At 32.0% G+C, this 144,179-nt stretch overlaps 5 protein-coding genes and 2 long non-coding RNA genes across 16 annotated transcripts; 2 read left to right on the top strand and 5 right to left on the bottom strand.

Annotated features, from left to right (window-relative positions):
* Positions 1-8,474: 8,474 nt before the first annotated feature.
* Positions 8,475-10,556, bottom strand: LOC145319807 (uncharacterized). Its single transcript, XR_013880040.1, has 4 exons — positions 10,437-10,556; positions 10,122-10,163; positions 9,073-9,213; positions 8,475-8,649 (listed from the first exon to the last, which is right to left on the bottom strand). It is a non-coding gene; the product is annotated as an uncharacterized LOC145319807 (long non-coding RNA).
* A 3,670-nt stretch (positions 10,557-14,226) lies between these two features.
* LOC145319783 (uncharacterized) lies at positions 14,227-18,151 on the top strand. The gene is made up of 2 exons (XM_080162142.1): positions 14,227-15,022; positions 17,463-18,151. Exons 1-2 carry the CDS (start codon positions 14,599-14,601, stop codon positions 17,852-17,854), a joined length of 816 nt encoding a protein of 271 aa, XP_080018268.1. The 5' UTR covers positions 14,227-14,598; the 3' UTR covers positions 17,855-18,151.
* Positions 18,152-33,996: 15,845 nt separating this feature from the next.
* LOC145321432 (uncharacterized) lies at positions 33,997-41,887 on the bottom strand. The gene is made up of 6 exons (XM_080163220.1): positions 41,714-41,887; positions 41,012-41,144; positions 40,728-40,803; positions 40,240-40,330; positions 35,113-35,187; positions 33,997-34,146 (listed from the first exon to the last, which is right to left on the bottom strand). Exons 1-6 carry the CDS (start codon positions 41,884-41,886, stop codon positions 34,110-34,112), a joined length of 585 nt encoding a protein of 194 aa, XP_080019346.1. The 5' UTR covers position 41,887; the 3' UTR covers positions 33,997-34,109.
* Positions 41,888-43,737: 1,850 nt separating this feature from the next.
* On the bottom strand, positions 43,738-62,534 carry LOC145327574 (uncharacterized). The gene is made up of 19 exons (XM_080171116.1): positions 62,527-62,534; positions 56,503-56,819; positions 55,681-55,872; positions 55,128-55,195; positions 54,221-54,591; positions 53,603-53,697; positions 52,774-52,839; positions 49,994-52,210; positions 49,372-49,497; positions 48,783-48,816; positions 48,512-48,551; positions 47,600-47,684; positions 47,175-47,305; positions 46,794-46,867; positions 46,266-46,363; positions 45,980-46,066; positions 45,367-45,602; positions 44,851-44,923; positions 43,738-43,874 (listed from the first exon to the last, which is right to left on the bottom strand). The coding sequence occupies exons 1-19, from the start codon at positions 62,532-62,534 to the stop codon at positions 43,738-43,740; spliced, it is 4,455 nt and encodes a 1,484-aa protein (XP_080027242.1).
* Positions 62,535-79,425: 16,891 nt separating this feature from the next.
* LOC145320384 (uncharacterized) lies at positions 79,426-99,246 on the bottom strand. Its single transcript, XR_013880246.1, has 3 exons — positions 99,165-99,246; positions 90,303-90,375; positions 79,426-79,478 (listed from the first exon to the last, which is right to left on the bottom strand). It is a non-coding gene; the product is annotated as an uncharacterized LOC145320384 (long non-coding RNA).
* A 3,943-nt stretch (positions 99,247-103,189) lies between these two features.
* On the bottom strand, positions 103,190-123,359 carry Pli (E3 ubiquitin-protein ligase pellino). Of its 8 annotated transcripts, none has more exons than XR_013880029.1 (14): positions 123,201-123,359; positions 121,750-121,854; positions 118,428-118,538; positions 117,969-118,072; positions 117,062-117,116; positions 116,100-116,206; positions 115,032-115,161; positions 114,736-114,832; positions 114,266-114,452; positions 110,037-110,117; positions 109,647-109,716; positions 108,157-108,418; positions 107,229-107,632; positions 103,190-103,989 (listed from the first exon to the last, which is right to left on the bottom strand). XR_013880029.1 is itself a non-coding variant. In XM_080162102.1 (13 exons), the coding sequence occupies exons 2-13, from the start codon at positions 121,816-121,818 to the stop codon at positions 107,586-107,588; spliced, it is 1,320 nt and encodes a 439-aa protein (XP_080018228.1). In that variant the 5' UTR covers positions 121,819-121,854; positions 123,201-123,359; the 3' UTR covers positions 105,034-107,585. The 8 variants fall into 8 exon arrangements, 1 of the variants encoding a protein (XP_080018228.1); XR_013880019.1 differs by lacking the exon at positions 103,190-103,989 and adding an exon at positions 105,034-106,874 and having other exon boundaries at positions 107,029-107,632; XR_013880021.1 differs by lacking the exon at positions 103,190-103,989 and adding an exon at positions 105,034-106,953 and having other exon boundaries at positions 107,131-107,632.
* Positions 123,360-130,150: 6,791 nt separating this feature from the next.
* Positions 130,151-140,398, top strand: LOC145319793 (polyadenylate-binding protein-interacting protein 1-like). 3 transcript variants are annotated; one of them, XR_013880034.1, is made up of 13 exons: positions 130,151-130,233; positions 130,563-130,839; positions 131,357-131,468; positions 131,844-131,925; positions 132,183-132,257; positions 132,996-133,104; positions 133,357-133,435; positions 134,252-134,353; positions 136,941-137,063; positions 137,819-137,972; positions 138,341-138,550; positions 139,571-139,711; positions 139,991-140,398. XR_013880034.1 is itself a non-coding variant. In XM_080162154.1 (12 exons), exons 1-12 carry the CDS (start codon positions 130,178-130,180, stop codon positions 139,576-139,578), a joined length of 1,260 nt encoding a protein of 419 aa, XP_080018280.1. In that variant the 5' UTR covers positions 130,151-130,177; the 3' UTR covers positions 139,579-139,955. The 3 variants fall into 3 exon arrangements, 1 of the variants encoding a protein (XP_080018280.1); XR_013880037.1 differs by having other exon boundaries at positions 138,341-138,423; positions 139,991-140,274; XM_080162154.1 differs by lacking the exon at positions 139,991-140,398 and having other exon boundaries at positions 138,341-138,423; positions 139,571-139,955.
* Positions 140,399-144,179: the final 3,781 nt, after the last annotated feature.

Genomic DNA, 144,179 nt, shown 5'->3' with positions numbered 1-144,179 from the left:
TTCTTTTCAAGTAATATGCCTACTGGTCATTCCAATCATTTTGGCTCTTTAATCAAATTTTTAGGTATAGTCACTTTCGTGGCAACGCCTTTTAAGGGGTGTTTCGTCGTATTTTCACAGTAGCTTTTCCCCTAATTCTGGACCTTTCGGGGGGCTTAAATATTGTGATATTTTATAAAAACGATTATTTTAAATTGACATAGAAATTCAAATTTTGAACTTCTTCGTGTTATATGTTGATATTTGTACAATTTATTTATCATCATTTTGCTGTGTACAAATAAGCTGTACAAAACTTGATAATATTTAATAGTAACCAAACAGAATGGTGTTAATTCTTTAACCAATTTGGTTTGCCTCATTATTAATAATTACACCTGCTATAAAATACATTAAGTTATACTCATAATCCATTTTCATTAAAAAATACTTAAATCTAAATCTAAAAATTCTTTTTAAGGTTTTAAACAAGGATAACATGTTCTTGAAAGGAAAGCTCATCAAATCAGACAATTGGAACAAATGTAGAATAGCAAAATAAGAAATATTCTATTAAGATAGACAGCCAATTTTAGGTCAGCTGCTCTTCCAAACAAATGTTTAAAATTATTAAAACAGCAAAATAAAGTCACTTAAACAGAATTGTGATTTAATTGATGGCTTTGTTTGTAATCATACGATGAAATTACAAAATCTTTCAAAAATGCGTACACTGAATGTAAGTGGATATTATGACAGGGGAAATGTCGTCAACGTGAACATAATTCATTGGTCAGATCGTTCATCCAGTAGGAGGGGAATTAATGGGGTAAAGGGATTGGAAGAGGGAATTTTTATTTTAGCCAGCTACACTTTTTACTTAATTAGAGAACATGAAAATCTGGTGTAACATCCAAGAAATAATAGAACCATTGTACACTGGAACACAAACTAGCTATTACAAATGAATTAATTGGTTAATTAGATTGGTTTCCATTAAAAACAATCAAAACAATCGATATTATTACTTGGATGTTGCACCAGATTTTCTTGTACTTTGATAAAGTAATACTCTCAGCTGACTAAAACATGATACTCCCCATCTACCCACTATAACTCATCCCCTCCACTCCTATTGTATGAATGACCAATAAATGAGGTTCATATTAGCAAGCTAAATTGACAAACGTTACACTGTCACTAGTTCCACGTATATCCTATATCCATTATCAAAACAAAATAGATTATACTGACTTTTTTTCAAAAATCGTCAATGCCGTGGCATGCATTTCATATTTATGATACAGTGGTAATATCAGGAATCGGCAGCCGCAGCTGCGAACATTCGCGCGGCTTTAGAGAAGACCCTTTGCAGCCGTACATTTTACCTTTCTGATAAAACGGAAAACTATATAAGCTCAATTCATGTTTTTTTAACTATTAGAGCAGCAGCCAGACTGTCAGTAAGCTACAGCCACAAAAAACGGCGACCAAACTTTTATCAAAATTATCTATTAAATTTGCACCGAAACATGGTTTAAACTCAAAGCCCTTGACTTACTACTAATATTTTGCTGCAAAATCAAAATAAAATGCGCGGCTGTCATGCCTTGACAAAAGCACAAAGAGTCAAGAATTTTGAACCTAAAAGGCCCACAACCAACCCACCAATACGTGGAGGAATTCTAAAATGACCAGCAAATAAAAACCATAAGTATTGTTAAAATCAAACAAGAATAAAATCATCCATAAAATAACGTAAAATAAACAAGGATATTTCTTATCCATAGATTGAGTAGCCATTTCTAAACTTTTTATATATGAGGATGACAAAATTCAAAAAGGCGAATCTTACAAATTTTTGATTATTATACCAATTTGGATATATGAAAATAAAGTCTTTAAATTCAAAATTTTTACAATCTATATTTGACATATGTCATCTTGTAATCTATTTTTATTCTATCACAATAAAACACAATTTGGAAAAAAACCAAAACCTTAAAGAAATTATGCTGTCTTAAGGACGTTCAGATAAACAGTCGTACAGAAAAGAACCCATTTAAGATAGATTCGCTTTTTAGATTCTTTATATATTAAAGTTAGAGAGATATGGTTTGATAAAAAAAAATAAGGACGTTCAATTGAGTTGACTTTCAGATGTATAGACGCACCGACGTGCAAGCCCTAATTATAGGGTAGCTGCACTTATAATAAAAATTCTTACTCTTAATGTAAAGTATGGGGAAAAGAGCAGGGAGGGAGGACACATAGGGCTGTTGATTACACTAGTCTCCAAAGTTTTATAATACTGTTTAATTATTCGTTGGCTTAACAACTTTTGATACCTTTTTTAAATTTTGATGGGTTGGTTCGTTAGGTTGAGTAACTAAACGTTTCAACCATAATTGTAATCTACAGAAGGGGTAATATTGTGTACAATCATTGGAGATTTACATTAATTTATCGGCCATTGTCTTATCCCTTTATATCTCTAGTGTTTGGTATTAAACCTTTAAAGAAATTGAGTTGGTCCAAATGAAGCCTCGGGCATTTTTAATTTGTACCAACTTAACACTCCCCCCCCCCCCTTAACAAACACCTCATACCTTTACCCTTTTTCCACTTTTGGGGCTTACATTACCACAGCAACTCTATAATTCTGGTATGTCCGTGCGGCAATAAAATTATTGGATCATGGAAAGAAAACGAAGTAGCGGGTTTCGTCGTATTTTCACAGTAGCTTTTTTATCCTATTTCTAGCCCCTGCGGGGGACTTTATCCCTTTGTGACCGATTTCCTCACCATGCGGGGCAATCAGTAACATGATCCAAATGATTATATTTGAAAATTTAAAAATCGCTTGTAACAAAATGTACTGCATATTAAGAATTAAAATTATAGATAATTAGTATTTTATTCAACTTAACATGTTGCATTTTATTTCATTTTTATTCCAGTTGTATATATTTCTCTTTGTATTTGTTTGTGCAAATATGAACATATTTGTTCTTGTTGGTTCTTCTTTTAAATACTTTCTATCCCCTCCCCATCCCCCCCCCCCCCATTTTTTTAGTGTGGCAATAATTTTCACCTGGGCTTGAATTTTTCCCCTCCCCCCTCCAACCATCTTCCCCGAACCCAGTTTTTCCTATTTAGTTCAAGGATTTTATTTTGAACTTTAAAAATTAGCAACTTTTAAAAGTGTATTGACAGCTTATTATTGAATAGAGCGGTTTTCTGGCGGCTACGTTTTCTTTGGTGGTCGACCAAAAAACAAAAACAGCTACTAAAGCTCTAAAATCTAAAAAAAAATGGCAGCTGTGACTAAAATTTATTTCTTCAGTTTTCCTAAAAATTTTTAGGTTTTATTTAATTCTGTACATTTCATGGTCATTTTATAGGTCAACTTTAATGTAAATAATCCCTGTCAAATTTGGCATATAAGCCGTGGAAGAGTTACAAAATTTTACAATGTTTAACTGATAGGGAACAAATTCCTGGGCCATGTTTTCTGATAACATACTTTCTGTCAAATTTTAAACACAGTGACTTCAAGAATTTTGGCTTCTACACAAAATATTTTTTGTGGGATTTAGATAAAATTGGCTTAAATTTGACACTCTATTATATTTTCCTTCTACATAAAGTAGTAAAGTTTTTTTCTGTCTGTAACTTAAGATATCAATAACTAATGGAAAGATTGACTTCAATACTTTACATGCTTTACATGGGACGATGGTTTTAGGATATTTCTTTTTTAGATTTGGATCTTGGAATGGTTTTAGGTCATTTTTTTTCCTCCCATCCCTCCAGTGCAGGGCCCCTATACGCTAGGGGCACAGCATCTAGTATTTGATAATTTCACAATAAAAGCTATAAAAATAAATAAGTATATATCATATTGGAATATAATAATAGAAATACACAAACCTTAATTTTTTATATTAAAATAGTGAATTTTAATTTTTAGAAATTTTTTTCAAAAACACCCAAAAGTTAATCAAAAAGCTGCACTAAAAAATCCACGCTTTAGAAATACATCGTTCTTGTTTAATTTAATAATACAAATAAAAGTTTTATTTATCCTGGTTTTGTCTCGACACAATGATATATAATCATATGTCCGTCTGTCCGTCAGTCATGTGGACCGGACATTAACGGCTACAGGTAGCTACCCCCGTCTGTCTGTCTTGCCTATCTGATTTTAATACAAAATCTCAACATATAAAACAAATAAGAAATATTATTTAATACAAATTGTAATAACACAATGTACATACTAAAGTAACAGGATGTCCATATGTATTCGTGTATGTTTATTAAGATTTCGCAAACGACTTGACTGATAGTTCAAAGAATTTTATAAAAGATTTCAATCTTCCAGAGATGGTTTTGGGCAAACATTTCGTTTTAAGTTGTTTTTTAAGAGGCTAGGGATGCAGCCATAAGTAATTAAAAATTTATGAAAATGATTAAAAAAAAAATAGTTGAACACTCTTCCCTAATCCAAGTTTCAGTATACATACAAAGATCTTATCATAGGACACCTAAGAAGGATTCTAATTAGACAAACAATATGCTTTGGAAAAGCGAAGCTTTTCTATATGTAGAATATGTCTGTCTAGGAATAAAGGATAGCCCTGATAAATATATCTACATATTTAAAATTTTCATGAAGATTCTTGCAACTTTATGGCATTATCTTGTAAGTCATTTAGTTCAATTTGAACCTTACGTTTTAAATGATATTTTATTTATTAATCTAATTATGTTAATTATTAAGTAGCGATACCTAGGACAATCAGACATTATCTTATAATGTGTATCATCTCTATTATAAGATATTTATTGGTGATATTTTGTTATGTCCAAAATAAAATAGAGTTTAATTCAATGTTTATGGTTATACAATGCTCTTTCACAATAAGATACTTAATTGTTTGTCCGACTGACTATATGGATATTGTAATCCTTGTTTATTCAGGTTCTATTCTATTCTTTACTACTTAGAACAAACAAAAGAACACACACACACACACACACACACACATGTAATGAGTTAAATTAAAAAAGAACAAGGGAGGGAGCCAGGGATCTCAAGGGATAATCCAATGGCCAATAAATTTATGTACATCACCAATGACGATACACAAAATTACCCCTTCTGTAGAATACAATTATGGGTTGAAACGTTTGAACACTCAATTTAATGAACAACCAACTAATCAAAATTAAATATAGTCCTCAAAGTTGCTGAGCCAACGAATAAGGAATAGTTATTTCTCGTATCGTATTATAAACGGCTTTCCGCGGATAGAGAATGTACAATTATAAGATTAAAACTAGTTTTTTTAGCCCCGTGGTGCCGAAGGCACCGGCTAAAAAAACTAGTTTTAATCTTATGATTGTACATTTCTATATTCGTAGAAAACTGAATATAATACGATGCTAGACATAGTTTTTTCGTATGGATGAGAACCGGTTCCTATCCACCGGATTCGAATGAATACGAGAAACATTATTATAAAACTTTGTAATAAACATAAATTTGTATTGTAAACTCGTATTCTCATTCGTAGGCATAAAAACTTTGTGAAGCTTTTAACAGCGTTAACAAAATAATGTATGTATGTGCTTTTTTCAATTAAATTTTTCTGTATATTTTTGTTATCAAAAATAAGGTCGCCATTGATATAATTAAAATTTATATATATAAGTTTTATTTATCCTGTGTCTCGACATTATTATCTGTCCGTCTGTCCGTCAGTCCGTCGCGCACGTGTCATATGTGCCATGAAAGGCTACAAGATACAAGGCTAGGCTGCCAGTCTGTCTGTCTGTCCGTCTCAAGTCTGTCCTTAACTGTGTCGTACATCCGTCCTTTATTTGGACATTTAAGGCTATATATAATCGTATGGGCGTTTTGGGTTTAAAGTTACTTGGCTGCCGTCTGTCTGTCTGTCTGTTCGTCTGAAGTCTATACTTGGTACACAGTTAAATGGATATGGAAATACTGAACGGGTTATAACTAACCATATAAATTTTAAAGAGAATTTAAAACATGATTTAAATATCAAAGTTTAAAAAATACAGTACGCCATCAATATTTTGTCATTTTGATTTCGGCATCCTTGTTAAAAGAAATCCTTAACATTACTACTGTGAATTAACTTGCAAGGTATAATGAGTAGGAATCATATACAGAGTATGATAAAAATCATATGTTATATTCAATAAATTCATATTTTTTCATCATTAAATCAGATTTAAAATGCATTCATTAGAGAAAAAATTTACTATTTTGATTTATTTCACCCGTCAAGAAACGACAAATAACCGTCCAGTGCTAATTATATTGTTGCTTTGTAGCTAAAAATTTTCTTTATGCCTTTTAAAGAATCAAGCCTTAACCACACACATAATTTTAAGCAGAGGCGTGCGAAGCACTTTGTCTAGGGGGGGGGCATTTTGAAGATTTTGTAAAATTTTGCCCCCCCCTAAATCAAAGTGCCCCGGGGGGGCACTTTGCTTTAGGGGGGGGGCATTTTGATTATATAAACTAATTTTAAATAAGGGCGTTTTAAGGGGTGGGATTATTTGATTATGGGCCTTCTAGTTCTTATCCCTTCTTCCCCATCCCTTCCCCCATCCCTTTTTCCCATTTATATCCCACATTTCCCCCCCCCCATCTCTTCTCCCCCATCCCTTCTCCCCACCCTGCAATGACCGAAGGGAAGGGAGCTAGAAAGCATCTTTGAAAAAAAAGTACAGAAGATAATTTAACCTCCCCCCCCCCCCCCCCCACCACAAAACATTTTTTATGGGTGGAAGGGAATGTTATAAAATCTCAGCAGGAAGGATGAATAACCTCATTAAAAAAAATTTGGGGGGAGGGGAGATAAAAACAGTTACTCTCATTTTGGAAATAATTTACCAAAAATTAACCTAATATGTAAAACTGATTTTAAATATTTATTTATTGTATGACAACAAGGATGACAACATCTTTAAGTAGCAAAGCACAAAAAATCATGAATAAGAATACAGACAAGTAAATTTAAAGAGCATCTGTTGAAATAAATTTATATTTTAGGTAGAAAAAGTCACAAATCCTTTTTCCTGTATGTTGTGTGATGACAGTCAAAGTAAATTACATACTGGATGCTCGAATCAGCGAGAAATTTTATTTTTTTAAATATTATAATCCACAAAAAAATTATTTGTCCTTTCATCTACAGATATAAAAATCTCTTAGAAATATAGGGTATAGTCTCTTTTGTGGCAACGCCTCTTAAGGGGCATTTCGTCGTATTTTCATAGTAGCTTTTAAAAGGTTATTCTAGGTTAAGTTAGGTCAGGTGATTTCCCTGCAGGGTTTTAGCCTTCTTTCTTTAATTGCAGTTGAAAAAAATCACATTTCCCCCTTAGCATTACGTACTGACAGCCATAGTGAATTATAGAGAAGCTAAAAAGTTATATCAACATATCCTACCCTCTTTAAATGGCACTTTAAAACTCTGTTAATTTTTTATTAAGTGGTGTTTCCAAGGATTTATAAGGGCGGTGCGTGAAGCGCACCTAAAATATTTACTCCCCCTTTCAACTAAAATCAATTAAAGACAACAAGAGTGGCGTATTTGATCAGAATAGGAATATAGAGTGTAGTTAGTTTTAATGGTTTTTAATGAAAATTGCCATAAAAAAAACATGTCTTTTTGTAAGGGTATGTACACAAAAAAAAATGATAAACTTATCCTGAAAATAAAATGACATCATATGTAGTTATTCATTTAGACAGACATACAGTGTTGAGAAAAAGGCTTAGATAAATATCAACGCTGTTTCTTTTTTATAAAAAATAACTTTTTGATTAAATATTTGTTGTTTACACAATACAATGCAATGTGATAAAAAGCAGAAATTGTTTGGAAGGGCGCGAAGCGCAAATTTTTTTCTTCAAATATGCAGGGAGGGAGGGGTTTTGGGCTATTTATTACACTAGTCCCCAATATTTCATATAAAATTTTCTTATTCGTTGGCTCAACAACTTTGGGGACTTTAATGGAATTTTGATTGGTTGGTTAATTAAGTAGAGTTTCCATACATTTCATCCACTAATTGTAATCTAAATAAGGGTTTGTGATTTTGTGTATTTTCATTGGGGATGTACAAAATTTCTTTGGTAAAAAGTTTATATTATACAAAATAAAATACTTCCTATTACCTGGTTTGTTATGTTCAGTGAAAAAAGATTATAAACTAATTTCTACACTAATTAAAAAATTTGGTAAGGTTAAATGAATAGTAATTGTCTGTTTGGCGCGAAGCGCCAAAAATTTGTTTTTGGAGTATTTCTTGATCTTTTTTTTTGGAAAATGGGATAGTTTTGCTTTTTGTAGGGTAGGGGGCAAAAAGGGGCATTTTTATTGACCAGGGGGGTGCTACATAGCTACGTATGGATATTAGATTCTCCACCAGTAATTAACAATGAATTAAAAACGACAATTTATTTATAATAGCACATAATTATATAGGTAACATATAAATTAGACATGTAGATAAAACGGTGGTTAAAATTGTAGGTAATAATTGTTTGTAGGACTCTGGTTATGAATTAATTTACATGTAAGCAGTGTCTCTCTACGGTTGCATCAACTGTGTTGAATACTGAAACAATAAACTATTATAAGTCAGAGAAACCAATAGCCGGACAAATCTGGAAGGCTTATTGGTACAATTAAATAAGCTGGTTTAATCCTTTAAATACCTTTCATTGGCTTGACCCTTTAGGGTAAGGTTTACTCTTTTAGATGATTACTCTAATGTAACATAAGCTGTAGTTGTTATCAACGAATTATAGAGTTTAATGTATAGGTAAGTTAGGACGATTTTTTTTTAACACAAACCCATCTAGGAACCTCTTATTTGGGTTAGGGTTATCTATTCATTACATCCCTGTATGGGTAATTAGGTACTGGCTGTCTTAGGCATAGGTATAGCTTCGGGTTTATTTAGATACCTAAACTTATGAAACCCTATTCATGGAAGCTCCCCTTTACTCTATCAGTATCTATAGCTACCTTTTCTTACCTAAGAATAAGTAGAGTAAAACAGTGCACACTGCAGGGACAGCTCTGTTGGGGTGGACCAATATGAGGCTTCTTGTCTTGTCCCAGAAGTCTGATGAACAGGTCCGCCTAAGCCATACAACAGTGCATCATCAACGAATTTCTAGATACATAAAAAAACTATTAATTTCATTAGATACTTTTCTTTATAGGCCTGTATTTGAGAGCGCAGCTACTCAACAGATATTTAGATATTTAGTCCGCCTCTCATATAGATATATCTTAATAAAAAAGAGAAGATTAATGCTTAGCCTCTTGAGTCTTTCCTTAGGGCGCAGCTACTCAATAGATATTTAGTCCGCCTCTCATATAGATAGATATATCTTAATAAAAAAAGGAAGATTAATGCTTGGCCTCTTAAGTCCTTCCTTAGGGCGCAGCTACTCAATAAAACAAGGTCCGGCTCTCCATAGACAATTCTAGATATATAAATAAATAATACAGTTATTTTAAGTCTTCTTTGGGGGCGCAGCCACTCTATAAATAGTTTAAATGATGCCCGGCCTTCTACAAAGAAATCTAGGTTAGAATAGATTAATATTCAGTTATTTTAGGCCTTCTTTGGGGGCGCAGCCACTCTGTAAATAGTTTAAATAAGGAACGGCCTTCTACAAATAAATCTAGATTAGAATACATTAATATTCAGTTATTTTAGGCCTTCTTTGGGGGCGCAGCCACTCCATAAATAGTTTAAATAAGGAACGGCCTTCTACAAACAAATCTAGATTAGAAAAAAAATTAATATATGGTTATTTCAAGGCTTCCTTAGGGGCGCAGCCTAGTGTTAGACGTTTAAGGAGCGTAGTAACTCTATAAGGGGTTTATAGCACAGCTACTCTACAGCTTGTTTAATACCGTAGCTACTCTATAAGTGAATTAAGACCGTAGGTACTGTATTAGTGAATTAAGGGGTAGCTACTGTATTAGTGAATTAAGGGGTAGCTACTCTATGAGTGAATTAAGGAGCGTAGCTACTTTATAAGTGTAAATAGATATAAATAAGATTTTTACCTCTTGTTTCAATATTCTTAGGTCTCTTACAGCGAGTCCAAACTAAATTAAATTCACTAATTAGACAGAATTGTCAATAAATCACAATACATGGATTTTTAAGCATACTGCACTTAATTTCAATGGTCCTGTTTCTTTATATTAACGAATGAGAGAAAAAAATCTGTAGATTTGTGCCTATTTTAATCAAGCTTGACTTTAGAGAAAAATGAATTAATTTAGAGTTTTACAACAAATTCTCTAAAACATATATGTAAATTGCCAAAATTCATGCATATAGTAATATTTAAACTGATTATAAAATCACTATCTCACCTTCACTCGATCGTGGTTGGTTTAAGACTGGCAAAAATTTCTCTTGTTTGGATTCTTTTCTGGTGATTAGCTTGATAATTTGATTTTTAAACTGTTCATTATAGCTTGTAATTCTTCGTTCTTTTTTAAATTTCAGTATTTTTTTATTTGTTTTTATTATAAAATATTATTTCTTAAGGTTAATTTTTGGGATGCTGACAACTCTTGGTGGGTCTTTTCACAGGGGGGGGGCAAAATGGGGCATTTTTCAACATTTAGGGGGGGGGGCAGGGGGGGCGGTGGCTAGGGGGGGGGCAGGGGGGGCGTTTTGGTCGCTAGGGGGGGGGGGCGATTGCCCCAAATGCCCCCTTCGGTTCGCACGCCACTGTTTTTAAGTGCTCTAGTACATGATTTAAGAACAGCTTTTAATTTATAGCTAAACAAGAATGACAACAGCAATAAAAGAAAAGCTCTAAAATCAGAAGATAGGACAAATGAAAAATAACTCTTGTAGAGTGTTAGAACTTAATTAAGTCTGAACAAAGTTTTACATAGTTTTTTTTGCAAATTGCGTAAATACAGTATACAGTAAAAGGACATACTTTCTTTTTAAGGATTTGATGATAGAAATGCCACGCGTAATATGAATATTTGAAATCAAATCCAATAGGATAATTAATCATTCAAAAAGTTGAAAAATAAGCATGTTTTAAATAGACGTAACGACTTTCTGGAAACGATTATAGAGTAGAAACGCTTCCAAATTCGTACCTAATTTTTGTAGGAATCATCATGCATCATGTCTAAAAGAACTAACCGTTATGGACGGAACCTCCCATATTATTAAAATTCAACGCTTAAATCAAAAGACTAGCAAAATTCAATAAAATAAATGCTACTAAGGTTACCATATCTACTATATAAAATAGGATTATCTTTATCTTATTATTTAATAGAGAAATAGGGAAAACTCTAAAAATATATAATAAAACAAACAAACAAAGAGGAAAAGGGTCGTTTTAAAGAATATAATAGATTTTGACCTAATATTTATTTCTTTATTCCTATTTTACAGAAGAATATATTGTTTAATATTTCCATTTTTATTCCAACTAGGATGACAACATCCAAATAAAGCGATACTCGAGAACCTATGAAATATTACTAAATTAACAAGATAAGAGGATTCCAAAGATCTAAAGGTATAATATAATGGCTGAAAAATTTATGTACGTACATCCCTAATGACGATGCACAAAATTACCCTTACTGTAGATTACAATAGTGGTTGAAATTTAGAACACTCAACTTTATGAACATTCACTAAAAATTGAAAATCCGTATTACATCAAAAATGAACATACAGACGATTAGATAGATGAACTTGTGTAATTATAGATTAGCTTTGCTACTGAAAATAGAATATATTGTCTAAATTTCCTTTTCTGAAAAAGGGGTAGCATACTGTTTTTCTTTTTTAACAATAACCTTTTCAAAAATTGAAAAGAAAGTCAAGTTTGAAGTTTCCATTCAAAATATAAAGGTTTTAAGTTTTAACAAAACCATTTTTTAAATACAGGAATTTAGGGGTTAGGCATCTTAATTAACTTCTTTTCTTTGAACTATTCTAAGACCATAAACCTTGAATTGAATGTCCCATGTCGGCTGATACACTGTGTGTATAAGTAACCTTCCAAAAAAGCAGTTCCTAATCGGTTTAGGAGTTGCCATATCCTTTGTATTTGTGTGATACATCATTAATAAAAAAAAGTTTGAATAATAATTAAATTTGTCAAAAGTACATGAGAAGTTGGTGGTTGATTAATTTAACATTAAAGTAAAAGAATAGATGTGACATGAGCTATATGTAACTCAGCCCGCAGGGCATAGACCCTGTCCTGATTTTGTAGTGGGTCTTTGAAATCAGCTATTAACGTCGGAAATATAATCCAAGCCGGGTCCCTACAAAAGAACAGTAGCAATTTGCGAGCTAACAAAAAGGGTCTTAACCAATTGGGCCATGTAGTTGTCTGCTTTATACATCTATACTTATACATTTATAAATGTAACCATCATTGTTACATCTCTATATCCCTGGTAACAATACAGAATGGTTTAAGCATTTGAAATGGTCAATATAAAGCGTTCAATGGTGTTTTATATCAGTGTTATAATTCATTTTTATTGTTATTTTTTTGTAGTAAAATGCTCTATATCACACTCTGTCCGTCCGTACGTCCGTCAGATAGACATATGAAATTTCTTGTAAAGACTTAATTATAGTGAATGAGCATCTAATCTTCAATCTTGCTTAGTCTATCCATAACTTGTTGTCAAAAAAGTAAAAAAAAATCAGCATATCTTAAATGGACGTACAGACTTTCTTGTAACGATTATAGAACTACTACGATTCCTAAATCGTACTTAAATGATATAGGAATCATCATTGAATTTCTATGAGGTAAATATTATTTTCTTGGCTTCTATGGGAGATAGACTTCTCAAACTTCTTCAAAAATTTACCCAATCTTTTTTAGCCTACTTTTTGTCCATCATTTTACATTTTAAAATGGCTTATTTGGTACTTTTAAAGAGGGTGAAATAAAGTTTAATCAAATTTTGATTTTAATCAAGGTTTTAATTGATTTTTAGTTATTTACTAATTTTACTGGACATATGTAAATTTGTTCAAAATTAAAATCCATTAAGCCCCCCACCCCCTCCCTTACAAAAATAGTGTTCTTATCTTCAGGAAAATAAAAAATGTTAAGCTGATTTGAAAATATTATTTTTCGTTGGAGGACTAGATGACAAATATGTTAAATTACATCATACAATAACTGTCAAACTTTTTAAATGAAGTCCTTGCAATAATTCAACAACACTTAACTATTCATAAAACACTTTAAAACATATTTTCAAGTGGTAACGAATTTTAAATTCATTTTGAGAACATATCCTGAAACTCATAAGAACCCCCCCCCCCCCCTGTTCCCCCAATGATGTTCTGAGCTTTAATCCTTTTTCTATTTATCTCTTGACACCCTTGGACATCCAAACAATTCATCTACTCACCCAACACAGTAGGTTTCAAACGAAAGCTGGAAATTTGAAAAAAGATTTTTCTATGTTCTGTTTATTTAATGTTTTGTAATTGCAGAGAAAAATATAATGGGAGGGAGGGAACATAGGGCCATTAATTACACTGTAACCCAAAGTTTTATTTCCAGTTTATCTTATTCGTTGGCTCAGAAACTTTGGGTACTTTTACTGAATTTTGATTGGCAAGTGTCCAATTTCCAAACAATAATTTTAATCTACATGAGGGGTATTCTTGTTTATTATAATTGTGGATGTATTTTAATTTATCATCCATTGCCTTATTCCTTAAGATGAAAATTTAGTTAAAAGTAAATTTCTGACCTATTTCACTTCTTTTCTTGAATGTTTTCATATTGTCAAATTTTAAAATTTCAATTTTGCGAGAAAAAAATCATAATCATGAACATTCAAGAAACTTATTATTAATTTCTCTAAAATCAACAAAAAGTGCTACATAATTTTTAAAGATTATTAATTACTAGGTAAAGAATTTCATGTCAAAAAAGTAAAACATTGGATTCTAATTAAAAAAAATTTTGACTATTAAATTTTAGGGATTTTATTATTTCCATTTTATATTAACTGTGACAAGGCCCCCTTACCCATTTTTCCAATTACCCTTTCTTCCTCCTTCCTACCCATCCTTCACTTTGGAAAATCCTCTCCCCCCCCCCCCATTCCTTCATCCTCATTCTCATTTCATTGTTATATGTCAAATCCCCCTCTCCCTTTTTTTAATTAGAAAGAAAGAAAAAGGGGGTTTGATGGAAGAAGTAAAGGGTAAGGGTTGAGTTGATTTCACTGACCGAAATAAGGGCTTACTATTGAGAAAAGGGGAAAGAAATTGTGCATCAAATTATCCCACCCCCCTCATTCTTTGCCCTAACCCTCTCTTTTGTACACCAGTGTAGTGTTGTAGTGATATGTCTCCCCTCCCCCCTCTTTTCACCGGCCGCTGCTCACTAAATTAAAAATCTTTTCTGTCCACACCGCTCAGTAGTTTACTAAGCTTTTGCTAGGACAGCACAGTTTCAAAGTTGTGAATTGTTAATATTGTTATATTTAATATTTAAATAATATCATGATGGCTAAGGACACGACGCCCATACTTAAGCACCAAGAGGATGTTGATCTGGAGGCCGGGGATGTCTTTCCCCACCTTCTCGTGCTGCGTCCCCGTCCTCTGCAGGTACCAGTCAGCCAAAAGAGAACTGATAAAAAATCACCAACAGACGCTGCCTTTCGCCTGCGCATGATTTTTCTTATCACCATTGCCAGCTTAGCGTTGGCCACAATTGTGTTGATATCCTCGCAGCTGATCTCCCGCCATCTGGGTCTTAGCCAGAGGTTTGTGGAGGATCACGTAGTCCTGGAGGTCGAGATGCCGGCAGCGACCGGTCTGGATAACAGCGGCATGCCGCTGGATGTTGAGCTGCCGTCTGATTTGGATGTGGCTATGTCGGAGATTGATGTACAGATGCATGAACAGTTTCCAGTTCAACAAGGTAAATAATCTCTATAGTAACGCTGTCCACATATATAGTTTACAGTTCAATAAATTTTCTAGGTCTTTTGAAGAAACCTTTTATTTGAACAAATTCTGCACAACAAAACAATGCGATTTTATTTTTTGCAGTGATTGCAAACTGGAGTTTATTTGGTTTTCTAAAAATTGTTTTGGTTTCCGAATAATATGAAACCCGTGAGAAACAGTTTTAAGTCAATTAGCACCATTGAAAAAAAAATATTAAGGTCTCTTAAATTCTGCAATATGACACTGTTTATAATATCATGTAGCAATCTGCATTAAATCTTTGATGGGAATAAGATATTTTAAGAAAAGCTTATATTACAAAAATACACGACGTTATATTCAACTTTAAATTAAGAATTTAGATACATTTAAACTAGTCCAAAAACAAAGCATAAAATAAATTGAAGTCAATGAAGCAATAAATTGAATCATATTTATGCAAAAAATATGAAAACACACAGAACAAAAACAAAACACAGTAATTGGATTCAAAATTCAAATTATAGATAATTCTTTTGTACTGTAAATATTCAAATTTTTACTTTTTCTTCTGAATTTATTATAGCTAATCTACTCTAAGAAACTGTCAATACATTTTTAATAACTATACATAATATTAAAAGACATATAATTGATTATTGATATGAAAATCGAATATGGGAGGTTGCGTGTTTTTACAAAAGAAAAGTTTTCATATCCTTGTTACTTAATAGTGTACCTACTAAATAAATACTGAATGTTCTACAGTCTTTCAACCTTACTTTAAAAGCTTATTGGTAATTTATATCATTAACTTTTTAACTATTTACCCCTTTTCATTATTATCATTAGATTCATAACTGCGTTACATATGGACTTAATTTTTCTTGTTCGTAACCACGTAAATATTTTTGCAAGAAAAAATTCATTAATATTCTGGGAATTGCATTGTAGATTTTTATTTTCATATTCGTATCAGGTTTTAGAAGGGAATGGACAATAGATGATAAATTAATCATTTCCCCCGCTGAAATTTGAAGAACAACTTTTTAAAGATTCATTTAATGAACGTTCTACCAATAATTTGGTTAGCCTCTCAAAATCATTAAATATTTGATCGTGAAACATTTTATGAAGTTGAATCGACAAAATGATTGAAATTCTATGATGATATCTGCGCGTAGCCCGAGGCCTAGCAAATTTGAAAATATTGTAATACAGAAGGATTATAACCACAAGGTCATTACGGACATGTATTGAATTCACAATCAAAATCTTATATTTTTTTAAAATAAGAATAATGGTTATTTATCGCATTGTATTATTGCCAGCCGTTGGAGATATTTAAAATATAAAGATTAAAGCTTTCTGCCCCTCGGGGCTAACAAATAAGGTATTAATTCATTATTTTTATGTTAAGATTCGTGGGAAAATTTCTTTTATTCGACCCAATACATGATTTTTAAGTTTGGCTGTAAACCGGTTCTATTCCAGCGGATATTAATCTGTTTTAAAGCCATACTGGAAAATAATTAATTCCTTCAAAAACCAAGCATCAAGTAAAATTAAGTCCATATATGAGTAGCTAAAACTAGTTACATAGTAACATGGACGTTAACTTAATTACTGAGTAGCTGCGCTAAAAAGAAAATATTTTTATGCAAATCTTAGCAACCTGTTAAATAAAACATCAATCATATGTCAATTTATTTTTTCTTTTTAAATATAAAATACCCTCCCAGGAATAAAGGTTTAATTAAATGGTTTATTTTTTATAGCGCTGATATCCTATAATGGGTTTTAGTATTGTTAAACAGAATTCCTAAAATAAACTATCTAAATTATATGTCAAATATTCAACTATTTGTAGAGCTTGAAATATTTGTATGACATTTTTCTTCCAAGATACTTTCTTTTGTAAATTTACATCAAGTTTCATATTGCTGCGCTTCTTATGGACATAATTGTCGTTATTTGCCTTTAAAACTATTTCTAAAGCCATGAAATTTTCAAAAGGCACACAAAGGGTTTCTTCTTTCTTTTACACGAAATGTTTAACCAATTTCAATTTTTGAAGCAGAAAAAATATAGTTAACAAAGACAAATTATTATTTTTTAATTGTCATTCGAAGAATGATTTTAAACAAGAGAATTGGAGAAAAAACATTTGTTTGAAGATTTGGTTTAAATAACGCTAAAAAATCTTTTAAATGGTTAAACGTTTTAAATTAATTTTTCTTAAAAATAAGAATTGCAAAATTGACTGCTTGGTTTATGTATGCTGATTTTAAATACAAATCTGCACATTTAATTGTATAGGTTTGTACATAATAAAACTTATTCCTTATAACTGATGCGCTAATACCAGACATAATTGTCTAGATGTATTATCAAACAAATTTGAAAATTATTAACATACTTTTTTCTTCTAGAAATTGAGATAATCAGCTCTGACGGCGTGCAAGTGGTAAAACAGACGGAGGGAACCGACTTTGAAACCCAGGACCAACTATTCAACGGCTTTGACAACTTTGTTGATGACAATGTTATTATGCACGAGGAGGACACAACAGTTGATGCTGAGGAATCGTCCGAGGATTATTACGAAGAGGATTATGATGATGAAGATTATGAAGAATCTGACTATGAGGATTATCCTAGCAGTGAAGAAATCCAGGGATCCTTCCTAAATCCCAAACCTGTTGACTTCCTTGATGGTCTTAATGGTGAGGTCATTGCCGACAACATAAGCCTAGATGACATTGAGCATATTAAGGCTGTTCTTAATAATCAAGATAACGCTGAACATGAGTTAGTCTGGTGAAGATAATAAGCAGCAGCAATTGAACATTATAAAATAGTGATTTTGGTGGATTTTTTCATCATTCTTTGAGGGATTTTGATTTTCACCAAAATTGTTTACAAGCTGCATTTGTATAGTTATTTTTATTATCTTTTCATATTCATTCAGAAGAGAAACCATGGTTATCAGAATGTTGAGCTTATTATCAGAGTAGCAATGCTTCTCGATACTATTTGTTTGTGTGTACATAATTATTTGATGTACATGTGTAAACTTACATAATTATTGTGATATTAGACAAATATAATTTACGTATTATATAGTGTTTTTTCATCTATTATTAGATATTCTAAAAAGTGAAACTCTCTAATTAGGGATCGTCCGCATGTCCGGCCGTTATTAACTTTTATCGTTAATTAAGATATGTTGAATTTCAACTTTCCATTATGATTCATGTAACAATTGGGTACAATTTAGAAAGTTTAACAACTCTTTAAGTTACCGGAAAGTCTCAACGACCAATTAAATTATGCTGAACTAAAGTCATAACCAAACCTTGAAAATCTTATAAAATTCGATAATTGTAGACAGACAATAGATTTTGTCTGCAGACAGACACGTGAAATATTGTCTACAGATGTAGTCCACACATTTTATTACTTCAACAAACTATCATATTACTAAACGTTCGGGGCTCTTAGTTAAATCTTTTGTAAGCATTTTAAATTAAAGATTGTTGTTTTTATACGATCTCTCAAACGGCTAAATTTGTATTGGCGCATGTTCAACTGAGTTATTCAACTAGTGTCAACTACACAGGGGCGTGGATACACTTCTAAGCTCATCTCTGAAAGCCCTTTACAAATCCCTGACAATAAAATAACACCGCTGTTAACACACCCCCTCGATGTGGGTTTTACGGGTGCACCATCCCAATCCAAATCTATGTGCACTATCTTTATATTATAGCGAATTAATTAATCTTGCAAGCATCGCTTTTATCAAAATATATAGAAAAAAATATTCTAAAGTTAGTAGAAAAAAAATAGGAAATCAAATAGCTAAAACTAAGATCTGAAATTCGCGTCACCCTTCTAACCTGACGCATGACGGCATATGACCAGGAGACATGGTATTATTTTGTCCACTATCCATTAGTAAACTCATGCTTAATGACTAAAACAGTTAGGGAGTTGAATTCATTATTATAGAAGCAGAAATATAATCTATGATTATGGTTTGGACCCTCTAAAACTGTAATCTACCCTTCCACTTTCCCCTCTCTTGGTGAAGATATCTTCAACGCCGATACGATTTTTGAAATATAAGATTCCACTTTTGTCTCTCTTGTTGAAGATATCTTCACCAAGAGAGACAAAAGTGGAATCTTAAATTTCAAAAATTATATCGGCGTTGAAGATATCTTCACCAAGAGAGGGGAAAGTGGAATCCTAAATTTCAAAAATCATATCGGCGTTGAAGATATCTTCACCAAGAGAGGGGAAAGTGGAATCTTACATTTCAAAAATCGTATCGGCGTGAAGATATCTTCACCAAGAGAGGGGAAAGTGGAAAGGTAGATTACAGTTTTAAAGGGTCCAAACCATAATCATAGATTATATTTCTGCTTCTATAAAAATGGATTCAACTCCCTAACTGTAAAACACAAAATTGGTAAATGGTTAAGTGTTGTTTTGTACAAAAAATTTTAACACTTAACTTCTTAATTGCATTGGATATAATAGTCCTTGTTTATTTGTTTCTAATCTGTTAATTTTTAACAAGAATAATAATTTACAAAACAACGGTATTCCAGGGAAAGTTTTATAATAACGTCGGGGTAAAATATAGATTTAATAATGTAAAATATTTTTCAAAATTATTATCTTAATAATTAATTTAATGCCATCAGAATAATAAACTTTATGGCTCTAAAAACCTAGATATTAGCAATTATCTAATATTTGCGTGCTAATGATAATTATCTTTATAAGGCCAATTTCCTTGTCTTTTTAACAAAATAAAATGTGCTGGGTTTATAGTCATTTAGGCATCTTATAACAGCACTAATTATGTTAATACAAGCATGCTACTTTCTTGTAAAATAGTTAAGAAAAACAACCATGGAACCTTTCTCTAATTTGTTTATAAAATGTTTAGGACTTTTAATATTAGATTACAAAATCTAGAGTGAGCATATACTTCCTTTGATAAAAAAAAACAACTTATAATTATTGATGTATAATCTAGACAACAACCTGCACAATTGGTGGGGACCCTTTCTTCTAGCAAATAGCTTTCTGTTCTTTTGTAAGGACTCGGCTGTGTCTTTATTTCCGACGCTATTAGCTGATTTCAAAGACTCAATACAAATGATGACAGAGTCCCCACTATGTGGGCAGAGTTACATATAGTACATATATACTGCCTCTATTTACTTTTACTTGAATTTTGATACTAAAAATACTTGCCCTATATGCATTGATATTGGTCATCGGTCAAGTCAAAGAGTCGTGATTTATTTACCCGCCAGCCATTGACCAAACCCTGTTACTCTTCATTACGCAACTATTTTTTTTAATAAGAAAAATGGATATACAATATACGTGGATATTATGACAAGGGATAATTATCTTCAATTTATGTTGCTAATGTGGACCTCATTTATTGGTCAGTTAGTTCATTATGTGAGAGGGGAGGGGATGGGCTAAATGGGTGGATGAGGAGTATCGTTATTTTAGCCAGCCGCGAGCATCCCTTTATCATATTACATTAAAATCTTGTCCAACATCCAAGGAATAATATATCGAATATCAGGAGACTAAATTGAAGGTCTAATATTTTGCTCTCATTCATAACCTTAATCTAGTAATAATATCTCTATTATGTTATGGACGTTTGAGTTTTATATTGAACATTTATTACGGTGTTTACTATAAGCTTTACAGCATAAAATCTTTCTTGTACATTGTATGTTCAATGTTATTTAGAAAGGTGGTTAAGCTGGACTAAGCAGATTTATTCAGGTGTCCTTTTTTACAGCTGGCAGCTGTATGTATGTATGATATTTTAGTTTCCAGCAAACAGTTTGGCAGCTAAAATATCAAGAAATCCGCGGCTGCTAATTTAATCACCATCCACCAACTTACTAGCTGGCTACTGAAACTTTAAACGATTTCGCAATTATAATTAAGTAGTTGCCTACATTTCTATGGATACTATTTCTTTACTATGACCAATAAAACAATTAAAAATTATAAAAAAAAAACTATACTTGTATACAAAACCTTGAGTATTACCAATAAAACAATCGTAAGTATGATAACATTACCCAAATGCGCATGCATAACGACTATACTTGTATACAAAACCTTGAGTACAACCAATAAAACAATCTAAGTATGATAATATTACCCATTTGCGCATGCATAACGACTTTACTTGTATACAAAACCTTGAGTATTACCAATAAAACAATCTAAGTATGATAATATTACCCATTTGCGCATGCATAACGACTATACTTGTATACAAAACCTTGAGTATTACCAATAAAACAATCTAAGTATGATAATATTACCCATATGCACATGCATAATGACTATACTTGTATACATAATCTTGAGTATTACCAATAAAACAATCTAAGTATGATAATATTTCCCATTTGCGCATGCATAACGACTATAATTGTATACAAAACCTTGAGTATTACCAATAAAACAATCTAAGTATGATAATAATACCTATAGCCACATGAATAACGACTATACTTGTATACAAAACCTTGGATACGACCAATAAAACAATCTAAGTATGATAATATTACCCATTTGCGCATGCATAATGACTATACTTGTATACAAAACCTTGGATACAACCAATAAAACAATTTAAGTATGTTAACATTACCCATATGCCCATGCATAACGACTATACTTGTATACAAAACCTTGGATACGACCAATAAAACAATCTAAGTATGATAATATTATCAATTTGAACATGCATAACTTGTATACAAACCTTGAGTATTACCAATAAAACAATCTAAGTATGATAATAGTACCAATTTGAACATGCATAACGACTATACTTGTATACAAACCTTGAGTATTACCAATAAAACAATCTAAGTATGATAATAGTACCAATTTGAACATGCATAACGACTATACTTGTATACAAACCTTGAGTATTACCAATAAAACAATCTAAGTATGATAATAGTACCAATTTGAACATGCATAACGACTATACTTGTATACAAAACCTTAGATACGACCAATAAAACAATCTAAGTATGATAACATTACCCATAGCCACATGCATAACGACTATACTTGTATACAAAACCTTGGATTCGACCAATAAAACAATCAAGGTATAAAAATGCCATCCTCTCCCATCTTCCAACTGTGCTATACACAGGCATGGTGTGGACACTGGACTGAAAAAAAAGTTTTGTAAATTTAATAAATGTCTCGACATTTTTAAATCAAAGCAACGAATGAGATAAGGATCTTACAGACAAATTTACAGTCCAATGCTCCCCCCCCCCCCATACTGCAAATAATGTCCTTCTGATAATAAAAAATCTAAATGTAGTCATTTATGAATGGATTCAAAATTTAATCTTGAACCATACTATCATGTACTCTTATAAAATGAAACTTGTAGCTGGCTAAAATAACGACCCCCTCACCCACACCCTTAACCCCACCTTAACCCACTAGATGAATTGACTGATCAATACGTGAGTTCCATGTTAGCAAGCTAAATTGATGATAAATTTTCGCCTGTCCTAATATCCACGTAAATTCTCTACATCCATTTCACCGGCATATTAGTATTTTTTGATATTCTGAAAAAAGAGAAATATTTTCATTACCTTTGTTAGTTCCTCTGTAATAAATCATTATTTTTCATCTGATTAAAAATGATTATTATCAAAAAATAATCCTTTATTGATATAACTCTATAAATAGAGATGATTTATTTTAAACACACAGGGATGGCAACATCCATGAGTAACGAAGCAAGGAAATGATAAAATACCATTTATTTAAAAAATCAGAAGTAAAATTGAGTTATCAGCATTCTTAGTGACCTTAAAATTTTATCTGGAAAATCTTCACTAAAAATTTTGAAAGCTTATCTCATAGACTTGTAAAGTACTTTTCAACAAAGAAATCCAATCTTAATTTATTAATCATTTTAGCCTGTTGCAAGTTTCACTTTATTAGAGAACATGAAAATCTGGCATAAGATCCAAGGAAGAGTAAATTCATTGCAACAGAATAGATGCTTAGGGACTGGTAAATGAAAATAAAAGTTATAGAGTACATAAATACTAATTGGTAATGGGAATATTCACAAAAATGTAAACCGTTTATCTTCAATAACAGCTGAGTAAATAGTAAATCTTATTCCAGTTGGCCTGCTGGCGTGACGGAGTGGATATAATATTACTTAGCTTACACCAGATTTTCATGTACAACACGCAGCGGGCAAAAATAACGATTCACCCCTTCCAATCCTTTTACCTTATACACTCCATTTACTGACCAATAAATGAGTTCCATGTTAGCAACCTAAATTAATGACAATTTATCCAATGTCATAAAATCCACGTATATTCTACATCCATTCGCGGAGGACAGACATTTTGAGTTTAAAGATTAGCTTCGCTACTAATAAAGAGCATGTAATTAGTATGAACTTTGAACACTGATATCATCTTAGAGATGATAAAAAAAAACACATAAAAAAGTGTTAACAATAATAACATGACTTTTTTAGTAGCAAGGCTACCCTTTAACGCAGTTGCTAGGAATGTAAATCCGTTACGATACAATACCCATTGCCTACTTCATTTTAAGTTTAACATTACACACAAACCAAAAAACATACACATAATTTCATTTAGTTGACCTTTTAGAAATAACCGCGAATCGGTTTTTAAATTATCTTATGCAATATTAGCTAGTTATCGTTTCGCTATACTTATGGACTTAATTGCACAAGTTTTTAATTGTTTGCTTGTTTAGTAAGTTTTTTTTAGATTTTATTATTAGGCATATTTTTTTTTGTTAAAAAATGTGATCTACTCATATGTATTTAAATGTAGGATGTCACTTTGTTTACCTGTAATATTGTTCTTTTCGATCTCACAAACGGAAGAACTATTTTCGTCTTCTCTCATTTAAGGGAAGAGTAATAAGAAAATTTTTACTTTTACTTGATCTGAAAATAATTATAGACTTATCTGTATTCTAATCCGTATGTAAAAGTATTAAGGTGCTCTCTATCTGTGTTTCTGTCTTTAAAAAAGAACATTTCCATCCTTTGCATGGGGCTCTTACCCTGCTTGACTCTTCCTAAACTTATAAAGAATTAATATATTAGAATAAAAAATGGCGAGCAAACATACAAAGTACAGTTAAAGAGAAGCTGCTCTATTCTAGATATTAGGTGTTGTTCTTTAAACAATTTGAAAACCAGAAGAAAAGATTGTAAGTAATACACTAACATACAAAGGTCAGATATAGAAAAATACTAGGTGCTGTTTTTTTTTCTGTAGAAAATGTCTCTAATTTAAAAACAATTACACGAAAATAAATGGTGTTACTAGCAGATTTACAAAACCTTTAAATAATAGGCTTCACAGCCCAAAGTAAGTAAAAGAAAAACGATTGCATCAAGCACATAGAATTAGACAAATAAGAAAAATAAATAAAATGATAAAAAGCTAATTTAAACTATGACGCAAAATAATCTTGGCCCCAACTTTCATGTGTGAAAATTTGCTAAGTAAGGGTTGTAGATTTGTTTCAGCTTCATTATTCTTTAACATCCTGAGCATTAATCATTATATAACATTTTAATTGTTGTTCTTCTAAAAATAAACAATCCTACTTTAATGAACTTGCTTTGAACTTTGAAGCCTCTTGTAATTAGACATTAGCTAAGTTGTCTATCTACTCATTCATACATTTTTGGTGCCATATAGTTAACTCAGTCTGAAATTTTTAAAAAAAAATTGAACCTTTTCTATATGTATAGTATATATGTGTTCTGTTATAGTTTAGACATTACCATCTTTAGTCAACTTAAGATCGATTATCTACAGAGGCGGATGGGAATGGAGAGGGTTTTAACAACTCCCAAGAAAATTAAAATTTGGAAGGCCTGTCTTCGCTTTTTTCATTCTCTCAAGAAATCCACCTCCTTTGAAAAATCCTGAATGCAACAGAATTTGAGAATTGTTGGAAATTTTCATATATATTTTTTTGTATTGATCTTTGATAATTAAAATGAGCAGTTGTAGTTTCTTATCTTGATCTAATGGATACTTCGTAGAACTAGACTGTTGATAAGCAGTAAAAGGGTTGCATATAGGGATCTTTAGGGATTAGACATAAGATAATGGTGGTTTGGATTAACTAAACAAAATTTGATAACATCTAATTATGAAGTTTTCAGAATTTCTATGTATCTCTATTATCACATCTTGATTCTAAATCCCTGTAATCTTTATCACCTTGATAGCCAAGCTGCGCTCCCCATGATACTGCAGTGCAGGTGCTTGTTTGTCAGAAGTCGATCAAATTTTATTGAAAATTAAAATACAAACAAACGAAGAGATTTAACAAAGGTATTCTTTAATTCCGTTCAAACTTGTTACACGATAATTTTAAAAGGGATGATTTAGTTTATCACTATTTGTAATATATACATAAAATTTTCTCATATTGTCTTACTCTTTCTTACCTCTTAAGTTCCGTGGTATACGCGACACCTCTTTTAAGAACCCAATACTTGCTTGTATTCTATGGTGCCAAGTCATAAGTGTTTTTACAATAATGTTACAATTATGATCTCAAATTAGCAAATTAATAGAGTTCGCAAAATTTTTCAATCAAACGAACTAAGTTAACTGGGTTCAAAAACGAAGATTGTGTAATTTTGACTTTTTAATAATGTGAAATTTTCTTCTTTAAAACAATTGCTACATCTGCATTTTGCTATTATGATAACTTTTCAGGAGAGTATGAACACCTAAAGTTCTTGGTCAAACCTCCTTCAAGGATACAAAAAGGGGTGGTTCAAATAAACTAACTTGAATTTTTATCAAATTCAAAACTTCATAAAGTTTATCATGTCATCTTAAAAAGAACTCATTCAGGGTTCTTTAAATGCTACAGAGTAAAGTCGCATTTTCTAGAGAAGCCAAAAAAACATAAAATAATCAATCGACGTAGCTACTAAAAAGCAAAACGACCTGAAATGTTCAAAAGGGAAAAATTCTAACTTCGTTTCCTTGAAGGATGTATTCAAATATAGATATTATACGCTGCAGCAGAATTCAGCTGCAAATATTGCGAGAAACTTTCTATCAATCGCAACCCTTTTCAAAAATATTTTGAGTACCTTTATAAATAACCATGGCTATAGTCTAAGATCTGTTTCTCTTCGCATAATGCATTTACTATTCTACCAAATTTTCTTGCCAGATAATGGGACACTCGATTTTTTTAAAGGAAGGAAGGAGACAAAGGGATGTTTATTACACTAGTCCCCAAAGTTTTCTTATTCGTTTATGGCTTTAAAACTTTGGCCACTTTTATTAAGCTTTGATTGGTTGGTTTATTAAGTTGAATTTTTAAACATTTCACTCAATAATTTTGTGTATAATCATTGGAGATGTACATCAATTTATCGACCATCTCTTCTTCCCCTATTTTAAAAATAAGTTGAAAATATGTTTAAAGGAAAGAAATTTTGTTTCTTCACATGAAACCCAAAATGATACATATATGACTTTAAAAACAAGTATGAAAGTATTGCGTTTAGATTATTTTTTTTAGATTTATAAAATTTTATATAAAAAAAAGTGTCCTTTTAGGATCTGAATCTTGACCCAAGCATTATATATCCCCGCACCCCTTGTATACAATTTCCTGGGACCCCCCGACCCCCAGAGCCCCACCCCCTGGGGCGGCTAGGCGCCAACCAGGCAGTTTCAGTGTGTATGTGTGTGTAAAAGTCTGTGTATTTTATGTGTGTTTGTGTGAGTGCCAACTAATTTTAGGGCTTGAATTTCTTTCTTTTCATTATATTACAAGAGATCGGCAAACGTCCATTTAAAAGGAGGTTTTGCCGTGGCTGCGGATTTTTACACAAGATGCCCATGACTGTGGCTTTTAGTAAAAAAATCAAACATACAGCCGCCGCGTGCTTCTACGGCAGCTGATTGTCTAAAGATTGTTGCGGCTGCCGAGCATTGGTAAATTTTATCCTACTATAGCGTCAAAAGGTCGATTTTTCCCCCTTCTATGAAAATTGGCTTTTCCCTTTTAGGGACCCTGGGTCAATATTGAATAAAGACTCCTTCTGTGTAAGCATGGATAAAAAGGAGCTGAAAACGTTATAATATATTTGCGTATTTTCTTTTATTGGAAAAGCCATATTAGTCCTTATCTGACAAAAAATACTATTTATTCTCAAAAACTACTTAAAAACTACATAAATGATTTTTTGAGTCCTTTGCAGGATTTAGTCTATTTAAGGTTATCTTACTCCTCATTTCTATAATCCCCCTTTCAATTATGTTCTATATAAAGATACACTATCCCTATATCTCTGATCTTAAGATATAAAGTAAGGAGACATGACACAGTAGGAGTATAATTTTACTAAATACACTATCCCTATATCCCTGATCTTAAGATATAAAGTAAGGACACAGAGACACCTTAGGAGTATAATTTTACTAAATACACTATCCCTATATCTCTGATCTTAAGATATAAAGTAAGGAGACATAGACAATATAGATAGTATAATTTGACTAAATACACTAACCCTATATCCCTGATCTTAAGATAAAAAGTAAGGAGACATAGACACAGTAGGAGTATAATTTGACTAAATACACTATCCCTATATCTCTGATCTTAAGATATAAAGTAAGGATACATAGACACAGTAGGAGTATAATTTGACTAATTCCATTCAATGTGCTTTTTTAGAAGCCAAGGTAATCTAAAATTACAGTTGTCCGTCTTTTGCTCATTCTTTTGGGTAAACAAGACTTTCTCTGCTGCTATTTAAGATAGTGAGCCGGAATTCAAGTAGATTCTTCTAGAAAAAAATGTATCTTCTCTATCCAGAAGCTAAGTTAAGGAGGCTCTATATATACTTGTTTATATAGGGCTTTTCTAATTGTCCTAGGAATCAAAATTACAAAAATCAAGATAATTTGGTAATTAAATTATGCATAATTTTGCTCTAAGAATAGCTAAATCATCATATTAGAAATTGAAGAATTTACTTTCTTGTAATGATTATTGAGTTGCTAGGCTTTCCAAATTACACGTAACTGTTACAGGTATTATCATTTCTATTTTCGAATTCTACAGGACAATTCTATACAACATGCATAAATTAACAATAAAAGCTATTCATTAAAGATGTTTGGCTAGAAAGAAATAATACTATTTCTTCCTTATTGGCTACTTAGGGCCAAAATTGTCCTTGTTAATTCATTGAAGCAAAGGACAGACATTAGATTGGCGACATTCCTGTTGTTAAAAATACAAAAAGTTCTAATTAACTCACTTTCCGTATTTTACCAGGGAGAAAGGGGACATTAGGCTGTTTATTACAATAGTCCCCTAAGTTTTATAATAAAGCTTTCTTATTCATTGGCTTGAGTACTTTTATAGAATTTTGTGTATCATCATTTGGGTTGTACATCAATTTATGGACCATTGTCTTATTCTTTTTGATCCCTGGTAATTTGCCCTTTGCTTGATATTCCTTGGTTTTCTCTGTAATTTATTTGTCAGGGAGGGAGGGGTTCTTGGACTTCAAATTATACTGGTACCCAAAGTTTTATAATCAATATTATTAGTTGAAAAAATCTATTTTTTTAACCTCGGTTTAATCAAAACATTAAACCTAAATATTTTCTCATGCAGACATAAAAAATATGGGTTCATATATACCATTAGAATGAGAAAAATTATATGAATCCTTTCTAAGCAAAATTGAAAAAGTTTAAAAAAATTGTAATAAAAAATAAAAAAAATTAAAAGTTTATTTTAAGAATTGTAACTACTAAACTAGCCAATCACAAATCGCATAAATTGACGAATCAGGAAGCTTAACCTATAAAATTAACCTATAGAATTGCCAGAAAAAAAGGAGAACGTTCATACAATATATACAATAGATACTACAATAAATATAGTGATATTAAAGAACATGTAAAGAATGAAAAATTATGAACAAATATGCATCAGTCTGTTTATAAACTTCAAAACAATGCAGTTAAAAATACATTATTGTTTCTTGTGTTTAAAAAATATCTGCTACATTGCATTGTCTTTTGTTTAGGTTTTGTTCAGGTTTGGTTCAAGCTAACCCTTTAAAGCCGAAAATTATGATTCTTAAAATAAACTTATTTTTTTATATTATAGTTTTATAAAACTTTTTCAATTTTGCTTAGAATAGATTCGTAATATTTTTCTGATTCTAAAGGTATATATGAACCCATGTTTTTTATGTCTGTTTGAGAAAATATTTAGGTCTAAAGTTTTTATTAAACCGAGGTTAAAAAAATATTTTTTTTCAATAATTACTCAACAGAATTTTAAAAGTAAGGTGTCAAATTAAAGATCTTACTATTTTTGTTCATACTGGCTATTTTCTTCTTTTATTTTGTTGCGTTTTAGCACCTTAAAACCGACTTAATTATTTTTTAAAAAAACTTAAATTACTTAAAAAATAAGAGGTCTACAAAAAAACCAATTGCATATCTGAATTCTATGAAAAATTTTACATCTACTACTTACTGAAAGAACCGGCTAGCTATCTTAAATAAAAAGCAAAAAAGTTGATACAACTTCTTTAATAAAAATATCCAAATTATGATTCTTAAAATAAACTTATTTTTTTATATTATAGTTTTATAAAACTTTTTCAATTTTGCTTAGAATAGATTCGTAATATTTTTCTGATTCTAAAGGTATATATGAACCCATGTTTTTTATGTCTGTTTGAGAAAATATTTAGGTCTAAAGTTTTTATTAAACCGAGGTTAAAAAAATATATTTTTTCAATAATTACTCAACAGAATTTTAAAAGTAAGGTGTCAAATTAAAGATCTTACTATTTTTGTTCATACTGGCCATTTTCTTCTTTTATTTTGTTGCGTTTTAGTACCTTAAAACCGACTTAATTATTTTTTTAAAAAACTTAAATTACTTAAAAAATAAGAGGTCTACAAAAAAAAACGATTGCATATCTGAATTCTATGAAAAATTTTACATCTACTACTTACTGAAAGAACCGGCTAGCTATCTTAAATAAAAAGCAAAAAAGTTGATACACCTTCTTTTCAAAACTTTGGAAGTCTTAATTAAATAACACTGTTTAAACTTTTCCTCCTAAAATTTTAATCATTTCAATTGGTAACTTTGTTTATTATAATCCTTTATTTTCTTATCTTTAAGATTACTTGGATGTATATAACTTTTATGGTTCCATTGGAATTCAGTCCACACGGGATTCAACCCACGGAATTCAGCCCAGCGGGATTCAACCCAGCGGGATTCAACCCAACAGGATTCAGCCCACACGGAATTCAGCCAACACGGCACTCAACCCACGGAATTCAGTCCATACGGGACTCAACCCATGGAATTCAGTCCATACGGGACTCAACCCATGGAATTCAGTCCATACGGGACTCAACCCACAGAATTCAGTCCATACGGGACTCAACCCACGGAATTCAGTCCATACGGGACTTAACCCATGGAATTCAGTCCATACGGGATTCAACCCTATATATATATATGGTGCATTATTTGCCAAATGTACCACTTTTCTGCACTACCTCTCCGATTTTGTTAATACTCTATATTTTGGTCCATTGGGTGATTCAAGGATGCTGGATGGCCAAAAAAAAGTTTCAGAGTCCCTGGATGTCTAGATATCTAGCTATCTATGAAGGTAGGTAACAAAAATTTAAAAAACACCCATTTTTTCACAATTTTAAAAATAAATTTTTTCATCAATCTTACCTCCAACCTATACATTTTATACACCAAAATGATCGTTTATTCAAGTAAAAAGCGCACATAATGCTATTTTGGCCAAAACTCTAATTTTTTAGGATGTCCAACAAAAAGTGTATTTTGGATATCTAGCGTAATACCCAAAATACCTGTCCGAAAAAAATCATTTTTTTGGCTTAAATCCTGTGTTTTATCTGTGGGCATATGTGGTATATAACGGTTCGGAGGACCCGGTACTATAAGGTTGTCAAATTTCATTTTGGAACACCCTGTAAATGCGATTTTTGTGTCTGTAGAGCTAAAACTTGGTCCAAAAAGGCTATTTTTTTCAAATTACTCTAATATGTGTCTTAGTATGTTTGGCCATAGTGTTTTTTGACCAGATCAATATTTTCCTATTTTTTGGACACCTTGTATTTTCAAAAGAAGAGAAAAATATTTTTTGTTTTTTTTAAATTTTTTTTCTATTTTTAAGTTACTTAAAATACAGATTTTGACTAATAACAATAATATTTGCCTATTTTACAAATTTTTACACTTTTGGGACACCCTGTGCATGTTTTTTGAAAAATAATGGTTTTTGCCCATTTTTGGGAGGAATGAGTCGTTTTAAGGCCATAGACTATTTCTTCATTTTTGTAGAACTTTTCAAGATACATCATTTATTATTTATGCAAAAAGCGCAAAAACCGAACCTTTTTGCCGTTATTCACTGCCAAAGGCGGAATTTTTTACGTTTTTTGCCGTTACCGAGGATTTAATGCGCATTTTAGGTAGGAAGACGTTGATTTTTCAAGATAACTGTGAAATACTTTTATTTAGGCATTTTATTTTACTAAATTTCATGTGAAGTAAAATTTTTTGTATATTTAACCGATTTTTGTCAAAAGGAATTTCAAATGCACATGGTTTATGTTTCTTTTATTACTCAATTATTTATATTATATACACTTCATTTTCTTGTTTTAACAATTGAAGTCCATTGACGAAAAACGGTTAGCTGCACAAAAAATTTGACTTTATATGAATTTTAGAAAATTAAATTTCCTAAATAAAAGTATTTCAGAGTAATCTTGAAAAATCAACGTCTTCCTACCAAAAATGCGCATTAAATCCTCGGTATCGACAAAAAACTTAAAAAATTCCTCCTTTGGCAGTGAATAACGGCAAAACGGTTCGGTTTTTGCGCTTTTTGCATAAATAACAAATGATGTATCTTAAAAAGTTCTACAAAAATGAAGAAATAGTCTATGGCCTTAAAACGACTCCTTCCTCCCAAAAATGGGCAAAAACCATCATTTTTTCAAAAACATGCACAGGGTGTCCCAAAAGTGTAAAAATTTGTAAAATAGGCAAATATTATTGTTATGAGTCAAAATCTGTATCTATATGACAGTTTTAAGTAACTTAAAAATAGAAAAAAAATTTAAAAAAAAACAAATTTTTTTTTCTCTTTTTTTGAAAATACAGGGTGTCCAAAAAATAGGAAAATATTGATCTGGTCAGAAAACACTATGGCCAAACATACTAAGACACATATTAGAGTAATTTGAAAAAAATAGCCAATTTGGACCAAGTTTTAGCTCTACAGACACAAAAATCACATTTACAGGGTGTTCCAAAATGAAATTTGACAACCTTATAGTACCGGGTCCTCCGAACCGTTATATACCACATATGCCCACAGATATAAAACACAGGATTTAAGCCAAAAAAAATGATTTTTTTCAGACAGGTATTTTGGGTATTACGCTAGATATCCAAAATACACTTTTTGTTGGACACCCTGTAAAATTAGAGTTTTGGTCAAAATAGCATTATGTGCGCTTTTTACATGAATAAACAATCATTTTGGTGTATAAAATGTATAGGTTGGATGTAAGATTGATGAAAAAATTAATTTTTAAAATCGTGAAACTTTTTTTTGGCCATCCAGCATCCTTGAATCACCCAACGGACCAAAATATAGAGTATTAACAAAATCGGAGAGGTAGTGCAGAAAAGTGGTACATTTGGCAAATAATGCACCATATATATAATTACCACTTTAAAAAAATTTTTAATTTGAGAACAAATCTTTTAGACAAAATCTTTTTTTAAGTTTTAAAAAAGTCTATGTAAATTTTTTTATTGTAGAAATTATTTTATAAAAAAAAAGAAAAGAAAAAATTATTTTATAAAAATTTTGTTCTCAAATTTGAAAAAAATTTATTTATTTTAAAACTTAGAATTTTATACATATATATTGGGTTGAATTCCGTGTGGACTGAATTCAGTGTGTTGAGTCCCGTATGGACTGAATTCAGTGGGTTGAGTCCCGTATGGACTGAATTCCGTGGGTTGAGTCCCGTATGGACTGAATTCCGTGGATTGAGTCCCGTATGGACTGAATACCGTGGGTTGAATCTCGTGTGGGCTGAATACCGTTGGGTTGAATCCCGCTGGGCTGAATTCCGTGGGTTGAATCCCGTGTGGGCTGAATTCCAATGGAACCAGTTTTTACAGAGGTCATTACTCAATGGTTAGACAGACAATTACAGTTCTATTAGAGTAGGTTTGCTCCTAAATTATTTTATTTCTCTAATAAAAATTCTGTACGCAAAAAAAAATAATAATTATACATGCGCCAAAATTTGTGCGTAAAATGAATAGTGAATTAAATTCTTTATAAATCTTAAATCAAGGGATAAACAATTTAATGTATTTTCCAGTATGGCTTCGAAATGGATTTATGTCCGCTGGATTAAAACTGGCTCTTAGTCATACTGAAAAACAATGTATAGAATCGTACTTCAGACAATTTTTCAACGAATATTAATATAGAAATTATAAAATTAATACCAGTTTTGTTAGCCGGGACTTTGGTCCATAGAGCCTTAGAAAACTGGTTTTAATTTTTAAAAAAAATGAAAATCTGGTGTAAGATCCAATTAATAATATGTAGAGTGTTATGTAGAATTTAAGGTCTGAGAACTTTCTGGTTTTTTTTGCCTATCCCTTTTTCCATTTTACACAAAGAAAATTAAAAATAATAAAAGTTACACAAAACACATGTAAAATAAAATAATGCATATGAATTTAATTTTACATTTATTTTACAAAAAATAATATAAAAATAAATAATATAAAATGCGTCATTTCTATATTTACATTTAAATTATTATACAGTTACTTGAAATAAATTTTATTTACACATCCAGGTCTTGTGTTTTCATGTTAATTTTTCTGAAATAAAAATATGTTATTTTGTAAGTATGCTAACGACTACGCCCCTAGAGGCATCCAGGGGCACATAATGGGGGAGGGGGAAGTGAGTCGTCCCACCAACACTTTCAATTTTAGTTTTAAAGGAAAGTAAAAAGATTTTTTTCTAGTGTCGATTTTTCTTGGGAGGCATAGTGACAAAAAAGCTTTAAGCTTTCCCATTACCTATGAGAATCTACATTGCAAAGGAGAACTATATCGGCTCAGCGGTTAGCAAGATCAAGTGAGATTTTTGAATAATTATTTAGACAAAACTATTTAAAAAGAGTTTAAGGGATTAGAGACAATGGATGAAAAATTGCTATAAATAACCAGGAAGGAAGGGGATATTGAGCTGTTCATTACACTAGTCCCCAAAGTTTTATCATGACGTCTTCTATTCGTTGGCTTAACAACTGTGCAGACTTTTATTGAATTTTGATTGGTTGGATCATTAAGTAACTAGGCGTTTCAACCACTACTTGTAATCTAAAGAAGGGGTAATTTTGTATTAATTCATTGGGGATGTATGTACAATTTACATCCATTGATTTGGTCTTATCCCTTTAAATCCCTGATAAATAACAAATGATAATAAACAAAATTACTCTTTGTTTACAATTATTGGTTGAAAAGTTTGGATATTCAAAATAATAGATGATAAAGTTGGTTGACTGTCTATAGTGCCCTAGCAAAATGGGGATAGAAGTCACTGCTTTTTGGCCTACCCATTATATTGACGTCAGGAAATACCCTATATCCTTTCTCTTTTCTAGGTGATATCTTTCCACATTCCCTTTCTCTTTCCTTCTACTATGACGTTATTAGAATAGGTAGGCCAAAACTTTGACATCTATCCCCATTTTCCAAAGGAACTAAACACAGCTACTAAAGTTAGACATTAAAAAGTTTTTATATTTTAATATGAAAAATAGTGACTTAGTTTACCTGAAATAGTTAGATTGTAGAATGAAAGCTAAAGGTATCGCCATCAAACCAGCCAATAGTATGCAGAGCTCAATACTAAAATTAAATTAAATTGTTATCAAATTATATTGGATTAAATATAGAGAAAACTTGTATTTAAACTATTCAACAAGAAGTAATTTAACAAAAAAAATTGTGACTGAGTAAGAAAACAAAATATGATAATAGTTTTAAACCAAGAATAATTTCTTATATAATACATTCCTATAATTTTTACAATGCTCTTAACTGACCTATATTGCTAAACAGCTGCCATAAATGGATGTAAAATATACGTGGATATTATGACAGAGGAAAATTTTCGTCAATTTAGGTTGCTATTTCCATTGTCATTTATTGGCCAATTCGTTCATCCAGTAGGAGGGGAGGAATTATGATAAAGGGAGGGTAAGGGGTAAATCGTTATTTTATCCCGCAGCGTGTTTAACTTTGAGAACATTGAAATCTGGTGTAAGATCCAGGTAATAATAAATCCATTATGCCAAAAATGGACTCTTGACATTTATAGCATACAGAAAACCATATTTTTTGAATATTTTTTCATCTGCCTCACATTTATCAATCCTTGTCATACTCAAAATCAAAAAGTACCATATATAAATAATTCATTATAGAAATACTTAAAATTAATTCTAGATCCCTAATCAGTAAATCGGACCAATAGGAAAACAGTGTAGGTACTATCTGCCATAATATTGCTAGGAAAGTGTACACTTGTAGGTTCGAAAAGGGCAGTCGCTTTTTATTTGTGCTATCCTGTTATAGTAGTAGTATTTTTTTGTCTGAAGCTTAATATTTCAAAAAACTACTGAACTGATTGAGTTCTCCTGTTTAGAGAAGCTTCATATAGGTACTGGGCTGGTTTTAGGCCATTATGTTTTTAGATTTAGGCTTTGAATTGGTTAGGCTATTTTCTACAGAGGACAGAGCTGCTAGGGGCACATCCGCTAGTGTATAGTAAGTATAAAATTAAACAAGTATAAACAAAATTATTCGTTTGCTAGAAATTCCTTTTTAAGTTTGACGGATTATTGAGTTTGACAGCCAATCAAGTAATACATCTATTAATATACTCTTTTATAAACAAGAGTTAATTTGCATAAATTTATAATTGTTTATGGCGACACTATGATAAAACTTCATCATTTTTTATGCATATTTCATGATATTTTGATGATTAACATGGAATTTTATATTATTATATATAAAAATTTTATCAAAATATTGAGCTATTTTTACAACTAACAAAATAGATAATTGTTATTTATCGCATCGTATTATAGTCAGCTTTCCGTGGATATTTAAATAAAAAATTATAAGATTAAAACTAATTTTGTTAGCCCCGAGGGGCCGAAGTCCTGGGCTATTATTAGTTTCATGATTTTTATTTTAATATTCGCGGGAAATTGTCTGTAATTCGATGCTATGCATGATTTTTTTAGTAAGGCTGAGAACCAGTTCTAATCCAGCGGAAATTAATCTGTTTCAAAGCCATTAAAGTTTTTGTTTGTTTTTCGGTGCTATTAATATATCCCTTATTCCCGAAAAATAATGCATGCACTCTTATGGCAGACAAAATTATTTTATCAACTATTTCAATTTTAATAACAGCGCTGCTACTCTATAGCAACGGTAAGTCAATACATATTATCAAGGTTTCTGTAATGAAGGTATTCTATATAAAGACTGTACAACTCTACAGTCATGAATAGGAGGTATGTACGTCCAATTGAAAAGTGTTGATTTTAGCTTTTGGCAAAATTCAATAATCTTATTAATTTGTTGGATATTTTAAACAATATTCTAATGTTGATTCTACACATTTCATGAGCATAGAACGTCTTTTTAATATCTTGCATTTTGAGCAATTTTACCATAAATTACCAGCATTACAAAATGTTCAGCTCTTTCAATCAAAGTTCGTTATTGAAAATTAATACTTAAAAATTACGAAGTGAGGTAAAGTTTTGTGTTAATTTTTAATTACTTTGGATTAAGGATATTAAGAGGAGCCCCGTAGGTTTTGGGCAACGGAGCTATATTCCTACTATATAAGGGATTAGCTCCCTCAAGGTTTGGCACAGGAAAAACTGCAGGTGTGCTCACTGCTCAACAGGCACTTTGTGTAAAAGCACCAAATATTTTTAAAAATTGTTATTGTTTATTTGTTTTACTATTTGGCTTCACTCTTATGTGTGTTGTCATCCTTTTTTTTTGTTTATAAATAATTAACTTTTTATGTTGCAAATATATCAAAATAGAAAATTTTTAAGTTCTTAAAATGCATAATAAACACATTTTGTGGATGTCATAGTCATTGTATGCTTGAAAAATGTTTTAAACGTGCTTTAAGTTTGAAATACTTTGTATTATCTAACTTTGATATTTTGGTTCATTCAAAAGCTCATGAGATGTTATATGTAATAGTTATTTAACATCGCAATAGACAGCTTTCAGCAGATAGTAAAATAAAAAAAATATAGAATTAGTTCCAGTGTTGTTGGCCACAATTGGAACGCAGACTCGGGACAACAAAACTGGTATTGATTTTATACATATATTTATTTCGAAAATTGTCTGTAATACAATTCTATATATGATTTTTAAGTATACCTGAGAACTCTTGATAGTCCAGCGGATATTAAGCGGTTTATAAGCCATACTGGAAAAATATTAATAAACTACCAAACTATGTTCAACTAATTTATTTCTTCTAGTAGCGCAGTGACTATATAACATGGTTCACCTATAGGCTTTTCTAGATACCAGAAAGTTGCCAATGCAATGGTAAATAAATAAGGTGTTAGATTAGTTGACTAAATAGGCTGATGAAATCATAGCTGTCACAATAAACACATCTTAAAAGCAATAAAAAAAATCATAAACTTAATCAAAACAGAAAAACTTTTTCTGAACAAATGACGCCTTTTAAGTAGGATGATGTCATTTTTATGTCTTCAGGGATAGGACAATGAACAATCATTTAGTGATTTTGTGGAATTATAACCTGGGTAAACATTAAGGTGAGAAAGGGTTGTAGATTTATCAAATCATTATCATCCTCAACCTCCCTGAGAATGATGTCATTCCATAAATTTGCATGTTTAGAATTTGTTGCATAAGTTTTTTTTATCCAATTTGCATATAAGTGTAACCTAGTAACAATTTCAAAAAAGAGTCTTTTTTATGTATGTATTTTAGGTCTTTTTTTCAACGTTCGGAAAGCCAACTCATGAAAAAGGCCTCTGGCCGCGTTTTGGTACAAAAAATGTCTCACAGTTTTTGCTGCAAATTGTTATAAAAAAAGAGAAAATGTATAGGGTAGCAGGGTTCTAAAGGGATAAGACAATTGTGATACACAAAATTACCCCCTTAGAAGATTAAAATTAGTGGTTAAAACTTTGGACCTTAAACTTAATGAATCAACAAATAAAATTCAATAAAAATTACAAAAGTTGTTAAGCTGAAGGAATAAGAAAACAATAGTAAAAAAACTTTTGAGACTAGTGTAATGAACAGCCAAATGTCCCCCCGCTTCTTAATAGGCTAGATTATGTTTCTAGCCAATTTGAATAGGCAGTTCAAACTTTTAAATTGGTTTGGTGGGGGATAGGAAAAAAATCTAAAGTCCATTGACCTAACCCCCAAAAGCTCTATAGCTTTACCCTAATCTAACTCATTGAGTAATTGTTTTCTTTATCTGTCCAATATGTATAAATAAACAGAGTTTTTATTTACTTAGATTCATTAAATAAGGATTTGGAGTTTAAAATATTGGTGTACTTTAAAATGTTGACTTGTAATATTGCTTCTAAAAATAATTGCTTTGCAAAAGTAGTAGATGCCAAAATTATTTTAATTGTTCTAAAATAAAATAATTGATTTTTCTATCATAATATTGCCGTAAATCAATACTTACGGATCAATTGCTACTTTAGTATTTAGGTCAGTAAAGGAAGCTCTTGAGTCCTATAGTGCCAATAATATTACGTCAAACAATACAAATGACATAACTTTAAGTGATGGGTTTAGATCATTCTATCTATTTGAATCTATATGTGTATACAATAGAAATGTTAAATGATAATGATGAAAGATTAATGAAATTTTAAATCTCTTGATTTTACCTCCTACTATTTTCCCAGCTGTCTAGATGTATTTATCTTTTATTATAAATAGGGGGTAACTCATATATGTAAATAAATCAAGCATATCAATACTTGAATGTATTTCTTGATATAAAGGGTGATTTTTATAATCTTTTATGTACCTTAAATATGTCAAACTATATACATATATAACTCTAATAAAGAGTTCAAACAATGATGTATCTATAACAAAATTTATAGATCTTAGAAACTTTTATTGAGCTTATTGTGCAATATATATAGTAAACAATAGTTGGGGGGAAGGTTAAATAATTATATGTCATTCTCCAACCCTAAGGACCCTGTGTCGACTTTTAATTGGGTCTTTAAATATTAGACATATATTTCGGAAATATTAACACATCCAAGTCGCTCCCTAAAATCAGAACAAGTTGCTAGCAGACGAAAATGGGCCTCAACATGGGAATCCAGGTAGTTGTCTGGTTATACATATTTATAGATTTATTGCCTCTTTAATACAAGCATATATTATACCTGAGAAAAAGTTGAAAGTTATTGGCCAACTGAATGTAGCTCCAATGAGGTAAAGAATATACAATACTATGATACAAGCATAGCAACTCTATATAATATGGTTATACCTGAGAAAAAGTTGGAAGTTATTAGCCAACTGAATGTCGCTCCAATGAGGTATAGAATATACAATATTGTCACTATGATACAAGCATAGCAACTCTATACAATAAGGTTATACCTGAGAAAAAGTTGGAAGTTATTGGCCAACTGAATGTAGCTCCAATGAGGTATAGAATATACAATATTGTCACTATGATACAAGCATAGCAACTCTATACAATAAGGTTATACCTGAGAAAAAGTTGGAAGTTATTGGCCAACTGAATGTAGCTCCATGAGGTATAGAATATACAATATTGTCACTATGATACAAGCATAGCAACTCTATACAATAAGGTTATACCTGAGAAAAAGTTGGAAGTTATTGGCCAACTGGATGTAGCTCCAATATGGAAAATAATAGTAGGGATTCCAACTTAACAGTCCATATAATCCTAAAAAAAAACATAAAATTTATTATTTAACAATATACATTTAAAAAAAAACATGTCAAAGAAAACTGGAATAAATAGTGTATTTATTTTGATTGTATTAGAAAGTATAATAAATACTAAGGGCTACGTTCCTGGAGGCATAGATGGTCTCTTGAGGTGGGGGCGGGGAGAAGTCGACAAACCCCCTATTTTCATTGTCAGTTTAAAAATAAAATTTCTGTTAGGAAATCCTCTAAAATATTTATAAACCTTCTCTGTGCCTTTAAGAAGCTACATTGTAAGGAAGAACCATGACGGTTCAGCGATTAGCGAGATAATTCGATACAGACAGACAGAAACAATGACAGAGGTACATCATATTACTTTTTAAAAGTATGATAAAAAAATTTATATTTACCTAAACAAGGTACACCAAAGAAAGCCCAGCAGTACAACGTAGATCTACAAATATTAACCAAACTTTTCCTCCTAGATTAATGGATATAGAATATACCTGGATATTATGACAGGGATATAACTATCGTTAATTTGGGTTCCTAACATGGATATCATTAATTGGTCTGTTTGTTCATCCAGTAGGAGGGGAGGGAATATGTTAAGAGGGTCGTTACTTAAGCCAGCTTCAAGTTTTACTTTATTAGAAGACATGATGATCTAAGTAATAATAAATCCATTCCTAGAATAATGTGGGTATCTGAGGGCAGAAAACCCATATAATATGTTGATTAAGTTGTGCAGCACTGGTTCTGTCTTGTCCTTGTTCACCAGGAAAATAAACAGGGTTGCTATGGCGATGATAATCAGACTCCATAATCTAAAATTGAAAGCAAAAGTTTTTTAATTACTCTTTGTTTTAATATAAAATTTATATTGTGTTAATTTATTGTATATCAGTTTGTCCGTCAGTTCGTCCGTTATGATAAGGAGAAAATGTGATTTTATTTGATGCTATCAAAGATCAACGACTGAAATTTGCTTTGTAAGGATTCCCTATACAATTAATCATGCAATATATAATTTACATGTTCCGTCATACTTTCAGTCATGCTACAAAAATATATATTTTACAACATATAAAGATTATAAGAACATATGTAAAAGGTTTCGTGATTATGAAAATCATTTTATTCTTGTTTTATTAAAAATTAAGTAACAGTTATTCATCGCATCGTATTATAAACAGCTTTCCGCGGATATTTAAATGAAATATTGTCAGATAAAAAACAGTTCTGTTAGCCTCAAGGGGGCCGAGGGTCTGGTCTTTCAAAATTGGTATTTTTTAATATACGTGAAAAATTGTCTGAAATAAGATGCTATATATGATTTTTCAGTATGGCTGAGAATTGGTTCTAATCCAGCTGTGTAAAAATGTAAAACTGTAACCTGATAAGAATCATAGACAGGACACAAGTCCCCACCCTAAAGATGACCAACATAAGCTGCAGAAAGACAATGATCAGCAGCATGGCAAACTTCATCTGCTCGTCATCTTTTTCATCTGGAGCGTTGGCGCCATCTTTCTTTGTGGTAGCATCATCCTTTTCAGTTTTTAGCATCGATTCTGGTCAAATTAAATTTTTCTATTTTATTTATCGTAACTTCTTTATAAATCTCGTTTTGTGCCTCTGTCTATCATCTGTTTCTTTACTGCTATTAGAGATAGACTGCTGATTTTTTATGTTTAGTAAAAACAAGGCTGTCGATAATGAAACAAATACATTTGTTTAAATTATTTTTTAAAATGATAAAGGTCAAATAGTTTTAAAGAATTTAAAAAGAAATAAACGAATTAAAAATATTTCAATGATTTAGTAAATGGCAAAAAGCAAAATTAAAAATGGTGACACCCAAAAATTTCTAATTGGCCATTGTTTTGAATTAAATTACCAAAGTATATGAAAACAAGTAATTCAGATTAGGAGGCGTTGGGGGGGAGGGGGCAAAGGAGATGTATGGGAGATCGTTACTTCCAAGGACGTCCAAGGGGGGGGGGGGGTAAAGAGGTGATTACTCCCCCCCCAAAAAAAAATGAAGTTGGGGGTGCCGTAGTCACCCCCAAAATATTTTTCATTTTACCCCCTCCCCTTTTAAAATTTATCCCTACCTTGTATTACTTGATTACTTCGTACGGGCGGGATTGCAGTCCAGGACCTTATCGACTTGATGTACTGTCCAGGTCCTGGTCCAGCAATCCAGGAGAACTAAGGATGACTGTAACGCACCCTTCTCTGTCCAAACACCCAAGGATATTAGGCTAAGTAACATCCATCAGACAACCAACTCTATGTGATGCACGACCTTTGTCTGAGAAGTCCCAACTGTGCATGGTAACGAGTTGCGCCTGTTTTGGGCCAAGGCATTCCCCCTACTCTAACTATTTATGTTGCGCATCTGACATAGCAGCAGTAGGAACCATTTTTAACGTCTTTAGTTATGACGCGGTGTCGGCCCGAGATTCGAACCTATCACCTTCCCGACGACGAGCGGATGCACTACGTGTTGAGCCACGGTCGCGGGTCTACCCCTACCTTGTATGTGCCGTAGGCACCCTCGACCATTTAGGAGGGTTATTTACCTCCAAAATAAAAAATCCCTAACAAAAAAAATTTTGGCGCGCTTCGCGCGCATTTTTACTTCTAAATATTTAATATTTATCATTAATAGGTAGGTACCTTTTTACATTATTAAATTTACCCCCAAAAAATTTTACCCCGGGTGTAAATTTTTGGGGTAAGGGGGAAAAATTTATCCCTGCCAACAGATTTCAGGGGGTGGACATTACCCCTCCCCAAGCAATTTTACCCCAGGGGTAAAAATTTTGGGGGGGCCATTTTACCCCCCCCCCCAAAAAAAAAAATAAATAAAAAGCTTGGACGCCCCTGGTTATATCAGCAAGCACGACGTTTCATTTAATTAGAGTTCTTGATTATCTGGTATAAGATCCAAGTAATAATAAATCCATCTATATATTTTGCTAAAAGAGCGCATAAGTTAAAAAGACAAACTTTTGTATAATAACTTTGAAAACTTTAAAATTGAATTTTCCTATTTGATGTTGATGCTCAGCACTGCATGATGACAGCTTCTCTTTTCTAGGAAGTGGCGTCAGAGATAGAAAGGATTGTAGATTGTACAATGACTTTTTAAAAAAATAACTATCAAACGACCTATTTAGTCGAATATAAATCAACTATTAAAGCAAAATTATAAAGAGGTCACGAGCTATATGTAACTCAAACCCACCCTGTGCCGACTTGTAATTTGGTCTTTGACTATCAGCAAACAGCGTCGGAAATATAAACACAGTCAAGTCGCTACAAAAGAGCATAACGCAATTTGCCAGCAGATGAAAAAGGTACCCATTACTTGGGCCAGGTAGTTGTCTGGGCTATACAATACATCTATACTTATACATTTACTATCTGATTATCATCCTTTATATCCCTGATGTTATTGAGTTGAATTGCATGATTTTGGTTGCATAGAACATGGGGCAGAATAAACCCATGCAGGGAACACAGGCTCATGTACAAAGCTCTTATTGCTGAAACATACAAAAAACGTTTTTTTTTATTCAACTACATCATACCAGCGGCTGCTTTCTTATCATCTAGGGTTTCTATATTCAAAGGCATAAAACCATCCAATAACAAAATTTAAAAAATAGCCTAAAACTATGTGAAGCTTCCCTGATAACTCAACTGTTCCGTAGTTATCCAAATCCAATATACATTCATACATACATACTTAGGTGTTAGATTTAGGTTGCTAACACGGACATCATTTATTGGTCAGTTCGTTCATCCAGTGATGGGGTAAAGGGGATGGAGCCGAGGGTTATATAAGCCAGCTGCAAGTTTCACTTTTACATGATAATCTGGTGTAAGATCCATGTTATAATAAATCCAGTGAAAAAGATAATTCTAAAACCTTGTAAACAATTGACATGAAATTGAACACGATATCAAAATTCAAATTGTTTTCCTGCTTTGTGAAACTAATTTTTAACAATATCACCCAATCTAATTTTCATTCCTCATCAAATCAGGGAGGAAGGGGACATTGTTTATTATAGTAGCTCCCAAAATTTTATAATAATATTCTTTAGCTTAACAACTTTGGGGACTTTTATTGAATTTTGATTCATTAACACTTAATAATCTACAGAAGGGGTAGCTTTGTATATCATAATTGAGGAAGTACATTAATTTATCGACCATTGTCTTTCACTTAAGATCCCTGTCATGAAATACCAAATTTTGGGATAGTTTTTTTTAAATCATCTTAATGGGTCGGTATAGTTGTGAAGCATAGAATAATATTATGAAAGCACAGACAAAATAAGATAAAGAAAGATACATCGACCAAAAACTTGTATAAGCCCATCTAATACGGACATACATACGGAAGGACAGAATTAGGAATTTGATCAGATATTTTAGAAATCTATCTAAAATAGCAGTGGAGCAAATCCTAATTTCTCCATCCCGGTCAGACAAAGTAAGTTAAAAAATACCTACCAATGCAAAGTGAAGGTACGAGGCTGAGATCAATACTCTCTCTTGAAAATATTCCATACAGCTGAATTATCAACTATAAATAATGCAACTATTAGATTGGTCTTTAAATAATATTGGTCCACAAATTTTTATGTATGCGTTCTGTCATTCGTTGACTTAAAAACTTTGGGGATCATTTACAATTATAATCTCGATTGGATTGTACAAACTATCAGTGTCAAATATTTTTCCCCCAATAATTGTAATCTAAATAAAGAGTAATTTTTGGGAGTGTACTGTACATAAGATTATAGTCTATTGCCTCTCCCTGGTCGATTTAAGTAATTTCAACCACTCTATGACTAATATTTTAAAATGACTCCTTACTCCTTGTTTATTGATTGAATTGTAAATATAAATTAAGATTGAACTGTCAAATATTAGTTGAGACTGATATAAACTGTAAAAGATGTGCTACTGACATACTCTACTTTTAGAATCGCTACGCTAATGATTAGGCAAAACCAGAATGCAAACCTGAGCATAAAGCCGCGCAACAACTTCAAGATTAGAGAACTGGTAGGATGTCGTCTTCCATGCAGAATTTTGACACGGAATACTGTAAGCTCTGGTGTGCAGGAGAAACAAAGGATAAAATGGCGCCAAAAGAATATTGAGCAATGGCCGAAGAATTTTGTGGTGTGGTAAACCTGGAAAGGCTCCGGGTGGCAGGAAAAATCCAGGGAATACTAGGAATGCTGTTCTTAAGAAGCCTGAAAATATTAATAATGTAGTTTTAAAAAAGAAATTAATAAAATATGTTGTTATACATACATATCTAATTGAAATGTGATTATTTAAAAATAGGTATTCCTTTCCATAAAAGGGTTAGCAAGTTCGAAAGATCCCACTGATATGGATCTTCTTTATTGTAAGCAACTTAAAAGAACTGGGGAAGGTTTTCACCTTCTAAGGACAAATTAATCCTATATATAGTTAACTAGCTCTACCCAATAACGGAACAATTTTAATCTTTCTTTTAAACCAAAAAAAGTCAAACTACACTCATTATCCCTAATTCTTTAAAGTGATTCTAAAGTCCTCTAATTTCGAAGCCATTATTTTACATAGTACAATGAATAAATATTACCTATAATCGAAGAAGAATCATCAGAAATGTTCAAAAATATGTCCAAGCTCTCAAACAATAAGTTCAGTACAGTGAGAACACATAACACTAAAAATAGAAGGGTATTTCAAAAAAGCAGTTAGGCCAATTTGTACATTTCTCCTTTTATGAAAGTCATATAGATTGAAAAGTGCAAGCTTTATCATTTAGGGGGGTAAAATATAACAATTTTTTAAAGAGAAAACAGAAAATTTTACTACAAAAACAATTTGAATAATAGTATTAAATTTGATAATAAAAAACTCACCTATTGCAAAAGATTGACAGATAAGGCTTTTATTTGAAAAAGATTTGTTTACACTTGTGCATTTTTCTGCAGATTTTCCATTGGTTACACAAATTTTCCTAGATAAATAATGATTTTTACTTTATTAATTGTCTACAATACAAAACCATATCTGACATTTTAGTATGGGAGCTTTATAAAGCGCTAAAAAAATCAGCCATGTGACGTAATAAAAATGAGGGATTATCCCTCTCTTGTTTAGGGGTTTTCTTTCCTACTACTCCTCTCTTTCCATTTTTAGGACGTCACATGGCTGATTTTTTAGACACCTTGTAAAGCTTCTTTAGTATGGCTTAAAACAGGTTCTTATCCGGCAGATATTAATCGGTTTCGGAGCCATACTGGAATAAAAAAAACTGACACTTTAAGAAATCTATCAATCTTATACTAATTAATCCTTATAAACTGTTCAGTGTCTATTTTTTTATATTTTTCTTAATATTCATCTATTTTAGTCTGAATATTTTATAATTTCTGAAAAAAATATACTTTTTATGTTTTCCATTGATATTGAGATCATCATCCTCTAAGTGCTCCATGACAGCCAGCGGAGGAAGTTTAGGCTGAAAACAAATATTTCATTGAATTTATTGTTTGTTACATGTTATTTTATAATAAATAGCTTAGATTCGCCAAAAGGAGGAATTAATTATAGTCGATATATACATTAGAAATTATAGAAATTTGCTAGGGTTAGGGAATCCTTAATATTAAAATGTTGATAGTAGGATTCCTCAATTACTTTAATAAATCTCCCCCCCCCCCTTCTCTCAATAAAACTCTTAGATCTGATATAAATCCATGATAATCTAGCAAAAAAAATCAACACACTTTCAGACTCCGTAAAGAATATTGCTAAAGATTCATTACCTGGCTGACAGCCCTTCTGGCGGACAGTTCTAGTTTTGAAAAAGATCTTCTGATGTTTGCCATTGACTTCCATCTTTCTGGTTTAATATTATTTCTATTGGCTGATGTGGATTTTCTTGTGGGCCTTGTGCCTATAAAAACAAATTTGCCGAATGTGTACATTGCATTCCCCTAGGGGAATATCTACATTTTCTTCAAAAATAATTTAAAATTCAGAAAGCATAAATAGCCAAACATACAGAATTACTAAGGTGGGTAAACTTAATAAAATTGTAAAACCAGTGGGTCAAATCCTGTAAAGTGTTATAGGCTAACCTAGGCGTTAGAATTTTCAAATTCTTACATATTACTTTATTTAAGGCTAAAGAAACCCAAACTCATAAAAAGCTCGGCGTCGTTGAAGCAAAATTATTGAAAAGACTTACCTCCAATATTAGCTGTTGTAGAGACTGGTCTTGGGAGTTGAGACATGGAGAGAAATTTTCCTGCCGCCCCCCTCCAATCTTCTTCCTAAATAATGGATAGTTATTTCATTGTTTGGGTAAACCCAGGGATTGCCCCTTGTTTAGATTATAATTAGTGGTTGAAACGTTTGGACACTAAACTTTATGAACCAACCAATCAAAATTCAATAAAAGTCCCCATAGTTGTTAAGCCAAGGAATAATAAAACGTTATGTAAAACTTTAAGGACTATTGTAATAAACAACCCAATATCGCCTCCCTCCCTGGGTAACTAAAGTATGCATTATATCTTTTAAATCTTAATGTGGTAGCGGCCGCAGTTTATCAGCCGCTGCCCGAGTTCGGGTATTACGGCGGTGTGAACAGACGTGGACAAGTGTAGTTATAGAGAAGCTGTGCTTCTCTATACATCACCAAATAACAAATAGAATATAATTTAAGATGTTGATTTATTCAAAGCTCACAAAGTACTAACTATAATACAACAAAATGGTCAATGCATAGATTGGAATAATTAATACTAAAAAATCAGAGATTAAAGATATATATACAACAATCATAATTGGCAATATTTATCCCCCATTCCTGAAAGGGGTGGGCAGAAGCAAGATAAATCAGATTAAACACAATAGGGTTGTCAAACTATAAATACTTTAATACAGGGGGGGGGTTCAAATGGCCCCACCTCCTTCTTAGGGGAGATCACTTGGACCGCCCGTAAGTTGGAAGCGAAGTTCCTATACAATTAGGGGCTTCTGGGTGGCGAATACCACATTAATTCAAATTGAAAGTTCTTAAATGTCATTGACAAGTAAAAAACGACAAGATAATTACTTGAAAATGACTGGAAAGAGGAATTAATATATAACTTACTTTGTTATCTGAAAAATCTTCTACTGCATCAGTGCTATACCTAAAAAACATTTTTGATAAAATTTCAATTGAATAATTATACAGCTTTTCTGGAAATAAAACAGTCTAAAACCATCCTAAAACTTAAATTAAAAATACATTACCTAAAACTCAGTTCAGATCAGCGGTTAACAGGATCTTAACGGACAAACTTATTATCTTTCTACTTTAATAAAGTAAATATCAGCTAAATAATTATCTATCCAAAAGCTCCTAAGAAAAATGAAAGTACCTGGCTTCGATATCTCCAGATTTACACAAATTCACTAAATAAAAAAATAATGATCACTTTTAAAAAATCAAAATAGTAACAATACTTTACATCTACATATCTAAGTTTATTCCAATATTAAAGTAAAAGAATAGAGGGGCCATGAGCTATATGTAACTCTGCCCACATGTCAGGGACCCTGTCCCGATTTATTACCCGTGATATAATAAAGCAATTTACTAGCAGACGAAAAAGGTCTCAACCACTTGAGTCAAATAGTTTTTGGATTGTACATCTATACTCTTAATTATTTGTATTATTCTCAGGGAAAATTGAATGTGATTTTGACAAACAATTCTAAAGAAAAATTTCCCAACAACTCCCTTCCCCTTTTCCTTCCCTTCTTACCCACTCCTCTTCAATTACATAAAAAAAAACAAAATATACTTCCACCTTACTTTAAAAGGTTTCGTGTTTTTTTTTGTAGAATTGATTGTTAGAAAAGCTACCACTGATTATTTCAAGAGAAACATACATAAAAATATGAAACCAATTATAATCTAAAAGTTCTCTTATCAATTCTAATTTTTTTCAGAGAAGTATGTATTACCTAGTTCTTCAAATGGCGAGTTTTGAAGGTTTTGTGAGAAGGATTTTGGTGTTTCATTTTCTTGTATTTTCCTCAGATAAACATCACTGAAGTCACTTATGTCTGTGTTGGATATCTCATCCTCTCCTATATAAATATTTAATGTTTTTAGTACCATAAAACCAGTTAGAAATTCAAATTCCTTATAATAAAGTATCAGGATGTACATAAATTTTTTTTAAAAGTCCCCCCACCCAATTTAAATTTTTTTTATAAACTCTAATATAAAAAATTGAGTTATAGAATTCAACTCCCCCCTTTCTCAAGTGTCCCTAAAGGCCTCTAGGGGCATAGCCGCTAGTATAGATTAAACTAAAATTACCATTAGAACAGAATAAAATATTTTTTTTCCATTCAAATATTGTAGTCTAATTAGACAAGCGTGTCCAAATGTCTTTGAATAATAACAGACAGTTTTTCAAAAAGGTACCCTCCCCAAATATAGTTTTGAATATTTCCTGGACCTATGAGAAGTATTGTAAAGGAGAACCATATTGGTACATGGGTTAGTTAGATCCATCAATGCACTCACACACATAAAGACATCCTGTTATATTTATAAGAGGATTTTAAAAAATTTCACCTGCGCTGCCATACTCCAAGCTGGCATCGCCAGTATCCTTACTGGCCTTCCTCTGATTTCTCCTTGCTATCAAAACTCTGAACAATGTACTCAAATAATTTGGCTTTCTCATTCTTTCCTCTTTTATTGGTGTATCCAAGTCTCCTTTGTAAGCCAGAAATTTTTGGAATTCAGTCAAATCTTTTTCCTCAATTTCTTCATAATCATGAGTATTTCCACCCAACGTTTCATAGTGATTGTTGCTATGTGTGATGCCTGACAAAGCATAGGAAGCAGGTAAGATTTTGGAGTCAAATAAGCTGTTACATTCTGATATTTCATGGCTTAAGTCACTCAGGTTACCAATAATAGAACCATCAAATTGTTCATCATTATATTTTATTCCATTTTCCCTTCTAGATCCATTTATTTCAGAATATATAAGATTTTCAATGGTACTACAATCTTCATCATCTATCAGAGTTGAGTTATGATTTGGAGAGAAGTGTTCAATTTCATCAAGGTTTGTTTCTATGACAGAATAATCATTTTCTTCTTTTACTAATGTGTTGCTTATTCCAGCTAAAATTTCATCTTTTGCTGGTTTACTTGTAGCTTCAATGTTACCCGTATCTGCTTGATAAACTTGAGCATTTGTAGTTTTTCTGATATTTGTCCGGCTAGGTTTAGCAGGAGGTGATCTGTCCTTAACCTCTTCCTGGATCATATTTTTTGCAACAGTAATTTTATCCTCAATTATTTCTTTGTGCATATGAACTTTATTTTCAATTGCTTTACTTACAGTTTCAATATTTATTGGATTGTCATCAACAAAAGACTCTTTCTGGATATCATAAGAATCATTTTCTTCACTTGAAGTGTCTTCCCTTTCATCATCAGATGAATCATTGTCATCAGATGTGTCAGAATCTCTTTTATCTGAACTACTGCTAGAACTTGTGGAGCCAGTTTCACTTACATCATCATTCTCAATCATTTGAATCCTATCATCAAAACTAACACTTTTGTTTCTTAATGCTGAAAACTTTGTCTTTTGTTTTTCTGTGTCTTCTTTATCTTCATTATTTTTTACAGTGTCATGGTCGTCATTTGAATATGTTTTAGTTAATTCATTTTTATTTTTAAAAGAAAGCTTTGTAGAATCTTGAGAGGAACCAACTTGATTAGTATTCAACCCAAGTATGGTGGAATTTTTGGTAGATTTTGTGGAGTCATTGTGGCCTATTGAAGTGTCTATTACAGACTCACTTTCAATACATTCACTGGGTGTGTTCAAACTTTTATTGTGAGAAGTATCTTTATCTGTCAACAAAGATGATTCAACAGTTTCTAAATCAGGAGTTTTAATTTTGGTATTGTCATCATTGGCTAACTCTTTTTTGTTTATTGGATCGGGAATAGTGGATATAGCATCCTTTTTTAGTTCATTATCAATATCATTCATTGTTCTAGTGTTATTTTCGTTTCCTAGTTCTGTTTTGCCGTCTTTTGAATTGATTTCTTTTACGTCTAATGAACCTTTATTAACAATATTTTGTTGTAAAAGTTCTTGTTCCAAAATGCTTAAGTCTTGTATTGCCTTTGATATATCTTTTTGATTATCCAACACAACCCTATTCTCAGTGTTTTCAATTTGTATTGAATCAGATATTTTTCCTTGGTCATTAATCAATTTTGCTTCATTTATAGAAGATGCTTCTGGTTCTATATTGAATTTGCTATCTAAATTGGCATCTAAAGATAATTCTTTACTGTCTGCTTCTTGTTCATTAAATGCAGTTTCTCTAACTATAGATTCTTCTGTAATACTATTTGATTTACTATCTAAATCATTTTCATTTTCTTCTTTGATCAAACCTTCAGATTTATTAGTGACAAAATTGGAGGTATTAACATTTTTTTCCAAGTCAGTTTTATCAAGTTCACTTTCTTCAATATTTAATGTTTTGGAATCTAGGTCATACAATTTACTTTGATGATCTGATGTTTTATAACCATCAATATTATACTCTTCTAAGTTATTTTCCTCGTCAATTGCACTTTCAATAGAGGCTTTTTTCTCAATGTTTTCTGCCTTATCAACTATTTCATGTGGTTCATCCAAATTAGCATCATTATCAATTTTATCATTACTACTGTCAGATGATTCCTTTTCAACATCTGTTTCACTGCTTGAACTTGAATCTGATCTTTCTTTTTTGTTTTCTCTTCTGTCCTCTGAAAAAAAGTAAATTTCTAAAGGTTATATTTTTATAAGAAATTTGTCCTGTTGATAATCTATAATAACACACAGACACGCTCCATAATGATAAACATAATTACACTATATGTAGATTAAACCGTTGGTAGAAAAGTTTAGGCACTGCTAGTTTTCACCAACCAAAAGAAATTTGATAAAGTTACCCCAAAGTTTTAAACCTACGATTGAGATATATTTTAAATATACATTCCAATATCCCATTCCACCCTGAATTTATCTCTTTAAAATGAACATAATGAAGTTGAGGAAACAAAATAATTTTTCCAGTATGGTTTCAAAACCGATTAATATCCGCAGGATTAGAACCGGTTCTCATCCATACAGAAAATCATGTAAAGCATCGAATTACAGACAATTTTCTACGAATATTATAATAAAAATCATAAAATAAATACTAGTTTTGTTAGTTCGGACCTTCGTCCCGTCACAAAACTGGTTTCAGTCTCAATAATTATTCATTTTAATATCCGCGGAAAGCTGTCTCTAATACAATGCGATAAATAACTATTAATGTTTATACCTGGTTCTATTTCTTTTTCATGTTCAGTTTCGGTAAGCTCTTCATCAGTCTCTTGTAATTTACTGTCAAGTCATTCAATCAGAATATACACAGAATCCCTCATATTATACAAATAAATATAATATTAATTGGATTTCACACCACATTTCCCCCTTCAAACCCCTCCACCTCCCCCCTCCATCCTTATGAATAGACGAACTGGCCAATAAAAGAGTCCCATGATAGCAGGCTAAATTGACGACAATTTTCTCCCCGTCATAATATTCACGCTTATTTTATATTTATAAAACAAAGTAGAACGATGTCTGTCTGTCTGTTTGTTGGTCTGTTTGTACAGAAGGATCTCGCTAACCGCTAAACCGATCGAGTTCTCCATAACAGGGTAGCTTCTCATAGGTCCCGGGAAGGTTTATAACTATTTTGGGGGAGGGTACAACCACCCTCCCAAGAGAAATCACAAAAAAAACCGAATTTTTAAAAATATTATTGGAGACTTCATCGCAACATAGAAATAATCTGACAAAATCTGTTAACATGTATATTGTATAATATTGTTTGACAGACAGACAGACGGACGGACGAACGGACGGACATCATTCTACTTTGTATTATAGATAACCAATAAAGAATAAATAAGGCATCACCCCTCTCAAGATTCCATTTTTTGTCAATTTTACAACAAAAAAAGGAGGGTGGGATAAAGGTTGCTATTGCAAAAATCTCAAAGTACTCTGTCAGGTTATAGTTGACGCATATGCTATAACTATAAAATCTGCTCAAGTTAAAAACAGTACAGGAGGCATCTGTGTATTTCTGATGTGATTCCTGTGAAGATATTTAGGATTGAGTACAACAGTGCTTGCTGTATCTGTTGAGGTTGTTGTTGACCCAGAATCTGTTCTTTTCAGTGTTAACTTTTCAAATCTTGAAAGCCAAGGATTATTTTGTTATATTTTGTGTAGATTCAACAAAATTCTTGACTAGTAAGTAATAATTGCCCTGGACCGCGATTATTATCCGCGAAAAAAACTTTCTAGAATACAATGTGATAGATAACTATCTCAGTACGGATCAGAATCTTATTAACTTCTGTTGGGTTAGAACCGGCCCTGAGCTCTACTGAAAAATAATGTATCGTATCGTATTACAATGAATTTTCCACGAAGATTTTAATAAAAATAACTAGTAATTCGGCCCCTAAGTGCCAACAAAACTGAAATTAATCAGATAATCATACACTTCACCAAACGCGGAAAACTGCGATAATGGATATATATTGACAGTGAAAGTTTTTCGTCAATTAAGGTTGCCATTATGTACCTCGTGCACTTTATCAGAGTACATGATGCAACATCCAAGTAATTAAATATCGATTGATGCGATAAAAAAAACTTTGTAATCATATAAACAAAATAATACCAAAAAAATTTAATGGAATAATCCTTGCCTAGAATAACCACCGGATAAATCATCAATATCATCACTGAAAGGATCCTCTTCTAAATTCACGGAATCAATGCTATCTTGTGACGCAATGGTATCTTGTGAAGCAATGCTATCTCTGACAGGATGTGAACCACTACTGCCAAAAATACGCGGAGTATCCATCTTCACGCCATCCAAATACTCTCCAACTTTAAATTGATTAAGCGCCCCCTCATTGGCATGCGGTGTATATTTAAGTTTGTTTGCCTGCAGCAGGTCCCCCGTTCCATAGTCTTGCATGGTGCTCTCTTTAGCGGTGTCTATGTGGGCTATTTTCAAATTAATGTCTTCTACATTATCATCCATTTTCTTGTTTGGATTGTTGGCCGTCTCCTTCACAGTAGATTTAAAATGGAAGTTTGAATGCAAGTTTTCTTAGTCAAAAAATTATTATCATTGTCCTTCGAACTGATTAGAGGAACATAGGACATAGGAACTCCTTCTCTCCGATTTTAACGTTATCCCATAAAGATAAATGATTATATTCTTACTTCAAAATACTGAGTGTAGTAATAAGGTTAACTTAGGTATAAATTTATTTTTGACTTTTGTGTCCAATTTCGCTTGAAACTTATATTTAGAAAAAAATTATTTTACTTTTCTTAAATACAGTTTTTATTTTTTTTAAGGCACAAAGTAAATTATTTTGTTTTATAAAGTTAAAAAGATTATATTTTTAATCAATTGAAAGATAAAAAGCATTAAGACTCATTACTTGGTAACTCCTCAATATCTCAGTAACTTAGGGAGAAGAAATGGCTCTGGATACATTGATGGGAAGTGTCTTTAGATTGAAAGAACTAAGAGTATAAATCATTTTTTTCTAGAAATGAACATTATTTAAAATTCCAATATAAAATTAACTGTGCCTTATTGTGGTGTATACTTGTGATAGATTGGTCGAGAACTTCCATGTTTGGCTCAGTTTCTCCATAGTCTTTCAATTCAGGGATAAAAAGACAGGTAAAAATAGTTAAAACTATTTCTATTCTTTAAATTAATAATTAGCCGATGCACCCCTAGAGGCATTTAGAAAGTTAGGGGGGAGGGAGAGGAAGTCGACCCTTCACTTTCAATTTTAGTTTCTGTGGGCGATTTAAAACGGTAAAGTTTCCCTCGCCCAAAATAAAACCTTCCATGGACTTCTATAGGGTTTTTTGAGGTTTACTTACAAACAAAATATATTGAGCTAACTTTTTGCATTACTCTATTATTAATGCATAAATAGATCATGGTCTAAAAGCTAAAAATTCACTTGTTATTTAAACATTACATTACTAAATATCTAAAAAATGGAACTTTCCTAAACTGGAACTGCATTAAATACTTTAATAAAAATTAGTTTTGTTGTTCTGGACATAATTATACTTGTTACTTTTTAAGAAACGGTTTCAGTCTATCCAGCTTTCTCTTTATGCCTGCCTGGTGTATTTAATTTATTCAAAGCGTGCTCATGATCAGGGAAAAATTCAGGGGGAGGTGGGCAAAGCGCGGTGGCAGTGTCAGAGGGAGGTGGGCAAAGCGTGGTGGCAGTGTCAGAGGGAGGTGGGTAATGTATAGAAGGAGTGTCAACCATTGCACTGTGCTCATCTTCAACAATTAGGAAGTTGCAGCCTTAAATAATCAAATAAAATATTCGTACCCAAAAAACAGTAACTGCTATACTGATTGTGTGTTTTAGCTTTTCTGAGAAGCTTCTTTTAATAGAGTTTATTTCTTTGTAATATAACATCAAAATTACTCCAGCAACAATAAATTTCTAGAAAAGTTTATTTGACTCCTATTCTACAGGACACACTTCAAGAAGCTATTTAGGCAAACCACTATTTAGAATGAAAATCTAAACTGCATTATATCACTTTTTGTATAATAGATCCTTATAAATACATATATAAAGTATTTTTTTAAATTTAATACTTATACATTGAATAATAAATCTAATTTAACTGCACAAATAATTTTTATTTTGTACCAAAATGTTTCACTTTAATATCTTTAGTTATTAGGGGTATAATTTAAAGCTGCACTTCCCTATCTGATCTTGATGTTTAAATGAAGCTGTATTCAATGATGAATTTTTAGGTGCTTCAATGTTTGTTTGTGTGGTTATCTCAGCTTCATTTTGTGTGTCTTCAGTGTCTGTGTGTGCTGTACTATGTGTATTTTCAGTGTTTGCTTGTGTGTCTGTGTGAATTTTAATTTGTGTGTGTGTTTCAATTTGTATAGACTCATCTTTATTGGTGCCTTGTCTGTGTGTTTGATTTTGAGTTTGTGTGTCTGTGTATGAAATATTCTGTGTGTCTGTGTATGGAGAATTCAGCGTGTCTGTGTATGGAATATTCTGTGTGTCTGTGTATGGAATATTCTGTGTGTCTGTGTATGGAGAATTCAGCGTGTCTGTGTATGGAATATTCTGTGTATCTGTGTATGGAGAATTCAGCGTGTCTGCGTATGGAATATTCTGTGTGTCTGTGTATGGAGAATTCTGTGTTTCTGTGTGTGTGAAACTTTCAGTGTGTGTGTCAGCAATCTCTATTTCATTTTCATCCTCCTCGAGTATCCTAGTTTCAGTAAACTCTTTTTATTTTACTTTTTTTGGACAAAATTTTGAGAAAAATTTAGTTAAATTGATAAATTTATGCTAATCTAAGATTTGCAGAAGGAATAGGACAATATTAGATAAAATTATCTATAAAAGGCCAGGTTTTACATTTGAGAAATTGGAAAGAGGGGGGAGATTAATATATCATCATTGTGGAAAAAGACAAAAAAAAATTTCGGTAGCAAAGCTACTTTATAACTTGTTTGTCAATTATGAAAAGAATTTCCTATGAAGAGTGGGTGTAGTGTCAAGTTGATCATCAGTGGAGCAATCAGTAGACTGTGTCTCATCCAGCATATTATCATCATCAAAACTATCATTACTGTAGAAATCTCTATCAGCTCCTAGCGAATCTTTATATGTATATTGTATAAGTATTGTTAAATGCGAATATTTTCCATAATTAGTCCTTAACAGAAAGTCTGTGTGTCCATTTAAAACATGCTGATTTTTAACATATTGACAATTTATAAAATCCAATTCCTTTCATTTTTGGAATGATGATTCCTTAAAAAACAAGGTAAAATATTATAACTGTATAGTTTTAAAATGTTTTAACCAATTTATTATTAAACTAGAGGCTACTCCACTTGCATCAAGAAGCTCCGTATTCGAAGGGACAGAGAGTGGCTTTAAAAATAGCTTGAAACCCTCCTAATACTCAACTCTGAAAATAAGCTAACCTAAATCAATTTAAATCTTTGCTAACTAAAATAGAGACATCACTCATTTCAGTCTTAAGCCTCAAAGAAAACTTACTACTTTATATGATACTAGCGGCTACGCCCCCTAGAGGCCTCTAGGGGCACTTGAAGAGGGGAGAGTCGAATTTGATAACCCAATTTATTATCAAGAGATTTGAAAAGAAAAAGTAAAAAAAAAATTTTTGGGGGGGGAAGGAAATTTTTTTTTTGTAGGGGGTGGTTGCCCCCGGGCCTCCCCCCCTGTATCTTTATTTTTAGTTAAAAAAATTTACAAAAATAATTTTTTTTGGGGGGGGAGTGATTTCTTTCTAGGGGCGATTTCTCTTGGGAGGGTGGTGGTAACCTTCCCCAAAACAGTTATAAACCTTCCCGGGACCTATGAGAAGCTACCCTGTTAAGGAGAACCCGATCGGTTCAGCGGTTAGCGAGATCCTTCGGTGCAAACACACAGATGCACAAACACACAGATGCACAAACACACAGACAAACAAACATCCTGTTACTTTAGTATAAGGATGATAAACAATATACAAATAATGCCTAAGCTAAGAATCTTGAGATTATAATTTTCCTCTACATAAGTGACGGATAATGATATATCTGGTTTGCATGGCTTTACCACTTCTGCCTTTTTAGTATTGGCTTCATGGGACACTTCTGTATATATTTTGTAAACTTTATGTAACCAATTTGGGACTAACGTAATAAACAGCAAATGTCCTCTCTATCCATCTGAATGATATGCAATATCAAGAGTTTATATCGACGATATGGCGTTATTGAAAAGTGGCCGTGGTTGACATAATTTTGATATAATTTTCTTTGAAATATTTACATCGAAATTATGGGATTTAAACTGCACGCTTTTGTTGACACTATTATTCAGGGTTTGCAGAGCAATTTTTTTTTTATTTCTTTATATTCAATTAGTTTTACTATATTGTCTGTAGGTATGTTTATAGGTGTCCTGTTAAACGTATGCGTTGAAGCTAGTAAAAGTGGCTGACTCAGATTATGACGTCAAAAAAATTAACCAATGAGAGGCCACTATAAATTTTACCATTGGTCAATTACAGTGTATACTGGCCTCTCATTGGTTATATTTTTTGACGTCATAATCTGAGTCAGCCACTTTTACTAGCTTCTATGCTTTGCTGCTGTTTCAAAATAGACTTTTAATAGAATAAAGCCATGTAGATTATTATATAACCAATTTACAATTTTCACATTTCATCCCTATAAATTGCCAGAACTCTATGTAATAGGACCTTTCTTCATCCAAAGGTCTTAGTATCGTTTGTTTTCAAAAAAAAGATTTTTCAAGCAAGGTTTTAGTAGAGGTTTTTAAACATTAAATTTTTAAGTTGAGAAATCAATATAGAATGGACGTACGGACATATCCTAATTATAGAAGATTAGCTGCACTATTATTTATTATAAAATGTTTACAAAAATTCCTTTTGAATCTGTGTCTACGCTTCCAACAGAAATACAAGCAACATTCTCCTCCACTGGCTGGGATATCCATATAGAACTTATATGGTCCTGTTTTCATATTCCAATTTATTTATAATTATTTCAGTTTGAACCATTTTTAACATCAAGCAATCAAGACAAAAATAAATGTTTAAGTATAGATGTGTATATATATGTATACTATATAGATAACTAATTGGCCCAAGTGTGCGGGACCTTTTTTGTCTGCAAGTAAATTATTTTCTGCTGTTATTTAGCGACTTGGCTGTGTTATATTTCCGTCGCTATTTACTGATATTCAAAGACCAAATGGAAAAAAACAGGGTCCCCACCCCGTTAATAGAGTTACATATAACTCGTGTCTCCTCTATTCGTTTACTTTAAAGGGACAAATTCCTTTTCTAGAAGTGACCGATTAATGACTTATTATTTTTATTGTTAACTTTATTGCATTTAATTAAATTTTATTTGATAGACATATTAATGAAATGATATAAGCCCCCAGCAGAGAATATGCTTTGTATTTGATTTAGCTACATGACTTTTCATCTATTTTTATTTTTAAATAAATGGAATTATTGATACTTGTTTTTACTCCAGATTTTCATGTGCTCTAATAAAGTGAAACTTGTAACTGTCTAAAATAACAATCCCCCCAACCACCCCTTTACTCCATCCCTCCCCCTCCTACTGGATGAAAGAGCTGACCTATAAATGATGTCCACGTAAGCAGCAATTTTAAAATGCTATCTTAGAAGACTTAAAAAGAATGGCAAACATAAAATGAAGTATTTTACTTTAAGAATAAAATTGTCATAAATAAAGTTTTGTATCATACTAAATCAACTCAGTATTTATCTTCTAATTCAATGTTGAGTTAAAGGGAAAGATAATTGGTTTTTTTTTGCGTAGCTTAAAACCTATGGGTTGATGGTTATATAACATTATAGTGAGAGAAGATAGAATTTCTTGGCCTAAAACTGTTTTCTGTTGGGCGTTATTTGATTAAATTCCCAAACATTGCGCTAAATGCAAACTCGAATTAGCTGTTTAAATCTTCGGACTACATGACAAATCTGATAAATCAACACTTTAAATGCAAGAATTTTGTCTTGAAGGCCTTACAGTATATAATGAATATGGCCTGTTTATGTGCCTTGGCAGTCTCCCTATAGTCTTCCTATTTATGTCACCCACCCAATAAATCAATTTTCATATCTTTATATACGACAATGTATTAGCCCGAACTCGAACTCACCACCTACCCGACAACAAGCAAAAACAAAATCTTACATCCCTTGATCCCACAAACACTCCACACCTATTTGGCAAAAGTCCAGGTCATAAGTTACAACCAGGGACAAGGGATTGTGCAACTGAATATAAATTTCCACAATTTAAGAACATTGAATAGAGGGATTAGTAAAAGACAAAAAAGCCTAAAACCATCCTGAGAATTAATCAAAGAATGAAATTGCCTAAAACCACCCAAGAGCCTTTGAGAAGCTTCCCTAAAATTGAGAACTTAATCGGCTCAATTATTATCGAAATCTAAAGCTACAGACAGAAAAAAAAACTTTAATACAAGTTAAGATAATAGGATATATATCATCATATATTTTTACTAAGAAAATATTGGTGTAAAATAGTTATCTAGTCATGAATTATCCCTAGACCCTGTAGGTCACAAGTTAAAACAAACTCATGCATAAATTAGGCCTAAGTAAGTTCACATGATTTATTTGGTGCTTAACAAATTAACACAAATGAAATAGTTATATCATCTTTTTCTAGAATTTAAAAGAAAACATTATACATTAAATATAAATTAAACTTGAATTACAAGAAAAATCATAGAATTATTCTTTATCAATTCTTAAAATAGGCAAATTACGTAAACATAGATTTGGTCAGTTAAATATACTTAGTATATTTATCTAATAATATTCATAAAGGAAACATTAGAGTTCAGAATTTAAAAAATTTACTTGATATTTATAAATAATAAAATAAAATTATTTTGGAAACTATTTTTGCCGCTATGGGCTTTGCGCCTGAGTAAGTTTGTCTTTCATTTCTTCGGAAGGTAGTTTCAAAAGCTATTTGGAAGGTAGTAAAATTAGGTTGACCTACATGCAATGGAAAATAGAATTTAACATACCAAGTAACAATAAATCTTTATGGAAATTGTTAGAAAAATCTTACCACACAATTAGACACACTTCCATATACTTTAGTACTTGAATATGATTACTTGGATGTTGCACCAGATTTTCATGTCTTCTGATAAAGTGACGCTCACAGATGGCTATTATACCGATACCCCCCCCCCCATTTATCCCCTTTATCCTATTCCCTCCTCTCCAACAATATGAACGAACTGACCAATAAATGAGGTCAAATTAACATAAATTGACGAATAATTTTCCCCTGTCAATATATCCACGTATATCCTATATCCATTATTATGAAGTTAAGATCTTATTACACGAATGTCATTCACACATCAAATTACAAAGCTTATCAAATCAAACCAATTATTAGGCCAATTGTAATGAAATTGTCTTTATAGGATGATTTTCAAGTTTTGTACATATTACGTAGTGAACTATAATGGATATACTATTACTTGGATCTTACACCAGATTTTCATGTTCTTTCAGCTGGATAAAATACGATACATTTCAGCCACCCCCTTTATTCCATCCCCTCCCTCCTACTGGATGACCAATAAATGAGGTCCATATTAGGAAGCTAGATAGACGACTAATTTTCCACTGTCAATACATATATCCACATTCCATTTTGATGGTACACCTTATTTGCAGTATAAATGTACAAGTAATATTTTACGGCTAATTAAACTAAGCAGTCAAGACTCAATTTCAATCCACCTAGAATGGGTGTCAAGTTTTTTCTCAAAACAAAAAGTAATTGCTAACAATATAAGTTATGAGAGACTAATGTTCTTTGGGGCTACAATCTTTCAGAAGCTACTAGTATCACCTTGGCTGCTAAATGCTAAGGGTGAATCCTCTAGTGAAGTAAAACTAGAGACAATTGATTTAGTAAATAAATTAAATGAACTTAATATTTTATTGTTTCATTGTAATTTTCATATTTCTTGGTCAAATTTTTGAAAAATGTCGGCATCCGTGTTAGGCGACAAGAAAACTATTTTCTCCCCGTAGTTGCAAATTACAATTCTGGACGTCAAATTCAAACCTATCCCAGTATTTCTGTCACGATGCTCTCAGGAATACAGGAATAGGAAATAATAAATTTTAAATATAATTGGTTAAAATAAAAACGTATTTCGCTTTCAAATTCCATTGTTTTGCTGTATCTTAGTATTAAATGATTATCCAAAAAAAGATTTTTGGCACATTTTAATAGGAAAAAAAAGTTTTTTGCATATATTAAAAATAAGCATTAATGAATTTGGTATTCCAGAGAAACTTTAAAACACATCTCAGACCCAATTACCTGTCCATTACTTTCTGGTTCTAATATGTGTTTGTGTGTATATATATATTAGCACACCCAAAATGTCTATATTTTTGGCATACAAAAGGCCTAATTTCTAAAATAAATCTTTACAAAAGGCCATAAAAATATGTATTGTTCAATAACAAAATTAGATATATGTAAATAAAATTGTTATTTGAAGCAAGAGTTTTAAAAACAAAATAAACTGACAAGGATGTTTGTCTCGATATTTAGCGCAATATTTTTTAAAAGGACTGTAGAAACAGATTAAATCGCAGGCAATATTAACTATGTGACTTTCAACATTGATAACATTTTATCCATTATAAATACTTTTTGATATGAAAAGATATTATGTAAAAATATCAAATGTTCCAAAGCCCAAGAACATATTTGCTACATATGGCGAGGCCAAAACTTTTTGGTCAATAATTAATTTCCAATAATATCTTGACAAAGTTTGAGGGAGAGATATGCCAATAGCGATAAAATTTATAAACAACCCTTTCTTCTCCAATTTTGAAACATCTACCATATACATAATTTTTAACTTGAGGAAATATGAGGAAGGGTAATTTGTTATCATTGCCCTATCCCTGTATCCTTGATAAATTTGTTATCATTGCCCTATCCCTGTATCCTTGATAAATTTGTTATCATTGCCCTATTCCTGTATCCTTGATAAATTTGTTATCATTGCCCTATCCCTGTATCCTTGATAAATTTGTTATCATTGCCCTATCCCTGTATCCTTGATAAATTTGTTATCATTGCCCTATCCCTGTATCCTTGATAAATTTGTTATCATTGCCCTATCCCTGTATCCTTGATAAATTTGTTATCATTGCCCTATTCCTGTATCCTTGATAAATTTGTTATCATTGCCCTATCCCTGTATCCTTGATAAATTTGTTATCATTGCCCTATCCCTGTATCCTTGATAAATTTGTTATCATTGCCCTATCCCTGTATCCTTGATAAATTTGTTATCATTGCCCTATCCCTGTATCCTTGATAAATTTGTTATCATTGCCATATCCCTGTATCCTTGATAAATTTGTTATCATTGCCCTATCCCTGTATCCTTGATAAATTTGTCAACATTGCCCTATCCCTGTATCCTTGATAAATTTGTTATCATTGCCCTATCCCTGTATCCTTGATAAATTTGTTATCATTGCCCTATCCCTGTATCCTTGATAAATTTGTTAACATTGCCCTATTCCTGTATCCTTGATAAATTAGTTATCATTGCCCTATCCCTGTATCCTTGATAAATTTGTTATCATTGCCCTATCCCTGTATCCTTGATAAATTTGTTATCATTGCCCTATCCCTGTATCCTTGATAAATTTGTTATCATTGCCCTATCCCTGTATCCTTGATAAATTTGTCATCATTGCCCTATCCCTGTATCCTTGATAAATTTGTTATCATTGCCCTATCCCTATCCTTGATAAATTTGTTATCATTGCCCTATCCCTGTATCCTTGATAAATTTGTTATCATTGCCCTATCCCTGTATCCTTGATAAATTTGTTATCATTGCCCTATCCCTGTATCCTTGATAAATTTGTTATCATTGCCCTATCCCTGTATCCTTGATAAATTTGTTATCATTGCCCTATCCCTGTATCCTTGATAAATTTGTTATCATTGCCCTATCCCTGTATCCTTGATAAATTTGTTATCATTGCCCTATCCCTGTATCCTTGATAAATTTGTTATCATTGCCCTATCCCTGTATCCTTGATAAATTTGTTATCATTGCCCTATCCCTGTATCCTTGATAAATTTGTTATCATTGCCCTATCCCTGTATCCTTGATAAATTTGTTATCATTGCCCTATCCCTATCCTTGATAAATTTGTTATCATTGCCCTATCCCTGTATCCTTGATAAATTTGTCATCATTGCCCTATCCCTATCCTTGATAAATTTGTTATCATTGCCCTATCCCTGTATCCTTGATAAATTTGTTATCATTGCCCTATCCCTGTATCCTTGATAAATTTGTTATCATTGCCCTATCCCTGTATCCTTGATAAATTTGTCATCATTGCCCTATCCCTGTATCCTTGATAAATTTGTTATCATTGCCCTATCCCTATCCTTGATAAATTTGTTATCATTGCCCTATCCCTGTATCCTTGATAAATTTGTTATCATTGCCCTATCCCTGTATCCTTGATAAATTTGTTATCATTGCCCTATCCCTGTATCCTTGATAAATTTGTTATCATTGCCCTATCCCTGTATCCTTGATAAATTTGTCAACATTGCCCTATCCCTGTATCCTTGATAAATTTGTTATCATTGCCCTATCCCTGTATCCTTGATAAATTTGTCAACATTGCCCTATCCCTGTATCCTTGATAAATTTGTTAACATTGCCCTATCCCTGTATCCTTGATAAATTTGTTATCATTGCCCTATCCCTGTATCCTTGATAAATTTGTTATCATTGCCCTATCCCTGTATCCTTGATAAATTTGTTATCATTGCCCTATCCCTGTATCCTTGATAAATTTGTTATCATTTCCCTATCCCTGTATCCTTGATAAATTTGTTAACATTGCCCTATCCCTGTATCCTTGATAAATTTGTTATCATTGCCCTATCCCTGTATCCTTGATAAATTTGTTATCATTGCCCTATCCCTGTATCCTTGATAAATTTGTTATCATTGCCCTATCCCTGTATCCTTGATAAATTTGTTATCATTGCCCTATCCCTGTATCCTTTATAAATTTGTTATCATTGCCCTATCCCTGTATCCTTGATAAATTTGTCATCATTGCCCTATCCCTATCCTTGATAAATTTGTTATCATTGCCCTATCCCTGTATCCTTGATAAATTTGTTATCATTGCCCTATCCCTGTATCCTTGATAAATTTGTTATCATTGCCCTATCCCTGTATCCTTGATAAATTTGTCATCATTGCCCTATCCCTGTATCCTTGATAAATTTGTTATCATTGCCCTATCCCTATCCTTGATAAATTTGTTATCATTGCCCTATCCCTGTATCCTTGATAAATTTGTTATCATTGCCCTATCCCTGTATCCTTGATAAATTTGTTATCATTGCCCTATCCCTGTATCCTTGATAAATTTGTCAACATTGCCCTATCCCTGTATCCTTGATAAATTTGTTATCATTGCCCTATCCCTGTATCCTTGATAAATTTGTCAACATTGCCCTATCCCTGTATCCTTGATAAATTTGTTATCATTGCCCTATCCCTGTATCCTTGATAAATTTGTTATCATTGCCCTATCCCTGTATCCTTGATAAATTTGTCAACATTGCCCTATCCCTGTATCCTTGATAAATTTGTTATCATTGCCCTATCCCTGTATCCTTGATAAATTTGTCAACATTGCCCTATCCCTGTATCCTTGATAAATTTGTTAACATTGCCCTATCCCTGTATCCTTGATAAATTTGTCAACATACGAATCTCAGCAAGAAAGAGACGTGCCTAAAATAGAAGGAAAATAACATATTTTGCCATTGGAGAATATCACCTCCTAAAAAAACAGATATACGTTATATTGTTTGATATAATAATATTAATGTCAAAATCTATTAGTTTTCTTATCCAGTATGGCTTCAAATTTTAAACTTAGACATTTTGTTTTCCGTTTAAAAATCAGAATTTTTTTTTTTTTTTCAAGATGTATACAAATATTTTAAACAAAGGTGTTAACAAACACAATAATAAATAATGATCTCCAACACTTTTAACAACCAAGTATGGTATGATAATTTATTATTCACTATTTGAAAAAAGAATGGATTTATTATCACTTGGATGTTACACCAGATGTTAATGTTCTTTAATAAAATGAAACGCGCAGCGGGCTGAAATAACGATACCCCCCATCCACCTCCTTTACCCCATCCCCTCCCCTTCTACTGGATGAATAAACTGTCCAATAAATGAGTTCCATGTCAGCAACCTAAATTTTTCTCTTTTCATAATATCCATATATATACTTTATCCATTGCTATTTGCAATACGAAGGGATAATTCATATGATAAACAATATGTACGTATTCGTAAATTAAAGTAACTATATATAGTAACTAATTAACATATTTTCCCCCAACTATTTAAGCATTGACATTTTTGATAAAAACCTCTTTTAATATTTTATCTGGAATCCATTTATAAGGGGGTTACCAGATTTCCCAAAAATATTAAAAAATCAAACAATAAAAGTTAAAAATTGAAAAAATTAAATCAAGCGGTTGGAGAGATCTATCATAACATAAACATCTTATAACAAGCTATGAATTCATTGCTTATGACTGACACAATACGGTAAAATTTCTACGGTTGTATTATCCCTTCCCACGGCAATGCCAAATTTGTAATGGCTATCGCGCCAAAATTGTGTTGTATGATCTATAATTGTTTTCCTCGTAATAATAGTAGGTAATGAATTTAATCTACTATTTTATTTGTTTCTTATGGCTTCGCCCCTAGAGGCTTCTACGCGTACTTGAAGTGATTGTGGTCAAATTCGACCCCCCCCCCCTCTTTCTAGTTTAGTTTAAAAAATCCCTCCACAATAGAGAAAATATTTCGAATATAAACCTTCCCAGGACCTATGAAAAGCTATATTGTAAAGGAAACCACAAAGGAAAAAAAAACAAATTCGAAATAAGAATCAAAGTTTTCCTGAAAATAGTGCTTTATCAATGCAAGAAAATGCAAGAGTTTTAAGTAATACAGATTTTTGGGGAATAATTAACATATTTTAACAAGTATATAAATTTGTAGTGAACTACATAGGTCCCGTTTAGACTGCAGTTGTACACATGAAGTATGTCTTTCTCTCCACACGTTGATATTACATTTTATTTTCCTTTAAGTGTAAATTTAATCTATTTGGGATAAGGGTGCACCAACAAAGATTTTAGTGTAATTATCTAGAAAATCAGATTGTTTTATTGATTTATAAAATTGCTTTAAGCTTTAAACTAAATTTTAATTTACTTTGCTTTAATTTCAAATAAGCAAAGAAATAAAACCTAGAATATTTAGTTTTCGCATCGTATTATAAACAGCTTTCAGCGGATATCAAAATAAAAAAAAAACGGTATTAATCTCATTTTAATATTCGTGAGAAATTGTCTGTAAAACGATGCTATACATGATTTATCAGTATGGCTGTGAACCTGTTCTAATGCAACGGATATTAGCCGGCTTCGAAGCCATTCTGGAATATTTATTTCAAAATACTTGATCTATTATGCATGATCATATTTAAAGATTTTATATAGTTTTAGTTTATTTATTTATCCACTTTTCCATATGTAAAGAGCCACTTGACATTCCTATAATGGAATGTAATTTAGTCAACAATATACACACAACTTTCATTTTATATACTTCCATTTTTGTATATGCATATAACATGAATTTTTTTTAATAAACAGATAAAATGATTTTAGAATTAACATAAAAAGTTCCTAAACCGAATTAAAGAAGAAATCACGAAACCTTTGAAATGGTTTGAAAATACGAATTTCGGCATATACATAGCAAGGATAAAAGGCTAAAGATTTACTTATGAGCGTCTAAATAATTCTAAATAACTGTTAAACCTTTTGAAAAGTTTTAACACTGCTAATTGTAACCAACCAATCAAGGTTAAGTTCCCAATAACTGTGTTAATAAAAAAGATTGGGTACCAGCATAATTTACAGTCCCCTCTCACCCTGATTAACATGAAAGCGCACCCCACCTAACTATGTTTGAATGGTTTCTGTAATTGTAAATAACTCTGGGATTATTCAGTAAATATTACTTTTGTTACCGAGGTGGTTTATGAGGTGGAGGTGGCTTAAAATATTACACCCCCTTCAATATTTTATAAAAGATTCAGTTAGAGAGAGAAAGAGAGAGAGAGAGAGAGAGAGAGCGGGCAAAGACGGAAAAAATATTATGTAACTATTTCATCCCTCCAATTTTGCCAGCTTTCCAAAGGAATAATTTAACATAAAGGACAGTGTTATTTTTAGTAGCGAAGCTACTCTATAATTCACAATGTCCGTCCGTCTGTCCGTCCGTCTGAGACAGAATAGGGGAAACGTGATTTTCTCGGCTCCTATTAAAGATAGACAGCTGAAATTTTTTGACAACATTCCCATTATTAAGGAGCACAATTAACTATAAAACATCAAGGGCGGTTGGACCGCTTTTTGGCAGGTCTTAGGCTATTTTTGTATTTTTCACACTTTTCTCCATATCTTCAGTGTTTATGGTCCGATTTTAAAATTTTTTTCAGTTATTGATATCAAAATTAAATTTCCTGTCATTTACAGTAAACAATCATGATGGCCAAACTGCCATTTTGCAGGTTTTAGGCTATTTTTGTATTTTTCACATTTCCACCATATCTTCAGTGTTTATGGTCCAATTTTCAAAATTTTTTCAGTTATAGATATAAGAATTAAATTTCCCGTCGTTTAAAGAAAACAACCATGACGGCCAGACTGCCTGTTTGCAGGTTTTAGGCTATTTTTGTATTTTTTCACATTATTCTCCATATCTTCAGTGTTTATGGTCCGATTTTCAAAATTTTTCATTTAAAGAAAACAACCATGGCGGTCAGACTGCCTTTTATTAGGTTTTTGGCTATTTTTATATGTTTTACACATTTTCCCATGTATTTGGTGTTTTTGGTCCAATTTTTAAACTTTTTTGGGATATCAGTACCAAAATAATTTTTCCCATTGTAATGAGAATCTTTTATGTAATCTACTTTGACCGTCGTCATCATTAAAAATAAAACAAGGTTTCGTGTTTATTTTCTCCAATAAATCTATTCTTGTTTTTAATAAATACACTTTAAATCTACTTTTACTTATTTCCATCCACGATTTTTTGTGCTTCGCTACTTATGGATGTTGTCATCCTTGTTAATTTATCATTCATAACATAAACATATTTCCCTAAAGAATACCTCACTTAACTTTATTTGTATGGTTTTATGATTATTGGGATTATTCAGTAAATATTATTTTTAGCAGGAGACAATTGCGGTTAAATTACCTAAATAAGAATTTGGGACAACAGAATTAACATATCCTCCATTTCCCTATCCTTGTATTCCTGGTTATTGTATGTTGAATCAGGGAGGAAGGGGACATTGGGCTGTTATATTACTCAAGTTCTCAATCTCTTATAATAACGTTTTTTTCTTAATAACTTTGAAAACTCTTATGCATTTTGATTGGACGGTTCATTAAGAAAAATGTCCAAACGTTTCCACCATTATTTGTAATCAACATAAGGGGTAATATTGTGTATCATGATTGAGTTGTACAAATATTTACTTATCCCTTAGATCCCTGATGTTGAATGATGTTTATATCATGGCACATTAAAACTGCACCCTTATTCCAGGGGGGGAGGGGACATTTAATAGAAAATTACACTGATACCCAAAGTTTTATAACCATGTTATCTTATTCGTTGGCTTAAGTACTTTGGGAACGTTTATTAAATTTCGATTGGTTAGTTGCAAACTAGTAATGTCTAAACTTTAAAACCAAAGATTATAATCTACAGAAGAGTTATTTTGTTTATTATCATTGGAGATGTACATCAATTTACCGTCTATTGTCTTATCCCTAAAGATCCCAGCATAAGTGAAAGGGTAACATTGAAATGTAGAACCCAATAGGTCCATTGGTTAGCGTGATCTTAAGCTTCATCAGATTAGATAGATCGTCATTCGAAGATACTTACGTTTCCTTTCATCCCCTTACTTTTTTCTTACATAAAGAGATATTTAAAAGAAAATATGCAAACTTTTTTGTTGTCCCAACCCTTATTATACAATAAAAATAATCGATATATTATTTCTTGGATGTTGCACCAGATTTTTATGTACTCTGATAAAGTGAAACTAGCAGCGGGATGAAATAACGATACCACATATCCACCCCTTTTACCCCATACCCTAACACCCTTCTGGATGAACGAACTGGCCAATAAATGAGTTCCATGTTAGCAACCTAAATAATTAATATAGAGAATATAAAAATTTTCCCCTGTCAATATATCCAGAATATTATATATCCATTATTATACAACAAAAATAGATAAGAGATGAAAGAAGAGTTGTAAATTTTTTACCAACCCTTACAGAATTGTTCTCTTTTTTTTTGGATAAATCCATTAAATTGAAAAAGAATTTTGGTGAAAGCTACTTATTTACGCATTTTTAATGTCAGTTTTATGAGGAAAATTTGTTTAAAAATAAAAAAGAAGTCTTGAATTTTTTTTCGTTTTAAAAAATTACAATTGTTTTTTATCATTTGATTCAATTAAATTAAAAGAACTTTATCTTTCTCTTATTATCCTTTTTCATGAAACATAATGTTTAAAGTTTAAATTTTCTTTCGATGTGCCGAATGAATAAATATTGCTCTTGTTAACCACTCCCTGTAACCACTCCCATTCATAGAGAGATAGGTAAGTATGAATGTTGGTCAAATTCAGGAATGAAGGGATTGTAAAATGGAATATAAATTAATCTTCGCCCCAATCTTTTGTGTTAAATTTTACTTATATTACGTTATCGCATCGTATTACAGTTGTACAGCCTTCCGCAGATATTAAAATGAAAAATTATAACATTAAAACCAGTTGAAGGGCCACAGGCCAAGGATAACAAAACTAGTTTTAATTTTATGATTTTATTTTTAAATTGCGTGGAAAATTTTGTGTAATACGATGCTATATATAGTTTTTCAGTATGGCTGAGAACCGGTTCTAATCCAGCGGATATTATTCGATTTCGAAGCCATACTGTAAGTTAAATTATACACAATTCCCTTAATTCCTGAAGTATCTTCTTACAAATGATATGTTATCCAAAAAAGAAGCTTAGTTAGTAATTTATCATGGGTGAACACTGAACAGCAAGATATCTTTCCTCCTACCCCCCGCAGTGGCTAACCCCCACAGATGTCAACTTAAAATATACGCAATTTCTAGGATTGCTTACTTACGTGCTTATCCGCTGGATTGGAATCGGTTATCTGCCACATCATAGCATTGTATTACAGACAAGTTTCTAAAAAAAACAGTATTTATCGCAACGTATTATAGGCAGCTTTCCGAGGATATTGAATAAAATCTTACTATTTTTCATTTCAATATCCGCAAAAAGCTGTATATAATAAGCAATAAATAACTATTCTACTAATTGATAGATTTTTGTATAAAAGAAAAAACTACATCCTTTTAGACAATTTAGTGATATTTTTTATTAACATATTCAACCTTTAAGTATATTATCATTGCTTAGATTAAGTAGCTGTAACCCACAGCTTTTTGCTATAATTTCATTGCTTAAATTAACTTTATAGTTACTGGAGTCACATAAAATTATGTAGGATAAACTACTTCTAAAATACATAGGTATAGTAACCCTATCTTCACCTAGTGTACCCTATATTAACCTTAAAGTATAGGCCCGACACTAACTTATCATCTGAGGGTAGGTATGATATTTTTTTTATTTTTTACTGAATATCTAAACACAAAAACCTAGAGCTCTGAGGCTGCGAATACGTTCAGCGCAACACTTCTTTGCTAACTGCAGCCTCCCTTCCAAGTTAGTAGAACCCACAGCTATCAAAATATTTTTTAAAGATTCACAGCCAAGACCACGAAAAAAAAGGCGTCTGCTAAGCCCTACCAAAAAACATTGAATTTTTAATGAAAATATTCTGCGAGGAATGTTAAGATGATTTAAGATAATGATGCGGAGTTTCCCTCTAAGTGTCTAGTCGAACATGGACCCCCCCCCCCTGAATCCACTTATTTTAAAAATAAGGAGGGTGGAAAGGGGAGTTTATCGTTTGTATGTTAATTACAGGATAAGTTAATTTACATTAAGAACTTGGTAGCCCCACAGGGTTAGGACATAGCGGAAAAGAAACTAATTTTAATTTATCTTAAAAATAGGGGGGGGGGGAGGGAGTGCACTGCGGGCACTTTGAGGAAAATATCAATGATAGTAAGTAAAGAAAGATAATACAAACTCAAAATAAACATCAAAGACTTTAAAGGATTGGTTGCAAAAATGGGAGGGAGGAAAAATGAAGAAAAAGTATGTGAATGGATAAGTAAAAATTATATTTCATTGATTTTTTACATGGCATTAAAAACAGAGCATGATTTATTTACCTTGCGTTGTATCATCCCTTTATCGTGTTTTGTTTATGTCGACTATATTGTACTTCTTAAAAGTTTTCAAGTCGTTTTTAATAACTATTCGACCATATATCTTGTTTTGATAAGATAACAGCAAATTTATATACATCCCTCCGTTCCTCTATTCCTTGTTAGAATATTTAGTCGGTTACCTTAAAAATCAGGGAGTACTGTCCCTTTATCCCTGCAATGAATAAACATCTTAGGCAGTCTCAAAACATAATTTACAACTAATATAATCTTCATTCATAATTAATCAGGAATATAGGCATAGGTAAATTTCATATTTTGCATACTCTTTTCTTTTGTAATTACTGAATCAAATTATCTAATTTTTTTTTTCACACAAAAATTCCAAAATCTTTCAAATCTAATAGAGGAGGAAAAACAGGGATCTACAAGGATAAGACGATGGCCTATAAATTGATGTACATCTCAATTAATAATACACAAAATTATCCCTCTGCAGATTACAATAATCGATTGAAACGTTTAAACACTCAACCTAATGAACCCACCAATTAAAATTTAATGAAAGTCCCCAAAATTGTTAAGCCTACAAATAAGAAAACGTTATCATAAAACTTTAGGTACCAGTATAAAATAATCAGACCAATGTCCCCTCACTCCCTGGGGAAAAAGGTTTTTTCCTTTTCTTATTTTTTGAAAAATCATTTGTTAGCTTATATTTTGATAGAAATCTGTCTTCTTTGATTATAGTTTCTTATTGATTTTTTTACTGAACAGCACTATTTATAAGCCTTTTTGTATACTATAAGCTAAGCCAGAGTTACTTAATTGTAACTATAAGTATGTAAATGCTAATATTTTTATGAGGATATTACTTTTATAAAATATGGTTGAAGAAGCGAAGGGATATGGTATAGTATCTGAAATCTTACTAAGCCATCCTTGTTTAACATATAAAACATTTTACCAGCAGAGTTTTTCAAAAACATTTTACAGTTCTACAGCTATTCTAAAATTTCGAACTAAACCGCCTTGTTTAAAAACAATGCTAATCTATGATTAGGGTCGGTCCGAACGTCCGTCTTAAACAGATAGCGATAATATAGGTGTGTAATAATTAAACTATTGATTTTAAATGTTACTTGATGATTCCTGTAACAGTTGGGTACGAAAGTCAATTTAAAACATTTTAACTTTTTGACAAAACATTGAACAATTCCGTTCCTTTTAAACAAAGATTCCATGAACAACTAGGTACAATATTTTAATATCAAGTCTTAAAAATTTAAGATTTCCTTTAACATTATTCTGAATTATGCAATTTTGCAACAAATTTAACAAAACAACTATAAACATAATTTTAGATAAAAAAATAGATAAGACTGTAATCCCTGATTATGCAAAGCTAAAAATATGTTTTTTCATTCATGAATTTAAATATTCTATTTAAGGAAAAACAATGATTTATAATCATAGAATTATGTTAGTCTTGTGTTAAAATGGATGTAGAATATTATGACAGGGGAAAAGTTTTCGTCAATTTAGGTTGCTAACATGAATATAATTTATTGGTCAGTTCATCCAGTTGGAGGGGAGGGGATGTGGTAAAGTGGTTGATTGAAAGGAATCGTTTTTTGGAGCCAGCTACGAGTTTCACTTTATTAGAGAACATGAAGTTCTGGTAAAACATCCAAGTAATAATTTATAGATTTTTAATCACACTATGATGACAACATTCATAAGTATGAATAACCAGTGGACGTTATAAATTAGGTATGAAGAGATTCTATTGTATGAAGAAATTGAACCTTTGTAATAGAATGTATTTCCGACAATAATCTCAAATACGAGAATAGTTATTTCTTTCATCGTATTATAAACGACTTTCCGCGGATATAGAATGTACAATTATAAGATTAAAATCAGTTTTTTAGCCCAGAGGTGCCGAAGGCACGGGCTAAAAAAAACTGGTTTTAATCTTATGATTGTACATTTTTATATTCGTAGAAAGCCGTTAATAATACGATGCTAGACATAGTTTTTTCGTATGGATGAGAACCGGTTCCTATCCACCGGATTCGAAAGAAAATAAAATTTAAACCTTCTCAAAAGTTTTAAACCAGAAATAATAATCATACTTTATATTTTTTCTGAATTAGTCAATTTTAAAATAAATTCTAAACACCAAAATACTGTTATTGAACAGAATATGATATTCAATTTATCATATTAAATTCAAAATAAATTTTATAATTCAATTTTTTAAACTGTATATCTTTTCAAACATCGTACGTTTAAAAATTGTAAATATTAAACTTTTAAACTCAAAATGTATAAAGCATTTATTTTAAACAATAAGCCATAAAAATATCATTACACACCTATTATGCATGTCAAAATTGTTATTACCATTTTGACACATGTAGTTTTCATTTTAACATATTAGATTGGCAGTATGTAAGGGTCAATGAATGGTGCTTTCCAGTATGGCTTCCAGACTGGTTTAATGAATTAAATCATCATTTACTATCCACGAAAAGCTGTCTATACTACGATGCTATAAATAACTATACTTAATTGTCTAGCGGCTACACCCCTGAAGACATGTACGGGCTCTTGTAAAAGTGGGAAGTTGACCCTTCAATATTGATATTAGTTTAAAAAGAAAAAGTAATCAAAATGGATTTGATCGTTGGTATTTTTTCCAAATGCGATTTCTGAAAAATGAAGGATATCCTTTGCTACAGACTCACAAATAGACATCCAGTTGCTTTCATATGAGATTATAATCTGGTATAGTTATGATAAATACAAATAAAGTTAACTTTTATTAGAAAAGTAGGTCTAATAAGCCTTCATTTTGAGCTGATTATCTAAATATGGCGCATAAATATCTACATTCTATATTTTATAGATTATAGTTTAATCATTCACGTACAAAGAGATATATATTATTCAGTTTCACCTAAAAACCATGCATATAATTAAAAATACTATTTAATTTATCATTTTTTGGCGCTTTCCTTCAAATTACCTATCGAGCACTGAACTTCCATCCGTAATCTTGTAATAACCCAATGGTGCCTTAATACCCAGTACCAAATATAACCTTAACTAAGTATTAAACAAAAAAATACCCCACCCTCATTCTAAGTTTTTCTTAAATAAAAGAAGGGATTGCTGTTTTCTGTAGTCAACAAGACTAATTCTTTTAACTTATTAAAAGATTACTGTTGCATGCTATCCCTGACAAAATAGCAACGAAAAAAATGTCAACTATGTTGCTAAATATATTGTTGCTGGGGAGTGGCGAATTCGTCCTATGTGTAGAATATCACGATAATATTATCATGATGTCCTATCACTACCGCATATTGCCAACATAGTGAAGTTTTTTTTATAACGTAAAGTAACAGGATGTATGTCTGTCTATATCTGTAGCTTAAGATCTCGCTAACCGCTGTACTGATATGGTTCTCCTGTAGAGTGAAGCTTCTGATAGGTCCAGAGAAGGTTTAACTATTTGGGGAGAGGGTTCACCCTTCCATAAAAAATCGCACCTGGAAAAAAAATTCCTCCTTCAAAAAGAATGAATTTAAATCTTCTTCTTAAATGTTTAATTTAATATAGATTTACAGTTCTTATTATTCTATAATTTGCGGAAATAATCGCACACCATTATTTATTATTGAAATATTTAAATGCCTGTAAGAAATTCCAATATGCCATTTAAACTCAATATACATATATACAACGGCCGTAAAACGACCAAAAATTAAGTTTAGATTATTTTAATACATTACATATTCATAATACTATGAAATATAACATGAGAACTTTATCCGTTCTTGCTCATTTTTCTACTAATTTAATGTTTAAGTTCTAAAGATTATGCTCATTAATTGTTTTAAATACTGCGTTGATAAAAAATTGCACCCTTATTTTAAAAAAGTTCTTTCCTTACATGAAGCTCTTTTAACCTTACTGGAAAAAACCAACACTAATACCTACTAAACCTACAAAGTTACATTAAATTTCTAACTGTTACTGAAAGACGGCATAACAAGTTATGTATTTGCTACGCTTTTAACAAGGAAAATTATAATTTTAGCATTTTAAAAATGTTCACAAACTAACATATAATACAGATGTTAGATTTTGTATATTTTTATGTCTTTAAAAAAGTTCCAAATATGGTGAAATCATCCTTGACTTTCACCAGGGAAACAGGGATACGACAATTGACGACAAATCAATCACTCCCCCAATATCTTGGTAGCTAGTAAATATGGGGGAAAGAAAGGAACTTGGTTAATGTTACCGCCATTGTCTTTTCCCTCCCTGACTTTAATTCAGGAAGATTATCTTGTGTATTAGGACAGGGATGCAGGGAAAGATAAATGAAACTCACTCACCTTTAAATCCTTTTCAAACAGAATAGCAATTCAGCTCTTATATATGGTAATTTATACAAGAAGTCTAAATGATATATAACAACAAAAAATATTTTATCTCATAAAATACGTCGAAAATATGACTAGCATTTATTCTAGAATCAAAATTTTTCAAATGACATTATTCTAATAATGATATCAGTGCAATTTTCTATTATAATTCTCAATCTTTGTAAGATATGATTTTTTGTTAATTTTTTTTCCAATTTACAATCCCTAAATGCCATGGTATTAGGAATAAGCCAAAATTGGTTTGATAGGTCTTTACACGTACATATGTATCCAAGGCAGAAATGTGCTTTGGGCTCTTTGAACCACGTGGATTTTTCACACAAGATGATTTTTTCAGCAAAAAATGTTATTTTCAGTTTATGTACAAAAACATAATTAAGGTCTCTTTTTTCCTTTTTAATTGGATCATAGTTGCTTTTAATTATCAGTCAGGGAGCTTTGTGTAATTTACGAAGTGTAAAGAAAACAAAGATCTCTCAAAATTGTCGATTTTCCAATATGCTTAAGCGTTAAGACAATGGACGATCAATTGATGTATATCTCAAATTACCATAAACAAAATTACCCCCTATACAGAAAAATTAATTGTGAAAAAATTTAGTCACTGTTGGACAGCGAACACGTTTGTAAAACTTTGGGGACCAGGATAATTTACAGTCAAATGTTCCTTCTCGATCTCATTGGAATTTAAACAAAATAAGATTTTCAAACTTCGCTGATTGATTATCAGTCAAACAAATTCTGAATTCTTAAACCCATAAACTTTGTGAACTTGCATGTAAATATTAAAATATAAAAAGGTGTGGAGTAGAAATATAGGACGGATCCATAAGGGGGAGGATACAAATGTCCAAATAACAAAAATTCAAAAATGAGAAAAGGTAAAAAAGACATAATTCTATAAAATAAAGTAGTTAGATTTTTTTCAGGTTACTAATGAACCGATTGAGTTCTCCATTTTAGGGAAGCTCATACAGGTCACGGAGGTTTTTGGCCATTTCATTTTTAGATTATGCCTAGGGTTAGTTTTTGGTTATCTTTATGCCCAGCTTTAATTCGAACCTTTGAACACAGAGCCCTAAGATACTAGGGATGCAGCCTCTAGTATAATCTAAAGTAGTAAGATGTTTGTCTAAGATTTTGATTATTACTGAACCGATTGAATTTCCCTTTTTTAGCTTTTTATGTTTAAATTTTATTCTTAGTATTCACATTCAGTATATTTACAGAATACTGGTATGCAAGGGGCACAGCCGTTAGTACTAAATTTAGTAAAAAATCAAGCACTTCGAAGAAAAAAAAATAACAAAACAAAAATATTTGTTTATAATAATAAAACTTTGTTATGAAAAAATTTTTGAGCACCATTGAATTTCTTTAAAAAAAAACAGAATAAGTGACTTTAAGAATGAACTTTTTTGAATGAGATTAAAATTCTTTATGTTTAATTTTCTAATAGAATTAGCAGCTAAATAGAAGGCAATAGATAAGGAGGTATGCTTGTTTACTTTAATTTGATAACTTAAACCACCAAGTAATTTCAGAGATACTTTGCTTAAAAAACCTTACTACTTTAAACTATAAATATTTTAAATCATAGATTGTTAAAAATCCTTGAAGTTTTTATAAGCATCTTAGAACCTTAACTATAAGATAATAAATTTAAACCTAATGTTTAGTGCTAATGATGTCTAGATAATCAATCATATTTTCATGAAGATGGTTTTACCTTTTTTAACATGCAGAAATTTGATTTAAAACGCAATTTTTTAATGAATATTTTTTAGAACCCATAGATTCAGGCGTAAAATGATAAATATAATAGTTCCTACTGCTTATAAATAACTCGCGAGTCATAAAATGTATTATAGCAACTGTGCCCTTAGTCCTTTAAACTAATAGTTCTAAAAACCGGAATGGTACCTATGTTAAGCTTCAATGAGATGAAAAACGCAATAAGGGTTGCATCCCTAGCATCTACGAGAAGGATTTGTATTATAAAAATTACTCTTAAAATTGTAATATTGTCTAGTATCTACCCTATCTTTTTCGCCTGTGAATATCAGTGTACTAGGTTCTTCATAGCTCATCCTTAGAATGTTGGACTTGCTCTTTTGTATATGTTGAAAATTGATAGTTTCTGTGTTAACAGTTGTCACAAAAATAGGTAGTACATAGTCATACAGTTTTTATTTTTTAATAAAATGGAATTCCTTGTTAATTGATGGAACTCTTTTCAGTGGTGTCGGTGCTGGCTTTGGCTCCTGAAAAAAATAAGAGACGTTAAAAATTCATTAAAAGGTATGAATTTTATAAGATTAAACATTTGACGATAAATTGATAAACATGCCTTGTTACAAAAAAATTACCCCTTCTGCAGATTTAAATAATTGGTGGATAAGTTAGGACACTGCTAGATTTAAAACCCTTTTGAGAATTTTTTACCATCCTTAATTTTTTTTAAATTGTTTATAAAAACCAGTGTAATTACAATCCACTCTTTAATTAAAATTCAAGGATTTAATGAAATCACAGAGGGTGTTTTTATCACAATTATATAAAAACTTTAAATTACAGTCATATGTACTATGAATATTATGGATGTGCTTTGCTACACTAACAAGAAGTGAATTAATGCTTTTTAAACAAAATTTTGTTTTGTGTAGGTTGGTTAAGAATATGTTTTCAAACAAGGATGACAACATCCATCGCCTTAAAGCTAGAATCTAATAATTCAATGTCCCCTCCCTCACTGCTCATGTCAAAACTCTATGTTACACATACATGTAGAAATGTAGAAGCATAATTGTAAATCAATAAAAGCTTCACTCCCAACAATAAAGGTACTAAGACAGAGAGGGAATGTCTGATTGAGCCAATAAGAGAATCGCATCGGTACATACATTTAATTTCATTGGTTGAAATTTTGTACACATCTTGTTACGAATGCATGTTTTTTATCATTTCATACATAGATAAAAGTCAGCTGTAAACAGTATATTTTCTTAGTAGAAAGCTTTGCGGAATCATAATTAATTGCCCAAAAATTTCGTTTAAATTTGAAAGCTTTGAAACGAGGTGGATTCTTTAAAAAAAAGTTAGGCTGGCTACTCGCTGGTAAGGCGAAATTATTTTTGTGAAAAATCATCCAAAATCGAATAAAAAATTTACAAAAATTAAATAGAATCTTAAAGAGGGTTATTAACATATGTTTTAGTTTAATTTTTGTAGATTTTTAATGTGCTTTTGGATGATTTTTCTCAAAAATAATTTTGCCTCACTATCGAGTATCGAGTTTATCATTTTTTAAGAATCCACATCAGCTTGAGTCGAAAGTAAACAATACTTTTGTCTGCTAGAAATGTTCCTTCTTAGATTTGACGAAGATAGGGTTCAGAATATGCTTCTATTCTTATATTTCTATTCTCCCAACATGTAACTATTTCCTACTCATTTGTTCATTATATAGAAAAATATTCAAGCTTAATCCCAAAAAATACAATTATCACGGTTCCATCGGGATTCCTCCCACACGGGATTCCTCCCACTGAATTCCTCCCACGGGATTCCTCCCAAACGGGATACCTCCCACACGGGATTCCTCCCACACGGGATCCCTCCCACAGGATTCCTCCCACACGGGATCCCTCCCACGGAATTCCTCCCCAACGGGATACCTCCCACGGTATTCCTCCCACACGGGATCCCTCCCACGGGATTCCTCCCAAACGGGATACCTCCCACGGTATTCCTCCCACATGGGATCCCTCCCACGGGATTCCTCCCACGGAATTCCTCCCACACGGGATCCCTCCCACAGTATTCCTCCCACACGGGATCCCTCCCACGGAATTCCTCCCACACGGGATACCTCCCACGGTATTCCTCCCACACGGGATCCCTCCCACGGAATTCCTCCCACACGGGATACCTCCCACGGTATTCCTCCCACACGGGATCCCTCCCACGGAATTCCTCCCACACGGGATACCTCCCACGGTATTCCTCCCACACGGGATCCCTCCCATGGAATTCCTCCCACACGGGATACCTCCCACGGGATTCCTCCCAAACAGGATACCTCCCACGGTATTCCTCCCACACGGGATCCCTCCCACGGTATTCCTCCAACACGGGACTCCTTCTATAAATGTTTCAATTTTTTTTTCATTTTCAAATTTTTTGGGTTGAGGTGACCTCCCACACCTCCTTAAAAATTTTTTTTCAAATTTTTTTTTTTTTCATTTTAAGATTTTGAGGGGTGAGATGACCTTCCACCCCCCCCTAAAAAAAAAAAATTTTCAAATTTTTTTTTTTTTTTCCATTTTCAATTTTGTTGAGGGTGGGCTAGCCTCCCACACCCCCAAACAAAATTTTATTTAAATTTTTTTTTCTTTTCATTTTTAAATTTTCGGGGTTGGGGTGACCTTCCACACCCCCCTAAAAATTTCATTTTCTTTTTTTTTCATATTTTTATTTTTTTTTTTTTTCGGGGTAAGGTGACCTTCCACACCCCCCTAAAAATCATTTTTTCAAATTTTCTTTCTTTTCTGGATTTAAAATTTTTAGGGGTGGGGTGACCTCCAAAACCCCCTAAACTTTTTTTTTCAAATAATAAAAAAAATTTTAAATGGCAAAAAATATAAAATTGAAAAATTTTTCAGGGGAATGTGGGAGGTTATCCCATCCCCCTGAAAAGTTTAAAATTTAAAATGGAGGAAAAAAAAATTTTTAGGGGGGTGTGGAAGGTCAGCCCACCCCCGAAAATTTTAAAATGAAAAAAAAATTTGAAAAAAAATTTTTTATAGGGGTGTAGAAGGTCACATATTTTCATTCATAGTTTGTCCTCTTATATAAACATAGTGTGGTGGAGGAAGTCACATCTATAGTGAACTGTTATATCCATTCATTCAAATTTTAAGTACTTATGTTTTTATCCCACCTTTTTAAGATTATGGGGGGGAGGGGAGGGTTGGGTTGCAATTTACTTTTTTAGTGATTGGTAGAAGAAATAAAAACTACATTCTTCTTCAGGGGTACAAGGAGACATAAACAGACATTAAAATTTAGAGTTAAACATAATAACAGATAATTTTAAAAACAGTTTTATATTTAATTTCAAATTCTAAGAAGGTTTTGTTTTATAAAATTTTCTGTAAAACTAAAATTAGACGGACTTTAAAGACTGCTGTTGTTTTCTCAGTAAGTTAAAATAAATAATTTTTATTTCTTCAAATCTTAGAAGAAGAAGATAACATGCAAGGTGGAGATGCTCAATTTTCAGAGAGAGGAGGTGAAGTCCGAGTGGAAGGTGGATTCCAATATGTGTTGAGGAAAGATAGAATAGGAAGAAATGGTGAGAGGACATGGAGGTGCCGCATGCAGAGGCAACATAGATGCTCTGCATCTATCAAAACAAAAAATGGCATACTTCAGGGAAATGAGGCACCTGTACACTCACACACTGGAGATCCAGTGAAAAATGATGTTTTGAGAGTGCAGTCCCTCATGAGGACAAAGGCCTCTTCAACTCTTGACACAACAAGATCTGTTCTTGCAGATTGCCTTGCAGGTCTAAGTCAAGATACACTGCAAAGGCTACCTAAGCGCCCATCTTTAGATGATAACATCAGGGCTAAGAGAAGAGTGGGCAATCCTGTAGAGCCAAATCCTCAGAATTTAAGCTTTGAAATTCCTGAGAAATACAGGAATGTTCTTCTTCATGACACAGGTATTGCAGATCCTAACCGCATTTTAATGTTAGGCTCCAGGGAGCTTTTACATGTACTGGATGATGAGAATGTGTGGTTGGGTGATGGCACCTTTGCTGTTGTGCCATCAGTTTTCTACCAGCTTTACACAATTCATGCTAAGGTAGGCAACAACTATCCTCCAATTGTGTATTTTCTTTTGCCCAACAAAGAACAAAATACATACATCAGGATGCTAGATGCCCTAAAGGAACTTCTGCCTGATTCTGTTCCACAAATTATGTTGCTTGACTTTGAAAATGCTGCTCAAAATGCATTCAGACTGGCGTACCCAAATGCTTCAGTAAAAGGATGCCTTTTCCACCTTAGTCAGTCTGTAATAAGAAAAGTTGGAGAACTAGGTCTAATCCTTAATGGCATTATCATTTGTTCCATTAGATGATGTGTTACCAAGATTTCATGAACTAGCTGATTCATTTCCAGATATAGAGAGAGTCAATGAGCTGATTGCCTACTTTGAGGTAACTTACATCCAGGGTAGAGATAGAGGTGAAGGCCTAGCAAGAAATCCTCCTAGGTATCCCCCTCAAGTTTGGAACCATTTTACAGATCCAGCTGATAATGTTCCCAGAACCACTAATGCTGTAGAAGGTTACCACAATGGATTAAATTCACTCTTTCTCTCTAAACATCCCAGTGTGTGGAAACTCTTAGATGGGCTTATAAAGGACATTGCACTCCAACATAAGGTTTATGCTGACAATCAGGCTGTCAACAATCCTGCAGTTAGACAAAAATACAAATTGTTGGCCCAAAGACTTGCTGCAAAAGTTAATACTTATGCAGCAAGCCCAAATAAGTTGATCTATCTCAGAGCAGTAGCTAACATTTTTAGCTCTGTCTGATCCTATGAAGAAACAATTTTTTATAAAAAAAAAATAAAATAAAAAAAAAATATAAAAAATAAAAAAAATAAAAAGATTTAAAAAAAAAGAAAAGCAAAAAAAAATTTTTTAAATTAAAAACATCAAAAATGGCTTGCTATTATACTTGACCTCCTCGTGGTGCAAGCTGGATAAGACAGACAAAGTATAAAAATCAAATGAAACTTTTTCAGACATATAGTCAAAATAAAAAACCTATATTTTTAAAATCTTTAGAGGACAATTTATAGAAAAAATTTGGAAATAATTTGGAAAAAGAATTTTAAAAATAAAATCTTGGTTTTCTTTTAAATAAATAACTGAAAAAAAGGGAAAATGTTTTTTTGTAAAATGAACCCATGTGGGAGGAATACAGTAGAAGAGATCCCGTGTGGGAGGAATCCCGTGGGAGGGATCCTGTGTGGGAGAAATCCTGTTTGGGAGGAATACCATAGGAGGTATGTGACCTTCCACCCCCCCTTTATAAAAATTTTTTTTCTTCCTCCATTTTCAAATTTTAAACTTTTCATGGGGATGGGGTAACCTCCCACAACCCCCTGAAAAATATTTCAAATTTTTATTTTTTGCCATTTAAAATTTTTTTATATGAAAAAAAATTTTTAGGGGGTTGTTGGAGGTCACCCCACCCCAAAAAATTTTAAATCCAGAAAAGAAAAAAAAATTAAAAAGATTTTTTTTTAGGGGGGGTGGAAGGTCACCTTACCCCCGAAAAAGTGTGGGAGGTCACCCCAACCCCAAAAATTTAAAAATGAAAGAAAAAAAAAATTATGGAGGTGAGGGAGGTCACCCCAATGCCAAAAATTTAAAAATAAAAAAGAAAATTGAATGAAAATTTATTTGGGGGTGTGGGAGGTCACCCCACCCTCAACAAAATTGAAAATGGAAAAAAAAAAATTTGAAAAAAAAAATTTTTTTAGGGGGGTGTGGAAGGTTATCCCACCCCCAAAAATCTTAAAATGAAAAAAAAAATTTGAAAAAAAAAATTTTGGGGGGGTGTGGAAGGTCACCCCCCCCCCCATGAAAATTTTAAAATGAAAAAAAAAAAATTTTTTTTTACGGGGGTGTGGAAGGACACCCCACCCTAACAAATTGAAAATTGGTAAAAATTGAAACATTGTTGGGAGGAGTCCCGTGTGGGAGGAATACCATGGGAGGGAACCCGTGTGGGAGGAATACCGTGGGAGGTATCCTGTTTGGGAGGAATCCCCTGGGAGGGATCCCGTGTGGGAGGAATTCCGTGGGAGGTATCCCATGTGGGAGGAATCCCGTGGGAGGTATCCCGTGTGGGAGGAATACCGTGGGAGGGATCCCGTGTGGGAGGAATACCGTGGGAGGTATCCCGTTTGGGAGGAATCCCGTGGGAGGGATCCCGTGTGGGAGGAATTCCGTGGGAGGGATCCCGTGTGGGAGGAATACCGTGAGAGGTATCCCGTTTGGGAGGAATCCCGTGGGAGGGATCCCGTGTGGGAGGAATACCGTGGGAGGTATCCCGTTTGGGAGGAATCCCGTGGGAGGGATCCCGGTTGGGAGGAATCCCGTGGGAGGGATCCCGTGTGGGAGGAATACCATGGGAGGTATCCCGTTTGGGAGGAATCCCGTGGGAGGGATCCCGTGTGGGAGGAATTCCGTGGGAGGGATCCCGTGTGGGAGGAATACCGTGGGAGGTATCCCGTTTGGGAGGAATCCCGTGGGAGGGATCCCGTGTGGGAGGAATACCGTGGGAGGTATCCCGTTTGGGAGGAATCCCGTGGGAGGGATCCCGGTTGGGAGGAATCCTGTGTGGGAGGAGTCCTGTGTGGGAGGAATACCGTGGGAGGGATCCCGTTGGGAGGAATCCAGTGGGAGGAATCCCGTGGGGAGGAATCCCGTGACTACCAATTATCACAACAACAAAAATATATTTTTGTATTTTTTTTGTGTTTTAAATTGAAATGAATTGACAGTTTTGTTCAATTTGTATATTGAAGTGTAAATTTATAAGTAAGAAGCGCAGCAACAATAAGCTATACCAGTATTTTAGATTATCCTTATATAAAAGTAACAGGATGTCTGGTTTGAAATCACTACTTTTATAAGAAAATTTGAAAGTTAAGGGTTGACTCCTCCGCCCTAGTGCCCCTAGGTTACGTAAAAACTGTTTTACAGCAATAATTTAGAAAATATATGTAAATATCTTCATGGTCATTACCTTCTCATGATGGACAAACAGACTGATATCGACAAGTGGGAGAGTACCTGCGCTTCTAAAGGCAGACACTCTTTAACTAGGATTTGTCCGTTCGTCTGTATAATTATTTCATTTCATCGAAATTATCTTTACTCAACATGTCATAAGAATTATATCCCTTACATTTTCTAGTCAAATTTTTCAAAAAATTTAAGTCTATTAAAGATTTTTTTAAATTGAATAATATAACTGTTGTTTTGCTACCTATGGACAATTTGAACACAATATGTAGTTTTCCTGATTATATGTAGACACAAATTTCATTCAATAACTTTTAATTTAAAAACAATTTAGTAATTGATTGCTTGACGTCACACTACATATTGAGGTAATAGCTCACTTCAGAAACAATTCTATAATTCCATAGAAACAAGGACAGTTAGGTTAACAGTAACGTAGGATTTTAAAGCAAAAAAAATTTACCCGTATTTATATTCATATTTTTAAAATAGTCCTCTGTATCTTTTTCTGTCTCTCTCTCTTTCTTCCTTCTTCTTTCTTTTTTCTCCTTCTTTTCTTATTTCAATCTACTCTTTCTTTTTCTTTTTTTTCTCTCTCTCTCTTTCTTTATTTTTCTCTCTTTTCTCTCAATTATTCTCTTTCTTTCGCTCGCTCACTCTTTCTATTTCTTTTTTTTTCTTTCTTTCTTACTGCTCAGAGACGTTATATATGCACTGTAGAGCATTGCAGACCGAATGACTTAAAAGTTTCGATCTAAACAAAAAAAAAACAATTGAATAAAAGTGCATTTGACAAGGGGGTGTAGAAAGAGGAAAAACCAAGGTTTGAGGGGGATAATCTAATGTATTTTTGTAAAATTTGAGAGGGGTATATGAGGGATTTCAAAGTTTTAGGGGGGTAATACCCTTTTTCCCCCACCCTTGGGCGTCTATGCATTTGACCCTAGGGATATTTGCTGTAAGCTGTAAGAAAATGAAAACTAATCATGAATGATTGAGAATGAAATACTTTTTAATGCAATTCAGCCAGGGACACAGCGATAGGACCATGGACAAATAATTAAATCTTCTATAAATATTTGCGTGTAAAACCCTGCATTTTGAGGTGAGAAAAAGATTTTACGGTCAAGCCATTGTCCTCTACCTCCCTGATTAAGGAACAACATGAGTCACAAAAGGAAAAGTACATTTTAAACAAGAATGACAGCATCATTAAGGAGCGCAGCCTTCCTCTCCTATTTATTCCCATCTCCATTAATTTTCCTCCCCATCACTTTCACGTCCCTTTATGCATCCTTTTCCTCGCTAATCTTTCAATATCTATAAAAAAAATAGATGATACTAACTGAGAGAAGCTTTTATTAAAATGAGCGATGAATTACATTTCTTTTAACCTAGAATGCTTCTCTCCATTCTACTTTCTCTTAAAAAGCTTTGCAACTATTAGACATAATTGTCCTTGTTAATAATATGCATTTTCAAATTTTAGATGTTAATAGTTATTTCTCGCATCGTATTATAAACAGCTTTCCGCGGATATAGAATGTACAATTATAAGATTAAAACCAGTTTTTTAGCCCCGAGGTGCCGAAGGCGCGGGATAAAATAACTGGTTTTAATCTTATGATTGTACATTTTTACATTCGTAGAAAGCTGGATATAATACGATGCTAGACATAGTTTTTTCGTATGGATGAGAACCGGTTCCTATCCACCGGATTCGAATAAATACGAGAAAAAATATTAATTCTATCCACAGAGAGACAAATGAAATAATCGATATATCATTACTTGTTGTTGGATGTTGCACCAGATTTTAGCGTACTGTGAAAAAGTGATGCTCACAGCTGGCTAAAATAACAAAACCCCAATCCACCCCCTCCCCTTTTACTGTATGTACGAACTGACCGATAAATGAGGTTCATATCAGCAAGCTAAATTGATGACATATTTTCCGTGTTAATTTATCCACGTGTATCTTATATCCATTAATATATTTGATTGCGTGATATTATGAATTTGTATGTCTACATTTAGAATATTTTCTACCCTAAAATTATCACATCTAGCCGTGTAATTCTTAAATTATATATACAATCCACTGTAAAACAATTCACAAAATTTTGTTTCTTTCTGTTTTAATAATTTTCTACGAATTGCATCCATTATTTTTTTTATAATAAAAGAAAGGGAGACAACATACATAGACGTCCAAGGGGGGGGGGGTAATGGGGTGATTACCCCCTAAATAAAAACGCTTCCCTCTATGACATAAAGATTACCCCCCCCCCCAAAAAAAAAAAAAAAAAATTTTCTTCAAATTTTTACCCCTCCCCAAATGAAAAAGCTTGGACGCCCCTGACAACATACATAAGTTGCGAAGCAGAGAAATAAAATGAGTTTTATTAGAATATTAAGTCCAAAAGACAGTCAGTACAGAAGATGATCTCGCTGATCACAGAATTTTTAAAACTTATTTCAAAAGTTTATCTTTTTATCAGCCTATAAAATCCAATTTTTCTCAGAGAAATCAATCGTTTTAGTAAAAAGACAGACGGACTGACGTCTATCTTTCATAACATCCGAGAAAATAATATTTTCCTCGCAAAACGTTTCAAATAGACAGACGGACAGTTGTAATTCTAGAGTACATTCAAACACTAGAAATTCTTACAAAAAAAATACATTTAATTATTTTTACAGTGTAGTCGGTGATTGTTTCTGTATGATTATAATTGTAAAATATTTAAATTATTATATAATGTCTCTATATTTGTTCTAAAACATGAAATATCTCACTTTTCAATAATGATTAAGAAGCATAAATTATAAAATTCTTTTGTGTCAAATAAGGCTTCAATTTCTAAATTATTTCAACCTTTTATTTATTTTATCTAAAGTAGCTAAGCGACTCTATAATTCCAAATAAAAAGTCCGAAGGTAAGAAAGTATTAAAGAAAATTTGTGAAATACATGGCTGCTAATGAGATAGACTTTTCTATAATTATGGCATATCTACTCTTAATCTCTTGTGGTACGTTCAAAATTTTGGTGAAGATAAATTTTTTTCTTAGGGCGAATTTTTGCGGTGGTTGAGGTACCCTCCTCCAAGATAGTTACAAACCCTTCCTGGGCCTATAAAGAGAACCATATCGGTTCAGTGGTTAACGAGATCCTTTGCTACATACAGACAGAGAGACATCTTGTTGCTTTTATTTTAGGATGAATTAAAACCCCAAATTACCAATACCTTTGTTAAAACAAACAAGTTAGATTCAAATTATATTATAAATTGAAGCTATCTATAACTCTTATTTCTTTTTATTGCTTAATAATTGAGCATTTAAATATGATGATTAACATGGATGACAACATCATAAGCAGCGAAGCACAAAATCTATTATGAAGTAGACAAACTGACAAAGTGAGTTATAGAGCAGATTATCTGTTATCCTTAAAAAGAAAAGAAAGAGAGAGAATATGCAAAAAAAAATCACGAAACCTTAAACCTTTCAAGATTATTGTCTTTGAAAGTTGTAAAAAGAAAAGCAGCTTAAAAGCAGTCAGACTACCATATATTTTATTCTATACCTAATGTCCAATCATAGTGCATAATAAAGGGAATATGGCAAGAAGTTTCAGCCGTATATTTTTTGTAGGAGCAGCAGAGAAAATGTGTTGTAAAAAGTAAAAGCGGCTAAAAAGCTGCTGAAAAGCAGTCCGACGGCTACGAATTTTTAATAATTAAATTTAATACTAATGAGAATGTTGACAAGAAGTTTCAGCTATCTATCTATTATAGGAGCCAGTTGTGAAAAATAAAAGGGGCTAAAAAGCTGCTTAAAAGCAGTCCGACGGATACGGATGTTTTTTTTCTTAATTATGCTCCATATTGATGGGAATGTTGACAAGAAGTTTCAGCTTTCTATCTATTATAGGAGCCAAGAAAATCACGTTTCCCCAAAAACGTTTTAGACATACGGACAGACGGACATTTCGAATTATAGAGTAGCTAAGCTACTAAAAAGTTACTATGTTACTAACTTTGTCCGGCTACTCTACATCAAATATGATTTTCTTGGCCTTTGAGCATTTAATCACTAGGTAGGTTTGTTTGCTTTCTGTTTCATATTTTGATAAAACATATTGCTTAGCTACATTTTGTCATCTTTGATTGTTCAACTTTACAAGCTATTGGTAAATACATAACCATAAAGCAGGTATTGCCAATAAAACACTGAATTACCTGATCTTGAGTGTAGGATATAGAAATGACCGCTGTATAATCTTCATCCGTGTGCTGTTCTACTCGCACAGTTCTGAAATTAAAAAGTATTACTATCTAAAATGGTGAAAATGATGAATGATTGTATTGATTGCATTATTTCCCGATCTAGCTCATAATTATGAATGGTAAAAGAAAAGAAAGTAACGCCAGAATAGACAAAGCTTTCAAAATAAGTAATTGGCCTTTTAAGATCTCACTAACCACTGGGCCGATTTAATTCCCCAGTTTGTTGAAGCGTTAAACGGTAACAAGTATGTTTTAAGGCTATTTTATTTCTAAATTAGAGTCTTGGTATAATAGATGTAGTTGTTAAAATAATAAACAGGCGTAAAAGGTAGCTACGCTCCAAGGCTTGTGATTTAAATTTTAACTTTCCACACTGTCAAGTCCAATAAAAATACACAATCATGCAAAGTTTTAAAAAAATAAGACGTTTCTTTCTTGACTAAAATGCCTAATATGGTATCATATTCGCCTTCATTAATTACCTATAGAAAAGCTTTTCCAGTATGGTTTCCAAACTTGGATTAGGACTAGTTCTCAGCCATACTGAAAATCAAGTATAGCATCGGAAATGAAAATAAAAATCAAAAAAAATAATACCAGTTTTGTTTACCATGGTTAACAAAACTTTTTTAATCTTATATTTTTTAAAATAGCCGCGAAAAGCTGTCTATAATACGATGCAATAAATAACTATCATTTTGTAAAAATGATGTAAAGTTGTTGCCACTCTTTGTGACATTCAACAGTAATTCTAAAAAATTGATACATTTACATTTTTTCTCAGCCATTGTTTAGTAAAACAAGAACAATTATATTCATGGGAAATTCTATAACAAATATAACTGAATGGCAGGTATCCTTATATCTCGTGTTTTTAGTGTTTAGGTTGGGTTAAGAAGGTTTATAAAAGAAGAGGGGTCTAGGTTAATGTTTGATCGGTAATTTATATTTATAGGTTTGAAAAAGGCATAAATCCTGATTGCCTGCATATAAGGTATTTAATGCATTTTTGAATAAAAAGGGAAGATTGTTAAGAAACCTAATATTGACAGAACACAAAATGCGTTTTTTTTTTTTTAAAGTGTAAAATTATTGATCACAGCTGCAACTAACTTACACATACTCTAAAAAAATATTATAATTATTAAATAAAAAGGGCTGCAAAATGGATTTAGAATATACGTGGATATTATGACAGGGTAAAAATTGTCTAAAAACTAGTAGGAGGGTAGGGGATAGGGTAGATGGGTGGTATCGTTATTTTAGGCCGCTGTGAGTTTCAAAATATATTTCAGTGAATTTCATATGCACTTTTTACAGTATATTATAAAAAATAGCCCGGGGGAAAGGGGTAAATATAACTGCTGGCTTTAGGGTGGTAAAAATACTTTATACTAATTTTTACTGATTTATTAATGTTATATCTTACAGAAAAGTGAAGATATGTAAAAGAGCAAAAAAAAGTATCTTAAAAACAAATTTGTATATTTCTGCAGGGAGCTGTTTATTATGCTAGTCCCCAAAGTTTTGTTATAACATTTTCTAATTCGCTGGCTTAACAACTTTGGGGAAATTTATTGAATTTTTATTGGTTGGTTCATTAAGTTGAATGCCAAATCCTTTCAATCACTAATTGTAATTTACAGAAGTGGCAATTTTGTGTATCATCATTGTAAATTACCTTTATTCCTGGTGACAACTATTAATCATATTATTAAGATTATTTAGACATTCTTTATTACATTTACACTTAATTTATGTTTAATAAATAATGGGGATAATTTATGTAGTTTAATAATGGATTTAGAATATACGTGGATATTATGACAGGGAAAAAATTGACGCATATTTAGCTTGCTAACATGAACTTCGTTTATTGGTTTGTTCCTCCACCCTGTAGGAAAAGAGAGTATGGGGTAAAGGGGGTGGTTAGGGGGAGAGGATTATTATCTTAGCCAGCTAAAAGTTTCAGATTGCACTATAATCTGGTGTAAAATCCATGTAATAATAAACTTATTTGTAATTTATATCATACAGATTCTCATAAATATTTCATGTCTTTAATTGGTGAAATATTTTTGTAAGAAACAAAGCTTATTAAAAACAGTTTTTTTGTCTTTTTCAAGCAGATACAAAAACTTTCTGTAAGCTTTTTGATTCCTGTAAAACGAGGCTTTTATATAATACAAGTAAATTTTTAAAAGCGAAGCTTTTCTATAATTAGGGTCGGTCCGTCCGTCCGTACGTCCGTCCGAGATAGATAGCTTTTATTCGTTAATTTAGGCATGTTAGAATTGTCCTATCGATTTCAAACTTTGCATGATGATTCCTGTAGTAGTTAGGTACGATTAAGAAAGCGTAGCAACTCTATAATCATTACCAGAATGTCCGTACGTCCATTTTAAACATGTTGATTTTTCTAATTTTTTAACAGCAAATTTTTATGTGATCTAATTATCCGTTTGATCTGATTTTTGGTATATTGATTCCTGGGACAACAAAGAACAATATTTTAAGCAAAACAACTCTATAATCAAATCCTAAAAATGTAAGTATGTCCATAAACTCAATAAAAATTATCCTGTATCAAGAAGTTTTTCAACAAATTTACTTACAATTTTGCTTCGACTCTTATACTTTTATATTCTGATAAATCAGTTTAGACACTATACAAGTGTTAATGTCCGTTTGTCCTACCGTTTCAGTGCTTCGCTTTTATGGATGTTGTCATCCTTGTTGTTTAGAAAATTCTTGCAACTAATGGAAGCAATTTTCAATTTGTAAACAATCCATTTATGAAAGTAACAGTATAACTCTCCACAAAGGATCTCGAAATCTCTTTCACAGTAAAGCTTTGGAATATTTTAGAGAAGGGTACCTCTACTCCCCGTTTTCCTCGAGTGCTCTTAAAGGCTTCTGGAGCGTAGCCGCTAGTATTATTTAAAATAAGATACAAACTTTTTATAATTATAGAACTATTGACAAGAAAAGCAAAAAATTGAAATATTGTCTAAAATTAATTATACACATAAAATATAGGAAAAAGGCGTTACCATTATTTGTAATGTTATGATATGAAGCAAAACAGGATAAATATTTAAAGGTTATGCCATTAAGACTATTAAAATCACAACAAACGAAGCTTCCCCCCGATTTATGCCCTCGGGTTTATTACACTAATCCCTTAAGTTTCATAATAACGTTTTCTTATTCGTTGCCTCAACAACTTAATTGAATTTTCATTAGCTGGATCATTAAGTTCAGTGTCCAAACGTTTCAACCACTAATTGTAATCTACAGAAGGGGAAATTTTGTGTATCATCATTAGGGATGTACATCAATGTATCAGCCATTGTCTTTTTCTTTTGTTCCCTCCTAAAATTGGTCTAATTTTCTAACCTTATTAAACTAATGATTGAAAGCACGACTGTAGGACGACAACATGTCGACAGTTTGACATTGCAAAGTGATATTTTATTTGCCTCCAAGATACGCACATTAACAGGGGGTCTACAAATTTATCCAAAAAAAAATATAGAATTACATGATAAAAATAAATTTATAATTTTTAAATTTTATTTTTAGGTTTCTATCAAAGATACATAGATGTCAGAAATTTGTTTAAAAACCTTTGAGCTTCTATTCTATATATCTAAGTTTGTCCATCTGCCTTTATGGCTTTTTTATTTTTCTTTGAGTATTATAATAATTTTAGGAAAAAACTGGAAAATAGGATTTGTTTCTATACGCTAATGACTTTTTAAACAAACAAGTCTTTTTAAAAGCGAAGCTTTTCTATAATTAGGGTCGGTACGTCCGTCCGTACGTCCGTTCGTAACGGATAGTTTTTTTCGCTAATTTAGGCATGTTAGAATTGTCCTATTGATTTCAAACTTTGCAGGGTGATTCCTGTAGTAGTTAGGTACGATTTAGAAAGCGTAGCAACTTTATAATCATTATTAGAATGTCCGTACGTCTATTTTAAACATGTTGATTTTTTTACTTTTTTAACAATAAATTTTTATGTGATCTAATATTCCGATTGATCTGATTTTTGGTATACTGATTCCTGGGACAACAAAGTACAATATTATAAGCGAAGCAACTCTATAATCAAGTCCTAAAAATGTAAGTATGTCCATAAACATTATTCTGTATCAAGCAGTTTTTCAACAATTTTACTTACATTTTGCTTCGTCATTTATACATTTATCTGATTATTCAGTTCTGACACTATACAAGTGTTTGTGTCCGTTTGTCCTACCGTTTCAGTGCTTCGCTTTTATGGATGTTGTCATCCTTGTTTAATAATTGCTTTTAAAAAATATATAATTAAGTTATTTTTAATGATTTTGTAGAAAAGAATCAACTTTATGAAAAATAATATAATATCATATTTATCATCTATAATACAAAGTAGCTTGATGTCTGACCGTCTCTCCGTCTGTCCGTCTGAAGCTTAAGATCTCGGTAACCACTGAACCGATCGGATTCTACTCTTCAGGTTATATACCTAGTGGTCCTGTGGTGGTTTTAGGCTCTTTTTTGGGGGGGGGTTGGACACCCCAAACACCCCCAAAAAACAAAAAAATCCCCCCCGATTTTTTTTTAGAAGATTTTCTTGGTCCTTTTTTTGTAGAAGATTTCTTTGGTTCTTTTTTTTACGAATTTCACCTTAACTTTTTTTTTGATCACCTCTTGGGGCAAAGCCCCTAGAGGCTAGGGGCGAAGCCGCTAGTATTTATATATAATATGATTGATTGAAATAACCATTGCATTAAATGAATCATAATATTTGTTAGATATAAGAAAATTTTGCTCTTATTTTCTAAAACTGTCAATAAACAAGAAATAAATAGTCAATTTCTTAACTTATTTTTGTTGAGGGACATACTTACATATCTTATTTATAGAGTAGCTATACAATATACATCCTATTATATAAAGTAGTAAGCGTTTTTTTTTTGTCTGTCCCGAAGGATCTCGCTAACCGCTGAACCGATATTGTTCTCCTTTACAGTAAAGCTTCTTATAAGTCATGGGAAGGTTTTAAACTATTTTTGGGGAGGGTGTCTTCACCCCTTCCCCCCCAAAAAATAATTTACCCTTTTTTGTCATCAAATTCAAAATGGGATGAGGTCGACTTTTCCCACTCCTACCTTAATTGCCCCTAGAGGCTTCTAGGGGCGTAGCCTCTAGTAACTAATAAAGAAACAAAATTAAACTTGATTAAGGCCACAAGATAAACAATATAACAATCAAAGACTTTAAGGATAGGATCTAAATTCAAATGTTTGTTTTATTTATCATTTTTATTTTAAAATTAAATTAAATTATGAAAAGTGAAGTCATTCTTCATTTAGGGCGCATCAATTCGTCCTCTCGTTCAATGGTAAAAAATATAACAAAGGAAAATGAAACAACAATATTTCAATTAATTATTGTCAGAAAGTATGCAAAACTATGCTTATATCATAAATTTTTTAATGGTTGTTATTTTCCATTTGGAATTTAAATATTTCTAGCACTCCTATGCTTACTATACTTAAGTATGAAGTTTCAATTTAGTAACACTTTTAGTCACAGAATAACAATTTGTAAAATTGTAACCCTTTTATATTAAAAGAGTTTTTTCGGTATAACAACTACGTTCGTATTTCCAATTGTCTGGATTGTACACTGTACAGCTTCGTTATAATGTTTGTTGTAATCCTTGTTTAAGTGAATATTTTAAACTTTTATAATTGTAAAATACATAATAAAAAAGATAATGTCATTTATTTGAATTAAAAATAACAATAGTTTGTAGATGGTTTATCCCTTGTTAAAATGATTTTAATGATATTTTAGTGGTTAAATTTTACAAAGCCTTCATTAACCTTAATATCTGTTTTTCTTATATCCAGGCAAAAGGGATTTATTCAAATTCTAATTTTTAAAAATTTAATTTACTGAGAATTCAAAAGTCTATAAGGACTATATATTCAAATTACCCATTCGGTAGATTAAAATTAAGTTTACTAGTAAAAAGTTTGGACACTGAAGATTTTTACAACCTAGTAAAGATTTAATTTTAGTCCAGAAAAATGTATTTGACAACGAATGAAAGAACGTGCTCATAAAACTTTGAGAACAAGTGTAATTTAAAGTCCAGTGACACTCCCCTCCCTCCCTGCACTGGTATCTAACAAAAGATTGATTAGTCTTTGGTCAATTTTCTCAGAATAATTCACAAAATAAAATAAATCAAGAATGATACAATCCATGTGTGAAAGGTTGATTCCCAAACAATTTTGATGCTTTCATCATATCAACATAAGGCTAGTGTTATATAACATTTATTTGAAAAATACTTTAAGTTGTCCATAATGACAATGTAAGTATCAGGCAAATTTTTATGTATAAAGACTTGTTTTTTTTTCAGCCAAGACAACTTTTAATCAGGGAGGGAAAGGACATTTGATTATTACTCTAGTCTCCAACGTTTTATAATATCGTTCTCTTATTCGTTGGCTTTCCCTATTTGGGGACTTTTATTGAAATTTGTTTGGTTGGTTCATTAAGTTGAGTTTCCGAATGTTTCTACTACTAATTGTAATAAACATAAGGGGTAATTTTGTGTATAATCATTGGGGATGTACATTAATTTATCGACCATTGTCTTATATGGCAGACAATATAAAATTATAAGATTAAATTATTTCCATTGCCCAATGCCCAATAATCACTTTTATCTTATAATCTTACCAAATGTTTTTAGTTATAAAATCCAAAAATATATCTATATGGCCAAAACGAGATATAGAGTAACTACACTCCGAAAAAAAGGGGAGCAAAAAAGTCATCAGATTTTATAATTGAACCAAAAAATGAATGATTTCTTATTGTGATTTTTAGAAGATTTTTAAAGTCTACTTTTTTCTGTAGAATAACATCACACCAACAACCTTTTCAACCTAGTACCTAGGTGTGATTTAAAAGTATAAAAGAAAGCTGAAAACCTTCTTATTGTCTTTACAGTGTGTGATATGGATTGCGTGAAGAAAACGAAAGCAATACTCTCTTAAGGAAAAAAGAGATAGATAATGAGGCAAAAGTTCTAAAAATAGAATGTATAACATAGATAACTGTCTGGTTCAAGTGGTGGGGATGTTATTCGTCTGCTAGCGAATTGATTTCTGCTCTTTTGTAGCGACTTGATTGTGTTAATATTTTTTACGCTGTTGGCTAATATCTAAAGACTCAATTTAAAGGCGTCACATTTAGCTAGTGTCTTAAATTTACGTCTTATAATACAAAGTAGAACGATGTCTGTTTGTTTGTAGCGAAGGATCTCGCTAACCGCTGAGATCGGGTTCTTTTTTACAGGGTAGCTTCTCATAGGTCCCGGGAAGGTTTATAACTATTTTCTTGGAGGGGGGGGGGTGGGATACCCCCAACCCCCTAAAAAATGAAAAATACCCCCCTCCAAATTTTTTTTCTTTTCAAAACTAAAATTAAAATAGTGGGGTAGACTAACCCCCCCCCCCAATAAAAAGAAATTCCCCCACCCCCCAAAAGAAATATTTTTTTACATTCTTATTTTAAATCTAAAATACGAAAATTTGGTTTGATCAAACCTCTTGGGGCCCAATCCCCTAGAGGCTAGAGGCGAAGCCGATAGTAGAATATAAGTGAATATTATGACAGGGGACAATTTGTCGAAAATTTAGGTTGCTAACATGAACTTTCTTCATTGGTCAGTTCTTTCGGAGGGGTGAGTATGGAATAAAGAGGGTGGATGGGGGTATCGTTATTTTATCCCGGTGCGAGTTACCGAGTTCATGAAAATCTGATGTAACATCCAAGTAATAATAAATCAATTTTAAGCACAAACTTTTCGAATAATAATATTATTGATTTACAAAATATTACAGAAAAATTTCCAAAACTTTAATGTTATTAATTGTGTCTTTAGATTCCTTTATCCTTGAATATGATTTAAAAATTTATGAATATTCCATAATAATTCATATAACCAAAAGTAAATCTTTTTATAGGATAAATCTAAATATGAAATCTAAGCTGGATTTAACAAGTTAAATGTTTTAATGGATGTAGAATATACGTGGATTTAATGACAGGGGAAAAATTGTCGTCAATTTAGGTTGCTATTTCCCCTGTCATTTATTTATTCTTAGATTATTTCATCCAGTAGTAGCTGGGAGAGGATAGGGTAAATGGTGGGTGAGGGGTGAGTCGTTATTTTAGCTCACTGGTTCTTGTTTTACTTTATTAGAGAACATGAAATCTGGTGTAAGATCCAAGTAATAAATAATATTTTGTATTGTATTAAAGGTATTTTGATTGGCTGGATAAAAGTATTGATCCCCTTATTTTCTAACTTTAAAACAAGGGCTCGGTAGCCGCGCGTAAGCCATCTGTAAGCCTCTGGTAAATTAACCATTTAAAATTTTAAAAATAAGCTGGAAGTCTAAACCTGGCCTAAATATGACAATTTCTCTTTTAAAAAAAATATTCATCGCATACAAACGTGTTTAGCTTTAAGGCTCAGTCGCAGCTGCCGAGCCCAGCTTAAAGCTATGGTAACAGTAGAGATAATACCTGAAAATCAAAACTGAATGGTTTCAGTAGTTTTTAAGATCTTAAGATCGAACAGAAAAAACATTACTTTTACATAATTTTCATAATAGATTATTTTCTTACAAAAACTTAAAAGAAATTTACCCACTTATTTTCAATTTAATAAAAAAAATTATGGGATGGGGAGAGTTTCAGTGCTCGATTGGAAATATCAGGGAAAGCACCGCCTACCTGGTATATTCACTACTAGACTCCGCCTCTTTATCCATTTTTTGCCAAATTATAACATTTGTTAAAATTAATTAACTTTTCTGTAATACGAAAAATATGTCAATTAGGTGAAGGGGGTGATTATTAGGACTAAGTACCATCTTCCTCACTCAAAAAAAAAATAGTTTTGACGTTCTTTATTCCATTAGAATAACATTGCTTTACCTTTTCCGTCCTAAATATATAATTAATTGTTTTGAAGAATTTAAAGTTAAGGTATTTCCAAAATAGCTAAGCAGTGGCTTGACTACCTCCCCCTTTTTCACCTTCTCTATGTCTGTGCACGCCACTGAATTTAAGTCATACAAAAGCTAGATTTTAATTAAAAACAAAAAATAAAGACACAAATATGATACTTATTTTAGGTTAGGTCTAGTAAGGGTTATAAGAGTCCCTAAGGCCGGCAAAGATTAAGGCTTTTTTTAATTAAAAAAAAAGGCGGTAGAGGGGTTTGGTGGACAGAAATAGGTTAAATTGAAGTACAAATAGTTCATTTTGGGTAAGGCCAAATTTTCAAGAAAAGTTTTTAAATTACCAAGAAAGGGAATTATCTAAAAACGGTTTGCCAAAACGGGTTCATCATGTGAAAGGAACCTCAAAGCTTTTTATTTTAAGGGGGTAAAATGGAGGCGTTTTAAAGTATTGAGTTGGTAAACACTCCTTTGTTCTTTGGAAGTCAGGTAATGCAAAATTAACAAACATTCGGCAGACCTTTATAGTGTTTATCATTCGGAACTTTTCTTCAAGAATTATCAGAAATCAGTTAATGATGCAGTTTATAAAAAAGTTTCATAACGATCTAATTCTTTTGTGCACAAGGTCTTTGACTCAGTTAAGTTGTAATTATCTACATTCGAATTCTATGTTTTGATATTCACTGAATTTAAGATAATTTTAGCTCTTAACCAAATGTTAAATGCTCGAAATTTGGAAAGACACTACTGTAGTGATGCAGTGTAGAATTTTATAAACCAAGAATGCGCGTTGACGCGCCCGATACCAATGTTACGTGCGTCGTTTGCGTAAAAATCCCTCCACCACTCTTTTACTCCCCCCCCCCCTTTTATTTGGTTGACCAACCCTTAAAATGAAATATTGTGAATGTTTGGAAATGGAGAAAGCAAAATTGATTTTCTTGGTATATTTAATAATTTTTATGCATTTTTTGGTAATTGATTAACACAATGTTTTGGTTCGGCAAACATAATTAGTAAAGAAGGCGTGTCAACTTTTTCACTTTTTATTTAAGATAGCTAGCCGGTTCTTTTAGTAAGTAGTAGATGTAAAATTTTTCATAGAATTCAGATATGCAATCGGTTTTTTGTAGACCTCTTATTTTTTAAGTAATTTTAGTTTTTTTAAAAAATAATTAAGTCGGTTTTAAGGTACTAAAACGCAACAAAATAAAAGAAGAAAATGGCCAGTATGAACAAAAATAGTAAGATCTTTAATTTGACACCTTACTTTTAAAATTCTGTTGAGTAATTATTGAAAAAATCTATTTTTTTTAACCTCAGTTTAATCAAAACTTTGAAGTAAAATATAATCTTCCACAGGCATAAAAAATATGGGTTCATATATAACTTTAGAATCAGAAAAATATTATGAATCCATTGTAAGCTAAATTGAAAAAGTTTTATAAAACTATAATAAAAAATATAAGTTTATTTTAAGAATCATAATTTTCGGCTTTAAAGGGTTGAACAACTTGAAAACTTGAAACAAACCTAAATAAATATACATACAATGTAACAGATATTTTTTAAACACAAGAAACAATAAAGCATTTTTAACTGCATTGTTTTGAAGTTTATAAACAGATTGAAGCATATTTGTTCATAATTTTTCGTTCTTTACATGTTATGTAAGTATCACTATTTTCATTGTAGTATCTATTGTATATATTCTATGAACATTATCCTTTTTTTTGTCAATTCTATTGGATGAGGTTTTGAGGTTAAGCTTCCCGATTAGTCAATTTTTGAGACTTGTGATTGGCTAGTTTAATAGTTACAATTAAAAAATTTAAAAAACTTAAATTACTTAAAAAATAAGAGGTCTACAAAAAAAACCGATTGCATATCTGAATTCTATGAAAAATTTTACATCTACTACTTACTAAAAGAACCGGCTAGCTATCTTAAATAAAAAGTGAAAAAGTTGATACACCTTCTTTAAAATATTTTTATTGTAATCATTCTTACAAGCCAAGCTTTTCTATATGTAGGGTAGAACCGTCCGTTATATAAAATGTTTAAGTCTAATCGTTAATTAAGGATTGTTCTATTGATTCAAAACTTTGCCTGATGATACCTGTAACAATTTGTAACAGGCATAGTTTAGAGAGCATTATCTATCATAATTACCAGAAAATCAGTGAAAAATTAAATAATAAATTTCTCTTTTTTTTGACTAGCGGTTGCGACCCTAGCATCAAAGGGAGGACAGGGTAGGTAAATAGCCTAAAACCACCAAAAAATATTTATAAAGTTTTCATAAAAAGTACAGCCAATCAGGAATAGGTATAACCAACAAGCAAAATTAATATAAAATGATGTTTGGGGGGCAAGTGGAGAGGTCGTCAATTTTACGATGTGTTGCCCCCCAACGACAGCTGAAAAAGATGTATAGGTTTTGTGATTTTTTCCCGAATTAATTTCGTTATTGGTAGAAGCTGACAGCCAATTCAGACCAATATTTCCAGTGTTCTTAAGCTTCAGATATTAGTTATTTCTCGCATCGTATTATAAACGGCTTTCCGCGGATATAGAAAGTACAAATATGGGATTGATGCTAGACATAGTTTTTTCGTATGGATGAGAACCGGTTCCTATCCACCGGATTCGAATGAATACGAGAAAAACTTTTACTTCAAGGGACTGTGATATCAAAGGGGATAAGAAGGTAAACAAAATAGCCTAAATCCATCCCAATACCAAAATTGAATTTTTGGGTACTTTCTTAGATAGTATAAACTCCTGAGACAAACATTTTGTAGGTGTGTCCCCTAATTCTCATTAAAATTATATACGTATAAAATTTTAATGGATTTTCTCTAGATGATTAATTGATCCATATACATTATACATAGTTCTTCAATCTTATTTTACTTTTCCGTGAATTTAAATAAAATTTTTTTTCGATGGATTTATTATTACTTAGGTCTAACACTAGATTATTATGTATGTAGTCTAATAGTGAAACTCGTAGCCGGCTAAAATAACGATACTTCCCATCCACCTCCTTTACACCATCCTCTGTCCTAATGGATGAAGGAAATGACCAATAAATGATGTCCATGTTAGCAACCTAAATTGACAATTTTTCCCCTGCCATATCATCCACGTATATTCTATACCTATCCATTGAATTTTTAATTAAATATCGTCTGCAAAGCTGCTTGGCTAAGGATTGTTCAAAAATTGGCGGTTTCGGTTGAAACCGAATTGTTAAGTTACTACCGGTTTCCATGGATGAAGGTGACATTGCATGGACATGAAACTGGTCCCCAAAGTTCCATAACTTAAAACTTTGGGACTTATATAATATATATAATCATGACTGGATTATACAAACCACCAGAGTCAAAACTACCAGTGTCAAAACCTTAATATTTTGGTAATCATGATAAGAATTGGGGTGAACATGAATTTAATGTCTATTGTTTTTGTAGTCTAAATGGATGTAGATTCGTATAAAATACGTGGATATTATGACAGGGGAAAAATTGTCAATTTAGCTTGCTAATTTGGACCTCGTTTATTGGTTCATCCATTAGTAGGGGATGAGGTAAAGGTGGTGGATTTGGGGTATCGTTATATTAGCTAACTGCAAGTTTCTGAGTACATAATAATCTGGTGTACGATTCAAGTGGTAATTTTGTGTAACATCATTGGAGATGTAGTATGAACATCATTCATCGGCCTTCGTCTTTATCTCTTTAAATCCCTGGCTACAACAGCTAAGCTATAAATAAAACACACTAATTTCAAACTAATATTACTTTATTCTACGTTTTTTTTAAAACTAAAACAAACATTGTTAAATTCAATATTATTAAGACAAGATATACACAGGATAAGGTTTAAAATAATTATAATAGGTAACTTCAACCAAAATTTAGTTTTAATAGTTAAAAATTATTTTATTTATAACCTTATAAAGGAGAATTTTTGTGTAACAAAAAATAATATAAGGATATAAATAAATAATATGTATATCACGCTATGCTCATAGAAGATAAATAAAGTTGGAAAATGGCGCGATTTTTTTTATTGCATTTCATGCTGGTAAAAGAAAAGACGGAACTTTTTCATTAATCCCCCTTTTTTTAGAAATATAGTGAAAATGAAAATTGATATAAAGAGTTTTTAAGGGGTAGATAAAAATAAAATGGATTTATTTTCGTGCCACTCTCAACTTTACTATATTTAAAAGCACAGCGTGATGTTTAATCGAAGAAATAATGTAAATTTATTTATTAGTAAACCCCATAAATATTACAGTAACTGAAATGAATAACAAAATTGACTTTAAGTTAAAAAAAAAGTTATTTTGAATTCATAGTTAAAAGGAAAACTTCTTCTATTTTGAGTCTAATCCAGATTAGTAAAAAAAACTATTAAAATATTTAAACCATTCTTATACAATATACATACATTTGATTATGTAGAATAAAAACAAGTTATGACAATGAAAATTTTGAATGTATAATTTGAAATACTGTATACATAGGATAAAATTGCACTAGGTAGTTTTTTTAAGTAGAGAATTTATATGAAATGCTCTTGAGTAGATAAAATTTACATAGGTATGATATTATATTTTTTGACCCTTCAATTTTATAAGTTATTCGAATAAGAGAGTTAAAAGGTATTTAAAAGAAATTAAATCAATATTTTCCACGATTTTAAAAAATTATTGTCGTCAGAAACGTATATAAACCGTCTTGAAATTTAAAATGTTTCTTCTTTAAGTTAAAATATTCAATCAAGGATAATTAAGTTCATAAGTAGCGCAGTCATAACAAGCTAATAATCGTTAAAAAAGCCCAATTGTCAATTTAAGAATATATTTTTGAGTATGTATTCGAAACCGATTAATAACCGCTGGATTAGAACCGGTTCTCGCCATACTGAAAAATCATGTATAGCATCGTATTACAGGCAATGTTACACGAATTTAAATTTAAAAAACATAAAATTAACCCTACCAGTTTTATAGCCCGGGCCTTCGGATCCACGGGGCTAACAAAACTGGTTTTAATCCTATAATTTTTAATTGTATTATCAGCAGAAAGCTGTCTATAAAATGCGATAAATAACTTTAAACTAAATAATAGGACTTCTTATTAATTTAACATCTAAAATTCAGCGAATCGGAATTTAATATTATCGTTATCGAAAAAGAAAGTAAGTTACAGTCAGACAGACGAACAGTTGCCAGTTATAGAGTAGCTGTGCTACAAAAATAATAAAACAATACAATAAATTAAAATAAAGAATACGAAAAAACAATATTTACTAAATGTAAAATGGTAAAAATAATAATAATTTCAATTTGATTGGACGATTCGATTCTAAACTGGTAACAAAGATTATACATCTGAGTAATACACATTTTTATGTAATAATTATAAGTAAGTTATCCCATTTTAATACATCATTAGAAATTTTATTTTTTTGACAATACCTAAAGAATATAATGCTAGTTCGACCTAAACTTCAATTTATACTTATTCTTACTTAATTTAATATTGCTTTGATATGAATAATTATTTTTAATTCAATTTCGAATCTTTGGTGTTTAGCCATGTAATATCTTAAATAGCTTTTTCTTTTCTTTTCGATTCAGTTTTAATCTGCTAAAAATGCCTATCAACAAAATATGAAGAAAAAATATTTCAGTGTGGAATTTCAATGGCACTGGTGTAAACTTGTGCAGTTATTCTAAATCTTTTCCTTGTTTGTAGCCCGATAAACATTAAAGTTTACCATAGAAAGTTATTCAATTTCATACAATCCTTATATAAAGGTAACAGGATCAGTTTTTGTCTGTATCGAAGGAAATCTGAAACCACTAAAGCGATATGGTTCTCCTTTTAATATTAGATAAACTGCACTGCACAAGCATACACTAAACCACTTAAATTCCAGACTGACTCGAGAAGATTATAATAATGGATGTAGAATTTACGTAGAAATATTGTCGTTAATTTAGGTTGCTGACATGGACATCACTTATTTGTCAGCATGTTTATCAAGTCGGAGGGAAGGGGATTGGATAAAGGAGTGGAATTGATAGGATCGTTATTTTAGCCAGCTGCGAGCATCACTTTTGCAGAGTACGTGAAAATCTGATGTAAAATCCAAGTATTAATAAATCCATTATTACAAATCAAGAGTAAACCAGGAATATAAAAAATGCCCCTAACTAAATGTTGCTACTTAGGAGATCAATACATAAAAAGTTTCAATAATTTTAAAACAAATAAAAAACTAGGTAAATAACGTATTTGCAATAATGTACATTGTGAATATGATAAAATTACATATCTATCTAAGTTTATAATTCTTGTGATTATTTTTTTTAATTTTGTCTTCCTTTCAATTGAAACCATACCTTTGTAAAAAAAAACTTTAAATATTTTAGACTTAAGTTTCAATTGATTTGAACAATGTCAATATTCTTTTTGGTTAAAAAAAGAATTGAAAAAAGTTACATAATACATAAAATTAATGATTCCCCTTGATTTTAAACATAATTACAAAATGGACTATTTTTCAATATTTTATCACTAAATGTATAATAATATTAAATGAAGAATTGATAGTTTAGAATTTAAAAAAATGATGATGTATTTATAATGAAATGTATATTTTTAACATTTAGATTAAGGAAAATATTAATCGCATTTACAAAGGATTTCAACGTTAGGTTTTTTTAAGGAAGTGAATTTTGCAAAGATCTCGTATAAAATTATGTATTTTTAGCTTTCTGTCTTGATTTTAAGTGTCCTAAATAGGAAGGGGGGGGGGGGTAGAGGGGCAATGGACAATAAATTGGATTACGCCCCAAATCATAATACAGAAAATAACCCCTTCTGTAAATTACAATTAGTGGTTGAAACGTTTGGAGTCTGGACTCACAACCTAATGAATTAACCATTCAAAATCCATTGAAAGTTCCAAAAGTTTAGAGTCAAATAAGAAATCGATAGGTATTATAAAACTTTGGGAACTAGTGTAGTAAACAACCCAATGTCTCCTCCCTCCCTGATCCCAAATACACCAAGTATGAGATCTATACAAAATTCACGTCAACTTTCATTAAATCTAACAAGTTTATTGAAATCATTCGGTTTTTTTTTACCATAATATTTTCTTTATCCAAGATGTGATATAGGCAAGCAAAATTAGTTACTACCACTCAAAATTGTTGAGTCCTGACAAAAACAAGTTCACTATCTATCTATTCATATTTTATTCAGAGTTCTAAATGCATGTCTTGTCATGCATAGATGCGGATTTTATCAACATTTACAAATAGTTTTTATTTATTTCAGCTTTTATAACATGAAAATTTATTATTCAAATGGGATTTATTTATGTTCATTTATTTAGGTATTTTAAAGACTAATTTCTATGTGTTGAGGGTTTGGTATTAATCTGACTATAAAATACAAGAATATTTCCAGTGTGGCTTCGAAACCGATTGATATCCGCTGGATTAGAACCAGCTCTCAGCCATACTGAAAAAGCATGTATAACATCGTATTACAGACAATTTTCCACTGATAAATAAATAAAAATTATAAAATTAATACCTGTTTTGTATGCCTGGGCCTTCGGTCCCTCGGGTCTAACAAAACTGGTCTAAATCTTTTATTTTTTTCATTTTAGTATCCGCGGAAAGCTGTCTATAATACGAAGCAATAAATAACTATTCTTGTATTTGTTTTGCTGGTGATAACTGGTGGATGGCAGCGCATTATTGTTATTTCATGCAAATTTCCGTAATTTTTACGTTTCAAGGCATCAATTTTAGCTCAGATAAAATATTTGTAAGGGAAACTAGACTTTGAAAAGTAATACTTAATCTAACGTCTTATTAAAAGATATAGACGGACAGAAAAAGTAATATTTTAATAAAAAAAGGTATTTGATTTTTATTTTTAAGATGGTAGCTAGGATTTAAGGTTTGATTTTAGTATCTTTGTATCTCTAGGATGTTAAATATCTGATTATTTTTTCATTGCTAAAAATTTTAAAACTCCAGGAAGGATAAAATGTTGTGGAGCTCAGGGCTAAGGCAGCCTCCAGCTAGTCTGGGACTCCAGGCAGCCTCCAGTTAGTCTGGAACTCCAGGCAGCCAGCATTCTAGCTAGTCACATTTATCCTGGAAAATCAGCTTCACGTAACCAGGTGTACCTGAAAATATTTCCCTGGTGAAAAAAAAACACGAAAATAAGGCTGTGATATAAATATTGTAATAAGGAAGCAAGTGTATACTTCAAATGTCCATTAACTCATAAAACGGTAAGACGAAAACAAGAATGATTGGTCTTTAATTCCTGACAACAGTCAAAAGTTCTTATACTACTTAGTCTGTCCTTTCTAAATAGTTGTAATAGGATAACTCGTACAATATTTGAGATATATAAGTATGTAGGTAGTTTTTTGTGTGAAATTTTCTCGATTATCAAATTTTAAATTCCCCTGGTCCATACGAGAATGGAATGTTCTTGATAAGACAAATATTTACTCATGGGTGTCTTTTTGACCTAACATAAAAAATTTGGATTATGAATATGGAACGAAAACGAAGTAGCGGGTTTCATCGTATTTTCACAGTAGCTTTTCTCCTATTTCTAGCCCTGTGGAGCAATCATTAACATTTATATAACATTAAATAACCTAGTTCAAAATTTTTAATTATAATGTTTTTATCTAACCTTGCAGTGGAGTGGCACAGAAGGGACAGGCAGACTGGAACCCCGAGGTCCCACAGGGTATCGGTATGCCACACCAGTAACTCACGGTCTTTGCGTTGGCCATGTGGCCGCAGGGCACGAAGCAGTACTCTGGCGGCCCGTTGTCCACGTAGAATGCAGGTTCTATGCCCATGAGTAGCTTGCTGGATGAGCTGGTACACATACAGATGGGACAGGTTTTGCTGTTGGACCGGTCGTTCACCTTGCCCCAGTCATGTCGACCCTGAGGTAAAGAAATTGTTGTTCACATTATTATAATTGTTTTCAAGAACTATAAAAAGTATTTAGGTTCTATCAGGGATCTAAAGGGTTAAGACAATAGCCAATAAATTGTGTACATTCCCAATGATAATACACAAAATAACCCCTTCTGTAGATTACAATTTGTGGTTGACACCCAACTTAGTGATCTAACTAAACAAAATTAATAAAAAGTCCCTACAGTTTTTGAGCCAACAAATAAGAAATCAACAAAACTCTGGGTCTATATATCAGAATATTATCAGAAAATTAGCCCTTCTGTAGATGACAAGGGGGGGGGGGGGAAGTTCTGACACATTTGCGTAAACGGTGAGTATAGGCTTTATCTTTGGACTGAGAGGATAGGTTATTAGGGATAAAATCATTCTTATATGATGAATTTCCCCCAGATTTAAGATTTTTTGGATAGGCCTCCGCGTTCCGGAGCTCCAGGCCTCCAGGTGGTCTCTGTACAGGTAAAAATGAAAAAAAAAAAATTTTTTTAAAGTTAAAAATCAACTTATAAAACAAAATATGCATATTTTTTCTTCAAATATGTGAATAATATTAAAAAAGATGCATATTTTGTTTTATAAGTTGACCTGTAACTTAAAAAAAAAATTTTTTTTTTTTTCATTTTGACCTGTACAGAGACCACGTGGAGGCCGGGAGCTCCGGAACCTGGAGGCCTATCCAAAAAATCTTAAATCTGGGGGAAATTCATCATATAAGAATGATTTTATCCCTAATAGCCTATCCTCTCAGTCCAAAGATAAAGCCTATACTCACCGTTTACGCAAATGTGTCAGAACTTCCCCCCCCCCCCTTAGTGCTTGAAACTTTTAGACACTCAAAATTTATTAATAGTCCCCATAGTTGATAGTTGATCCAACGAATAAGAAACGTTATTAAAATACTGTGTGAACTAATGTAATATACAGCCCAATTTCCCCCACTCCCTGGGTTTATGTATCAAAATACAATAAGTGGTATTTGATCTAAGGTTAGATTGAAGATTTCACCCAATTAAGTCTCTATGTATGGGAACCTATTAATACTTGGATCTTACACCAGATTTCATGTTCTCTAAAAAAGTAAAACTTGCAGCTGGCTAAAATAACAATTCCCCCCTTACTACCCCAGTCATCATATCCACGTATATTCTACATTCATTGAGCCAAACATATGGATGAAAATTAGGACATTTTTACCTGTACATGGCCGCAGTTCAGGTAGACATACGGTTGGTTCTCAGAGGTTGATGAAATCTGACTGTTTTTCCTGAAAATAAACATTTAAATTATCCAAAGAGGTCATATTTAAATCATTTAGACGCTTAAATTATCAAGGTTCGTAGGTTTCCGCGGATATAGAATGTACATTTATATTCGTAGAAAGCTGGATATAATACGATGCTAGACATAGTTTCTTCGTATGGATGAGAACCGGTTCTTATCCACTGGATTCGAATAAATACGAGAAATTATCTAAAAGTTTCATTTTTATACATTTATATAACAGAATTTCGCGCATAAATGGGGTGGCGTGGGGTTTAACAAAATTATATTCTTTAAAAAGTTTTCATGAATAATGTTTCTTACCTAGGAACAACAAGAGTATTGAGGCCAACAGGACATTGGGGTCTTCCAGCATTCAGATTATCAACCAGCAACTCTAGTTCTCTATAATATAAAATCGATATAGAACTCTATAATACAACAGGACATTACTCCAGGCATTCAGATTATCAACCAGTAACTCTAGTTCGCTATAATATCAACTCTATAATACAACAGAACATTACTTCTAGCATTCAGATTATCAACCAGTAACTCTAGTTCTCAATAATATAAACTCTATATAGTACTCTATAATACAACAGGACATTACTCCAGGCATTCAGATTATCACAGGGCTCTATTTTAGGACCAATTCTATTTTTAATCTACATAAATGATCTTAAAAACTGTACTGATTTATTTACCCTATTATTTGCTGATGACAGTAATTTTTTAATTTCTGGTAAAAACTTTACAGAGATTAAACTGAAATTAAACAATGAACTTAAAAAGATATCCGATTGGTTTAGGAGTAATCAAATTAGCTTAAATCCTGATAAAACTAAAATCATGATATTTAATAAAAATGAAAATACTATTGATTGGAATGCTCTTAATATTAAGCTAAACTTTAACAATAAAAATGAGTTTGATCCTGAGAAAATAAAAATCTTAAATTATGTCAATTCAAGTAGCAATATTCCTGCAATTAAATTCCTAGATCCTTCTTTAAATTTTAAATATCATGTAGAACATTTTCGTAAAAAGATTTCTAGTTCCTTATTTCTTATAAATAGAGCTAAACATATACTGAATTTAGATAGCAAAAAAATACTTTTTCACTCACTTATAAATAGTCATTTACTTTACTGTTTACCTGCCTGGAGTTGTGGTCTTAAATCTACTATGGAACCATTAATTAAATTGCAAAAAAAGGCAATAAGAATTGTTTTTAGTAAGAAACACATCTCACACACAATGCCTTTATTTAAAAAAATGAATGTCCTTCCTTTACATGAATCAGCTAATTATTTGAAATTATTATTTATGTATGATTTTATAAACAGTAAGCTACCAAGTTCCTTTCAAGGTACATGGCTTCGCCGTAATCAATTACATACCAGAAATCTTAGAAACTCTAATATGTTTGATGTTAAAAAACCGAAGTTTAAACCTATTGAAAGATTTCCTAAGTATCATTTTCAAGAATTATGGAATAACCATTGTAATAATGATTTATTAACCCACAATCAATCAAGAAAAAAATTTATAAAAAATCTAAAAGAATCTTTGTTATCAAGCTTAACTTTAGTGTGTAACAACCCATTATGTCAAGAATGTAGATAAAATTATATTTCTTTTCAATATTGTTTGAAATCTGATAAATCTATTTGTTGAAATGTTTTTTTTTATATTTCTATTATTGCAATAATGGTGTGAGACTTGTATGCCCTAATCAATCCTTCCTATAATCATTCTTTCCTCTCCAATATGATTTTATTTATTGCTTATTATCTTTTTTCTATTTTTTTGTCTTATCTATATGGCCTGTATGAAAACAATGTGTGAATACACATTACTGCATACTTCCTAGTTTTTAGGAAACTGCCATTTGGGAAGAAATTTTTTTTATAAATTAACCATATCAATAACATTTGACTGTATATATAAATGTATATAATATTCATTTAATTCATTTATTATTTTGTTGTTTTTTTTTTCTATGTATGTACACCAGGGTTGTCATTTTGGGCGGGCGCTTTTGGGCGGGCGGTTTTGGGCCGCCCAATATAAGGTCCTTTTAGGCAGTTTTGGGCTCCCCCCTTTTAGGGAGAGAGAAAAAGGGGAGGGGGTTAAAAAAGAGGGGGGGCGGGCCTTTTTTTTGGGTGATATCCTTATACTAAAGTAACAGGATGTGTGTCTGTTTGTTTGTGTGTCTGTGTGTTTGAACCGAAGGATCTCGCTAACCGCTGAACCGATCGGGTTCTCCTTAACAAGGTAGCTGCTAGGAAGGTTTATAACTATTTTGGGGGAGGGTACCACCACCCTCCTAAAAGAAATCGCCCCTAGAAAAAAATTACACTCCCCCAAAAACTTTTTTTAAAAATTTTTAAACTAAAAATAAAAATGAGGGGAGGAAATCCCCCCCCCAAAAAAAAAATTATTTTCCCCCTCAATTTTTTTTTACTTTTTCTTTTCAAATCTAATACCTATAATAATTGGATTATCAAATTTGACTCTCCCCTCCTCAATTGCCCCTAGAGGCCTCTAGGGCCATAGCCTCTAGTTAACTATATAAATAAGTAAGCTTTTTTGTATCTAGAGAAGGATTTCGCTAACTGCTGAACCGATATGGTTCTCCTTTCCAGTGGAGCTTTTATAGGTCCTGATATGGTTTTAGGCTATTTTATTTCTAATAATAAGTCTAGGTATGGTTTTAGGCTATTGTATATCCTTTTTATATGCTTTTTACGACATTTGCCCAAAAAGGGTGCCCAAAACCACTTTTGGGCGCCCAAAATCCGCCCAAAACCCTTTTGGGCAATTGGGCCGCCCAATATCAAAAAAAGTGCCCAATTCGACAACCCTGATGTACACCCAAGAATAATAAATCTAATCTAATCTAATCAACCAGTAACTCTAGTTCTCTATAATATAAACTCTATATAGTACTCTATAATACAACAGGACAACAGCATTCAGATTATCAACCAGTAACTCTAGTTCTCTATAATATCAACTCTATATAAATAGTATAAGGTAGAAATTAATGATTTTTCTAAATAAGAAATGTTTGAAAAAAATAAATTCGATCCCTATCACTTTAGAGGACAGCTGCTGACCCCCAGTCTTATGGATGAACCTAAATACATGTTAAAGATAAAAATTACCCTGAAAATTATACAAAAATGTTTTTTGGTGTGTTGAAAAAATCTATTTTAAAATCTTGATTTTGAGGATGATGACCTTTAAGATGCCCCTATTGGTGGTGATGGTGAGCCAAATGTTATCAAAGTGCATGTCCATGATGACAATTTATATATTAAACTATGATCCAATTTTTGTAGTTATAGCATCCTCCAGCCCAGCATTATTAAAAAAGAAAAGAATTGCAATTTTATTTACTTCAATTCATAAGGTGAATACTGTAGTTTTTAGAAGATGGTTATATTTCTTGTCGGAAGAGGAAAAATTTTAGAAAAAAATAACATGGTCTCAAATGATTCCAAATTGCCTAATTCGGCGAGAAATGCAATGGTACCGCCACCATTTTTTATTCAAATATTTTTTACTGATCTACCTCAAAAGGTTTTGTCTCAATATCTTTAAAAGCTAAGGAGAGGCACTGAATTTAAGATATACCTTGATAAACGAGAATTTGAAAAAGTCCCCCCGCAGGGTTGGTTATAAGGGGAAAAATTTTTGAAAAAAATAACATGGTCTCAAATGATTCCAAATTGCCTAATTCGGCGAGAAATGCAATAAAAAAATTTTTTTTGGCGGCGGCGGAAAATGTCGGCGAACGGCGGGAGCGGCGGACCCGCCGCCGTTTTTTTTGAAAGATACCAATAGTTGGGGTAATTAGTGACCCAGCCCAAAAGATTTCACCCAATTATCTCTAAAACTAAGGGAGTAGCACCCAAAATAAAATTGCTGGTATGTCGTGGCACGAGTCACCACATTTCCCCCCCCCCCTTTAATTTTGATATCTGTAACTGAAAAAATTTTGAAAATCGGACCATAAACACTGAAGATATGGAGAAAAATGTGAAAAGTATAAAAATAGCCTAAAACCTGCTAAAAATCGGTCCGAACGCCAATGATGTTTTATAGTCAATTGTGCTCCTTAATGATGGGAATGTTGTCAAAAAATTTCAGCATTCTATCTTTTATAGGAGCTGAGTAAATCCCATTTCCCCCATAGCGTTACGGACTGACTGACGGACGGACAAAGTGAATTATAGAGTAGCTTCGCTACTAAAAAAGTTTATCTCAAATTATTGAGAACTGTCTAATTTGGCGAAAAAAGGCATAAATTGTTTTCGCGAGAAACGGCGGTTTTCGGCGGGAGCGGCAATTCCAGTTCCGTTATTCACAGTTCCATATTGTTCTCCACAAAAGCAACTGCTATGCCGAATTTTAATGCTGTAACATGCGCGTTTTACTTTTGGTTTTAAAAAGTGGCACATCCATCCCCCCCCCCCTTTTACTTAATGGAACAGGTAAAAAATATTTGCTTTATTCAAAAGGTGTGAAAAATGTGAGTGTACCTGTTAGTTGGACTTCTAGCCAGACCAGCACTTGACCGCCAGAGGAGAGTAGCCCCGCAAATATCTATCAGGGTCCCGTCAATAAGCTCACTAGTTTCATTCGGTATAGGCCTTCCCTTCGTGGGGGCGGACCTGCTCTCTCTGAGCCCGTATATCCCCCCGCCAACTGATACCTCCCTCCATACACCTGTAATATTTAAAAATAAGTTCAAAGTAAAAATTAAATATTTAAATTATTACTTAAGTAGAAGATGTATGTGTGGCTAATAAGAAATCTCTAGTGGCTTAACCAGTGGCGTGCACAGTGATTCACCAGGCAAGGGGGTGGTCAAACCATTAGGGGATAAAAAAAAGGGAAAGGCATTTTAATGGGGGTGTTGTTGACACCTTAACCTATCACTCAAAAATTTTCAAAAAATATTTATTAGCCTTGTGTAATGAGTAGCTTATAAGCTACTAAGAAGACTTGCCTGGCTCCTTGGTAACTGTTTCTGGATGGTCGGCTCCACAGAAAGATGTCTGGGGGTGCATCAGTAACACTCCATTAGTTGTCAGACCATCCACAGCCTGGGTATAATATAATAATCATCTCATGAGGGAGAGAATATTAAACTGTAAATTACAATGGTACCCAAAGTTTAAAAAACATATACTCTGTATTTCATCATTGAGGATGTACATCAATTTACATAAACCCTAAGATCCCTAAACAATAGTTATATGGGTTAAGCGACAACACTCAACCTTCTGATACTAAATTGTTTACCTGATGTTCAGTCTCCCACTTGGTCGCTTTCTCCCCGAGGAAAATATTTCTGCTGGAATCGAAGCCGGCAGCAAAAACTCTAGGCCGAGAGTCGGCACAGTCTCGGTAACACAATAGACGACAGGCAAATCTAAAAATAAGAAGAAATTTAGTAGAAATATGCAGGGAGAGAGGGGATATTTGGCTGTTAATTACACTAGTCCCAAAAGCTTTATAATAACGTTTTCTTATTCATTAGCTCAAAAACTTTGGAGATTTTTATTATAATTTTGATTTGTTGTATCATTTGTAATCTACAGAAGGGGTAATTTTTGTTGTATTTGTTTCGTCCTGAGTGTTCAACCAATTAAAAAAAATGGCAGGGGTGTATATTCTGCACAAGATTCATTTTTCCCCTGCTGCAATTTTTTTAATTTTTTTCCCTCCTGGTTATTTTCAAGCAAGAAAGGGGAAAAATATCGAGAAAAAAATAAGAACTCTTAATTCTATTTATATTATCCCCCCCTATCTCGTAATTTTTTCATTTTTTTTATCTAGCAACACTTTTTTTACCCCCCCCCCCCCTTTGGCAGGGTCAATTTTGCAGAATATACACCCCTGAAACCTGGTAAATTCAAAATAAGCTAAAAAGTACGTTTACAAATGAACTTAATATATAGATAATTACATCAAACACACGGATAATCTAGGATAATTGAATAATACCTACACCAGTTTATATTATAAAGTTAAAATTACATTTACAAGATTTGTTAAAAATACTTGATTAGTCATTTAAGTACATTTAGCATTACCGGTTTATCATTTTTGTGACATCCCTTGAAAAAATACTGCTGTAACAAAATGGCGAAATTTAAAGTTATACAGTAGATGCATTTTATTTATGCGAATCTCCACAAGAAATTTTAGATACTAATCTTAAAAAACAACGGTTCCTCGTGTAACTAAGCCTTAAAAAAGAATGAAAGATGAACGGGTCCATAAGAGTTTGAGAGTAGCTACGATTTTTTTATTAAAGAGGGGTGGGTATACCGCTTTTTTAACCCACAACTCCTCCCCCATATTTACCTAGAAATGGTGGATTGAGCGGCCCCTTTCCCCGGGGTTTGAATCTTATTTCCAGCAACTGTATCCATCACAACAAAATCTATCGGGGACTCGGAACTACGACCAATCTAAAAACAAAGATTAATTGTAGGTTAATTTTATGTGAAGGATTTATCCTATTTTGTAGGGGACTTGGAGGTCTGTTCCATAAATCCCCCCCCCCCCCCATCCCCCAAAAAATTGGTAGACAATTCTATTTTATTCTACCTATATTTAAAATCTCTTCCATTTTATCCTATCAATTTTTAATGGCAAAAAATACTACCTACTGAATAAATTGATTATTTGCAAATTTTAGGTTATTTATTTACCCTTATTTATGAAAAGGATTAATTATGACAGTTGCTCCGCCCACTTTTCTGACATCTCAATCATTCAATAGGGGGTTAATTAAGTTTTTTAGACTAAAAAATCATTATGTTCTAATTTTATTTTCTTTAAAACTTTTTTGTTATTATGAAACATGAACAATTTTCCTGCTATATTCATAAAGATTTATTTGGTTTTTTAATCTAAAACAAATTTGCCTAATAAGTAAGTTTTTCAAAATATCATTAAACTAAGACTCAAAAAATAGGTGTAAAAAATGCTTTTGACTTAAGCCCTAAATTTTTAATTTCATTTTTGTATAAAGTTTCTGCTAGTAACAAAAATAAAAGGACTTCTACCTTAATTTTGCTAAAAAAGTCGTTTCATGATAAAGGTTACTTTTTCCTCAGTCACTTTTTCAAAACTTTAGCTCTAAAATATTTTTATATCTACTTATGTGGAAATCTATAGAGAACAAGGACATATACATTTTTTAATAATTCATTGATAAATAAGGGCTGCAGATGCTAAAAAATACTTTTTCGAGGGTCATACTGTATATCCAAAGAACCAAAAAATAAGTTACATAAAATATCTTTCAACTTATTACTAACCTGAAACATATCTGTGGTTTGATCTTCTTGATATTCTACAATGACAGCTTGACTTCTAAATACAAGTATTCTATGTTAAAATTAATATTTTATGAAACATGTCTTTAGTTTGATCTTCTTGATATTCTACAATGACAGCTTGACTTCTAAAGTTCTAAATATATTATTCTATGTTAATATTAGTATTCTATTTAACATGTCTGTTGTTTGATCTTCATGATATTCTACAATGACAGCTTGCTTTTAAATATATTATTCGATGTTAATATTAGTATGCTATGAAGCATGTCTGTTGTTAAATCTTTTTGATATTCTACAATGACAGCTTGACTTCTAAATATATTATTCTATGTTAATATTAGTATTCTATTAAACATGTCTGTTGGTTGATCTTCTTGATATTCTACAATGACAGCTTGACTTCTAAATATATTATTCTATGTTAATATTAGTATTCTATGTAACATGTCATTGTCATTGTCTATTGTTTGATAGACCCTCTTGATATTCTACAATGACAGCTTGACTTTTAAATATATTATTCTATGTTAATATTAGTATTCTATGTAACATGTCATTGTCTATTGTTTGATAGACCCTCTTGGTATTCTACAATGAGAGCTTGACTTCTAGATATTTTATTCTATGTTCAGGCCTCCGTCTTAATATGGCTGGTTGTTAAATCCTATAACTTTAGAACTATAATAGTTATTTACCGCATCGCGTAATATAGCTTTCCGCATATATTAAAAGGAAAATCATAAGATTAAAACTGTGGTATTAATCTATCGAGGAAAATTATCTGTATTAAGATGCTATACAGGATTTTTCAGTATAGCTGAGAACCGGTAATAATCCAGCGGATATCAATCGGTTTCGAAGCCATACTGGAACATAATATAATTACCTATTAAGTGTGTATGATATTGAGTGTTGTTTGGTATCTAGAACGGCTTCACTGGTTTGAGGTGTCTTCACTACATAATGTTTAGACTTACTCACTCCATTAGCCTAAATAGATTACAAAAATATATTAGACGCGAAACTTACCTACTAAAAACCATGGGATAACCTGTTGAGTACATTATGCCTTGACCCGCTGTCTCAAGGGAGCTTCTCTTTATTACCTCACCCTCGCCGAGTACTTAATAGTCACGTACATAATATCTGTACAACCCTTATGCCAAGCTCCTCTACTGAGAGCGTCAATCATTACGGTGACTTAATTTGGTTTATTTTTTCCAGATATCCATCCATAATTTTTGAGCTTCGCTACTTTTGGATGTTGTCATCCTTGTTAAAATATGTTAGTTGGGTAGGTATAAATTTTTACCTCTAGCAAGGATACTCTACAATTAGTCCTTACCTTTGATCTTCTGTATAGAACAAATTTTGACCGTCTCCTGCCCTTGTCCCCCTGTGGGAGACAACCATTATAACCTAGGATCACTAGCTCACCATATTTTACAAGATCCTGTCAAATTAACATTGCAACTCAGATGAATAATGTTTATACCTATGTAATGGGATGGGATATACCCTAGGGTACCTAGTACTCAAAGTTGTATAACCACGTTATTTTATTCGTAGGCTCATACATTTTGGGTAGGTTCTTTTCTTGAAATTTGATTAGATGGTTCGAAACTAACAGTGTCCTGACTTTTCTACCAATAATCTAATCTACATTCAACAGGAGGGGTAATTTTTTTATATCATTTAACGTCCATTGTTTTATCCCTTAAGACCCCATGACACAACCATGGGAAGATGCTGAATGATTTTAGTATTTTAGTATGATATTAGTGTCCTATCATCTAACAGAATATTAGACCCACTTTTCTATCTAATAGGGTGCGGCAAGTGTTCTACTTTAATTACGCCAACTGAATAAAAGAATCTACAATAGAGTTTGGAGGACATATAGGGGGGGGGGGGGTTAATGCAACCATCTCGTAATCAGTGAGCAAATGACACTTAGAATTCGAATTTCGATCTGAACTTTTGCATGAGTAATCCTTGGTAGGTCTATTTTCCCTAAATCGAACAAAAAGTTGGAAAAGTAACGGCTAGCGGCTCAGCCGTTCAGCCGTTTTTTGCCTATTTTTAGGGTAAATCCATCATCAATTACGTAGGAATCGACTTTTTAAAACATATTTTTGGTTTAATTCATGTTAAATGATAGCAATAACCAATTTTAAAACTTCTAGTGCCAACAGCTACCGTCTAGAACCGTTTGATAGCGTTTTGGAGTAGAAAAGAGTAGGGTAAGGGGGGGGAAGTTTCGGTAAGGGCCCAAGGGGCTATTCTCGGTAATTTCGACCTACCTTCATTAAATGACCTTTTTCTCCATGTTCCTTTCAAATAACAGAAAAAAACATAAAAGCAAATTTGTTCCTTATTAAATTGCCTACAAAAAAGTATAAAATGAATTTTTTGTGAGATGAATATTAAGGGTACTTATTGGGTCTCAAAGTCGGACGAAAATTTTTTTTTTCCAAAAATTTTTTAGTAAGTGTGTAAAGATCGACCTACACAAAAATTGGTAAGACCTAGAGCTGATCTGAAAAACTTTTTGAACTAGAAATTGACCGCTTTTTCCAAATCCGTTGAGAGCTTTAAAATCGGGTTAATATTTTTTTCAAAAATGACCAAAGTTTGCGCCGGGGGAAAAATCGGTAATTTCAAAAGAAATTAAAATTCAACTTTTAAGGTCATGTTTTCATGTTTTCTTTTGTCAAATCTATTATTCCATATGGACTTTTTAAGAATTAGGCCTAAAAATGAATAGAACAGATAAAAAACAAAAACAAAATTAATTTTATTTTTTGAATCAAAATTTTGCGAGGAAAAAATCAAAATTTCTGGTCCTTTGAAAAAAAAATATTTTTGACATAGGAGGAATAGTCCGATCTTTATGAATTTTTTTGTGGTTAATCCCAATCACCTATACTAATTATGATTTATTATGCTTGTTTGGTCGTTTGGCCTTTTTTCATCGATTTTTTTAAGGTTAAAATGTAGTCAAGATATTTTGCAAAGATGACACTTTTGCTTCAAATTCAATTTTTGAGGTCAATTTTTAATCAATTTTCATGTTTTTGGGGCTAAATCTATAGTTCAATGTGAGCTTTTTTAGGATCAGGCCTAAAAAGTAATAAAATACTTTTTTTTCTTATATTAATTTTAAGTTTTTTAGAAAAAAATTTTTGAAAAAAAAAATCGAAAATTCGCGTCTTTCAAAAAAATTCATTTTTAACATAGAAGGAATAGTCCGATCATTATGAAACTTTTTGTGGATAATCCCTATAACCTATACTAATTATGATTATTTATGTTCGACTGGCCGTTTGGCCGTTTTTCATCGATTTTTTTTAGGTTGAAAAAAATTACCGATATTTGCCCCGGTGGTGGGGAAATATCGGTAACTTTTTTGCGGTCAATTTCGGCCAACTTCTAAAAGTCCTAGGATAATGTCCTTTTAGGACCTGATAGTCCTTTCCGTAAGCTTTCTACTGGTCTTGGTTTCATTTGAAAATATTAATATTTACCCCATTTTTTTTTCAAAAAAACCGAGAAAAAAAACGAAATTTCCCCCCCCCTTACCCTATTATGTTGAGAGAGGTTTCGTGACTAATTTGAAGTATAAATATCAAAAAAATGGCAAAATAGCTGAGCCGCCAGCCGTTAGCCGTTACTTTTCCAACTTTTTGTTCGATTTAGGGAAAATAGACCTACCAAGGATTACTCATGCAAAATTATAGATGGAAATTCGAATTCTAAGTGCCATTTGCTCACTGATTACGAGATGGTTGCATTAAACCCCCCCCCCCTTATAACGTATGTGGTACTTCCTAAAAGATTAATCAATTTAAGAGGTTTTATATTTAATCTTAAGGATAACAATAAAATCTTTAATCCTTCGTGTACAATATCTTAAGTAAATATAATATTTGGTAAAGCAAATACATAGTTTTAAAGATGACTATCTTTTGTAAAATTTTTATTTGTCGAACAAGAAAGGGGGGAAGGAGATATCTATAAAGATATCCTGTAAAACAAAAATGTTTTATACATTTAGAAACATTCTATACCTATAGTTATCTATAATACAAAGTAGAACGATGTCTGTATGTCTGTATGTTTGTTTGTAACGAAGGATCTCGCTAACCGCTCAACCTATCGGGTTCTCCTTAACAGGGTAGCTTCTCATAGGTACAGGGAAGCTTTATAACTATTTTGGGGGAGGGCTCTAGGGGCGAACTAGCTAGTATTCTAAAATATAGCAACTTATTAACATTTTTCTTAGGAAGATACCTAAGTTGAAATAACACAGTACACATGACTGATTTTAGAGGTAAAAAATTGTGGTATTTTAAAGGTTAAAGACATTGACAGATAAATTAATTTTCATCCCCAATAGTTTAATAGACAGTCCAAATGTAAATGTAAATGAGAAATAAATGTATCAAATATAGATGTATAGCTACCTAGATCCAGTGTTGGGAACCTTTTTCATTTGCTAACAAATTGCTTTCTGCTTTTTTGTAGCGACTTAGCTATGTTAATATTTCCGACACTATTAACTGATATTCAAAGACCCAATAAAAACTTAAATCAGGGTCCTCGGGTTATATAATTTAACCCTTAACCCCTCCATTGTTTACTTTAATATCTGAGATGCATTCCTGATTTCTATCGCCTCCATCAGAGCTCTCCCAACTTTCTGCCCTCTCTATCTGTTCTACAGACTGAGGCATACTGCCAATTTTATTTTTCCAAATACTGGGAAAAACCTAAATATATTGATAGTTATTTATCGAATCGTATTATAGATAGCTTTCCTCGGATATTAAAATAAAAATTATAAGATTATAACCAGCTTTATTGGCTTCAAAGGGTTGAACAAGACCCAGTTAACAAAACAGGTATTGATTTATGATTTTTATTTTATCATCGAAAAGAAATTATTCTCTCATATCAAACAGCAAAGGCATTTAGAATAGTCTTATTTTTTCTTCTCCACCTTAACTGGTGATACATGTAAGGCAGAATTTTACACATTAGACCTGGGGGAAATGTTTATTTTTCACCTCAGTGTTGCCCTATCCTGAAATCACTACCTACCAAACATCCCTTTCATGAGAAATGTTTTAAAATGTATAGGTATAAGTATGAAAATTATTATTATGCCCCATTCTAAAAGTTTTTACCAAAAAGATATTAGAAAATATAATTCTTCACCTTCGATGACAAAGTGTAACTAAGTAAATAATAAGTACTTCTTTGCTTAAATAATTACAGCTCACTTTTGAGAATAGCGAACATTCTGGAATCAATTTCTGACAATGTATATAAATATAAATAACTGACCATAAAACGAGTGATGTGAAAATTGAAGATATATTATCTTCCCTTTAATTTATTTGTGTGAAATTTTGTCTTTGATAGCTAGTAAATATTGGGGGAAGAATTTCCAGAATGGCTTCGCAACCGATCAATATCTGCTGGATTATAACCGGTTCTCAGCCATATTGAAAAATAATGTAAAGCATCCAGGGTTTCGGATCCGGATCTGGATCCGGATCCGCAAATTTTTGGGTCCAAGGATCCGGATCCGGATCCGCAAAAAAATGCGGATCCGGATCCGGATCCTTGGACTCAAAAAAATGCGGAAAAAATGGAAAAATCTACCTAAATTTATATAAAATCTCAGACATTCTCTTGATGAGAGCCAATCTTTAAGGTTTAGGGTCAGACTTGAAAATTAAAAATAATTTTGACTTCGAATTAAAGAATAAATATTTTTGAAAAATTTGGTGATTTTATTTTTATTGTCAAGGATCCGGAACCGGATCCGGTAGGATCCGGATCCGCATCCGGATCCGCACTGACCCAATTTGGAGGATCCGGATCCGGATCCGCAAAAAATCAATGCGGATCCGAAACCCTGAAAGCATCGTATTACAGACAATTTCCCACGAATACTGACATAAAAGTTATAAAACTTGTTTTAATCTTATAATATTTATTTAATTATCCGCGGAAAACAGTCCATAATACATTGCGATAAATAACTTTTCCGTTATTTTGTCCGAAAGTTTCTGGCAGCGAGCAGTTGGTAATTATTTAAAAACCTCACCTAATCCTCTCGTATTTGTTATCATCCCCAGAGATAATCTTCACATTATGCTTGCTAAGATCTCATTCCTCGAACATTTAACTATTATTATTCTTTTTTAATCTAAATGGAGATTTAAAAGTTAAATCTGAAATATAAATATGTTCGTGTGATGTTTTTTTTGTTAAAATAATGGATATAGAACATATGTCACGTTAATATTGTCAGAGGAAAAATGTGCAGTGGTCTATTTAGGTTGCTATCATGGACATCATTTATTGGTCAAATCGTTCTTTCTTTTAGGTGGGGGGGGGATGGGGTAAAGAACAGGGAGTAAGGGAGGGGACAATGGGCAGGTAATTCAATTTTATAATTGTGACCCTTTAAGGTTGAAACCCAGATATTTCCAGATTAAACAAGTATTTGCAATATAGCAACCTTTAGTGGAAATTTTTGACTTTTTGAATTGTTTTTAATTCGAAATGCACCATCCTTAAACTGATGCTTTACTACAAGCCTTTGATTCTAGAGATCAAAACCCTTGTTTACAATTCATTTCCATAATTGTTATTATTTAAACTTCGGAAAATTAAGGAAACATACCATTTTACTTTTACAACTTCTTTTACCCAAATTTTTTTTATTGTATTTATTAAAAAGCTTAGACATGAAAAAGCCTTTAAATAATTATATTACAAAACTTACTAAAACAATTACCTTCCTACTTTTAACTCAAGTTATTTCATTTAACGCAATAAAAATGAGATACCTTGCGTCAAAATTTCATACTACATAATTAAATAGTTGAGAACATAAGTACATCTTAATTTTAAAGATCTTAAGTTTTAAGTAACATATCTTAGGATAACTGGTAGCTGCGCTCCTAGCATCCAGGACAGGAAAATAAAATAACACCATCTTGAGATTTTAATGATAAACAAACCTTGAACAACTCAGGACTTCGTGAATTTTCCCTAAAATTTTGAAATTAATCGGATCATTAATTACAGAAATATTAAGCTAAAGACAAAAAACTTTTGCCTTTACATTAAATCAATAAGAAACATCTAACATGTCGAAAGTAACGAAAAGAGCTAACCGTTACGGACGTACAAATGTGCGGGACCTAATTATAGGAAGGCTTTGCTCATAATAACTAATAATCTTAATATAATTTCTTTCGGAATGAATTAACATTAAACAAGAATTAGATATAAAGGATGACAACATCCATAAAAGCGAAGCTCTGAAATGGAAGGACAAACGGACATTAACACTTGTATAATGTCAGAACTGAATAATCAGAATGCGAATGTATAAGAGTCAAAGCAAACTTGTAAGTAAATTTGTTGAAAAACTGCTTTACACATGATAATGATTATGGACATATTTACATTTTTAGGACTTGATTATACAGTTGCTTCGCTTATAATATTGTACTTTGTTGTCCTAGGAATCAGTATACCAAAAATCAGACCAATCGGATAATTAGGTCACATACAAATTTGTTGTTAAAAATGTAAAAAAAAAATCAACATGTTTAAAATGGACGTACGGATATTCTGGTAATGATTATAGAGTTGCTACGCTTTCTAACTCGTACCTAACTATTACAGGAATCACCATGCAAAAGGGGGGAGGCGGATGTGCCACTTTTTGAAACCAAAACTAAAAGTCAACAAAGGAACTCATCTAAAAAAAGAGTTACAGGTCTGAGATTTTGCATGGCAGTTGCTTTATAGGGGTACAATATGGAACTGTGAAGAAACGGCGGCGCAACTACCGAAAACCGCCGTTTCCCGCCGAATTTTTTTTTCCTTTTCTCGGCGGTATTCAGAGGTTGCGCCGCCGTTTCTTCACAGTTCCATATTGTACCCCTATTAAGCAACTGCCATGCAAAATCTCAGACCTGTAACTCTTTTTTTAGTTGAGTTCCTTTGACTTTTAGTTTTGGTTTCAAAAAGTGGCACATCCGCCTCCCCCCTTTAAAACTGATAGGAAAATTCTAACATGCCTAAATTAACGAAAAAAGCTATTTAAAAAAGTAAAAAAATTAACATGTTTAAAATGGACGTACGGACATTTTGGTAATGATTATAGAGTTGCTACGCTTTCTAAATTGTACCTAACTATTACAGGAATCACCATGCAAAATTTTAAATCGAAAGGACAATTCTAACATGCCTAAATTAACGAAAAAAGCTATTTAAAAAAGTAAAAAAAAAAATATGTTTAAAATGGACGTACGGAAATTTTGGTAATGATTATATAGTTGCTACGCTTTCTAAATCGTACCTAAATAACTACTAAAAGAATCACCATGCAAAATTTGAAATCGATAGGACAATTCTAACATGTCTAAATTAACGAAAAAAGCTATCCGTTACGGACGGACGGACGGACCAACCCTAATTATAGAAAAGCTTCGCTTTTAATAATTATAGAAAAGCTTAGCTTTTAAAAAATGTAATGATTCAATTTACAAAATAATTTTCGAAATCAAAATATTCTGTCTGCTTGTTATTGTTTATCTTTTTGTTGACGCGCTAGTTTGCCGCGAGATTATGCATGATTTTTCGTGACGTCATTCATAATTGGTCCCCAAGATTGGTTAGAAACTGCTAAATTCTTGCATGTTCCATTTAAGCCAGTCCCCAAAGTCTGAGACTCCTAAAAATTGAATATTCGATCCATTGTCCCCTCCCTTACTCCCTGGGTAAAGAAGGTGGAAGAGAAGAGCATTATTTTAGCTAGCTACAAGTTTCCCTTTATTAGAGTGCATGATAATCTGGTAAGATCAAACTAATAATACCACTAAAATAATAGTAATTTGAATAATGCAAAATCAAAAGTAGGTTCAATAACATAGAAAGAGAACTAAACCGAAATATTTTTACTTCCCAAAAAAAAATGAATCTAGAAGGAGGGGATAGGAAAAAAATAGTTTTGCAGTATTTAACATTTTAGGTAGGATTTGATGAAATTTAAAATTAAGAGCGTTTAATAAAGATTCCTTATAACAGGGAGAATTTTTTTGTTATGTATATTACAAATGAAAAGGGTAAGGGAAGGGGTAGTTTTTCTATGTCTTTGTCTAACCCCTACGGTGGCTTTAACCCTTCAGAGCTGGATCTTTAAATGTGTAGCCGTTGGCGTGGCTGTAGCCGTGGCCGTAGTCATGGCTGTGGCTTTAGCAACGCTTTAGCCACACTAACGGACTGTGGTCACTTTTAGCGTGGTTAACCACGCTACGACTACGACCACGCGTTGCCAATATGATTTAAAGATCGCATTTTTTTTTGTGGCCACGGCAACGCGTGGTTAATATGATTTAAAGATCGCTATTAGGTTGGTGGCTGTAACTCTGACCACGACTACAGCAACGGCTACGCTTTTAAAGATCCAGCTCAGGGCAACCCAGTATAAATGCCATACTTTTTAAGGGTTCATAGTGTCTTCAGATAGTCCTATCCACTATTGCATACATACAGGGCGTTTAAAAAAAAACTGCATTTTCCAAATTTAAGAAACAACCATTAGGAGTACAAAAAAAATAATTATATGTCAATATTCTCTATAAAAATATGCATCGAAATTGTTACAGGTGTTTTTTAATATCTCTGAAAATGACGGCGCATTTTAGAGCATAAATATTTCAAAATATGCGTATGATGCTTTTTTCTGGTAGAATTTTGTGCCTTAAGGTTGGTTTTCAAAATTTATTCACTTGAAAACAACATCTTAATATGGCCAATACAATTTTCTACCAATTACACTAAAAATTTCATTTAAAATTCCCTCACTGAAAACAAATATTCAGTTTTTCTTTTTGTATACTTAAGAAACATGACCTTAAAAATTGCTCATGTTCGTAAATCCCCACCCCTCATGTATTCCTATAATCCTTTAATTTGATTGACAGGTTAAGATATAAACTCATAATTTATCCATAATTTGTAATTAAATGCTTTAATAAAAAAATTCAAACTTCAATAACTTTTTTGTCTTTAGAGATTTTTTTGTCAAATAAAAAGGAGTTTTTTTCTTTTTACTATAACCTACGTTATTAAAGAAGATTCTTTTACTGCAAATGCATCACAATCAAGAAATAAGAAAAAATGACAAATTGCAGTTTCTTAAAAATGCTTTTGTGAGGAGCTAAAAAGCATTTCACCTTTAAAACTCATTAAGGTACTTTTCTTATACCTTTTTCTAAATTAATATTGAAATTCTACGATTTTTTTATACAAAATAGAAGAGTTATTTTAATTTTTCTTGCACAACATTTTTTACATAAAGCATTTTTGGAAACTATGTACCTATCATAGAGGCCGTATTTTTAGAGATAATGAAAAACACCTGTTATAAATTTGATGTACTTTTTTACAGAGAATAAGGACATATAATCGTTTTTTCTGTATTCCTTCTGGTTGTGTCAGAAAAACGGAAAACGCAGTTTTTTTTGAAACACCGTGTATATGTATATATTTTTCGTTTCTATGAATTATGGGCCAGGGCGCCTTATTATAATCAAAGTTTAATATAAATACTCTTCTTGGGTTGATTAAAAATTTTAATGGAAAAGTGTAGTGCAAACAAAGTTTTAAAAATCCTAAATCAACATTAACCTACAAAAATTTTCAAGACATTGGAACTCATCTATCCCGTGCATGAACTGCTTTAAACCTGTAATATCAGTATATTTTTATATTATAATCAGCTTTTATATAGAGAGCTAATAATCGAAAGATTTTAATTCTTCACCATGTAGTTCTCAATTGATTATCAAGACATTTAAATTATGCAATTTTTATTGTTTGCCATACAATCAGCAGCATAGATAAACAATTTTATTTGTGTTGAATTTTTCTAGATTTTTTTGGCAAGATAGAGGTACAAATGTTGTTTATTGGGATTCTTGTAATTTATGCTTTAAACCACTTTTGTAACTGTATACAATCACAAATTTCACGATATTAAAATAGCCTAAAACCATCTTACGACCTAATTCTAAATATTATATATATATATCCAAAAAAAAAAACAACCCTGGGCCTATGTGAATCTAGATACCATAAAATAGATAAGACGATCAACTTACTGGTTATCGATCGACAACTAGGTTGCAGAAAAAAACATATCTTAAAAAAAGTTACAGGATTCAAAATGTCTGTCTGTTTGTACCGATGGATATCCTTTACCGATGAACTGATCGGGTTCTCCTCAACAAAGTAGCTTCTCATAGGTCACGGGAAGGTAGGTACGTATATAACTGTGTTGGGGGAGGGGTATAGAAAATGTTTGAAAAGAATCATATAAAAAGAACAGAAAATCTATTATAATATTTCAAATAATCTTTTCTGGGAAAATTATAAGCCTTTGTTTTGTAAATAAATATCAGCAAACAACATTCATTTGAAATTCATTCACTTAAAAAATATAAAAAAAACAATATATTATTTTCTAATTAACCCTTTAAGTTTCAATAACTTTCTTTAATTTTTTCACTTCAATGCTTTTATGTGTACTAATACTTTTAAACTTTCTATAAACATTTTAAGCTTGATAATACTAAAAATAGATTAATTATGAGTAGCGCAACAAGAAAATTCCAACAGAAACTGCATCACTTGTCCCAATTTTTTGCAAGATTGCCATTTTCTTGTATTTACGATGCAATTTTTGTGACTGCAAACTTAGACGCGGCATTGTTATCATTAGGTCACGGCTTATAGTAAAGTTAATCAAGCTGCAAGGAGTCATTGGGCTGAACAATGGCTTTAAACCTGTAATTTTCATAGAGAAATGCAATCTTAGTACATTAAAGCTACAAATTAACCAAAAGAACTGAAAACTTTCGAGTAAAAAGTAAGTAAACTATTATTAAAATGATTATAATTTCTCCATTGCTATTTGTAAATCAAATAATTGTAGAGTTACAAATACGACATTTGAAAAAGACCAATTGTATGGAAAGTCTCAGCATATATTTCCCCCATAAATGTGTCATGTTATTAGCGGTTGCGCCCACCTTATTTAGGGTATATCTATTCGAAGGGTAAGGGGGGAGGAGCCAGAAATTTATAATCAGAAAAGAAATTAGACTAAAACCAACCCAACATACTTAAAAAATTTAAACTTAAACCTGATGGCTTCAGCTCAATTTTCAAGGGGCCTATTATCAATGAGAGTGTTATGAGAAGCTGGATTTAAAATTAAAGTTGTATAATTAATGTTAGACACAAGTAATAAATGACAAATATATTGGTGGTAAATTGTCATGTAAGAAAATGAGGCATATTTAGCACAAATGCCGCAAATATTTATATCCGCGCCTGTGCCGCGTCCTGTACAATAACAAACTGTAAACTTAATAAATAAAAACACAATCTAATTTATTGCAAAATTATTTTAACTTCTTGAAGCAAAGCTTCTTTACATTAAGGATACGTCAATATTCCTGCAATTGACTGAATTGTCCTATCGTTTTTAATCTTGGCATGGTGATTTCTGTAATAATTTAGAACTCAGAGCAACTCCCTCGATCTGGCTAAATTTGCGTTTTGTTTTATTACACGATATGATTTTGCTACTTAACTTATTTGACTTTTTGATTATGGATTCGCATAAAAATTTGTTATTATTGTTTAACATCTATATTTTAAAGTCAATGTTGGTATGTACACCCGGCCACATTAAGCTTCCTAAATATATAAGTAATTTTAGGAAAGATAAATGCTTAATTTGAATTAATGTCCTTATATATATATAAATATTGAATTTAATACATTCTTTCTAGTCTTGCTAATGTTTGTTTGTCAGACTTTCTGATTTCATAAGCTTTGCTTTTATCTATATTGGTATCCTTTTAGTATTCAATATTTACAGATAGGTAGGTTTTATACAAAAATTAGTTGTATTTGCAACCAAAATAATTATATGTACATGATATTAATATCCTATATACTATATTACAGATAAAGATAATTATACAAAAAATGAGTGGGAGGGGACGTGGAGCCCCTTTTGGATCAGCCAACAAAAAACAATTAAGGTAAAGTAACATTTATAGTTAAATAGAGTACCTACACAATTTGCATGAGAGTTTTCTTTATTTCATTCATATAGGTATATAAATAGTGTTATAAAGTTATAAACCCCTGAATTACTAATTTAATTTGAGAAATTATATCTTCAAAAAAAATTTTCACTCGTATTATGGGCTTGAATCGTATTTCTATAGTATCTCACATGAGTCGAAAATAACTTTGTCTGCTGTAAATTTCCTTTTTAAGTTGGACTGATTTTTGTGTCCAATAGAACATCTAGACTCCGAGAGTACCTATCAAATTTATTATTCAGCAACATATTATTTTTTACCAGGCGTCCTATGGCGTCAGCCACCTCACCCGTTCCTCCATCAGGCTCCAGCGCCGGCAGCAACAATGGAGACGACCTAGACTACGTCTCCAACCAATTTGAAAGCATCGACATCCAAAGCGACGCCGGATCATTCAACCTAAACGCTCCAGAATTTGTGCCCAAGACAAATTTGAACTTGGCAGCTTCGGAGTTTGTACCTGGGTTTGGGATAGACCCGGGCAGTACGGACACAAAGTTGAATACTGAGGAATTTGCTGAAGGGGAGGGTGAACAACAGGTTAAATATTTTTAATTGTTTAGTCTAGAGTTTAAATGAGTAGAAATATTGACATAAAATTCAATGTTTGGTTTAATAATTTTTTAAAATCCATACTATTTTGTGAATTTATTTTTCTCCTTTCTAAAAAGTTTCCAAATTTCCACTTAAGAATTACAGTTAAATTTGTATTATATAATTTAGGTAATCAACTCAAAAAAAATATAATAATTAAAATTCTAGTACTGTAGTAAATAAGAAAACGTCCGGTCTCCAAAGCTGATAATGTTTTTGTTAGAGATTTAGGAAAATTAAAGTGGGAATGGGGGGGGGGGGGCGCATAATTTGATTTTAGATTACACTGAAAATATTACTTAGTTTTGAACTAGTAGTGTCCAAAGTTTGCAGCCAATAGGTATTTTTTACAGAAGAAATAGAATCTTTTTTATCATGATTGAGTATTACAACAAATTATCTTTTATTTTCTTAAACCTTAAGATTCATGATAAGAAAATCTGAATATCCCTTCATTATTTAGGAACCTGCTGTATTGATATTATACGATGCAATGAACCAACTAATTTATGAACCTGGCAGATTTGATAGCATAGCCAGACAACTCACACAAGATCTAAATGCTGTTATTAAAGGTATCCATTTGATATTATTGATTAATATTGTAATTTATCTATTAAAAGATAGTCTAAGAAATGACAAAGGTTTATTAAGTAGATAGAGAGGAAGCTGTAACGTACGTCTTCATATTTTTTTCATGGTTTTTTTTCACATGGTCTTAAGCTGTCATTCTAGCTGCAACCCGCTAAAATTTAGGCAATCCGCCCTCTAAATTTTCATCAATTCTAATTAATTTGAAGAGCTGCCACCACAGTCAACAATTTATTTAAAAGTCGGCTTTGGCTACTCTTGAATAAACTGCAGACTAAGTTTATGATATATTAATTAAGTTTTTTTTAAAGAAATATCTACACATTAAATGATTTTATTTACTGATTTTCTTTGTTTAGAATACTCAACCCTAGAAAATCTAGCAGAAGTAATACTCGAGAGTGGAATTAATGAACCAAATTTCAGATATACGGGAGCAAGGCAAAACTTTCATCTTTAAAGAAATATAAAAATAACTTTGGCTTAAGAGAAACAAAAACATTAGGTATTATCCAGAATTATTACAGCTGAAGATTATTTAAACAGTAACCTGTAGTACAGTATTAATTCAGGAAATCTAATACCAATAAGTAAATATGCTCAATCTCATATGGCTATTCAAGAACCATGATACTGCTTAATGCTAAAACTTTAACTTCTTCGAACTATTAATCATGAAAGTTTTATGATAATTCCAGACTCTGTGATTACCTATCTCTACATTTAACATTGACCCTGGAGGGGGCTAATATCAGACAAATATTAATGCAGAAGTAAGTACATACTTAGTGCAATATACACCAACATTTTTAAAAACAAAGTACCTAATATTCTTTCAATTTAATGCTTAATCGCCTTAGTGATAACCCTTCCAATATCATATTAAAGTTATATTTCTAGGTTGTCAATATTACTATCCTAAAAATATTAATTCTTAACTCTTATCCATAAGGTATATACAATGGGGGGAGGCGGATGTGCCACTTTTTGAAACCAAAAGTAAATCGCGCATGATCTCAGCCCATAAAAGAGTTATAGCTCTAAAATTCAACACAGCAATTGCTTTTGTGGAGAACTATATGGAACTGTGAAGAAACGGCGGCGGAACCGCCGCTCCCGCCGAAAGCCGCCGTTTTCCGCCAACATTTGTTTGCCTTTTCTCGCCATTATAGACTATTTCAACCATCTGACTGAGAATTTTTTTTAATTTCCCTTATAATTCCACTTGACACTTGTAAGATTTTATACTTGTGTCACGCGAAAATAAAAGGCAAATTTTTATTTTAAAAGTGTCGGCGGGAAACGGAAATTTTCGGCGGGAGGGGCGGTTCCACCGCCGTTTCTTAACAGTTCCATATTGTACATCTTCAAAGCAACTGCTGTGCCGAATTTTAGAGCTGTAACTCTTTTATGGGCCGCGATCATGCGCGTTTTACTTTTGGTTTCAAAAAGTGGCACATCCGCCTCCCCCCTTTTTATTATATATTTTATTCATTTTTAAATATTTCCAGATGCAACAGTGAATTCAGAATACGTCAGAAATTATTGGATGAAAATCCTGAACGTTTACGAGGCTTCCTACTTTTCCTTGCAGAATTATTTCAGCAGTTAGAAATTCAGGTAGGACGTTTATATTGGAACAAAATCTTTTTTGTTGGATCAGTAAAAGATTACAATTACTACTTTAAACGTTTGGACACTTAACTTAATGAACCAACCAATAAAATTCAATTAAAGTCCCCATAGTTGTTGAGCCAGCAAATAAGAAAACTGGGAAACAAAACTGGTTTTAATCTTATAATTTCTCATTAATATCAGCGAAAAGCTGACTATAATACGATGAAACAATTAACTTTGATTTCTTTATCTAAGGTAAACGCTGTAGTGCAAAGAGTTCAAGTTCTAGGCAAGGCTATTCCAGATTTAATATACACACTAGCATCAAATCCAGGTGAGTTCAATAAACTTTACATTATTAAGCCAGAAACGTATAAAAAGCTTAAAAGTCCTTGTATATAGTAGCTGCGATCCTTGCTGTTTCTTCTAATACTATCCTCCAATTACATACCTACCTAGCAGCAGTAGAAACCATTTTTAACGTCTTAAATTACGACGCATAACAACCGAGATTCTATCACATCACCTCCCCGACTTTGAATCAAAGTCATGGGTTATCCTCAAATTAGGGTGTGTAATGTGTATATAGCTTAAAATCTGACCGGGACTAATTCAAAGCTATTAAAAATGTATACATACTGAAGACCAAATTACAAAATGTGCCTATTCTTTTTTATTTAATTTTTATTTTAATGTATTTTGAAGTATAGGTAGTTTATTTGGAAGTTTAAAAATTAAATGAAATAAAAAAAAGTTGCATTTTTGCAAAGTTTGATTTGTCAATAACACTGAGCGAGAGCTGGAATGCAAACTTGGTAATTATAAAGGAAAGCGCGTTGTCGTCAACTCTTGTTGAGAATTGTTTAAATCTATATTAACACTTATGTTAAAACTCCTGGATAAAAAGGCACATGAACATTACTTGCCATGTTTCATAATGATCATATATCTCACCCCAAAATTTATATATTATATACGTGTGTTGTGAAAAAAAAACACACATATCAAAGAAAAGGTTCATTTTTAAAATGAAACATAGACGATAACGTTCTATTTGTGCGAAGATATTCGAGCAAAATACAGACAGATTTAAAACTTTTAGAGTAGACTAGAAAAAAACGCCTCAAAAAATATTAGAATTCTTTTTCAGTGAAAGAAAATGTGAAATGCATCGTGCAGACCTTGAAATGTTGTGGCTGTGTCTTGGAAGAAGAGGAAAGGTCCGCAAACATGGGAACTACACCTGTACTAGGTAACAGTAAATAATTCATCCGCTCAATTTTTTTTTCCTTTAGTAGGTAGGTAGTTGATAAATATTTGAAGAGCAAAGGTCCCCTATTATAGAACTATATCTCCAACCCCCCACCCTTTCATTTTACTATTTGTAAGATTCTGCCTTAAGTAGAAGGCAGGGAACGAAAGATATTCAACGATGGGAATTTCAGGTTGAAAATATCTTTCTGTGCAGGTAAATTTGTGTATTTTGTCTTTGGTAACAGATAATAATGTTTTCTCATTCGTTGGCCTAACAACTCTGGGGACTTCTATTGAATTTTAATTGATTGTTTCATTAAGTTCAATGTCCGATCGTTTTAAGCACTTTTTGTAATTTACATAAGGGGTAATTTAGTGTATTATCATTGGGGATGTAGATCAATTTATTTGCCATTGTCTTATTCCTTTAGATTCCTGATTATCACACCATCCCCTTAAAAGTTTTTGTTTTAAACTTCTCCTACCCTTGTAAATTAAATGTTGTTCAATAATATTCATGAAAGTATATATTATCTAATTTCCATTGTTATACAATAATATAAGTTTGTCTACTGCACTTTTCATTCATAATTTGCACTTTTATACAGCATGGTTATCAACACTGAATTGTTGTTGTGTTGGCTACCTAGGTATTAAGTTTCTTGGATCACCTGCAGTTCACGGTAAAATATTCCTGGTAACGAATATTTCCAAAAATCTATTAATTTTAAAGGCTGCTAGCTGCTAAACAGCTGAACGTACAGATCATACACGCACACCATTTTAGGCTGCATAAGAAGGCCTACAAATAATCTGGAATAGCCAAGATCCAATGATGCACAGGGAAAGCTTTACTGAAGAAAAAACGCGAGATAATTATGCATTTGTGATTTATGGCTATTCCAGATTATTTTTAGGCCTTCTTATGCCACTTAAAACAGTGTGCGTGCATGATCTGTACGTTCAGCTGTTTGGCAGCTAGCAGCCTTTAAAATTCATAGATTTTTGGAAATATTCGTTACTTTGAATATTTTACCGTGAACTGCAGTTGATCCAGTTTCTTGTAAGGGAAGGGATAGGCACTTTAGATAGCATAAAGCCATTGGTTTAGTGTTTCATCAAAACCCCTTCGTCAATTTAAGAAATAGGTATGTCTATTTAATTCAAGTATTGTTACAAATTACAGATTATTCTATAGTAAAATATGGAGAAAAAAAACACATAATGTTATATTAATGTTTTATAACAAAGTTGTTATTTTTTTTGCTTTAGGTATTAATAATTCAATTTGATACGGTAACCGTGTCTAGTAGGGAAGGCAGTTCCTACCCAAATAATACTTTTCTTCATTTAATTATCTTCGCAAAAATGCAATGCATTGAATTCCTCCCCCCCCCCCCCCCCCCCCTCGTATTTTCAATTGCAAACCTTTCCACTCCCGTGTAAGTTATATAAAATAATAAAAACAAGGATGACAACATTAATATGTAGCGAAGCACAAATGCCATAGAAATTATTACATTAGCAAGATATCCGGATGGAAATAATTGCGAGTATATTATCTGTCGCTTTGGGAATATTCAAAGTCAATTTGTGAATTTTAACTTATATTGGAGCCGAATAAATTGCATTTTCTCCAACAAAATCTGTAGTAAGAGAAATTAGAATTAAAGAATTTTTTCAGCCATAGAACATGGACATCTGAGGTCACAGAGTAGCTTCGCAAAAAAAAGTTTTAAGTGCATTTTCTTAGCGTCCATACTTAAAATATTTTCGCTTACAAAAAAAAATACGCGAAAAAGTACAGGAGAACTTTCAAAAGTATCTTGGTTTTAATTACAACGTTTTTTTTTTGTTTCTTGAAATTATTTAATTTCTTGAACAATATTTTTAAGTTGTAAGTTTATTTGTACTTAATATAGGTATTTCTTTTTAAAGGGTACTTTGAATTATTTTCAAGTATTTAAAGATTTTTTTCAGCAAAATTAGACTTCTAATGAATAAAAAGAATAGTTTAGACAAGTTAAAACAAAAATGCACATGACGCAAATGAATCATAATTTGCAGAAGACATTGAAAAAGTTTTGTTTGTTTGTTTGTTTATGCATTGTTTACTGATTGAATTGTTACAAATTTGATATAATATGCATATATACTGGGTGTTTGACCTGGTTTTTTAATAACTTTTCATGAGTATATGAAATATTAAGAATAATAGTAATAACGGTACTGTGTAAAATTAAAGGCCAATATTTGTGAAGCTTTTACTGACATACTACGCATTAACTCACCTGGTCCGTTTGTCTGTCTGACAGACACTGATTAGTGGGGAATTATAATATAATTGAATATTAATGAAAGATTGTTTACTTCGTTCGTGTACTATTCCGCCGACCCTTGTTCCCCTGTAAACCTATAACGTATTTTGTCCGCCTGTATATGATATCTTTCTGTGTATTCCTTACTTTTTTTATATACAATGATGGAAGAAATAGACCGGAGGGTTCGAAAATATAAACTTCTGCAAGGCCGTGCTCGATATAAAAAAAAACATACCTATTTTGCTTTAAAATATTTGTTTTCAGACAAACTGTTCACCTTCCTGTCAGAGCTGAAGAGTAACACTGACCTGGAGCCCATCCTGGTGGAAATGTTGACCAGCCTAATAAATCTCAGGAACAGCAACTGGGGCCACAATACAAATACAGGTAGATATCAATTTCCAGTTTGGCTTCAAAACCGATTAATATCCACTGGGTTAGAACCTGTTCTCAGCCATACTTAAAAATCATGTATAGCATCGTATTATAAACAATTTTTCGACGTATACATATTAAAATAAAAATCATAAAATTTATACAAGTTTTATCAGTCTGGGTTTTCTGCTCCTTAGAAGTAACAAAACTGGTTTTAAGTTTTTAACCTTATAATTTTTTTCTATTAATATCCGCTGAAAGTTGTATAGGTATATTACCTAAGATGCAATAAATAACTATTACATTATTAAAAAGCTACGTTGTCTCAATAATTTTGTGTTTTGCAATTTATTCAAAGTATGATATATATTACATATCTAGTCAGTATCATATTTTAACATGAAAGACAAATATTTAGAAAAGTTAACCTATAATTTCAATTTTATTTATCTTAAATTAATATTAGTTGAAGAGTAGGTCTTCGTATTTTAGCCATTAAAAAAAAAAAAAACTTCTAGAGTAAAACTTACATAGGAAGTTCTAGAACTTAAACATGTGCACATATTTAAAAGAAACTATTACAGAGTAGCTTTGCATAGAAAATTACCATTTAAACATGTAAAACCAAGTGTCGCGAGAATTAGAAATACCTTAAACATGACATATCAAATATTTTCATACAGATTTAATCATTGATAAGTGTCTTATATAAAAAGAATTTCTGTTTGCCCTTTAACACTCTAAATCTTACAACCTCTAATGTCCAGGTACACCAGCCCAGCCTGCAGAGCCTATACCACTGCCAGGCCTGGGCACCTATGAGCTTGAGCCAGTGTTCTACGCGCCTGACGGTCAGGTCCTGACTATGGAGGAGTATGACTTCATGCAGGAGTATGGTATGAACGATGAAGATAACTTTGGGTAAGATTCATTCATTATGACAACACCATTTACACAACCTACCTTTCAAAGACTTCTGTCTGTTAAGTGAAAGAACACAGACGTTTCATTGATCTTTATAATTTCTGTTTGTATATTTTTTGCTTGTAAAATTCTGCTATTAAGATCTTATTTTTGGGTTGTTGTTCATCATTTCAAAGATTATTGTTGATATAAATGAAGTGTAATACGTTCCGTACTTAGGTCTTTTTTTCATAATTATAAAAGCTCACAGATCTGTTGTTTTGAAAGTTTGATAATTAAAAAAAAACTACATATATTATAGAATATCTGTCATTTCAATGTGTTAAAACTTTTATCACAATCAATTATTATTTTCTTACTTTTAGTGAGGTGCAATGGTCTACTGGTGAGGATGCCTCTGCTGATATGGAACCCGAGGCTGAGGCTGCTTTCGAAAAATTTCTTTCCGGTCAACTTTGAACATAAAATCAATTAAATTAGACCTTTTTTTATTAAGCCGCGTTTTTTTTCAAGATTTTTACAGCTTGCAAAATTAAATGTTTGGCTTTTACAAATTGCTATTAAACTTAAAATAGGTAGGTATTTTTTTTTACAAATAACGAAAGGCATAAAGTATATTAAAGGGGGGGGGGGGGGGTTTAATGCAACCATCTCGTAATCCGTGAGCAAATGGCACTTAGAATTCGAATTTCCATCTATAATTTTGCATGAGTAATCCTTGGTAGGTCTATTTTCCCTAAATCTAACAAAAAGTTGGAAAAGTAACGGCTGGCGGCTCAGCTATTTTGCCATTTTTTTGATATTTCTACTGCAATTTAGTCACGAAACCTCTCTCAACATAATACTCTTTTCTACTCCAAAACGCTATCAAACGGTTCTAGACGGTAGCTGTTGGTACTAGAAGTTTTAAAATTGGGGTATTCCTATCCAGTTTTTTGTTTAGGAATGAATATTTCTTACCCGAGGGAATAAATGATGGACCGATAGGTCATCATTTATTCACGAGTATAATTTTTCTTTCTTTTAGTAATTTATAAAAATTATAAAATCTTCCAAAAAAAATAAAAATCTTCTAAAATCATACCAGGGATATAAATGAGATACCAGGGAAATAAATGAATATTTACATCCACTATTTAAGGGGTTGTTTATATGGGAATGGTTATTGCTATCATTTAACATGAATTAAACCAAAAATATGTTTTAAAAAGCCGATTCCTACGTAATTGATGATGGATTTACCCTGTAAATAGGCAAAAAACGGCTGAACGGCTGAGCTGCTAGCCGTTACTTTTCCAACTTTTTGTTCGATTTAGGGAAAATAGACCTACCAAGGATTACTCATGCATAAGTTCAGATCGAAATTCGAATTCTAAGTGTCATTTGCTCACTGATTACGAGATGGTTGCATTAAACCCCCCCCCCCCCCCCCTATTTCATTTTTGCTCACTTTTCTTTTTGTAAAAATAGTTTAAAACATCACACATTTATTTTGAGAAAAAAATCGTCAAATTAATAATAAAAAATTTTTGAAATTTACACTAATTAAATAAATAAATCTATTGATTTCATGTTCATCGTTTTGACTATTTTAGTTTATTAAAATATAACATACAAAAAAAGTATAAAATGATAAAACCAAATGATATTGATAAAGAATATTATACCAACAAACATATATTGTCAGTTTTTAGGTTACTTTTTGTGTCAGTATATTTATAATATAAAAGGATCATGTCTAAAATATAAAAGATTTTCTGTTGAAAAAATATTAACTTAAGCTTACGATTCTTCATTAAAAGAAAAAAGAAAAAAATTAAAATAGCCAAATATTCCACATAATTCGCTCAGCACACTTGAACGCACGAAAATACCTGGCGTATTTTCTTCAGCCATGCGCTTTCTATGTATTAATTATATGAAAGTAAGATGTAAGCCATTTGCCTGTTTTAGTTTTTAAAGTTAATTTCAAAAAGAAAATATCAGACCAGAGGATTCTTTTTATTTTCGACTAGATCCAAGTATACCTACAATGTTTTCCAAATTGTTTAAAAAATCAAATTGCACAAAAAATGAAATTTAGGATTGTAAATATTCAACTCTTTCAAAAGTAAAGTAAAGACATACTTCCAAATTAACAACAATCCACAAAATGTGCGAAAATTATTTGTCATATTTTTTGTTCTGTTTAGTGCAGTATTTATGTGATTTTAGTTAATTTACATTAATATTGTTAAATTACGTATTTCTGCATCGTTAGCTCAGGGAGGGAGGGGACATTGGACTTTAGATTACACTGGTACCCAAAGATCGTTAACCACGTTATCTAATTTGGGTTAAAAATTTGGGTACTTTAATTAAATTGTGATTGATTGGTTCCAAACAGGTTTAACCAACAATTTTAATCTACAGATGAAGTAATTGTGTTCATCATCATTGGGGATGTATATCAATTTATCGTCCATTGTCTTATCCCTTACGATCCCTGAAATAACGGATACTAAAGCTCAATTATTTTCTGAACAAAATTGTTTTTCTTTTGATAAATTATCAGTATCAAATGATTTACAAGAGGGGCTTAGATGGTAATAAAAGTTATTGAGATATATGCTTTCCAACACATCCTGTCTGTCTGTGTTTAGCGAAGAAGAATCTCGCTAACCGCTCAAGTTTCAACCGATATGGTTTTCCTTTACAGCGAAGCTTCTATTAGTTCAGGGAAAGGTTTAGAACTATTTCAGGAGAGGGCATCTCCACCCTCCCAAGAGAAATCGCCCCTAGAAAAAATGCTTCCCCAACCAAACAAAAAAAGAAGTTTAATTAACTCCCTCCGTCTTTAGAAAAAAGAAAAAGCTGCATTTTAAAGCCAAGCAAATAAGTTATAGCCCTTTGAGAAATATATATATTTAATTTTGTTCACAAGCGATATTGAAATATTTGTTTTGACTGATCAATGACTTAAAAGACTTTAGATGTGACTTTTTAACGTAAATTTTTAATATTTAATTTACTTCATACATTCGACTTAAACGATCAATAAGGAAGATAACAATGATAATAAAAATATCTTAACCACTTCATTAAGATTATGTACCTTCCCTTAAAGGCAGTTATTTATTGAGAATCTAGATAAGATTAATTTTTTATTGATTGTCAAATCCCTGGTATTAAACCAGGGCTCGGCAGCCGCGCGTCAGTCGCGTGTAAGCAATCTAAACAGACAATCCATCTTTTTGCATTTTTGTTTTGCACACAAGCGGGTTTAAATTTAAGGCTTATGCGCGGTTGAGGCAAGGCTGCCGAGCCTGGTATTAAACCATGTCACCGCATAAATATCATAAGGGATTGTTTACCTAATGTTTCGGAAAAGTTGTGTTTATGATTAAAAATGAAATAAGATTGAATAATATATAGACTAAGTTGATGTAATTTGATTGCCCTCTTCCAGTTCGGCTCAGAATCCGTCTCGTATCCCCTTGATTAAAAACGGTTTTGAGCTAAACTGAAAAATTGTATATACCTAAGCGTATTATAGACAGTTTCCTACGTCAAATTAGGTACAAATTATCGAATTTGAGTCAGGTCTTCGGCCTCTCAGGGTCCATCAAAACTTAATTTAATATTACATTTTTTACTATCCGCGGAAAATGTCTATAATCCACTTCTTATTATTTTTCTTAATAAACCTCTCTTCCAAACATTAGGAAATTATTCTTTATTATGATTGAGATCATTTAATTTTACTAAGTAAAATAAAAATGTTATCTTTAACCACAAAAAAATATTGGATAAAATCCTTAATTTGATTTGAATTGTCATATTAAAAATAGTTAGAATCACATCCTAAGATAGTTATACCTATTCAACACTAGGTGTACCTAGATCCCAAATAGGTTAACCTATTTCAGATATGTCTAATTTGTATGTGATTCTGCCTAAAATAGTTAACCTAATTCATAAAAATTGTTTCCATTTTTGACTGTCTACTAGAATTAGGCTAAATATTATTTATTTGTTAATATTGACATCTAATGCAAGGGTGTGCATCTTGAAATTTTGCCATTAAAAAAATAAAAAAAAACAATATGTAATGGCAAAAAAAGTTTTCAAAAACTGCTCTTCCCTTTGTAAAAGCTTTTTTTATTATTTGTATTGTAACCATATAGATTATACAACCTTATATCATTAACATTTTTTTCCAATTGTAAAACATAAAACCAACAAAAAAAAAATAATAAACTTATCTTAAACTTATTACATCTTGTTTTAATTTTTATTTATTACTAGAGGGGTGTATCCAATCCCATGGAAAAATTAATTGGGTGGATACACCGCCTAGTTTTTTACCTCCGGCTCTTAGGAAAAATGTATGTGCTACACAAAACCAACTTTTATCTAAATTTTTTCCTACGTAACTAATAATTTTACCATATGTCTTCGAAACCGATTAATATCTGCTGGATATTAAAATATAAATCACAAAATCAATACCAATTTTATTAGCCCGTCCCCATGCCTTCAGTTTTCATTTTAACATTCGTGGAAAGCTGTCTATAATACGATGCGAAAAATGACTACTATTCCTACTTTCCAACAATAAATCTAGGAAGCTTAGATGAACTATCTGCCTTTTTTTTTATTTTATCAAAAGTATCTTTTTATTATTGAATCCAAAGGCGTGTGATGAAGGGGTGTAAAAGATAACCTTATATCGCAAATTTAAGTTTGTTAGAACCTCAACCATCCAATCCCCTTTAAAACGTTACATAAAGTCTTTATGTCCAGTTTAAACTATTTGTGTTAGTTGACAAAATAAATAACAGTTTTTCTCGTATTCATTCGAATCCGGTGGATTGGAACCGGTTCTCATCCATACGAAAAAACTATGTCTAGCATCGTATTATAAACGGCTTTCTACGAATATAAAAATGTACAATCATAAGATTAAAACCAGTTTTTTAGCCCCGAGGTGCCATAATTGTACATTTTTATATCCGCGGAAAGCCGTTTATAATATGATGAAAGAAATAACTATTCCTGTATAAAAACAGTCAAGTCACACCAATACGGCTGCCGAACCCTGGATTTCTCCATTATCCTTATAATAAAGTAACAGAGCTATGTGTTTGTCTGTAAGTATGTACCAAAGAATCTCGCTAACCGCCTAACCGATATGATTCTTCTTTAGCTTGTAGCTTGTTTTAGATCCTGGGAAGTTTTATAACTGTTTTTTGGGGAAGGGTACCAACACCCTCCCAAGAGAAATCCCCAAAAATTTATACATAAAACAAGCACTGCCTACTCCTAGCCGCATTCTTGATGATTTTTAATAAACAGCTGTTCTTTGCATAGATTGAAAAGAAAACATATTACGTGTCGCTAGGGGCGTAACCGTTGTATTTTAATAGGTATATGTAGACGGATAAAATTTATATTATAAAATAAATATGAGCATAAATGTTAAATTAAAAGAATTATCACAATAATATCACAAATTCAATCCTATAAAGATAAATATTATATAAGATTTAAATTGTCAAATATTGACCAAAATATGATTAATTTAATGATTTTTCTTTCTTGTGTTAGATACTAACAAAAACGAGGTTTATGAAAGTCAGAAATACGAAGGAGAATAAGTTACCTAGTAACATTAAAAGGAATAAAAAGACCCAATAATGCGATTGTATCGTGTAGCAGACGTAAACGCGCGAAAAAGGACAGACTTCTAGTTCTTTGGTTTGTCGGATATTTTGTAGGCCTAGTATATGTACAGTACAGCCAATCTTAAAGATGTAAAAACGTAGGCTGCTGGACTACTAGCTGCCTTTTTAAAATTATCTTCCTTCGTATTTCAATAGATAGGTTATATACAATACTGTAAATTTTCTGGTTAACAAAACGGTGAGTGATTAAATATTGATCCTGCATGGATCTACAAAATGTTGGTTCTATTGTTGGGAAAATATCAGTCTTTAGTTTGAGGCTGCTGCTAATCCCGCCCTCCAGCAAGTTTTATAAGCGTCTCCGACACTCTTGCAATCCAGACCAGAACCTTTCAGCCTGGCCGCGTCGAAGGGGGAGGTTCCATGTGAGAAGGTGATCTGGTCCACGTCCCAGGCATCCAGCATGTGGTTCACACTCTTCATCAGTTTGGTCTGGTCGCCGTGGGTCAACACGCGGCTGGTGCGGTAGATGGGCAGG

Source organism: Acartia tonsa, chromosome 1 (assembly GCF_053477335.1).
Source record: "Acartia tonsa isolate MP-2025a chromosome 1, ASM5347733v1, whole genome shotgun sequence".
NCBI classification, from domain to species: domain Eukaryota; kingdom Metazoa; phylum Arthropoda; class Copepoda; order Calanoida; family Acartiidae; genus Acartia; species Acartia tonsa.
Note: the sequence above shows the minus strand (reverse complement) of the source record. Positions and strands in the feature narration are given on the sequence as shown.

Coding starts and splice junctions, on each gene's coding strand:
- LOC145319783 (XM_080162142.1), top strand. CDS start 14,599: ATGATGGCTAAGGACACGACGCCCATACTTAAGCACCAAGAGGATGTT. Junction 15,023..17,462: donor ACAGTTTCCAGTTCAACAAG/GTAAATAATCTC, acceptor TTTTTCTTCTAG/AAATTGAGATAATCAGCTCT.
- LOC145321432 (XM_080163220.1), bottom strand. CDS start 41,886: ATGCTAAAAACTGAAAAGGATGATGCTACCACAAAGAAAGATGGCGCC. Junction 41,145..41,713: donor CTGTCTATGATTCTTATCAG/GTTACAGTTTTA, acceptor TTTCAATTTTAG/ATTATGGAGTCTGATTATCA. Junction 34,147..35,112: donor CTACAATCTAACTATTTCAG/GTAAACTAAGTC, acceptor TTTTTATTTCAG/AAAAATTAACATGAAAACAC.
- LOC145327574 (XM_080171116.1), bottom strand. Junction 53,698..54,220: donor TTATCCGGTGGTTATTCTAG/GCAAGGATTATT, acceptor TTGGCTTTCAAG/ATTTGAAAAGTTAACACTGA. Junction 47,306..47,599: donor TACAACAGCTAATATTGGAG/GTAAGTCTTTTC, acceptor TTGTTTTTATAG/GCACAAGGCCCACAAGAAAA.
- Pli (XM_080162102.1), bottom strand. CDS start 121,818: ATGCCTCAGTCTGTAGAACAGATAGAGAGGGCAGAAAGTTGGGAGAGC. Junction 115,162..116,099: donor GCTCAATCCACCATTTCTAG/GTAAATATGGGG, acceptor TCTTATTTTTAG/ATTTGCCTGTCGTCTATTGT. Junction 114,453..114,735: donor AACAGTTACCAAGGAGCCAG/GCAAGTCTTCTT, acceptor TAAATATTACAG/GTGTATGGAGGGAGGTATCA.
- LOC145319793 (XM_080162154.1), top strand. CDS start 130,178: ATGAGTGGGAGGGGACGTGGAGCCCCTTTTGGATCAGCCAACAAAAAA. Junction 130,234..130,562: donor GCCAACAAAAAACAATTAAG/GTAAAGTAACAT, acceptor ATTTTTTACCAG/GCGTCCTATGGCGTCAGCCA. Junction 137,973..138,340: donor AACGATGAAGATAACTTTGG/GTAAGATTCATT, acceptor TCTTACTTTTAG/TGAGGTGCAATGGTCTACTG.